The sequence below is a fragment of the Schistocerca americana genome, chromosome 8, assembly GCF_021461395.2.
Source record: "Schistocerca americana isolate TAMUIC-IGC-003095 chromosome 8, iqSchAmer2.1, whole genome shotgun sequence".
NCBI classification, from domain to species: Eukaryota; Metazoa; Arthropoda; class Insecta; order Orthoptera; family Acrididae; genus Schistocerca; species Schistocerca americana.
In genome coordinates this window covers 226,953,010-227,097,188 of record NC_060126.1, presented here as the reverse complement: position 1 = coordinate 227,097,188, position 144,179 = coordinate 226,953,010, and positions in this window count along the sequence as shown.

The window sequence follows — 144,179 nt, the reverse complement described above, 5'->3', positions numbered from 1 at the left end:
CCTTGATATACAGGTATTATCGCTGTCCACAAGTAGAGAGTCGAAGCAATCTGTTGAAGCATCGGATCGTTTCGTCGGCGGAACTTCCTTTTTCTGAAGGCCATTTGTCTCCCCACTCCCGTCCCCTAACCAGCCTCCAGCACCGAAAAAGCACGACGACCTCTTCTTGAGAGCACTTCTGTCAAGTGATTTGTTCAACTGATCTTTGTATGGCGTCCAGTGAGAAGTCTGGTGGTCGCAGCTTTGCGTCCCCGTGTGGGGACAAGAGACAAGTCGAACAGAGAAACTGTATTTGCCGTACCTATCGAACTTTACGGAGTTTTAATGAGAGCCCATATTTATACCAACCCACCTAAGAAAGCTGGCACTTACCGCATGTAACCTAGAGAAGTGGTTGCTTCTAAAAGTACGGTAGCTAAGGGTTATGATTTCCCGATATCATTGTCAAATTTCTTCTAACCATGAAGACACGAAAAGAAAACGTTTTCACTTACCTGTCAGAGGTTTGCAGCCTAGTTTGCACAATAATCGACGCTATATCCGCAGCTCGTGGTCTCGCGGTAGCGTTCTCGCACGGGGTCCCGGGTTCGATTCCCGGCGGGTTCAGGGATTTTTCCTGCCTCGAGATGACTGGGTGTTGTTGTGTCGTCTTCATCATCATCATTCATCCCCATTACGGTCGTAGGAAGGCAATGGCAAACCACCTCCACTAGAACCTTGCCTAGCAAGGCGGCGCGGGCCTCCCGCGTCGCTCCCCTACGCTCTCTAAAGAGGTATGGGACTCATCATCATCATCATCATATGCGCACTACCTGAAATGAAGTTTCCAATTGCTCACTAAAATAAATGTGAATGCCGTGTGACTAGGGCCTCCTGTCCGGTAGACTGTTCGCCGGGTGCAAGTCTTTCGATTTGACGCCACTTCGGCGACTTGCGCGTCGATGGGGATGAATGATGATGATTAGGACAACACAACACCCAGTCCATTAGCGGAGAAAATCTCCGACCCAGCCAGGAATCGAACGCGGGCCATTAGGACTGACATGCTGTTACGCTGCCCACTTTCTTTTTGTTGCATTTTTTTTCGTTGTTGATAGTTGTGTTTCATTGTTGAGGACGTAATATGACTTCCGTTAAAGTTCGTATGTTGATCCTTTCACTCAATTTTTTTTATTACAGAGGCCAACCAGCTCTCTGACCGAACACGCTGAGCTACCGTGCCTCAGCTACCGGGGGGCGGACAATTGCTCACTGATATCTTCTATCAGCAAGTGTTCTCGTTTACAGTCCTGGCCACCAGTTAACAGCACCTCCCACACCCCTTTATGGAGGGGTACCCACATTTACATCTTTGCCCATTTTTACACACTTCTCGTCTTCATATTATACATATTTTACTTCATGTTTCAGTCTTTAAACAATCACGTTGAATGATCACATGCTGAACAGATCTAGAGCACTGTACTGTACCCTTCCAAAACGGAACTCACCATGTCTAAAGCAGTCACTGATTTATACATCATCACTCACAGGAAACCTTAACAGCAGTGTACTCGAATGATTAACAGTGAGTACTGGCCAGGGCTGACCTGATAGTGTGCACCGGAACTACACACCAAAAGCGATAAGCAGTGACGCACCCAACTGAAGCAAGCCCCTCGTTGTAGCAGCGAGTCACTTGATGAGTACACTACCTGATCAAATGTATCCATACACCTATTACTGGACATCAATACATGGTGTGTCCACCGTTCACCTGTATGACAGTTGGAACTCTGCTGGGAGCATTCCCGATGAGGCGTTCGACTGTCGGTGGATCGAGAAATGGAAGGCCATTCTTCTCCATGAGCCGAAACCAGAGAACATAGTGATGCTGGACACTGGGCTCGGAAGCGAAGTTGACGTTCTAATACATCCCAGAACTGTTCAGTTAGGTTCAGGTTGGGACTCTGGGCAGGCCTGTCCATATGAGGTATGTTACGGTCCGCAGACCATCGCCTCACAAATGATGCCTTGTGACAGAGTTGCTCTGTCATGCTGATACAGTCATCGACTCCGAACTGTTCTTATTCTGTACACAACACACAATGCTGTAATATGTGTACATATATTTCCGCATTTAGCGTTTCCTTAAGCGTAGTAACGGTAGCACACCCTAACCACGAAAAACAGCGCCAACAATAACACCAGCTCCTGCTACTTTAAAGCTGACAGTACACATGTTGGCAAGTAAGCAGGTCCTTGCATCCGTCAAACCCAAACCGTCCTATCTGATAGCTACGGGATACAGTGTCAATCATCACTGCAAATGTCCGCCCCGATAGCTGAGTGGTGAGGGATTGCCGTCCTACGGTCCCAGGTTCGATTCCCAGATGGTTGGGGGATTTTCTCCGCTCAGGGATATATTGTGATCTCTCAATGGCTTTTGATTGTGTGAATCATGAAATTCTTCTAGATAAGCTTAAGTATTATGGTATGAGTGGGACAGTGCACAAATGGTTTAATTCATACTTAACTGGAAGAATGCAGAAGATTGAAATTAACAGTACAGGTAGTCTACAAAAACCAGCAGCGTCCTCTAACTGGGGAGGTATAAAGAATAGTGTCCCACTGGGTTCAGTCTTGGGTCCCTTATTGTTCTTAATATATATTAAAGACTGCCACTCTATATTCATGAAGATGCAAAATTAGTTCTTTTTGCTGATGATAAAAGTATAGTAATCACACCCAAGAAGCAAGAATCAGCTGAGGAAACTGAAAATAATGTCTTTCAGAAAATTATTAAGTGGTTCTCTGCAAATGGACTCTCACTAAATTTCGAGAAAACGCAGTTAATACAATTCTGTACAGTAAATGGCATAACACCATTGATAAATATAGACTATGAACGGAAGTCTGGGTGTGTGCATTGATGAGAAATTGAATTGGAAGAAACACATCGATGATCTGCTGAAACGGTTAGGATCAGCTACGTATGCTATTAGTGTTATTGCAACTTTTGGTGATAAATATGTCAGCAAATTAGCCTACTATGCCTATTTTCATTCACTGCTTTCATATGGCATCATATTTTGGAGCAAGAGAGAATGTATTCATTGCACAAAAGTGTGTGTGTGTGTTGGGGTTTATGGGCGCTCAACATCGAGGCACAAAAGTGTGTAATCAGAATAATAGCTGGAGCCCACCCAAGATCATCTTGCAGACATTTATTTAAGGAACTCGGGATATTCTCAGTACCTTCGCAATACATATATTCACTTACCTAATTTGTCATTAATAACCCATCCCATTTCAAAAATAACAGCGAAGTGCATAGCTACAACATTAGACGAAAGGATGATATTCGCTATTCTGGGTTAAATCTCACTTTGGCACAGAAAGGGGTGAATTATGCTGCCACAAAAATTTTTGGTCATTTGCCAAATAGTATTAAAAGTCTGACAGATAGCCAACCAGCATTTAAAAGCAAATTAAAAGAATTTCTGAATGACAACTCCTTCTACTCAATAGATGAATTCTTAGATATGAAGTAGTAACTGTAAAAAAAGTTACTTAATTAATTATTTTGTGAAACGAAAACTTATGTTAAAGTGACACGTTCCACATCATTACGAAATGTCGTATTCATGAACTAAGGAACAAGGATTAATGTATGTATGTATGTATGTGTTGTCTTCATCATCATTTCATCCCCATCTGGCGCACAGGTCGCCCATTGTGGCTTCGATTGTAATAACACCTGGAACAAGGTGGTCGGACCTTTCCCATTAGGGACCTTCCAACCAATGACGCTGTAAGTAGGCTGCTTAGGTTTTTATGTTGATAACGTCACGTAGCGCTCTCTATGAAAATCACTGGCTGTGCTGTGTGCAGTCCAGTAGGCTGTTTAGGTTTTTATGTTGGTAACGCCACGTAGGTAAATACAGGGTTATTACAAATGATTGAAGCGATTTCACAGCTCTACAATAACTTTATTATTTGAGATATTTTCACAATGCTTTGCACACACATACAAAAACTCAAAAAGTTTTTTTAGGCATTCACGAATGTTCGATATGTGCCCCTTTAGTGATTCGGCAGACATCAAGCCGATAATCAAGTTCCTCCCACACTCGACGCAGCATGTCCCCATCAATGAGTTCGAAAGCATCGTTGATGCGAGCTCGGAGTTCTGGCACGTTTCTTGGTAGAGGAGGTTTAAACACTGAATCTTTCACATAACCCCACAGAAAGAAATCGCATGGGGTTAAGTCGGGAGAGCATGGAGGCCATGACATGAATTGCTGATCACGATCTCCACCACGACCGATCCATCGGTTTTCCAATCCCCTGTTTAAGAAATGCCGAACATCATGATGGAAGTGCGGTGGAGCACCATCCTGTTGAAAGATGAAGTCGGCGCTGTCGGTCTCCAGTTGTGGCATGAGCCAATTTTCCAGCATGTCCAGATACACGTGTCCTGTAACGTTTTTTTCGCAGAAGAAAAAGGGGCCGTAAACTTTAAACCGTGAGATTGCACAAAACACGTTAACTTTTGGTGAATTTCGAATTTGCTGCACGAATGCGTGAGGATTCTCTACCGCCCAGATTCGCACATTGTGTCTGTTCACTTCACCATTAAGAAAAAATGTTGCTTCATCACTGAAAACAAGTTTCGCACTGAACGCATCCTCTTCCACGAACTGTTGCAACCGCGCCGAAAATTCAAAGCGTTTGACTTTGTCATCGGGTTTCAGTGCTTGTAGCAATTGTAAACGGTAAGGCTTCTGCTTTAGCCTTTTCCGTAAGATTTTCCAAACCGTCGGCTGTGGTACGTTTAGCTCCCTGATTGCTTTATTCGTCGACTTCCGCGGGCTACGCGTGAAACTAGCCCGCACGCGTTCAACCGTTTCTTCGCTCATTGCAGGCCGACCCGTTGATTTCCCCTTACAGAGGCATCCAGAAGCTTTAAACTGCGCGTACCATCGCCGAATGGGGTTAGCTGTTGGTGGATCTTTGTTGAACTTCGTCCTGAAGTGTCGTTGCACTGTTATGACTGACTGATGTGAGTGCATTTCAAGCACGACATACGATTTCTCGGCTTCTGTCGCCATTTTGTCTCACTGCGCTCTCGAGGGCTCTGGCGGCAGAAACCTGAAGTGCGGCTTCAGCCGAACAAAACTTTATGAGTTTTTCTACGTATCTGTAGTGTGTCGTGACCATATGTCAATGAATGGAGGTACAGTGAATTTATGAAATCGCTTCAATCATTTGTAATAGCCCTGTACATTGTTTGTTCTCCATCCAAATCTTTCATTTGCTGACTATGCCTATCAGTAGTTAGTGCTTTCAATAGTTAGAACCTTTTGTTTAGCTGGCAGTAGTGGCGCTCGCTGTATTGCAGTAGTTCGGGTAACGAAGATTTTTGTGAGGTAAGTGATTCATGAAAGGTATAGGTTATTGTTAGGCAGGGCCATTCTTTTGCAGGGATTTTTGAAAGTCAGATTACGTTGTGCTAAAAATATTGTGTGTCAGTTTAGTGTTGATCAGAATAAGAGAATAAGTGAAGAGAGAAATGTCTGAGTACGTTCAGTTCTGCTCAGCTGTTTGAAAATCAAATTACGTGAGAGGTTTATCAGCTAATTCACTAATTTTTGAAAGGGGATGTTACATATGTCGACCCTTAGCCGAGGATACCTCACTGGAATCTTCTGATTTTTTTCTTGTAGTTTGTGTAATTAGTGTAGCTATTGTTTATTGCTAGCGCGTTATTATAGGGAGAATTTCCTTTGTAGTTGTAGTTTTTTATTGTTGTACAGTAAAGCAATTGTGGCATGCACGTAAATTTGCACCAAGTATTTAGCAGCTGCGCTTGCAATTAACGAGATATTATTTTCAGTGCTATGCTAATGTGTTTTCTTCTTTTTGCTCTTCAAATTGTGCTTTTTTGTTATCGTGTGAAATACGTGATCATTATGGCGTGTGAGAAACGTAACACTAGGCTCCAAAGTAAATTGAGAAATGATAGTGACGACGAGCGTAGCTGATCAGCACCACCGTTTAATGAATTAACAGACATTCAGCGTAGTAATTTGGCAATTGTGCATAGGGAAATGGAGCGGGCGGCAAATAATGGTGTAGACAGTGAAACAATTAGTGAACAGGGTTGCATTATCGTTCGACCGGTCGGCAACATCTCGCCTCTGGAATCCGAAATGACAGGACACAATCTTGCAAATACTGTAGATCCAGGTTTTGGGTCCTCACCGTTTTCTCAAATAAGTCAAACACATTTTCTGCTTGTCAAAATGTGAATGTTGTCAGTGCAAATGCACTGCCGAAAAGCATAGATGAACAGATTTCAGACACTAATACATCATTATTGCAATTAATGCAACAATTGAAACAAAATCAGAGACAAACACAGCAAAAGTTAGACACACTGGAACAAAATCTTCAAAAGTTAGACACAATGTAACAACAGTCTCAATGGAACAAACGCTTGAACAAACACGTGAAGATTTAACTGCAGAGTTACTTTAAATCGAATATAAATGTCAAAAAGTCTGTAATGACGTAACAACACAAATTTGTGAGCATTTTTAACCTATTTTTTCGTGTCATGAAAATGCATTACAGAATCACGAAGCAGCCATAAAAGAACTGCAAAATGTTGTTCATGAAAATCACGACACCTTGGAAACTAAAATTGACTCAGTTGCATCTATTGATTCGGTAACACAACATGCAAAAACTCAGGAAAACTTAAAGGACACAGTAGATACGATTTCAACACAATGGACACTCTGAAACTTGGTTGAGAAAAACACACTGAGGAAATCAGTTCACTATCAGAGAAAGTAGCCGAACTTTAGGATCAGTTCACTAACTTATCTACAAAGGTAGATGATGATCTGAATGACACAGAAGAGTATGAACAAATTAGAAAATTCAAACAAAATCAAAATCAAATCAATACACAGTACAAAAGAGAAATGCGGGAAGTACAAGATCAGTTGACACAGGTAATACAAGAATTACGTATTTCGAGGACACTCGCGCTCCAATATGGGAAGAGGGACGTAGAAATACGGAACAGCCACAAAATAATGACACAGGGCACTTCGGAAATTATGAAAGAAACTGGCGAGGTACACCGAATTTTGAGATGGAACCGCCGAAACGAAGTAACAATGACCGATATGCGACTCGCCGACATGATGATTTTGACTATAAGCTGTTCCTTACTACACGTAAATTCAAAACATTTAAGAATTCTAGCAACGACATTCATCCACAAGCATGGCTTCATCAATTCTCTCATTGTTTTCCTCCCAACTGGTCATTGCAGCTCAGGTTAGAATTTATGTGTGGCTACTTAGAGAATGAACCAGCTGTAAGAATGCGATAGGCCATTCATGATTGTCACAGTGAAGGAGAATTTTATCATGCATTCCTCTGAGCATATTGGTCTCAAGCTACTCAAGACCGAGTAAAACATAGCATCATAATGATGAAACATTTCGAACATTCTGAATTTTCCAGTCTTGTCAAATGTTTTGAAGACATTTTGCATAAGAATCAGTATCTTTCAAACCCATACAGCCGCTCAGAACTCATCCGCATTTGCTTAATCAAATTGCCTGAACATTAACGACATATTATTTTGGCAGGACTTTGCAAAGACGACATTGAAGCTTTTCAGGGACTGTTACAAGAATTGGAAATTGACACTGACAATCGCGGGACGTGAAAACAGGAACACACTAATTACAGGTCACACCCGTCACAATTCCGCGAAGACAGAAATAATAACTGGACACGACAAGGCTATTCTTACAACGCAAATCGTGATCAAAACAGACACCACCTGTATGACAACCGTTGGCAGAGTAGTAATAATTACAGGGAAAGATCAGCTCTCCCTGGTAATGACTATGACAGAGACAAAAAGAGAAACAGACTATATGGGAACCAAAGTAATTATTATCAAGGGAGACAGAATGACTTCAGACGCAACTATCCACCGCGCAGCTACGATTCTGGGAGAAATTCTCCACATCATGACCGACAAACAAGAAACTGTGGAAACTACCGACATAACGACAGACCTGAATTTCATCAGAACTGGCGGGATTCAAATAGGGGAGGGCCCTCTCGACAAGGTGAATTTATAGAAGTTATGTCTCCTAGTCCCAATAACGACGCGCGCCAACAAAGAGACAGTAGGCAATGACTCACACCGCTGGTAGCCACAAAACGTACTTTGATGCTGACGACGTAGCTGCCGTGGCTAGTAATTACGTAAAACTGGAAGACATTAGGGACATGTTACTCCAGGAACACGACGTAAAACATAACAACATTGCGTATCCTGCAATTCACATTACAGTAAATGACCTAAAATTTACGGCAGTACTTGACTCTGGCAATCCCATTTCAGTAATTAGTGAAACAGCCTTTAGCAAAAGCAACGAATCGAACGATTGCCCCACACTTCCGTTGCGAAAGATTAAATTATAAGATGCAATTTTTGAAAAAAAGTGTAGATGTACGCCAACAAACCAACTTAGAATTCCTTTGTCAAAGCCACAGCTTCTCTATGAACTTTCTTATTGTTCCATTATTGTCGACGGAAATTATATTGGGAGGAGACTTTTTGAATGAATACAAAGAAATCTTAAATTTTCACGATGCTGAAATACGTTTAAAGAAAGAAGGTAAGTCAATAGCTTTGAAACTTGAAGATTGGCTCTCAAACCATGACGAGGTAATTAATCGGCTTTAACCTTCTGTTAGACAACAGTTCGGAATTTTCGACGGAACTAGACACTAACAATCACTCTGCAAGTACTGACAGGGATGATATCGATGGCGTATTTGATACTAATGAGTTAATTCAGAATAAAATTCAAAGAAATGAGAATTGTAATGACACTGATAGGTAGGACCTTTTTGAGATTTTTCAAGCACATTCCACAGTCTTAACTCACAAAACAGGAAAAATCAAGGGATTTCAATACCAGTTTCGTGTTCGTGAGCATACTAAATTTTGTGTTAGACCATACGTAATTTCAGCACATTATAGGGACCGTGTTAGAACAGAAATACAATTTATGTTTGACGAGGGCATTATTGAGCCTGCACTAAGCTCATACAACAATCCATTAGATGTTGTTGAGAAGAAAAATGGATCGATAAGTCTTGTCTTAGATTCGAGACAAATCAGTACTATCATCATTCCTGAAACAGACAGGCCGCAAACGTTGGAAGAACTTCTTCAAAATTTTAATGGTGTAAAAGTGTTGTCTTCTATTGATCTCAGATCCAGATTTTATAAGATCTAACTTTATCCAGAATGTAGAAAATACACAGCTTTCCTTTGTTTCAGCGTTTTTTATCAGTTTCGGAAACTTCCTTTTGGTTTGAAACTTTCTTCGGCAGCATTCATTCGCGGGCTAAATTCCGTATTACCTGAGTTCTTAAAACGTCACATCACCTTATATGTGGACGATATTCTAATGGCAGACGCCTCATGGGAACAACATAATCGCATCCTCAACAGTGTGTTACATATTTTTGCAGAATCTGGAATTACAGTTAACCTGGAAAAGTCTGAATTCGGTAGGTCAAAGGTGAGGTTTTTGGGACATATTATTTCTTCTGAAGGCATTCTGCCGGATCCTGTAAAGTTAGAAGCAATCAGAGCCATTCAAGTTCCATCCACAAAAAACAAGTCCGCAGTTTTCTAGGTCTCATAAATTTTTACCGTCGTTTTCTGAATATGCAAATTCTAGTTACACCAAAACTTTGTTCTCTCACTGGAAAAAATGCTATTTGGAACTGGGACGAACAAGCACAGTTGTAATTCAATTCTTTGAAAGAAGCACTACTTAACACGTCAATACTAGCTCACCCAGATATGTCTCAAGATTTCTGCCTTAGCACGGATTCTTCTAAAGTCGGTCTTGGTGCCCATTTATTTCAAGAAGGCATAGAAAATGACACTACTGTCAGAAAACCATTGCTTTTGCTAGCCGAGTGCTAACAAAATCTGAAAAAAGTTACTCCGTTACTGAATCAGACGCTTTAGCTATCGTTTGAGCATTTAACAAATTCCGTTTCTTTCTTTCTGGTAAGCACGTAAAAGTATACAGTGATCATCGTGCATTACAACTTCTTATGTCTTCAAAATTAAATCATGACAGGTTAAAACGTTGGGCATTGTTTCTGCAAGAATTCCGCTTCACAATAGTCTACATTCCCGGCAAGGAGAACATTGTTGCGGACGCACTGTCACGCGTACCGGCTGGGCTTGAGGAAAGTAACACAGAAGGAAACCTCGAAAAAAATTTCAGTATTCTTTAAATTCAGAAAGTCGCCTTTGAAAGCTTCATCACCACATCTTTAAAGGACATTGCTCATGAACAAGATAAAGATCTGATTTGGAAAGACACGAAAAGTAAACGGCATGAAAAGACACCCAAACAGATTCGGAATAATTATCTGGTTAGAAACAACATACTCTTCAAACGCTGCACTGTTGATGACAAGGTATGGGTACTTTGCATTCCTGACGATTTTGTTAATAAGCTCATCTGGTACATTCATTTCAGCTACGCACATTTTGGTCCAAGAAAATGTTATCATATTCTTCGGACGACTTGTTATTTTAACAATATGGAAAAATAAATTCGAAGAGTCTTGTCTGTTTGTGAACTTTGTCAAAAAGCTAAACCATCTATTATCTCACATCGTGCTCCATTGTTTCCTATCATTCCTACTAAATTAAAAGAATTTGCTGCTGTTGATCTCTTGCGACCCCTTGTCAGAACACCGAATGGATTTTCGTACGTTCTTGTCGCTGTTGAACTTACTTCAAAATTTGTTTCTTTCACTCTATTACGTAAAGCCACTGATGGTCTGTATCCAACGCCTTTGTTAAAAATTTCTTATGTGAAGTAGGGCACGTTAGTAAAGTCATTTCAGATAACGGGCCACAATTCAGATCTGCTGTTTGGTCACGCATGCTCCGGAATCATAAAATCAAACCTGTTTTTATTTCATTGTACTCACCACACTGTAACCCATCTGAACGGATTATGAAAGAAATCAATAACCTTGCAGACTTCGTCACAGAAAGCATCAGTATTGGGACAGATATTTACGCTTATTTCAAAACGTGCTGAATGAAATGCCTCATGACTTCACAGCTTCGCCACCTATTTCTGTACTGAAGAATGAAGAACCACCGAACAGAATCAGAGAGCTTGAACCTTTTCCCAATACACCTAAACTTCGACACAAAGACGTAATTGATTTGGCTATTAAAAATATAAATTCTGCTGCAGACAAAAGGAGAAAACTACACGGTAAAGCAAATGCAAAGAAACTATATATTGGTCAGAAAATTCTCATTAGAGCTCATTCATTGTCACATAAGAAGAAACACTTGACTCACAAATTCTTTCTGGTTTACAATGGACCTTACAGATTCCGATTTATACCACATCATAATTTCGCTGAAGTTGAAACTCTGCATACTAGGAAGAGTAAAGGATTGTACCACATTTCACATGTAAAACCGTTTATTGAGAGATAATCTGCATTTTAACTTAGTCTTTGCTATAAAATTTTTCACTCCACGTTACTAGTACGCTTTGTCACACTTAGAAACTGTTAACATGCAACAATGTTTTGAAGTTAACTATCCAGTCTAGAACCTAGGGAACATAATTAGGCTGTAATCACAAATGCATTGTTGTAGTGAACCGACGACACAGTGTTATTGTGTGTATACATTCTTGCTTGTTAGTTGCACGATTACGTAACTTCTATAAGGCTTACATACTTAGAACATATACCAGTACTGCCAATGAGATTTTACTGCAACGTTTTGGTTTACTTGAGAATACATTCTGGATTTAAAGTACTTTTTGAGAGATATCAGATGACACAGTTATTAGTTTATTTCACATCTACACGATTATATCACAACGCTACTAATGAGTGACACAATTTATGTTATTGCTTTTGCACTGTATCTGTTTTAAATCTGCACAGTTTTTCTGAATTCTTCTGGAAAGTAAAACATGTTTTAGTACTAACTTTTATGGTATCACAACAGTGAGGCAGCCTTTTCCGTAGCACAACAATACGTTACAGTATAATACTTTCTCGATCACGGTAATGTATGTAATAACTACAATATCTATATGCATAGCATTTCACTTTTGTTTATTACGAGGTAAGTAGATTGACTTCTACAGAATTTTGCTTACAGACGACGATAATTACGACACTTGGCACATTTTTTACCCTTAGGTAATGACAGAGATTATCTTACAACAAGACGTGTTTCTACACATTTGTAACGCAAATTCTCTTCCTGTGAAATTTTTTTATATGAGACTGTCACTGTAGTGCAAACTGCTGTCGTAAATATTTCAGTAAGAAAGCTAAGTGACGTTGACGTTATGTGTCGTGGGTACCCAGCTGCACCAGTCGCCTGGAGAAAAATCCAATAGGTGGAGAAAAAAGAGGCCATTAACCTCGCTATTGACATTCCTTTGTAGAAAGCATCGCAAATACGACACGCTCAACACTTGGAAACATATGATTATACTGTGGAGCTCGTACTTTGTACCACTTACTGAAATGCTTATGAATTGATGGGAAATATTCTTACATCTGCACACCTGATTATGACAAGTGTCTTTCTACGAGAGTTGCGAGAATTTCTACTGACTTATGAAATGCCACATGGCTATTGAATGATGTTTTTATGCTTTGCTTTGTACGTAGTTGCTTATTTAATTTGATATCTGGTTTCCAACTGTGTTGCAGCATTGGTTTTATAAAATAAAATTACATGCATTTGCTATTGTGAACACTTTCTGTCAACAGTTCTATTAAATAATAATTTTATGAACCACATTCTTCAAAAACAGAACACTTGGAAAGGAAAGAACAATAAGAAGGGACTAATAACAGTAACTGCATACATAATTTTCTTTTCAAGTACTTGGTAATTTTTTTTGTAGAATAAGTTTTTGCGGTGTACCACTTCAATGCCGGCCGAAGTGGCCGTGCGGTTAAAGGCGCTGCAGTCTGGAACCGCAAGACCGCTACGGTCGCAGGTTCGAATCCTGCCTCGGGCATGGATGTTTGTGATGTCCTTAGGTTAGTTAGGTTTAACTAGTTCTAAGTTCTAGGGGACTAATGACCTCAGCAGTTGAGCCATTTTGAACAACTTCAATGACATAGACATTAAGATGTGAATAGACATTTCCCTTACCTGCATTGTTGTCTTTAGTGTACTATTTTTTCTGCTTGTGGGTTTGTCATGTTTAGATATAAGTTATTGCATTTGCTGCTGCTGTTCGCCAGGCATAGTGCTACTGAATTTCACTTTGTATTACCCTGTCACGCCAGTTTTACTACTGATTTATTTTTCTTGTTTGCTGCACATTGCCTTATATTAGTTGTAATATTGCATTTGCTTTGCTAATTTAGATTTACTGCTGCTTGCTTTGCCAATTTGCATTTTTTGTCATTGCTGTGTGTGTTAATTGTTTTGCACTGCTGCATTGCCTCGTCCCTTAGTATATACGTCTAAGCTCAGTAGATTTCAGTTAGCTTAAGAGGGGGTAGACTATATAAGAGAATGAGTTGCGATGAATTGGAAGAAATGCATAGAGAAGTTATACGAAAAAAGTTTGTAAAAAAAAGGGTACTGTACAATGAAGAATAATTATTTTGAAAGAGGATATGAATAGAATACAGAAAGCAGGTATAAGTAGGACTTTTTGGGAATAATGATGAACGAAGGGAGATGTCGAAGAAGTAAAGAAAGTTTTGTTTGGAAAATACGGCAGTAAAACAAACTTTGTCCTTTCCTTTTGTGTTATCCCGCTATGTGTTTGTGTACCCTTGTGTATTTGTGTTCTTCCTGTCTTTATGTGTTTATCTGATAAGAGTTATGTTGTAGAATTTTTATAATAATATGTTATTTGCGTTTTACACATGTTTAGACATTATTTATCCTGTTTTGTTTTAATGCTCATGTGTGAAGTTGATTTTTCGAAAATTATTCTGATCTTTTATGTATTTACTTATGTCATAATTTCTGTAACAGTGATGTATATGTTATTTCAATTCTTTTGTGAAGCCCATGTTACTACAAATGTTATCTGTATTGTTATGCTCTTTAATGATGTATTTTGTACCTTTGTAATTGTATTCTTATGTTGTAAATTTATATTTGTATAGACACCAGTTCTTCAAATTAAGTTTCATTTCAGTGCACACATTTCTGTTGGTCAAAGTATATTTACAGTATGTGAGAAGTTGGGACTGTTAGTGTTTGCACGTGTGTTAATAATTCGGCAAGGGACTGGTTAACAGCATTGCTGGTTCTAAGGACAATTCCAAAAACTTTGTGAGTGCACAAGTGGTGGTTTATGGACTTGCTATATTGTCCACAAGACTCTTCGATGGTAATTGTGCACCTGCACAGTCGTAACAGATGGCTGCTGGTCGTCGCCACAAGGACTGCCGTGGGTCTGCACCTTTGCTGACCCACCAATACCGTACTCTCTACCAGACTTATAGTGGGTCTGCTCTGTGATGACCTACCTACCAATATTCTTCAGAACTTCGACTGACTCTGTTGTGGGTTTTCTCTGTTGTGGCCCAATACCTGTCAAGAGACATCACTGTCTTTTCGTTGGAAGAACAACACTACTTCTTCAAGACTGCATGGAAATCCACTACTTCCGTGTGCATTTTCTTTTACTGCTCAGACTTTGAGAAAAACACTGTACTTTATGGGACTGTGAGAAAATCTTTGCTTTTGACCAACGGTGTATCAATAAGTGTGTGCATTTGATATCTTTGTTATTTTAATCATGAAAAAAAATTTCAAATCTGTGTTGGCTACTGCCCAAAATAATTTGTAAAATTTTTGTGGAGAACGTGGGGGCTATGTAAGGAGGCTGTTTAGGTTTTTATGTTGGTAACGTCACGTAGCGCTCTGTATGAAAATCAGTGGCTGTACTGTGTGCAGTCTGTGGTTGGTTGGCATTGTTGGAATATTCGCTATTGTAGTGTTCGGCAGTTGGATGTGAACAGCGCGTAGCGTTGCGCAGTTGGAGGTGAGCCGCCAGCAGTGGTGGATGTGGGGAGAGAGAAGGCAGAATTTTAAGAGCGGACGATCTGGACGTGTGTCCGTCAGAAAGAGTAAAATTGTAATACTTGATATCATGAACTGATGTATATGTTATGACTTTTGAACATTATTAAGGTAAATACATTGTTTGTTCTCTATCTGAATCTTTCATTTGCTGACTATGCCTATCAGTAGTTAGTGCCTTCAGTAGTTAGAACCTTTTCTTTACCTGGCAGTAGGGGCGCTCGCTGTATTGCAGTAGTTCGAGTAACGGAGATTTTTGTGAGGCAAGTGATTGATGAAAGGTATAGTCAGGGCCATTCTTTTGTAGGGATTTTTGAAAGTCGATTGCGTTGCGCTAAAAATATTTTGTGTCAGTTTAGTGTTGATCAGAATAAGTCAAGAGACAACGTTCAGTTCTGCTCAGCTGCGTGAAAATCAAATAACGTAAGAGGTTTATCAGCACTGTAATTCACTAATTTTTCGAGGGGATGTTACAACGCCAAACGCTCATTTCCATTTCCACCACTGAAGATGACTCGTTTCCGGTCATCTACTGTCCAGTGGCGTAACTTTTTACACCGCATGAAGCGTGCCTTAGCGTTGAGCAAGGAAATGTTTTGGTTAGGAGTAGCAGCTCGACCATTGCGACTCTTTCATTTTAAATCCCTATGCGCAGTAATTTAGTTTACTGGACTGATGATTACAGTTTATAAGTGGTTCATCCGATCACCGCTTTCATCTGATTTCTTACATCCACACTGTGGAATGCTCGATGGCCCCCGGTCCATTTGTGCATAAGGTATGCCTTATCTTGGTTTCATTCTGGTTGTTACTTCCTATTTCCATTTCACAATCACGTCACAAACAGTCGATTTGGCCAACTTCAGAAGAGCTGAAATATCCACGATGGATTTGTTACTGCAATGACGTCCAGTGACCAGTCCGCATTCGAAGTCGCTGAGCTCTCCTAACCGACCCTTTCTGGTAACAAATTGCAGAGCAAATATCGGCCTCTGGTTTTGTCGGAGGTTAAGCATGGATGCTGTTCCTTCAATATCTGAAGCAGTGTAAAATAAATATTCTTCTCATTGTGTATTGTGATCCTGTTGCACCAGCTCCTTCCCAAGTTGGCATCAGGGCGTCAACACCAAGATGACCGCGTGTCGGCCATGCTGCCTGCGCGGAAGTCGTCTGTAGCACTTAGTGACAACTCAATACCCCCCACCTCCTTTTATAGTAGCGGGTCCGCTCTCGTGAAATCTAGCGGCCAATGCGGCATTTCACAGGGTTGTCCAGATGCTTTTGGTAAGCTGGTATATCAGTATCGGTACTAACTGCGCCTCTGGAGGCGCCTTTGAAGTAAAGTCCAAGAATACAATGAATTTCAAGTTTATTGAGAAACGAGTGAACTTAAGTCTTCTTCTTGTGATTAGCGTTACATACAAAAATGAGCAGGGCCTGATTTAGTCTTGGTTATTACCAAAAATCAAAATAGGGGCTAGACTGGCTGAAGACCAACAGAATAGTAAAGTTTAAGTTCTTGACTCACAAATGGAGAGACAGTTCATCAACACAACAACGCAACTGCCCTACGCCAAGGTCTACATAAGTCCACATAGGAAAGGCCATGTATTGGTGAGGTCTGACAACAACACAGATTGGTGGCTTCTGGTTGGATGATGGATATCAAATAATCGAAGGATCGATGGTTCCAAAATGAGACTCTGATTGATGAAACGCTTCTGTGGTCATCGCCTAGCATAGGGAGTTCGCTAGGACTGAACTCACCTGGCACTTTTTAGGTGCTGGCCTAAATGCATTTGCCAGCCATTGTCACCGAGCGGTTCTAGGCGCTTCAGTCCGGAACCGCGCTCCTGCTACGGTCGCAGGTTCGACTCCTGCCACAGGCATGGATGTGTGTGATGTCCGTTAGTTAGGTTTAAGTAGTTCTGTCTAGGGGACTGATGACCTCAGATGTTAAGTCCCATAGTGCTTAGAGCCATTTGAACCACTTTGAACGTAAATGCCTTGGAGGCATCAGAATATTTCCGGACCTGTTTTCGGCCCTCACGGAAACTAAACCACTAAAATCCATGCTCAACCACCTTAACCATCGTATAAAATTCATTCCTCTTGCGGCAACCATGGTGGAGTCTCTCCATTACCTTTTACACAAAAATATCAAGTGGAACTGGACTCCTGCATGCGAAAAGGCTTTTCCCGATCCTTCCAAGTCCTCAATAATAGCTGTGGATGCCTGAGACCAGGGGTTTGGAGCAGTCCTTTCTCGTATGTACAACTGAGTGCAACACACTACTGCATTCATCTTCAAGAAGCTAAGGCAGACACAACGAATCCACAGCTAAACCGAGAAAGAATCTCTGGCTACCATCTTTATATTAAAGAAATTTCATGAGTATGTGTACAGCCAACACATTACATTGTTAATAGCTCATAAGCCTGTTACAAAAGTGTATATATTTGAATGGTATCTTTTCTGTTGTACACATCCGACAGAACATACACCAACATATGAAGCACTGCGGCATCTTGACGTTTGTTTCAGTTTGGTTGCATTAACATCGTCCAAACTCCTATGGAAATCAATAATTTCCGAGTAGGGGATTAATGGACGAGGGACGCTGCGTTGCATCCTATTTGAAAGGTAATTTCTTTGCAACTGACATAAGTGATGCATGCAAAACAATGAAATTTTCATATGCTTCGAGATGTCAACCTCAGCTTCCACCAAAATGACCAATAGAAAAATGGAGACACGAGCTCTTAAATAATTTTTTCGTTTTATTATTGTCTTGGTTTGAGATGTGGAACGCTTCGTTCGTTGCTCTCGATTCTCTTCTTGTACTATAGATGATTAAAATTCGGCCATTACTTCCAGAAGCCTCTTATGATTTTCCAGCAGTACTCCATTAACTGAATAAATTTGAATAGACTTCGTAGTGCGCTGCATGAATAAATCCAGAGGTATGGAACACGGCGTCTTCCAAACAATGACACCTTGGAAGTCTCGTTCTATTCCTAGGTTAAACATTTACGTATCGTACTGTGGTCTGATGATCTTTACACCTCATAATATGTTGCAGAAATGACACAAAAAATGCCAACAAATTGTGACATAGCGATAACTATATAATTTTTTTTGTAATTAGCTAGAACTGGATTTCTATGTCGTCCAAACATCAGTTCGTGGTATAGTGGTTTGTTGCTCTTTCCATGAGTCATGCATACGTTATTTCATGTTACTCAATGGTAACTTCTCTCGTAGCTGATTAGCGTGGCTCCTACGAACAGAGTCGCTGTAAGCGGAACTATAAAACCTATTCGTATGAGTAAGAATAAATAAAAAAGACTTCACCTGCACAATTTACGTATCAATTTAGATGGACACATTTAGTATTGACATAACATACCTTTGACTGTTCTCGTCAAGTTCACCTTTTATGTACTATACACACTCATGTCTTTATTCACAATTACACTACAAACCCCAGCATGATGCTTCACACAAACACATAAATCCCACGAGTGTAGCACATACGCCTTAAATCTAGGAATATTGATGATTCAATATGTGCAGTCACCTATGGACAACTTCTGTCTCGGGAGTGTAAGTAACAAAGTAAAACGGCCATGTTGTAGTTCAACACTCTGAGAACTAATAACATTGCACTATGTGATCAAAAGTATCCAGACACCCAAAACAACATACGTTTTTCATGTTAGGTGCAGTGTGCTGCCACCTACTGCCAGGTACTCCATATCAGCGACCTCAGCAGACATTAGACATCGTGAGAGAGCAGAATGTGGCGCTCTGCGGAACTGAACGGACTTCGAACGTGGTCAGGTGGTTGGGTGTCTCTTGTGTCATACGTCTGCACGCGAGATTTCCACACTTCTAAACATCCCTAGGTCCACTGTTTCCGATGTGATAATCAAGTGGAAATGTGAAGGGACACGAATAGCACAAAAGCGTACAGGCCGACCTTGTCTGTTGATTGACAGAGACCGCCGACAGTTGAAGAGGGTCGTAATGTGTAATATGCAGACATCTAACCAGACCGTCACACAGGAATTCCAAACTGCATCAGGATCCACTGCAAGTACTATGACAGTTAGGGGGGAGGTCAGAAAACTTGGATTTCATGGTCGAGCGGCTGATCATAAGCCACACAACATGCCGGTAAATGCCAAACGACGCCTCGTATGGTGTAAGGAGCGTGAACATTCCACTATTGAACAGTGGGAAAACGTTACGTGACGAATCACGGTACACAACGTGGCGATCCGGTGGCAGGGTGTGGGTATGGCGAATGCCCAGTGAACGCCATCTGCCAACTTGTGTAGTGCCAACAGTAAAATTCGGAGGCGGAGGTGTTTTGGTGTGGTCGTGTTTTTAATGGAGCGTGCTTGCACTCCTTGTTGTTTTGTGTGGCACTACGCCAGCACAGGCCTACACTGATGTTTTAAGCACCTTCTTGCTTCCCACAGTTGAAGAGCAATTCGGGGATGGCGATTGCATCTTTCGACACGATCGAATACCTGTTCATAATGCACTGCCTGTGGCGGAGTTGTTACACGAAAATAACGTCTCACTACTGGATAGCCTCCACAGAGTCCTGACCTGAATCCTATAGAATACCTTTGGGATGTTTTGGAACGCGACTTCGTGCCAGGCCCCACCGATCGACATCGATACCTCTCCTCAGTGCAGCACTCCGTGAAGAATGGGCTGCCTTTCCCCAGGAAACCTTCCAGCACCTGACTGAACCAATGCCTGTGAGACTGGAAAATGTCATCAAGGTTAAGGGTGAACCAACACCATATTGAATTCCAGCATTACCGATGGAGGGCGCCACGTACTTGTAAGTCAGTTTTAGCCAGGTGTCCGGATACTTTTGATCACATAGTGTATTTATGTGGAAAATGAGATAATGAGGCCGACAATAGCATCCAAACTAATACGAACCTACACATTACAAATTTTTTCCCATAACCCTGTTCTTTAGACTCTCAAAACTGTAAAGCCACAAATTTTTGGTCTTTAGTGAGGAGTATAACTCAGAACACCTTAGGAGACACGACGATATAACACTGTTTTCCCACGATAAGTTCCAATATACAATTAGGAAACAGTGAGAGGCACATTTCAAGTAACAGTATGGCTAAATTTGAGTTTCATGGTTGGTGTTCTTCCACTCAACTTGCAACCTGTTTTGCGCGTATTAAGGAAAATGTGCGTGGAAGTACTTTTATTAGCACGAGCTGGTCTATGGCTGGTAGCACTTCATTAGTCTGCATCGTACCCGAGACGAGGACTGAAAGTTGCCGTAAAGTATTGGCATTTGCTATGACTTTGTGAGTTACGTTAAAATCTGCATTAAAGATCTGTAGCAAATGATCCCTTTGTATGTGACCACCCATCAATCTGATAGATCCATGATTTGGCATAGTTCTTCACTATGCTAAAAGTTTCGCATCATTTCCTTTGAGCTTCGATAATCATTTGACACATCCTCGCATAACATTTGTGTGTGAGTAACGTTTGTTTCTTTATTGTGACTACGGTTGGTCACACTGTTGTAACATTTTAGTTTTTGGTGGTTGAATGTGATAAAAGATGAAATGTTATGACCGTCTAATACTACACCATTGCAATTTTTAAAATAAAAGAATCTTTTTAATTGTAATATTAGCTTCCTTTTTATGTAGGTTGTTGCAGCTGTTCTAGGCTAACCTAAATGATTTTGTTGTATGTCATTTATGATATGTTCGACTATTGAAATGACTACATTTGGTGATACTTATGTAACATTTCATTTTGTGATGGTTGTGAACTTATTCTTTCACAGTTTATATTTTATTTGTGATTTATATCGATCTCGTGCTTACACTGTACTACACCAGTTAACGCCTTCAAACATGTCGTCCGCGTTGAATAGTGACTAACTACTATCTCGGTTAAGTAGTTCACTATGTTACTTAAAACGCATATTTCATCTTATGTAAATTTTACCTGCTGTCAATATGAGTTTCTCCCTCATAAAACTATTAAATGTACCTTTGTCAAGTTGTTCACGACATTCTGACGTATAGTTCATCGCATTGTATAGTAAATGTTCAATGCCGGCGCCACCTACAGACCTTCGTTTACATGTTACGTAAATTAAGCGCCACAGTCAGTCTGTCACTGGTTCTCTTCGAAAAGACAATGACACGGTCAAATACGTCTATATACGATGAGATCTACACTACTGACCATTAAAATTGCTACACCACGAAGATGACGTGCGACAGACGCGAAATTTAACCGACAGGAAGAAGATGCTGTGACATGCAAATGATTAGCTTTTCAGAGCATTCACGCAAGGTTGGCGCCGGTGGCGACACCTACAACGTGCTGACACGAGGAAAGCTTCCAACCGATTTCTCATACACAAACAGCAGTTGACCGGCGTTGCCTGGTGAAACGTTGTTGTGATGCCTGGTGTAAGGAGGAGAAATGCGTACCATCACGTTTCCGACTTTGATAAAGGTCGGATTGTAGCCTATCGCAATTGCGGTTTATCGTATCGCGACATGGCTGGTCGCGTTAGTCGAGATCCAATGACTGTTAGCAGAATATGGAATCGGTGGGTTCAGGAGGGTAATACGGAACGCCGTGCTGCATCCCAACGGCCTCGTAGCACTAGCAGTCGAGATGACAGGCATCTTATCCGCATGCCTGTAACAGATCGTGCAGCCACGTTTCGATCCCTGAGTCAACAGATGGGGACGTTTGCAAGACAACAACCATCTGCACGAACACTTCGACGACGTTTGCAGCAGAATGGACTATCAGCTCGGAGACCACGGCTGTGGTAACCCTAGAAGCTGAATCACAGACAGGAGCGCCTGCGATGGTGTACTCAACGACGAACCTGGGTGCACGAATGGGAAAACGTAATTTTTTCGGATGAATCCAGGTTCTGTTTATAGCATCGTGATGGTCGCATCCGTATTTGGTGACATCACGGTGAACGCACATTGAAAGCGTGTTTTCGTCATCGCCATACTGGCGTATCACCCGGCGTGATGGTATGGGGTGCCATCGGTTACACGTCTCGGTCACCTCTTGTTCGCATTGACGACACTTTGAACAGTGGACGTTACATTTCAGATGTGTTACGACCCGTGGCTCTACCCTTCATTCGATCCCTGCGAAACCCTATATTTCAGCAGGATAACGCAATTTTAATGGCCAGTAGAGTATATTAGAATCAGTCCATGTACTCACATTCACGAGCTTTGAACTAAGTTTGATTTAAATATAAGCACGATTTTAATTGAAAATTCAGTATATTGTCTGCTAAGATCCGTACTTACGTTAGTGCGTACAAATTTAAATTGTTAATTTCTTTGTTCGCTTTATCCCAGAGCTTCTGTCTGATGATGAAATTTTGAAAACGTGTTACGTTTAATGAAGAACTCTGCGATTGAGACCTGTCTATATTGAAAGTTTCCCTACCTCTACCATGGATCGTAATGGCATGTTGTTTCCATTGGACGTAATGCAATTTTCATCAATTGATGTACATAGTTTTAAGGTCGAGCAGAGATATGTGCATCCAGCTAGTTTCGCTCACTTCCTCTTTGTCTTGAAGCGGTTCCATTCTAGGGAGCACGAAAAGGTCACCTGGGGAAAGGGGAGGAGGGGGAGATGTGCTGAGCTTAAGGTCGTGTGGCAGGGTATGTTGAAGTAATGGAGGAGCCAGTCGTTGGACGCTACAATGCATTTCCTCAGAGTCTCAAACCATTATTTTAGCACTAGAATCTAGAAATGCTGGTTAATTCTGGTGTCTTAGGAAACATATCCGTGATCAACTTCATTTCGAAAAAACAAATATTGTTTTCAGTTGGGCTCTCGTATGTTATGTGTTCTTTCGTTGCGAATATGGAACAGCCTTTCAGTCAGTCGAATGTTGCTTGTTTTCTGGGTGATGCTGGTATGAAAACATTTTACAGTTTTTAACCTGTTCCATAATCCTGAACACCATTTAGATTGTGATCTGTGCAATGAAAATACATCTAAGCAATTAGTGTTTGGGAAGAATGCATATTATCTCCTTTACTTTGGAAACATGTTGCACTACTCTATGATGTTCTGTATGACTATGTAACGAAAAAATTAATTTAAAAGGTGAGATAGATCAGTTTCAAATTTCCAGTAATAAGTGGTTTCTGTTTTTTGGATATTTAAAACACAAACCTATGATAGCAAGATGTTTGTTTTGAATACAATTTATCGATCTTATCATCAGGATGTTTCTCTTGGGAAGAACCACTTTCTTTGTTATTTAACAATACTGAATATTATATTTTGTGTCGAAGTACTACTGACATCTTTGTTTAATTTATAAGCCTAGTTAGTTTAGCAGAGACTGATAGGTAATAAACCGATTACATCTATTCTCTCTAATAACGATTGCTTGACTCCTGCACAGGCGATGAAAAGAGCAATCTGAGTTAATACTCTGCAAATTGAATTTCTCTGAACGCTTACTGGCAGCGCTGAAAGCGTCATTAATATTCCTGTGCAATAAATGAAATGCTACCGCAATTAATTCTGATGGAAGTGCAGAGCGATTATTATAATCTGCTTCATTGTTCGGAGCGATCAGTCCATTTAAAACGGGATATTTCCACTGACCAGTTGTCAAATGGTGTGATCTTAGGGATGCATGTATTCCACTCAGAATCGTATGAATGCACAGCTTGATATGTTTTAACTGTATTTCTGCTGTGATTTGGCTCTTTATCTAAATGTGCCAGACATTTAAATAGGTGACGACTGTTAATTCCTTGTTACTCATTAATCGGTAATTATTTCAGATTTATGTGATAGAAACAAGCCACATTCAGATACGCACTCTGTCAATCAGGTTTTCAACCCAGTCTCTTATTCAACCATTGTTAAAACGTAAAAGTGTAAAGCTTTTGAAGGTGCTGTAATTTAAAATGACATTAACAGATCAGAGGTCTTTACCAGTTACTGCATAAACTCGCTCCTCCCAGATATCTTAACTCGCCAGAAAATGGAATCAGAAAGTGGAGACCAGTAAATGAAAGTTTGGTGTCTCTAGGTATACTGAAAACCATAGTGAAGAGAAGTCAAGATCATATTTTTACAGTTGTTAAATCTAAGAAGCAGATGATGAATCACGTACATATTTAAGACTCTGTAATCAGACTCCAAGAAACAATATCTGTATGTTCATAAGCGCGATTTGCACTTCAAGAATACGAGTAAAATATACAAGGGCATAACAATTAATTAGAAGATATTCATCTTCATTTCTCGGCGATCTCGGTGTTGCAGTGACTGTAAAAAAAATCGTGAGTTAATTGCTCCACAAAAATTTGCTGCTGCTTGCTGAGTTCTTGAAGGGTTCAGCTACTGAATTGGTAATGGTAAGAGAAATTTCAAGAATTTAGGTTAACACGATATCTTCTTTCAAAATAACATATTTATTTTGTAGTACTATAGCAAAACTGGCGCTCAGAAATTGTGAGAAAAGTGACACACACATTGCTGATTCACCACTTCTTATAAATATTTGTAACGAGTGCCTACATCACCCATTAGTAGAAACAGAAAATTTATGGATTACAATCAAAATCTTGCTAGTGTATAGACTGTCGTTATTCAGTTACGCATTAATTCGTTCCTCTCACACTGTAACGTACACAGCTTTTAGCTTTCAGTGTTGAAAATTCGTAAAATATGTAAAATATATTCGTAAAATATGTCTTTTATAACGTTGCTTCTAGCATGAAGATTATTAGTTGCAAAATGTTCCTAACATTTCTGTGAGTTTATTACACAAATACAAACGGAACGCTAATTTCAATCGTTTCAAAAACCCTCCTGCAATTACAAAATGAGAATCGTTTATATTTTATGTTCAAGTATCGATTAGGAACAATCGAATCAGCGCAGAGGTATATGTAGGCTTGCTAAAGTCGGAAGTAAATTAATGACAGAATATCAATCAGTATAATAATCTCAATCCTAAATCACTGGATAATTGAAATAAGGTTGTTAAAAAATTTATATAAGCCTGTAAATGTGGCAGCCTGACACCCTGACACCTTTCCTTATAGCTATAGAACTTTCTCCCGCATATTTAAGTAGGTTCTGCTGAAATTGCTCTTGATGTTCGGACTGTCCCACCCATAGAAATGGGAATATAATTGGTTTGAATTTTTTCAGTTAATAATACATATGTGTGCCAAACGCAAATCTCCGCCGCTCTGGCCATAGACGGGTCTATCGAGACCGACTGGCCGCCGTGTCATTCTGAAACAACGGCGTCATTAGGATAGGGTGTGGAGGAGCGAGAGGTCAGCACACCGCTCTCCCTGCCGCTGTCGGTTTTCCGGACTTTGGAATCCGTGCTTCTCATCCAAGCAGCTCCTTAGTCGGCATCGCGAACTGAGTGATCCCCGTTCCAGGCCTCCTACCAAGGAAAAAAATCTCAGGCTTCTCTACATGGCAGTCATCTACAATGAACCCTTTTTTTAAGTATATATGTTGTAACCTCCCCACTATATTTGTTTCTGTATGAAATTTAGCGCAACTTTGTCCCCTACTCTATAAAAGCGTACGTTTTACCAAAACTATGTTCCGACAAACTAGTAGCCATCTTAAACTCATGTGCTAACCTTTGAGTAAACAAACCTAATTTGAACTTAATTGTAACTGATCAGAATGCAACTTGTCTTTAAATTAAATGCGCAGCTGAAGTAAAACAATTATCTGGCCCTAATCAAAATTTCCACTTACCTCGTGCCTTGACAATAATGTCGCAGATTCCTCGAAAGCACAACAGTAAACAGCAAGCAGGCAACGGCTACGCTAGCTTTCTGTTTCTAAATACATATTCAAACTGTTGCACGTAGTAATGCATAACGACAAGCAGTGGGATTTGGAGAGTAACTATTCCTATGGAAGGATATTCCGAAACAACGGTTTTAGAATGAGGTATGTGTTCAAAAAGACAGTTCGCGTGATTTTTATACATAACATAAAGCTCAACAATGCTATGCTTAACAAGGTGAACAATGATTTAAAGAGGTTTCCATGTTAACAGAGAATTTCTATAAAAATAAAACAGCTTAAACAATTAATGTGTTAATGCATGATTCAGGTAAGTGCGGTGTTCTTTCTCTTAGCTCTGATCAAGTTAACTAGCTGACAATTATCAGTCTGATAAAGTAGGTGCGCAGTGCTGCAGCCTTAATTCAAACTTCTTCTCTGCAAAAATAATGACATTATTCAAAATATATATTCTCTTCGCTTCCAAATATACACATATTATTTGTCCTTTCTATCCTTCACAATCAGTCTTTCCTCATCCAAGAGATACAGTCACAAGTCCATGCAGCACTACTAAATACGCCCATCACGCACCACACATCTAAGAATGTATCAGACTGCGCAGAGGCAAAGGCTGTGCCATTGCAAGACCAAAGATTGTTTAACAGTAAAGTACTGTGCTACCTCTGACGTACACATCGATAACACACTAAGACCAAAATGACATCACCACCTTAAAATGTCTATGTAAACCATCGCCTCCGTGAAACTGCTGAAAGTGCGTGCGGCTGCGTGAATCTACAGTATATGAAACCAGCCTTGCTGTGAGAGTTTTACGATAATTAGCAGAAGAAACATTCTTATGAAGCTGTTTTCAGTGCCTCGATCATCAGGTAGCTACTACGAGTTGAGCAAGAGAATTTCTTTTAATATATGATTGCAGCCTACGGGCGTCGTCTTTAGTGGCTATGTTGTGATGCATCTTTGCCCCTGAGATTAGAAAAAGAGTCCTCTGCTCCGTATTCGAACCAGTGGCCTACGGATAACTGAATCCTCCACTACAGTCCACCGAGGCGTCCTTTCTCCCCTTAAGCGCTTCCTTAAGCTCACCGGCTTTGTATGCCATTTAAGTAAAATTAATGCCTCTTAGTACAGCAAAGCGATGGTTTCATAGTCTAGTTTATCGGACTAGGAATTTATATGGAAACTGGATGTGACTTCTCGCACTCTCCCGTCCGATCTGTTGCAAATATACTTCCCTGGTTTGCCGCCGGATCCTATTGTCTAACTGATGATAATTATGGGATTATCATCAGTCGCACCTTGCGGCAGTGACAGCAGCAGCTACCACTACCTGATGACGCCGAGCAGTTGCATCGATGACATATTGTGCGAGTTACACAATACGATCCGGCGGCAAACCTGAAAAGTGTATTTGTAAATGTAAATTAATTGTTTTCTCTGTTGTCTTAACATAGGCGTTTGTGCTTCTTGGATTCTTATGGTGACATCGTAACTTGCCCTTAACTGTTAAAACCGTACAAATGTTTACGTAATTAGAAAATAATGAAGTAATTCATGTAACTTTTTGTTGATACTGTATAATGTTGCTCAGACTTAAAGCTTGTACATGGCGTTTGCATGTAGCATTGCATGTCTGATTTTGATATCAAACATGGGGACAAAGACATGGTAGTTGTTCTTACTGACCCTTGACCTCTATGTTGTTGTTGTTGTTGTGGTCTTCAGTCCTGAGACTGGTTTGATGCAGCTCTCCATGCTACTCTATCCTGTGCAAGCTTCTTCATCTCCCAGTACCTACTGCAACCTACATCCTTCTGAATCTGCTTAGTGTATTCATCTCTTGGTCTCCCTCTACGATTTTTACCCTCCACGCTGCCCTCCAATACTAAATTGGTGATCCCTTGATGCCTCAGAACATGTCCTACCAACCAATCCCTTCTTCTGGTCAAGCTGTGCCACAAACTTCTCTTCTCCCCAATCCTATTCAATACTTCCTCATTAGTTATGTGATCTACCCATCTAATCTTCAGCATTCTTCTGTAGCACCACATTTCGAAAGCTTCTATTCTCTTCTTGTCCAAACTATTTATCGTCCATCTTTCACTTGCATACGTGGCTACACTCCATACAAATACTTTCAGAAATGACTTCCTGCCACTTAAATCTATACTCGATGTTAACAAATTTCTCTTCTTCAGAAACGCTTTCCTTGCCATTGCCAGTCTACATTTTATATCCTCTCTACTTCGACCATCATCAGTTATTTTGCTCCCCAAATAGCAAAACTCCTTTACTACTGTAAGTGTCTCATTTCCTAATCTAATTCCCTCAGCATCACCCGACTTAATTCGACTACATTCCATTATCCTCGTTTTGCTTTTGTTGATGTTCATCTTATATCCTCCTTTCAAGACGCTATCCATTCCATTCAACTGCTCTTCCAAGTCCTTTGCTGTCTCTGACAGAATTACAATGTCATCGGCAAACCTTAAAGTTTTTATTTTTTCCATGGATTTTAATACCAACTCCGAATTTTTCATTTGTTTCCTTTACTGCTTGCTCTATATACAGATTGAATAACATCGGGGAGAGGCTACAACCCTGTCTTACACCCTTCCCAACAACTGCTTCCCTTTCATGTCCCTCGACTCTTATAACTGCCATCTGGTTTCTGTACAAATTGTAAATAGCCTTTCGCTCCCTGTATTTTACCCGTGCCACCTTTAGAATTTGAAAGAGAGTATTCCAGTTAACATTGTCAAAAGCTTTCTCTAAGTCTACAAATGCTAGAAACGTAGGTTTGCCTTTCCTTAATCTTTCGTCTAAGATAATTTGTAAGGTCAGTATTGCCTCACGTGTTCCAGTATTTCTACGGAATCCAAACTGATCTACCCCGAGGTCGGCTTCTACCAGTTTTTCCATTCATCTGTAAAGAATTCGTGTTAGTATTTTGCAGCTGTGGCTTATTAAACTGATTGTTCCGTAATTTTCACATCTGTCAACACCTGCTTTCTTTGGGATTGGGATTATTATATTCTTCTTGAAGTCTGAGGGTATATCGCCTGTCTCATACATCTTGCTCACCAGATGGTAGAGTTTTGTCAGGACTGGCTCTCCCAAGGCCGTCAGTAGTTCCAATGGAATGTTGTCTACTCCGAGGGCCTTTTTTCGACTCAGGTCTTTCAGTGCTCTGTCAAACTCTTCATGCAGTATCGTATCTCCCATTTCATCTTCATCTACATCCTCTTCCATTTCCATAATATTTTCCTCAAGTACATCGCCGTTGTATAGACCCTCTATATACTCCTTCCACCTTTATGCTTTCCCTTCTTTGCTTAGAACTGGGTTTCCATCCGAGCTCTTGATGTTCATACAAGTGGTTCTCTTATCTCCAAAGGTCTCTTTAATTTTCCTGTAGGCAGTATCTATCTTACCCCTAGTGAGATAAGCCTCTAAATCTTTACATTTGTCCTCTAGCCATCCCTGCTTAGCCATTTTGCACTTCCTATCGATCTCATTTTTGAGATGTTTGTATTCCTTTTTGCCTGCTTCATTTACTGCATTTTTATATTTTCTCCTTTCATCAATGAAATTCAATATTTCTTCTGTTACCCAAGGATTTCTACTAGCCCTCGTCTTTTTACCTACTTGATCGTCTGCTGCCTTCACTACTTCATCCCCCAAAGCTACCCATTCTTCTTCTACTGTATTTCTTTCCCCCATTCCAGTCAATTGTTCCCTTATGCTCTCCCTGCAACTCTGTACAACCTGTGGTTCTTTCAGTTTATCCAGGTCCCATCTCCTTAAGTTCCCACCTTTTTGCAGTTTCTTCAGTTTTAATCTACAGGTCATAACCAATAGATTGTGGTCAGAGTCCACATCTGCCCTTGGAAATGTCTTACAATTTAAAACCTGGTTCCTAAATCTCTCTCTTACCATTATATAATCTATCTGATACCGTTTAGTATCTCCAAGGTTCTTCCTTGTATACAACCTTCTATCATGATTCTTAAACCAAGTGTTAGCTATGATTAAGTTGTCCTCTGTGCAAAATTCTACCGGGCGGCTTCCTCTATCATTTCTTAGCCCCAATCCATATTCACCTACTACGTTTCCTTCTCTCCCTTTTCCTACTACCGAATTCCAGTCACTCATGACTATTAAATTTTCGTCACCCTTCACTATCTGAATAATTTCTTTTATTTCATCATACATTTCTTCAATTTCTTCGTCATCTACAGAGCTAGTTGGCATATAAACTTGTACTACTGTAGTACGTGTGGGCTTCGTATCTATCTTGGCCACAATAATGCGTTCACTATGCTGTTTGTAGTAGTTTACCCGCATTCCTATTTTCCTATTCATTATTATACCTACACCTGCATTACCCCTATTTGATTTTGTGTTTATATCCCTGTAGTCACCTGACCAGAAGTCTTGTTCCTCCTGCCACCGAACTTCACTAATTCCCACTATATCTAACTTTAACCTATCCATTTCCCTTTTTAAATTTTCTAACCTACCTGCCCGATTAAGTGATCTGACATTCCACGCTCCGATCCGTAGAACGTCAGTTTTCTTTCTCCTGATAACGACATCCTCTTGAGTAGTCCCCGCCCGGAGATTTGAATGGGGGACTATTTTACCTCCGGAATATCTTGCCCAAGAGGACGCCATCATCATTTATCCATACAGTAAAGCTGCATGCCCTCGGGAAAAATTACGGCTGTAGTTTCCCCTTGCTTTCAGCCGTTTGCAGTACCAGCACAGCAAGGCCGTTTTGGTTATTGTTACAAGGCCAGATAAGTCAATCATCCAGACTGTTGCCCTTGCAACTACTGAAAAGGCTGCTGCCCCTTTTCAGGAACCACACGTTTGTCTGGCCTCTCAACAGATACCCCTCCGTTGTGGTTGCCCCTACGGTACGGCTATCTGTATTGCTGAGGCACGCAAGCCTCCCCACCAACGGCAAGGTCCATGGTTCATGGGGGGTTGGCCTCTATACTAACAATAAAATTCCAAAACCGTTTGCCAGTTGAAACACGCTAATTTATAAAGCTATTTCACGAATTGTCATCGGGTTTTCACAGATAACGTGTAGCTTATGACAACATATGCTTCATTTCATCAAAATTGAATCACGGAAAAAAGGTATTGTAATGTTAGGTTCTATAAATGGGAAAGTGTGTTTTTTGTTACCGTTTCATGGCTAAACCACTGAACCGATTTTGATAAAATTCAGTTGGAGATAGCCTGAACGTCAAGAAAGAAGAGAAAGAACAGAGGCTACTTTAAGGATTGTGTAGTAGAAGGCATTTATTGATTTGGGGAATATTAAGCGAATTAGGGAAAAAGATGCAGTCTTTGAAATATCATTTATTCTTTAACTTGTAAACTTTATCATATTTGTGAAAAAGCTTATATTCATCGCTATTTCCCATAAAATACGTTGCAACTAAATGAATACAATGCTGATACAATCCTCATTGTGTTCAATCCCTACTATAATATAATACGTGCGAAGGTAAATCAGTTATGTATTCCGACTAAACTGCTGAAACAATTTTGATGAGTTTTTCTGTGGAGATGGACTGAACCTCGGAGGAAGAATATAGGCTATCTTAGAGAGAGATAGAGAGAAATAGAAGAAAAGTCGAAAGTTAAATTGTGAAGTAGGGCATGGAACTCATCTGTGAATATAAACAATCTTAAAAATCATTAAATTTGGTGCATATAGTATGCATTGTACAATGTAGGCGCGTATAGGCCCAGACTCATTTTTCTTAGATCTGTGAAAAGCAACCATGTTGAAAATTATTAAATTTGTTGTATATTGTACACATTGTTGAGTGTATGCGCGCATCAGCCCACAACCATTCGCATGTACCGCTCTTCAGCAACGCTTTGTGTGTTCTACGTTATGCATTTGGGTAGTTGGAGGGGGGGAGGGCGCATCTATGCGTTGTGCTACGCTTACCTGAACAGGGAGACACCTGAGAGCAACAGACATATTGAACGTACAACAGTTTGCTTACTCATCATTACGAAGTTATTGATATACGAGCGCAGCAGTGGGTAATAGCTATAACAAAATGAATTTCCTTTTTAAGAACTGTTTATCATCCCTCATTTAAGGTCTTTTAAAACTTAAGATCTTCTCGTGTGTCGAAAGATATAGTCACCTCTTTTAATTTGCTATTTAGTTGATATGTCATAGCCAGGAGGTCCAATGAATAGTCTGGCTGTCTGTAATCACTGTTGCCCAATTAGCACCACCCAGGAGAAGGTTAAACCTACGGACGTGAGCAGCGTTACCTCTCTGAGTATTGTGCACCTGTTTGGACGAACAGTCACCATACAAGGCTTGTTGAGGCCCTGCTGAATACGACAACGCGGTCGGCCGAGGTGGCCGAGCGGTTCTAGGCGCTACAGTCTGGAACCGCGAGACCGCTACGGTCGCAGGTTCGAATCCTGCCTCGGGCATGGATGTGTATGATGTCCTTAGGTTAGTTAGGTTTAAGTAGTTCTAAGTTCTAGGGGACTGATGACCTCAGAAGTTATGTCCCATAGTGCTCAGAGCCATTTGAACCACGACAATGCGCATAATGTCTGGCGCAATCAGATCTACACCAGTTTATTGGCCTCCACTGTTAACCGGCATAATTCCTCCTGATCTACGCAGATGTACTGCCCTTACGAGAGAATTCTACAAGATCTCCAGCAGTTCTAACCTACCTGTGCATAGCGACCTGCCACTTTTAAATCGTAAGAGACTGAAATCACGCCATCCAACTCTGTGCGATGCTGCTGACATGGTTGCTAAGGATTTCAAACCTCTTGAAGAATGGAAAGATCGGTGGGAAGCAGTGACAGATGTGCGCCTGCATTACATCTTCTCAGGTGCTAAACTTCCAAGTGGATTCGACCTACCACGCAAGACCTGGACTAGTCTCAACAGAATCCGTAACGGCCATGGCCGATGCAGGGATGCTCTCTGTAAGTGGAAGAAGCTGCCTTATCCAGCCTGTGACTGCGGGGATCTATACCAGCTGTTCACAACATTGTCAGTGAATGTAGGATTCGAGCCTATCACGGCGCCAAAGAGGACTTCCTGCTGGCAACTCCAGATGCAGTGCGCTGGATTGAACTGGATATTCAACTGTAAAGACAAACCTAAGTTTCTTTTGTGTCAATATGTACATATGTATATGCACGCTACTGGCCATTAAAATTGCTACACCAAGAAGAAATGCAGATGATAAACGGGTATTCATTGGACAATTATATTATACTAGAACTGACATGTGATTACATTTTCACGCAATTTTGGTGCATAGATCCCGAGAAATCAGTACCCAAAACAACCACCTCTGGCCGCAATAACGGACTTGATACGCCTGGGCATTGAGTCAAACAGAGCTTGGATGGCGTGTACAGGTACAGCTGCCCATGCAGCTTCAACACGACACCACAGTTCATCAAGAGTAGTGACTGGCGTATTGTGACGAGCCAGTTGCTCGGCCACCATTGACCAGACGTTTTCAGTTAGTGAGAGATCTGAAGAATGTGCTGCCCAGGGGAGCAGTCTAACATTTTCTGTATCCAGAAAGGCCCGTAGAGGACTTGCAACATACGGTCGTGCATTATCCTACTGAAATGTTGGGTTTCGCAGGGATCGAATGAAGGGTAGAACCATGGGTCGTAACACATCTGAAATGTAACGTCCACTGTTCGAAGTGCCGTCAATGCGAACAAGAGGTGACCGAGACGTGTAACCAATGGCACCCCATACCATCACGCCGGGTGATACGCCAGTATGGCGATGACGAATACAGGCTTCCAATGTGCGTTCACCGCGATGTCGCCAAACACCGATGCGACCATCATGATGCTGTAAACAGAACCTGGATTCATCCGAAAAAATGACGTTTTCCCATTCGTGCACCCAGGTTCGTCGTTGAGTACAGCATCTAAGGCGCTCCTGTCTGTGATGGAGCATTAAGGGTAACCGCAGCCATGGTCTCCGAGCTGATAGTCCATGCTGCTGCAAACGTCGTCGAAGTGTTCGTGCAGATGGTTGCTGTCTTGCAAACGTCCCCATCTGTTGACTCAGGGATCGTGACGTGGCTGCACGATGCGTTACAGCCATGCGGATAAGATGCCTGTCATCTCGACTGCTTGTGATACGAGGCCGTTGGGATCCAGCAAGGCGTTCCGTAGTACCCTCCTGAACCCACCGATTTCATATTCTGATAACAGTCATTGGATCGCGACCAACGCGAGCAGCAATGTCGCGATACGATAAACCGCAATCGCGATAGGCTACAATCCGACCTTTATCAATGTCGGAAACGTGATGGTACACATTTCTCCTCCTTACAGGAGGCATCACAACAACGTTTCACCAGGCAACGCCGGTCTACTGCTGTTTGTGTATGAGACATCGGTTGGAAACTTTCCTCGTGTCAGCACGTTGCAGGTGTCGCCACCGGCGCCAACCTAGTGTGAATGCTCTGAAAAGCTAAATAATTTGCATATCACAGCATCTTCTTCCTGTCGGTTAAATTTCGCGTCTGTAGCATGTCATCTTCGTGGTCTAGCATTTTTAATGGCCAGTAGTATAATTAACAACTCCGCTCACTCATCTACAAAGACGGACATACGGATTCTGGGCATGATTCTAAAAGCTGCAGATGGCCCAAAGTTCCGGGGGTTGCAAGCAATGTATAATTCTCATATTGGGCTCGTTATTAGTCTATAAAATTCTTTTCAAATAGTTGCAGTCGTTCTAGAGATGCACATGTTCCCACGTTCTTCCTCTCTTTACACAGACTGCACCTAACAGTGACAAATGGCCTGTATTTGCTACGTATGGGTGGCACGGCGACTGAAGTTTCTCGCAGCCATTAAGGAGACAGTGAGTTCAGAGCCCCTCGCCGCGCAGCGCCGCACCGCTCCTCGTGAAGTCCTGCGCCGCATCCTGATGGCCTGCTGGCGGCCGACATTCCGGTCACGCGCCGTCTGACTGCCGATCAGCCTCCGGAGCTCCCGGCGTCTTCACGTCGTCCCTGGCGGAATTACCACCTGGACGCAGTCCTGCGACATACTAAGTATCACGTCTCCATCAGAAACAACTACGAGAAAAGGCCACGTATCGACCCACGCAGTTCATGAACTAAGCTTGTGAACACCGACTGTCACTGAAACTTACCACTTTGTAGGGCGTCTATTAAACTGTGCACCTGTACGTACAAGGTGTTTCAGCTGTCCCTAACGATAGGACTCATGCAGCCCGCAACGTCTCCAAAAACACCGCGCAAGATTTTCGTAGTCTTTTCCTCGCTACATGCAAATTATTAATACTACAGAAACAACAAACAGGAACTTTCTGTCGGAAGTTTAATGCAGTTAAATGTTTTACTGGTATACGTTTTCGCTGGAGGCTATGGTGTTCGAGTTATTCAAGAAAAACGCGTTTGAAGATCACTTTTGAACGCCTTTTCTTTAAAAATTCTGGAACTGTGTCCTCCAGCAAAAACGCATCGAGTTCAAAATAATTTAACCACATTATATTTTACACAAAATATCGTGGTAATTTTTTTTGTAGCACGTAGCGAGCAAGAGAATATGAAAATCTGACATGTGGCATTTGAAGACATTGTAACATACCCCCCACCCCCCACCCCCAACATTACTATAATATTCGATACCCGGAATTTGTAGCTGGGTATCGGTACTTTCTGTTACACAAAGAATAAAAATCATGCCACTATGGGACCTTTTCCTGCTATGTAATTGTACTATATAATACTATGAATGATATTTAAACAAAATTTACGAATAATTAAATAATATGTAAACATCTAACATAATAATCACTATAAACCATCAACATTTACTCAGAACTATAATAATCAGAATGTAATTCATTTGATTATAAGTAGTTATAAATGTTAGCATCGTCATTACTGTCGTTAATTAACTGCAATTACATTTCGAAAGTTCAGTTTGGAAAACGTTATTGTAAATCGCTCGAAAAGCAAGAACCAAATTTAAATTCACATAATTTCAAGTGATATGTAATTTCAAACCCAAATTTGTAAACCAGAATTAATACCAATACTAAAGTAATTAATTGATCGTTGTTAGCACATGTAATTAACTCCATTACTTGCGATTGGATGCATATTTCAAAGTTATGAGCCCTTAAACAGGTTAAACAATTTGTGTATATATTACGTAAATGTTAGTAAGATTTTCCGATCCATAATTGATTTGTATTTATTAAATCAATGAAACGCATTATTGTAAAAAAATCATATTTAACTTTCAATCTTAATTTGTACAATTTCTAACCTAAAACTCATCTTTAATGAACTAATATTTTATGCTGTAAGTAATACGATTGTCAGCCTTTTTTATATTTGTAACTTTTAATTGTAACTATTAATTTCACGATGGTGTAATAATTGAAGTAATGAACAGTCATTGTTTGGAATATATATAAGCAAACGCGGCAATGCAGCGTCAGTTCGCCTAGGGGTTCGCTTTGTAGTCAAGTCTTTTCGGTCAGTAAGTCAGTCTGTCATCTATTGGATGGTCAAAGATACTATATGTGAAGTTTGAGGTATTCTGCAATGACTTTGGAAAAATGTTATCATCAACAAATAAAACTCCGCAAATTGCATGACCTGGAGTTTTAATTAGAAGGAATCACCAGCTACCCGACTCAGGCAAATTACAAGATAAGTACAACAAAAATACTTTGCTATGCATCGCCCTTACTCACTAACACTCCAGGTGCAAATATATAAGTAATTATATTAACGCACCGGTAGATAAATCATATGCATTCATAAAGTAGGAGAGCTGTCATAGCGTTGCAGGCTACATAAAATCCATTGGTGAATCACTCTTACTCCACTTGTACGTATAGCCCGATTTTGTGATATATTTCATGAAAAATGACATGAAATGGTTATCACATGTAGAAGAGATTGTACCTTTGACACCACTGAACCAAAGATGTTGCCTGAGTGGCAGAATCGATTGCAAGTAAGGGCGCGCGGAGCGCAGTAGCAATTACTGTTGCTCTCTGTTAGAGGTAGGAGAATTTAGCTGTAGTCCTATGGAAGCAGAATAATACAGTTTTATAAGGTAATGACACTGTGTATATTTAGTTTTAAGTATGCAGCAACGCAATGTGGATCTTGCTAATTTAACAGTACTGAACCTTGAATGTAGGAACCAAGTATTTGTCATCGGATTTAATTTTTAGATTGATTAGGTATACCTGATTTGTAATATTTTGTGTGTTTTGTAATCCTGATACAGATAAGTTAAATTTTAGAATCTATTTTGTTAAACGATGTCAGACTTTTCTGATGTAACAATCCAAGTACTTTTAACTACGACAGTAAGTGAGAATTGTAGAACAGTTTAGAAGTTCATTGATTTTGAAGTTAATGTAAAATGTTTCATAGTTGATTTTATTTTGAATACAATTTTCAAACTGAAGCATTCGGTCTTAGCATATCCCGTTATCAGTACCTCATCCTCTTCCATGTAGTGCTTCTTTAAATCCAAAGAGTATTTTTGTAAAAGAAATGATTTTTCAATCAGAGTAAAAAAAAATTAATGTGCCAGAATCAGAAAAGTATTAACGTTTGTAATAGTTGACAGCTGTGCATATTACTGAACTATCAGATTAATAAGTCATGGCTGCAAAATACTAACACGAATTCCTTACAGAAAACAGAAAAACTGGCAAAAGCAGACCTCGAGGAAGATGAGTTTTGATTCAGGGCAAAAGCAGGAACACGTGAGGCAATAGTGAGCCTACGACTTCTCTAAGAACATAGGTTAAAGAAAGGCAAACCTATGTTTATAGCATCTGTAGAGAAAGCCCTTGACAATACGGACTTGAATACTGTCTTTCAAACTATATAGGTAGCAAGGGTAAAATAGAGAGAGCGAAAGGGTATTTACAACTTGTACAGAAACCAGACGGCAGTTATAAGAGACGAATACCGTGAATGGGAAGCATTTGTTGAGAAGGGAGTGAGACAGTATTACAGCCTATCGCCGATGTTATTCAGCTTTAAAAGTTCAGAGAGAAGGAAAAAAACTTTCGTGGTTTGCAGATTAATTGTAATTCTGTCAGAGACAGCAAGGGACTTGGAAGAGGAGCTGAACGGAATGCATAGCGAATTGAAGTAAGCATATGAAATGGCCGGCCGCGGTGGTCTAGCGGTTCTAGGCGCTCAGTCCGGAGCTGCGCGGTTGCTACGGTCGCAGGTTCGATTCCTGCCTCGGGCATGGATGTGTGTGATGTCCTTAGGTTGGTTAGGTTTAAGTAGTTCTAAGTTCTAGGGGACTGATGACCATAAATGTTAAGTCCCATAGTGCTCAGAGCCATTTGAACCATTTGAACCATATGAAATGAACATTTACAAAAGCAAAACATGGATAATGGAATGTAGTCTAATTAAATGAGGAGATGTTGAGAGAATTAGATTAGGAGTCGAGACACCGAAAGTAGTAAATGAGTTTTGCTATTTGGGCAGCAAATAAATGTTGATGGTGAAGTAGAGACGATATCATATGTAGAGTGGCAATGGAAAGAAAAGCGTTTTTGAAGACCGGAAATATGTTAGCGTCGAATACAGATGTAAGTGTTAGGAAGCGTTTTCCGAAGATATTTGGCTCAAATGGCTCTAAGCACTACGGGACTTAACATCTGCGGTCATTAGTCCCTAGACGTAGAACTACTTAAACATAACTAACCTAAGGACATCACACACATCCATCCCCGAGGCAGAATTCGAACCTGCGACTGTAACAGCCGCGTGGTTTCGGACTGAAGCGCCTAGAACCGCTCGACCACAGCAGCCGGCGACCGAAGGTATTTGTCTGCAGTGTATCCAGTTAAGACAAGAAGAAATTAGAGGATTATGATATGTGGTGCTACAGAAGAATGCTGAAGATTAAATGGGCTGATCGCGAAACTAATAAACAGGTCCTGAGTAGAACTAAGGGGAAAGAAATTCGTGGAACGACTTGACTTAAAGAAGGAAGCGGCAGATTGAACACATACTGAAACACCAAGGAATTATCGGTTTAGTATTGGAAGGAGGGACCTCTCAGGAGACACCGCCTTAGAGTAGCACTGTCCGTGCGGCGAGAGGGTTTGCGTGCTTCAGAGAAGTAGAGGGCTATGCTGGCGGTAGCGTACCTGCCGGCAGGGTCTCTCAAGCCGAACGGGCCTCTTTCCTCTTATCATATCATATTTCCCATCTCTTGTCTTCGGAGATACGGACTTTGTTAGCAGGGGTGTGCCATCCATATAAGAGAAGGACTACTCCAAATTGAAAGCCGAAATCGGCACTTACGTTAGACGCACGTACGATCCAACCGGTAATGACAGGCAATTGCCTGCAGCAAATCTGACTCCGCACGTCGCTTGTTTTCGTTCCTGTGGGACCAGTCAGATACGCCGCGAGGGTGGCACGAATAGTGGGTAAGCTCGCCGTCACGTAAAATCCACGTCCCAGGCGCAATAGCATCCACGGAGAGCACACTACATCCATGTGAAATCAACACGGATAGCGGCAATTACCGGTCATAATCTCGCTCTTATGGACGTAGGAGCGGGCGCCAGGGGTCGCTATTGAAAGTGGGAGGGCCCACCGTATGTCCACTGGCCAGTCACCGCCCGCTTCAAGCTGGGCAGCCCACAGTCAGTTAGGTACGCGTCCGTCCACTGGGTGTATGGAACACTAGCACTGCTAGAAGTCGTCACCCTGATATCGACACCCGCTGCTACAAAAATAAAAAGTAACATAAAATAAAAAGTAAAGATATTTCTGTACGCATCAGTACATGGAACACCCGCCCTATGCTGCAAGGCTTCCCGGACACCTGTGGAAGCTCACAAGAGCTACGCAAAACGGCTGCTATCGACTTAGAGCTAGTCAGGCTCAATATCGCTATAACAGCACTGCAGAAAACCAGGCTACCAGAAGAAGGATCAATACGGAAAAAACCTTCAGTTTTTTCTGGAAGAGCAAAGACGTTGCTAGCCCCAGACAGCACAGAATCGCTTTTGCTGTCCGCAATGACTTGCTCTGTTGTACCGAAAATCCGATTGGGATCTCAGAACGCGTTATGACTCTGCGTTTCACAACAAATAGTGGACCACTGACGCTGAAATCTGTATATGCACCAACACTTACCTCAGTTACAGATTCCAAGGATCAGTTTTATGAACAACTCAGCGATGTGGGACAAGGAGTGCACACCGACGACCGTCTGTGCATCCTTGGTGATTTCAACGTCCGTATTGGCAACGATTTTGCCACTTAGCCTGACTGCCTAGGCAAACACGGAGCGGGCAAGATGAATGAAGATGGTCTACGGTTGCTTGAATTCTGTGCGAAGTATCAGTTGTGTGTCACCAATACATACTTTAAAGGCAAACTGAACCACAAGGTTTCCTGGATGCACCCCCGCTCAAAACACTGGCGCCAATTAGAGCTTACTGTAACGAAAGGGAAAGATCTTCGTTAATTTCTTCATACTTTCTTTCCTTAGTGCAGACTGTGACACTGATCATGCACTAGTAGCGACAAAAGTACGCTTCATGACTAAAACGTTTCACTCTGCCAGAACACCTTGCAAAACAAAAATTAATCTTTGTCAAACAAGAAACAATGCTGCAGTAGAACTATTCAGTGACGAGATACGAAAAGAGGTGGATCCCTGGGACCCAGCTGCCCCTATTTCTGAAGACTGACAGAAGATAAAATCGCTTCTTACCGTTCCGGCTGGAAATGTATTCGGTAATCTGGAAGCAAAATCCCAGGACTGGTTCATCGAGAACGTAGATGCCCTGAAACCTCTTCTTGAGGCTAAACGTCGGGCCACTGTCATCTGGCATAAAAACCCATGCAATTCTACTCGCCGGGAGCTAAGCAAAGCAAAGGCAGCTGTTCAACGCACTGTCCGCAACTGCATCAGTTCCTATTGGGAGTAGCTTTGCACTGGCATACAGGATTGTTTCAATGATGGCGACATTGGCGGTTTGCGCTCGGGCATCAAACGGGCCACTGGACCCATTCCAAAGAAGAGCATACCACTCAAGGAAATAGATGGAAAATCATCACAGATCGAAATCGTCAACTGCACCGTTTTGTAGAACATTACTCCAGCCTCTATTCACATCCCATCAACGTTAGTCCAAACGCAATGGATGAAATTTCTCAGATGACACCTCATCAAGACTTGGATGTCACACTTACTATGGAGAAGCTCCAAAGAGCACTTGCACAGCTTAAATATGGGAAGAGCCCTGGAAAAGACAACATCTCGACAGAAATTGTAAAACTTAGCCAGTTTTTCCGCTGGTTTTCAACCTCTTACTGAAATGTTGGGCTGAGGGTACTGCGCCGCAAGGCCTGCGCGTCGCCAATATTGTTACTTTATACAAAGGCAAAGGTGATCGCGGCGATTGCAACTGTCACCGTGGAATATCATTTCTGTGTATACCTGGAAAAATATTTGCCCGTGTGGTATTGGGCAGACTTCAGAAGCTTACCGAGCGCGTATACCCTGAGGAACAATGTGGGTTTCGTCCCCAACGATCTACAGTCGATATGATCTTCACAGTCCGGCAAATTCAGCAAAAGTACCGCGGCCAGAAAACCCCTCTGTTCATTGCCTTTATCGACCTAAACAAGGCTTTCGACTCAGTCAGCAGAGAAAGACTGTATGCAGTACTTTTGAGGATAGGGTGCCATCCAAAGCTCTTAAAGATGATCGTGGCTTTTCATGAAGATACGGAAAGTGCTATGGTCATCGACGGAATCACATCTGACCCGTTTGCTGGGAAAAGAGGGTTTCGTTAAGGCTGCGTATTGGCTCCCACTCTGTCCAATATTTTTTTCTCAGCACTCCTCAAAGTTGCTTTTGGTGAAACTAACCTGGACATTCATCTGTATACCACAAAATGGTTCAAATGGCTCTGAGCACTATGGGACTTAACTTCTGAGGTCATCAGTCCCCTAGAACTTATAACTACTTAAACCTAACTAACCTAAGGACATCACACACATCCATGCTCGAGGCAGGATTCGAACCCGCGACCGTAGTGGTCGCGTGGTTCCTGACTGTAGCGCCTAGAACCGCTCGGCCACTTCGGCCGGCTTGTATACCACAGTTGATGGGAAGCTTTACAACTTTCCTCAGATCCAAGTGCTTCCGAGAAGACTTGCTTGTAAATAGCCTTTTATTTGCTGACGATGCTGCATTTGTAGCGCATACTCAAGACGATCTGCAAGAAATTGCGGATAAATTCTCGACTGCATGCAAGCTCTTAGCCAAGTCTATTAACGTAAAGTCCGCCCCCAGTAGCTGAATGGTCAGCGTGACAAAATGTCAATCCCAAGGGCCCGGGTTCGATTCCCGGCTGGGTCGGAGATTTTCTCCGTTGAGGGACTGGATGTTGTGTTGTCCTAATAATTACCATTTCATCCCCATCAACGCGCAAGCCGACGAAGTGGCGTCATATCGAAAGACTTGCACCCGGCGAACGGTCTACTCGACGGGAGACCCTAGTCACACAACACTTATAGTTCATAAACATAAAGAAGACGGTTGTCATGGCACAAGGATACACAGATCCGCTTGTCGTCAAACTGGACGGCTCCTTGTTAAAGATAGACTAGAAATACTGCTATCTTGGTTCAACAATGACATAAGATCTATCCCTGGATGACGAGATTAATGCACGAATAGGAAAGGCTGCCAGCACTTTCGGAAAGTTCCGCACACGAGCATGGGACAACAAACATCTTACATTGTCGACAAAAATACTTCTGTATCAATCATGTGTGCTGAGTACTCTCCTGTGCGGAACTGAGAGTTGGACGTCGTATGCCAATCAGGAACGGAAGCTCAACATCTTTCACCTCAGGTGCTTAAGGAGCATCTTTGGTACATCATGGAAGGATCATGCGACAAATGATATCGTTCTTAAAACTGCAAAACAACAGAGTATCACTGCCATGCTCAAGCAACGTCGCCTGCGGTGGTTAGAACATCTGCATCGTATGGACCACTCCCGTCTGCCCAGGCGCACATTACTCAGTGAAATAGCAGGAGCAAAAGACCTCGTGGGAGACCTTCTATAAGCTTTAGAGATTACGTCAAGCGTGATACGTGCGCATTTAATATTGACAGTGACAAGTGGGAGCAACTCGCTGACGATCGCAGAAAATGGAGGAAACTGACTGCAGATGGAAGCAAGATGCACGACCAAGTATGGCTTAACAACTTAGCTGCAAAACGATCGCGCAGACATGAGCTTATGACTAACCCTCTAGCTGGAGTGACTCATATTTGCCTCGCTTGTGGGCGCCAAGTCGGCTCTCGTATCGGATTTCTGAGGCACCAGCGAAAATGTCTCCAGGATGCCACTTGAATCTTCCGACAGGAAGCACCACGCCATAATATACTGGAGGGCTAGTTTGGGGGAGGGAGAGGGGAGGGACTGTAGAGGGAGACCTAGAGATGAACATAGTAAGTAGATTCATAAGAATGTAGGTTGCAGTATTATTCGGAGACGTAGACGCTCGCACAGCAAAGAGTAGCATGGAGGGCTGCATTAAACCAGCCTTCAGACTGAAGATCACAACAGATTTTCACAAACGTTACGCCCTCTGTCCATAGCAGTGCTAAAGCAGAATACATCAGACAACTGTCTGATCATGACATACACCTTCTAGTGACCACCAACTGTCCAGCAGTGTATGCCTGCTCGTAACTACAACAACAAACGCACAAAAACACACTGCTGCACTCCAACTGCCACTTCCTGGTTTCGAAAACTAGCCTGTCCAGGTAATGCGACAACACCCTCGTTAGTCATTGGCCGAGCCAAGCACACTCGAAAGACACCGGTGTAGCACAGGAAATGTGGAAATCGATCAATACGTTACCGATACAAACGCAAAAGTGCGTGTAAGTAATAGTCATGTAAATAAATCGAACATACGAACAGAGCTGATTAAAGCAGGCACCTTTTAGCTTGTACCAAAATATTACTGATTTTTGGATAACATTATGCGTGTGTCAAAATTATCCAATTATAGTCGTATGACCACCTTTCATTTCCTTAATTCTAGCAGGGGAAGTCAGTAGTATGGAAGATAGCTATTTGGGTGAAAAGGGAAGATCCAGATTTCAAGCCATCTCACATGGATCGTCATGTCGCCGAGTTTCATGTTGCAGAAGCCAATGAGTCGACACAAAACGGTGAAATAAACCTCTTAGTCATAAAAATATCACCAAACTGCGGGATAACAAAAGGACAGCTCCGCAGATTAGTGAATATAGTGAGTCACTCAAAATTGACAATGGGACTGATTTTAAAGCCAACCACTTTAGTTGGGCCAACGAACAAGAAGACGAATGGCTCTAAACACTATGGGACTTAACATCTGAGGTCATCAGTCGCCTAGACTTAGAACTACTTAAACCTAACTTACCTAAGGACATCACACACATCCATGCCCGAGGCAGGATTCGAATCTGCGAACGTAGCAGCAGCGTGGTTCCAGAATGAAGCGCCTAGAACAGCTCGGCCACCGCGTCCGGCCGAACAAGAAGTCGCTTCCGGCAGAATCATGGCAGCATTCTTAGAGGAAGAAAGTCTGGCCATACTAAATGATGGGTTACCTGTGAAAATAAACAGACCTAACCAAAGGTTCAAACCAGTGGATATTTGTTTTCAGAATCCATGCTACCCACAGAATTTACGTAGGACATCGCACAAGAACCATTCGGCTTATATTGCCTCTCCATTATAATGAAAAATAAGTGACTGAAGTATTAAATATTACTCGTGATATAAAAGCAAAATTAAGAAACCTGAATGGAAGAAATATAGACAAAATCTGGCGGTAGAAATGCAAGAGTTTAAGGAACTTGGAAGTGTTGCTGATCAGTATAAGAGCTGACACACTGAAAGAACAGCAATGAATGCGATTCCTCAGAGTAAACCTTTCACAAAACTGGGAAGAAGCTTCACCTACAAGGTGGGATGAAGAATGTACGTTGTTAGTGCAAAAGCGTGGAGAAGCATTAGAATGGTACAAAAGGTGAGCCGCTGAAAATAATTCTAATAATCTTAGACGAGTTCAAAGAAAAATAAAGAGGATATTGAAAAACAAAGAGAGAGAGAGAGAGATGGTCTGAAGAAGTTTTGTGAGGGTCTCAATGGCCAAATACCGTTATCAGCAGTACGCAGGAAAATTAAGACGATCAGGCGATCATAGACTCAATACCAATATTCATTCGCTCTCCCTGAAGACATAACCATAGAGTTTCTTAAACAAATTGTCCCAAAATCAGTAGATATATTACTACGCGAGACAGGAAACGAACAATATTGCTGTTTGGACACGGAATTTTGCATCGAAAATGAATTAGAGCGCCATATTCTTCAACAAACACAGCGTCAGGATCAGATAACCCGTGCTTTATCATCTACCTCCTAGAGGCAAGGATTACTGTGCAAAACATGAAATGAATTTTGGCAAAAACAACAAACACAAAAGAAATGAATTCTGCAAGTTCATCCCAATACGGAAAATAGGAAAACCTTTCCAATTCATAAGATCATTTAGAGCTATAACAATTTTACCATATACTACTGAAACACCTGAAAGAATGCTAAAACAAGAGTTGGCATGGTGTTATGAACACGAAAAAATATTTTCAAGATCGCAAATGGGTGTCAGAAAAGGCTGTGAGACTAGTGAAGTTTTACTGAAATTGGTAACAGACACCTAGTTATGCTGCAGGAAAATACACATCTAAATGTTGTATAAAAAGATATAGAACATGCTTACGATACTATCAGTCCATCCCTGCCGACGGGGAAAGTGAGAAAATTAATGTGGGCTGTTCGTTTATAATAAAACTGCATGCCCTCTACGAATGAAATGTGCTTCCTTTACACTTTGGACTACAAACAAAATGATCAGCATACCCGTAAAGGACGCAAGCTGGAATTTCTGACCAAGAAACTTCCTCCAGGAGCTAAGATTTCGGGCATCTAACATGGCTCACGCCGGCTTCAAGTTTGTGACCTCATAGCGACTCTCCTTATTGTGCCTCCATGGGAATATCGTAAATAGTAATTACTTTTTTCTTAAGAAAACAGCGAAATATCTGTTTCAGACTAGGAATGTAGACGTCCCGGGATCGAATCATTTTGGGTTTACAAAGAAAAAGAATAAACGTGCAGATGTCATGAGACCAGAATGCAAAGAATGTTTGATGTAACCTCATATTATTTTTTTATGAAAGAAGATTATTATTATTATTATTATTACCACCGGAAGAATGCTTCTATTGGACCACAAAAAAGGCGAATATGCTCATGTTTAGTAAAACTATTTGCCTGAAGAATGGGGTAGCAAGTGCCTCATTCTACATTCCTCAAAACCTTTAAAAGTGTTTTCAAAACTTTGGTATGCGAATATATTTTTAAGTTGTAGCTCACCTCTTACTTCCAAAAGGTCCGCTAACTGTAACTCGCTCTCACCCTATACACCATTCTTGTTAGTCGCTCATAACCACACACTCCCACTTGTTCATTCTCAAACACTCATTCAACTCAACACACTATCATTATCTCTCTGCATCTGTCTCACGGTCGCTGTCTCCTGTCTCACAGCCACAGTCTCCTGCGGTCTGTCCTACCTGCACTGTTTTCTCTCACTGTCGTCGCCTCCCTCTTACTGCTACTATCTCATTCATTGCTTCCCACTGATGCTGTCTGTTCTCATTGTCACTATCTCTCTCTCTGTCTTGTTTTCAGTGTCTGTCATCGTCACTGGAACATATTAGGCAGTGCATTTTGTCGCATGTGTACCGATTACTCTTATTAGTACCATTACTTTTGTAAGTGTAAGAGAATGAAATATGCTTTGCACTTGCATAGACTTTTTAACACCTTTAATTCTTATTTCAGTTGAATAAGAGAAAAATTCCAAGTGAGCACTGAGCTTCGTGATTTTGAGGCCTAGTGAAGAGCTACTTTAAGATGGAGAAGAGATTAGGTAAAAAAAGCCCTAGTTAGCACTCAGCATTGTGAGTGTGAGGTCAGTTGAAGACTTACTTGAATATGGAATGAAGTGATCGTATGACACTGGCCACGAGGTCCGTCTGGGATTGTTCGGTCACCTGATGCAAGTCTTTTCTATTTGATGCTTGAAACGTATCTATGGCGAAGTTTGACTTTTATATTGGGGCTTGTGTACTCATAGTTGCAGACGATCTGTCGCAGCCATAGTCCTGGTTTATTTCAGTTACTGTAAACATTATATATAAAGTTAAATGAATATTTAATCCTATATTTAGTTTCTGGAAGTTATTTATTGCAATTTCAAAATCAAAGCATCTTTACACAACGGAAACAATTGGTAACATACCTACAATACAAATTAAGCGGCTACACGCTTACTGCTCAAAAACAAAAACCAGACTGACTTCTCATGCCAATATGGCTACTCCTATATATATAATCTAAATAATCCCAAAAATCCTCAGCATTGTTTAAAATGATTTTTTGATTAAGTAACAATTAAAATTAACATATAAAAACTGAAAATACATATATAAACGTATGTTTGCTCTAGAACTGCAAGTACAATTCTATATTAGTTTGTGTCCGTTATTTTATTTGAATACAACTTCTCAAATACGAAATTACAATAATGCATTTTCATATTTTATTAATTACTAGAGGCTGCCTTCATGGAAAATGTTCCCTACACTTACAGAGCTTCTATACTTTAAGGTAATTGGGATGAAATAGTTAGTTAGGAGCTATAACTTTTTTAGGCAAATTACATATTTAGTTTTCATGTGCGATCCTGAATTAGACTGGAAAATGTTCGTTTTAAGTGGGTCTTAATGGGCTGTTACGTTTCATGCCACTTCCATGACTTGCACGTTGATGAAGATAAAATTAAATAATTAAGGAAACACAAACACCCAGTCCCCGAATGAAGAAATAGGAATCAGAGTCCAGGACCTTTTTTTTTTAAAAAAAAAAGAAAAATTCTTTATTTCATTTAATAATAATTATACAATAATGACTCACCACCTTAATGATTAGTGGGTCCTATATTTCTAGATTTACAATAGCAGCTAAACATTTTTCTTAACTACAGACAGTTCTACTATTTCTACTAGGCAGACTACTTCTTAGTTTACTAGCTAGCATAGTTTCTAGTTACTACGATAGGTTAATACTAACTGCCTGCAGCGTTACAATTGTGCCAGTTGATGATATAAACCTACTTAATGCCCTGCTCATAGAGCTAATCCCTATGAGCAAGCCCCTGGCACAGGGCAGGCAAGGATTAAATTATCGCTGCAGGTTCCTAACTTACTATCCTATTCTAATTTACTAAGTCTACTTCCTAATCTATGTCATTATTGGTGCGTTGTCTTCATCAGGATTTGCCCCAGTCCCCCTGGTCCTGGTCGTGGCGGATTCCAACTGTAAAGTCGACCTGTCCACGAACCGGCGGTATAGGATTGGGGCGGTGGTCACATTCAGTGTTGTCTATTTACTTAAGCATGAAGGTCTCTCAAAAAAGTCGTCAATACTTTTTGTGATACCTCGTTTGCCAATGTATTTAGTCTGTGAAATGTCTCCTCCTGTCTTAAAAGGTCATAGGTGTTTGTGCTAGGCGGTTGTCGTCTCAATGTCCCGGCTACATCATCGAAAAGGGGGCACTCGTAAACCACATGGTCGAGAGTACCATCCAGTGCGCCACAGTCACACGCAGGCGTAGCCTTTTTCCCGAACCGACAAAGATATGTCGGATAGGGGCCATGACCGGTGAGAAAGTGGAACAATCCCCGAGTTGGCTCGAAGTACTTCATTTTCAGTCTGTCCCTTACATCTGGTAGGAACTGAAAGGTTCTTCTACCAGTTTCATCCGACTCCCATATTTCCTGCCATAGGTTTATCCCTCTTTCCCTAATCTCACCTTTGTCCCTGACTGGTGCTCCCATAATTTCTTCTACCTTGGTGATAACCCCCTCTTTTACCCAGTACCAAGCAGCCTGTTCCCTAATCTTTATATCTAGGGGACAGAGTCCCATTATGATTAACAGGGCTCGTCCTGGAGATGTTCTATAAGCTCCCACGGACCTTAATATCATGTTCCTTTGTACTCTCCTCACCGTCACAGCAGGCACCACCCTCGTGAGCCTGTGAGCCCAGACTCTCGAACCGTAACCCACTATTGATGTCAGTATACTGTTGTGGTAGAGTTTAATTAATTGTGGCGGAAGGTGGAATCTCTTGTGTGCTATGGTAATCAAATTATTTAGTGATTGTAGTGCTCTCTGGATCACGGTTTCTATGTGCTTTGCAAAATTCCACCTTCCATCTATGATGATTCCTAAGTAACGTGTCTCTCGTCTCCTAAGAACAGGCATACCGTCAATTCTCACAGTCGGGTTTCTTATTGACTGTCCTTTGAGTAATAAGTAAGTCGCCTTAGTTGGTGAAATAGTCATTTTGGTCCTACGGCACCATAGTTGCAGTATGTCTATTGCTCTCTCTATTTTTGGCTCTGTGTCCTCGCGACTTCGGCCGCCAACCAGCAGAAGGAGGTCGTCGGCGTAGGCTATCACCTCTAGCACATCTTCGCTCTGTTGTAAGCTCTCCAGAAGAGGCTCCATGTGGATGTCCCAAAAAAGGGGACCCAACACGGAGCCCTGGGGGCAACCCTTGGTGATAGTTTTCCGGACTTTCCCGCTAGGGGATGATAGCCATACCTCCCGGTCTTCACAATAGCTCCTCAGACACCCATATAGCAGCCCTGGGCACTCCTTCTCCCGTAAGCAGGAGAAGAGCGAAGGCCACTGCAGGTTGTCGAAGGCGCCACTGATATCCACCATGATGCCAACAACATACTTACACGGGGCTGAGTCACAGACCTCGGCCGCTAGGGCGATTGCATCAGATGCGGATCGGCCCGGCCTGAAACCGAATTGCCTGTCGCTCACCCCGTGCAGCATGCGGTGAGCAGTCAATCTGTCCGCTAATAGCTTTTCAAGTAGTTTGCCAAAGCCGTCCAGCAGGCAAATGGGCCTGTAGGATTTGGCCTCTGCAGGGTCCTTCTCGGGGCCCTTCTTAATGATCACGACGTTCGCAGTTTTCCATATTTTTGGAAATTTGCCTTGCCTGAGGCATGCATTGAAAATATGTGTGAGTGGCGCAACTAACTGTGGGGCTAAGAACTGCACCACCTCCGCCACAATGCCGTCTGGCCCGGGGGCTTTTCCCTACTTTAGGGACTTGATAAGAGCAGCAACTTCCTCTTCAGAGAAGGGGAGGACCGCCACATCATTTTCATACCTATGAAGGTCTTCATCTCGTAATTGACGCTGCTCTTCAGTGTCTTCATTTCTATTATCGTCAGGCAACAGCGACCGGAGGAGGACCTCGGCAGTTTCCTGCCAGGATTCCGTCATCCCGTCCCCGCGCCTGAGCGTTGATATCATTGTTGGGGAGCGAATCTTCTCCCTCACCAATCTATATGGCACACCCCAAGGATCGAGGGCCAGCTGACTGGTTACAAAATTTTCCCAACTAGTTGTTCTGGTCTTTTGTAATTCTTTTTGGAAGTTCTCTTTTGCCTCCCGGTAAAGCTGCAGCCATCTTTGCTTTTCCCACCAGACGACACTGCGCTGGTAGTGCTTCCTCAGTCTCCTGACTGACTGACGTAGTTCTTGCAGTTCGGGTGACCCTGGTGCCGGTGTGGCCGCCACGGCTCTCCTCCTGGTTGGTACGGCCGCCTCAATCGCTCTTGTTAATGCGCGTACCAGTCCTTCTGCTCTGTCGTCCACATTCAAGTCTTGTCCTTCGTCTCCTTCTGGTAAAGGAGGGATGTCGCACTCTCTGGCTAGGCGTTCCCAATCTGTTTTCCTGAAGTTCCTTTGCACCTCCCACCCCATGGCCCAGTGGCACTCTCTATCTCCAATCATGAAGGTAATTTGATTATGATCGCTAGTGGTGGCATTGTCTTCCACTTTCCACTCTTGGAGTATATTCACTGTGTTTGGCGTGACCAACATCACGTCAATGTTGGTACCCTGTCCTCCTCCAGCCACGTAGGTGGGGGGATTACCTGGTCTGTTTGCCACCACTAGTTGGAGAGCCATTATCATTTCTTCAGCTTTGGCTCCATTTTCATCCCTTGTGCCACTGTACCATAGGGGGGATTTGGCGTTTATGTCAGCAGTTATAATGATTTTGCGTCCCCGCAACGCCGTGGCCACACTCACTAGATGGTCTATATGTTGTTCGATTCTCTCTCCGTACTGGAAGTACATGTTAATAATGATAACTGTTCCAGCCGGAAATTGTATCTCCACGACGTTGCAGTGACTATTGGAGAACTGTGACAAGGGGGTTGCACGCAGTGCCGTGTTTGTTATTAGAATAGCCGCTCTGGGGATGTCCCCACTGCTAACAGTTTGCCATGTTGCGGCAGTGAACGCAACTTTTCCAGCCAGAGAGTACGGCTCCTGTAAACAGAGTACATCCAGTCTCTTTTCCACCACTTCCTTTCGGAGCTCCTGCATTACTAGTCGACTGTTATGAGTGTTGAGTTGTCCGATTTTTATTCTGGTCGTCATGGAAAGTAAGTATGTATATGGTCATGCGGCCAGGTTTTGTTCCGGTCATAAGCCAGTCGGCCGTTTGCTATCACTGATTGATGGTAAATGTCATCCAGGTCGAATTTCTCTCCTCGTCTTTCAAAGACTTTTTTGAGTAGGTCCCTCAGTGCTCCGAAGTCAGTGGGGAGGTTCACCGACTTTAATTGTGTCCTGTCCACAGCCTCCATCACCGAGAAGGTTACCCTTCGTCCGTACTCATGTCCATCCCGGACCACATGACGTAAGGCAGTGGTCAGGGTAGTCGGCTGCTCCAGTCTTGCTAGTTGCATGGTGTACTCAAGATTTGGGTACACCCTCACTGGGTCCATGGGTGGCAACCTGACCACCAGGCTGTCTTTGGTGTCGGAGTTGGCGGTGGAGCTTGTTATTATGCTTTCTTGGATGGGTTTTGCAATTTTATCTGTCACTACCACAGGATGCTCTTGCCCTTTGTCTTCAGGCAGCGACGCTAACCACTTACTACTTTTTCTTTAGCTGCTCCTTACGCTCGCCTTAAATAAATAAAATAACCTCTTCGCCGGGGAAAAATTAAAAAAAGTCCTTTTGGAAAACTAAGAAGCGTCTTCTTGGGAATATCTACATCTACATCTACATCCATACTCCGCAAGCCACCTGACGGTGTGTGGCGGAGGGTACCTTGAGTACCTCTATCGGTTCTCCCTTCTATTCCAGTCTCGTTCGTGGAAAGAAGGATTGTCGATATGCCTCTGTGTGTGCTCTAATCTCTCTGATTTTATCCTCATGGTCTCTTCGCGAGATATGCGTAGGAGGAAGCAATATACTGCTTGACTCCTCGGTGAAGGTATGTTCTCGAAACTTCAACAAAAGCCCGTACCGAGCTACTGAGCGTCTCTCCTGCAGAGTCTTCCATTGGAGTTTATCTATTATCTCCGTAACGCTTTCGCGATTACTAAATGATCCTGTAACGAAGTGCGCTGCTCTCCGTTGGATCTTCTCTATCTCTTCTATCAACCCTATCTGGTACGGATCCCACACTGCTGAGCAGTATTCAAGCAGTGGGCGAACAAGCGTACTGTAACCTACTTCCTTTGTTTTCGGATTGCATTTCCTCAGGATTCTTCCAATGAATCTCAGTCTGGCATCTGCTTTACCGACTATCAACTTTATATGATCATTCCATTTTAAATCACTCCTAATGCGTACTCCCAGATAATTTATGGAATTAACTGCTTCCAGTTGCTGACCTGCTATATTGTAGCTAAATGATAAGGGATCTTTCTTTCTATGTATTCGCAGCACATTACACTTGTCTACATTGAGATTCAATTGCCATTCCCTGCGCCATGCGTCAATTCGCTGCAGATCCTCCTGCATTTCGGTACAATTTTCCATTGTTATAATCTCTCGATATACCACAGCATCATCCGCAAAAAGCCTCAGTGAACTTCCGATGTCATCCACAAGGTCATTTATGTATATTGCGAATAGCAACGGTCCTACGACACTCCCCTACGGCACACCTGAAATCACTCTTACTTCGGAAGACTTCTCTCCATTGAGAATGACTTGCTGCGTTCTGTTATCTAGGAACTCTTCAATCCGATCACACAATTGGTCTGATAGTCCATATTCTCTTACTTTGTTCATTAAACGTCTGTGGAGAACTGTATCGAACGCCTTGCGGAAGTCAAGAAACATGGCATCTACCTTGGATCCCGTGTCTATGGCCCTCTGAGTCTCGTGGACGAATAGCGCGAGCTGGGTTTCACACGATCGTCTTTTTCGAAACCCATGCTGATTCCTACAGAGTAGATTTCTAGTTTCCAGAAAAGTCATTATACTCGAACATTATCCGTGTTCCAAAATTCAACAACTGATCGACGTTAGAGATATAGGTCTATAGTTCTGCACATCTGTTCGACGTCCCTTCTTGGAAACGGGGATGACCTGTGCCCTTTTCCAATCATTTGGAACGCTACGCTCTTCTAGAGACCTACGGTACACCGCTGCTAGAAGGGGGGCAGGTTCCTTCGCGTACTCGGTGTAAAATCGAACTGGTATCCCATCAGGACCAGCGGCCTTTCCTCTTTTGACCGATTTTAATTGTTTCTCTATCCCTCTGTCGTCTATATCGATATCTACAATTTTGTCATCTGTGCGATGATCTAAAGAAGGAACTACAGTGCAGTCTTCCTCTGTGAAACAGCTTTGGAAAAAGGCATTTAGTATTTGGGCCTTTAGTCTGTCATCGTCTGTTTCAGTACCATTTTGGTCACAGAGTGTCTGGACATTTTGTTTTGACATAAGACCAAAATTTCTTAGCATTTTCTACCGAGTCAGTACATAGAACTTTACTTTCGAATTCATTGAACGCCTCTCGCATGGCCCTCCTCACATTACATTTCACTTCGCGTAATTTTTGTTTGTCTGCAAGACGTTGGCTATGTTTATGTTTGCTGTGAAGTTCCCTTTGCTTCCGCAGCAGTTTTCTAACTCGGTTGTTGTAGCAAGGTGGCTCTTTTCCAGCTCTTACGATCTTGCTTAGCACGTACTCATCTAACGCATATTGTACGATGGTTTTGAACTTTGTCCACTGATCCTCAGCACTGTCTGTACTTAAAACAAAACTTCTGTGTTCAGCCGTCAGGTACTCTGAAACCTGCTCTTTGTCACTTTTGCTAAACAGAAAAATCTTCCTACCTTTTTTAATATTTCTATTTACGGCTGAAATCATCGATGTAGTAACCGCTTTATGATCGCTGATTCCCTGTTCTGCGTTAACTGTTTCAAATAGTTCGGGTCTGTTTGTCACCAGGAGGTCTAATATGTTATCGCAACGAGTCGCTTCTCTGTTTAACTGCTCAAGGTAGTTTCCAGATAAATCACTTTAAAAAATTTCACTGGATTCTTTGTCCCTGCCACCCGTTATGAACGTTTGAGTCTCCCAGTCTATATCCGGCAAATTAAAATCTCCACCCAGAACTATAACATGGTGTGGAAATCTACTCGAAATATTTTCCAAATTATCCTTCAGGTGCTCAGCCACAACAGCTGCTGAGCCACGGGGCCTATAGAGAAATCCAATTACCGTGTCTGAGCCTGCTTTAACCGTGACCTTCACCCAAATTATTTCACATTTCGGATCTCCGTCAATTTCCTTCGATACTATTGCACTTCTTATCGCTATATACACGCCTCCCCCTTCACTGTCCAGCCTGTCTCTGCGGTATACATTCCAATCTGAGTTTAGAATTTCATTACTGTTTACATCTGGTTTCAGCCAACTTTCTGTCCCTAGTACTATCTGGGCATTGTGACCGTTTAGTAATGAGAGCAGTTCTGGGACCTTGCTATAGACGCTCCTGCAGTTTGCTATTAGCACATTAATATTGCTATTCTCTGTTCCATTTTGCCTACTCCTACCTTGCCGCGTCTCAGGAGGTGTCTTGTCGGGCCTAGGGAGGGAATGCTCTAACTTAAAAAAACCACATGTGCACTCCACACGTACTCCGCTACCCTTGTAGCCGCTTCCTGCGTGTAGTGCACGCCTGACCTACTCAGGGGGACCCTACATTTCTCCACCCGATAGCGGAGGTCGAGAAATTTGCACCCCAGATCTCCGCAGAATCGTCTGAGCCTCTGGTTTAAGCCTTCTACTCGGCTCCAAACCAGAGGACCGCAATCGGTTCTGGGAACGATACTACCAATAGTTAGCTCAGATCTCACCCCGCGAGCGAGGCTTTCCACCTTCACCAACAACCGCCTGTACGAACTGAGGATGACCTCTGAACCAAGACGTCAGGAGCCATTGGTGCCGACATGAGCAACAATTTGCAGTGGGGTGCACCCAGTGCTCTCTTTCGCCTCCGGCAGGGCCTCCTCCACATCTCGGATGAGACCCCTCGGCAAGCAGACAGAGTGAACACTGGCCTTCTTCCCCGACCTTTCCGCTATTTCCCTAAGGGGCTCCATCACTGGCCTAACGTTGGAGCTCCCAATAACTAATAAACCCCTCCCCCCGTGTGCCTTCTCGGACGCTGCTGAAGGAGCGGCCACATGTCCACTCACAGGCAGTGCGGGCGATGCCACATGGCCAGCCTCAACATTGACCCTCCGCCTCGTGCGCCGCGAACGCCGCTGAACCCGCCACACCCCTTGGGGAGAGGGTGGCCCAACCGCGTCCGGTACCTGCGAAGATGCCTCGACAGCAGGGACAGTGGGTGAAGCTTGTAAACCCTGGGGTGTACCCTGCGACGCACCAGACTCCCCACTGCTTCTACACTCCGAGGCAGCAGCCTGAAGACGGCTGACCGCGGCCATCAACACGTTCAGCTGTTCGCGAACAGTGGCCAGCTCCTCCTGCGTCCGTAGACAGCAGTCACACATCCTATCCATCCTTAGAAATCAATTTAGTGTAGAGAGTTAATCAACTTTTAACTTGAACGAAATTTTCACTCTACAGCGAAGTGTGCGCTGATATGAAACTTCCTGGCAGATTAAAACTGTGTGCCGGACCGAGACTCGAACTAGGGATCTTTGCCTTAGTTCGAGTCTCGGTCCAGCACACAGTTTTATTCTGCCAGGAAGTTCCAACTTTTAACTAGACTGTTAATTCACTAAAGGCGGCTGATAGTTGACTAAACCGTGGTTACTGGACACTTCTTGTAGAAAACAGTGAAAATAGCACTACCTGTCTCTGGACTGTATTGAAAACAAACACTAGCACTACTGGTACTATGGCTGACTAAAGGGACTCTCTCTGACTGTATTCAAAACAAACACGAAATCTATGGAACACTATTACTAGCACTCAACAAGTAAAGCTTCCTAAAAGCAAAAACACACGGAAGAAGAAGTGACAAGTGAAAAAAAATACACAATAAAAGATGTTATGTCAAATTACTCTGCAAGACTACAGAAGAGAAAGGTCTTCTAAAAAAAATTAATAAATAAAAATAAAAAATCCAGCATCTACTCCTCTTGAAAAAGCAAAACAACCTGAAAGAACCATGGTGCATAGACTCTTTATAAGAAATGGTGAAACTTTTCTTCCTTGAAGGAGATAAGACTCTTCTCGAAGAGTTAAAACAAACATTTGTATAAGAACTTCATTCTGCGTTACGGAGAGAGAGAGAGAGAGAGAGAGAGAGAGAGAGAGAGAGAGAGAGAGATTTAAAAAAAATCTTTATATTTTCTATTGTATCTTGTTTCTTGATGGCCAGTATGGTGAATGAAATATTCTTTAATGCCCGTTGCGCAAATTGTGTTTTAAAAAAATCGCGCCGTTCCTATTTCGCGCCAGTATAAGAAGGAGCATAGAAGTTGATTAAATGTGCATCGTACAACTGGGATTATATTCTTCTTTGTGATGCAAGTAGAGAGGCGGGATAATACGATATTCATTGTGTAGAGCAGGTGGCAGTGCCCACGCCCTCGTCTATACTGATTGAGCCCAGAGGAGCTGTAGCAAGTATGACTGAAATTACAGCGCGTAGAATCGCGGTTTGGGGGGAGGGGGGAGGTCTTTGTGCGCGGTTCCTATTTGAGCTAGGAATATAGGGTAAAACGTATTTAGTTTACTCAGGACCTGTGGCCTTTCGAACATTTGTCTTCCTGTAGCTGCGTTGCAGTACGTGATGCAAGGCTCGAATGAGAAATAGAAGCTGGTGCCAAGGTAAATTGTGCCAATCGATCAATTCCTTTTGCAAAAAGTGTTAATTGGGCTGCATTTAACGCTCAACTAATCGCACCATTTTCATAAGCTCCGTTCCGATTTTACGAGCAAAAACATGCGAATAATATGTTTTAGTGGGAGGTTTCTAATGTACGTCACTTCTATACTTTAAACTAACACTCCTTGTTTCAACCTTTGCACGTAGGTAGAAAAAAGCATGAAGTCGAAACGAAATTTTTTCACCAATAATTTTTGTCCGTTGGCGAGGTACGATGGTTTAAAATCGAGCTAAATGTAGTATGTAAAATTCAATCGCACATGAACTGAATGTGCCAAGAGGGTTTAAAGTAAACCAATAAATAAAAACCGCCAACTTACGATAAAACTTAAATCTCGCCTTCAGAAATCTAGCCTCGTTCCGATTTTACATGCGATAAACACATTTTCTTAATAGCGCCATTTCTGTGTTTCAGATTTGAGCGAATCGGTTCACATTTTATACGAAGGTAGACAAATACATGTAATTAATGGTCGTCGTGTTGTTTAGGGCAAGCTTTATCCGCTGCCAGTATATAAGCACCATAGTTCGATGGACAATAAGGGGACGTATACCAGATCTATCGTCGCCTGGTCAACAAAAATCTACATCAGTTACCAAGTTATGGTGGTCTAATGTCAGAACTATGGTATATTCTGGGAACCAGAATGAAATATGACCCTATCATTGCAGAAAAAAGGCGAATAAGTCCTTGGCAGAGTTTGGGATGTAAAAGAAGAGAACTAGCTTTTCGACTTATCTGGCAGCTTCAAAGACATTTTAATCAATACATGTTGCCACACCTTTCACCCTACTTCCTCAGCGCAGTGAGCTGTCTTAAGTTGCAAGGTGCTGGAACATCTGTATGTTGCAGTTTATAGGCTAAAGCCCCTGGCTCCGTGCCAGAAGATTTGCCAGTAAGCAATAAATAAAATCGTATGGTTGGAGAGCATTCATGAAATAGCTATAACTTTTTCTGGGGGAATAAAATTTCTGGGGGGTGGGTTTGTTCCTGGTGGCACGCTAAAACAAGTTTTTGTTTCCTGGGTGAAAGAGGGGTCGATTTTTTTTTAATTTTTTTTTTCCGTAGGGGCCATGCCTCACACAAATCCATTCCCCGTAACAGGTATGATGAGGAGTGTAAAAACAAACAGACAGAAATTTATGTGCTTCTAGAGTGTGGGATCCATCTATAATAGGAATAATGCTAGAGTCGGGATCCATACATATTGAACGTTAATGACAGGTTGTGTCATATTGCACCACATGAGAAATGCCATGCTGGATGACTTGTTGTCATGTTACTTGACTCGATCATTATATTACACGACATGGCTACTGATACGGGAAACTAAAAAAAGCGCGAGTAAGTCAAGATGTTTTGATTTAAACGTATTTGAATTGCTAGATAAATCGAAAGAGCTAGTCCCTTGCTTTTACGTCAATAACTCTGCCCAGGACAAATTCACTCTTTTGTGTTATGATTGAAGCACTTTTCATTCTGCTTTATAAAATGTAAGTAACCAACATGGTGTCGAACTGTGGGAGAAGTCACCTCTTAAGGTATAGCTACTTCCACCTCCGTCTCATGATTCTTCAGCGCTATTATCTTTGTCACAGGTATAAATCTGTTAACATTTATGGTTGCTATATGCTACGTTTCCAGCAGGTCGTTCATTTAAGCACAGAGTTATCACATTCGTGGATGCCAGTGTCACGCTCTAAGTGTTTCAGTATCGTTACTTGTTCATTCCTTGCTTCAGTATTGACCTTTTGTGACTAATGGCTGGGAGAGGTGACACGGCTGTCTTGCACTTTTGTTTCCGATCATGACTGCGCTACTTTTTGTGGTATTTTCGCGATCTTAACTGTTTGCTATCTTTTTTAGTGTTGTCACTGTCCTATTGGAGCACCGACGTTATCAGCTTTGTCCTGTTGAGTGGCTAATATTCTTTTTGCTGCACTGGTACGAGTGTGTTTCTGATCAGGTGTGTGTCGTATATTATGGAAGATAGCGTCTAGAGACAGGGCTCTGCTCAACTTCAGTGAGGGTACCACTATTTCGTTAATGAACTTCTTCGGTATTTCAAGTGGTTCGAATGGCTCTGAGCACTATACGACTTAACATCTGAGGTCATCAGTCCCCTAGAACTTAGAACCACTTAAACCTAACTAACCTAAGGACATGACACGCATCCATGCCCGAGGTAGGATTCGAACCCGCGACCGTAACGGTCACGCGGTTCCAGACTGAAGCGCCTATAAACGCTCGGCCACAACGACCGGCTCTTCGGTATTTGCTGTTCTGATGTTTCACTTACAGTGATGTCTGCGTCAATCCAGATGGCCTCTAGTTCAGTATGCACTGGTTGAGATGTTGTGGCAAAGAGCGGTCCTGCTTTGTTTCGGACTGTTAACACAGTCTTTCTGTTACTTGGAAAGCCTCGTCCGCGTTTCCGATATTACTCGAGGCTGGGATCTCCCATACGTTTTGGTCTTCAATACTAGCTTCGACAGGTTTCTCAACTAACTGCATGTACCTGTTTGAGATAGCTGCTGAATAACATGTAGTAGCAAGTTTCCGCTGAGGACCGCCTACTACAGTTATTCACTGTAATCGATTAGTTACAGTGCCTGGTCACATTGTGTCGGCAGATGACCTGTCTGTGCGCGTAAGGCGGCTTGTTGTGTGAAGTCGAGAAGGGCGAATGGTCGGAGGAGGGGGGGAGGGGGGGAGAGGAAGGGCATGGGTCGGCTGCCCTGTGTTCCTATCCGCACGACATCACAAGAAGGAAAGTTCGTAGATTGGTCAGTCAGTATGCCTATACACGTCCAGTTTGTCGCTCGGTCGGTCTCTCGTTTGGTGTGTGTGTGTGTGTGTGTGTGTGTGTGTGTGTAGGGCCCGACGAAAACAATAGCACTGTCCTCTCCGTCCCTCTCCCCTAGGGTGAACAGCGCAACTATGTTCGCGAATGCCGCTGCACAACCAGTGCCATTGGACAACGAGCTGCGGAATACTTTACTCTAGAACGAGCAAAATTGGTGCTCAAGTCACGGAAGTAAGGTTACACAATATCCACTACTGAAATTTAGGTCGTTTGGGTATGTTCATATGGTAAATTCGGTGCTATATGTGCACACTGTCTGCAAAATGTATCGTGAAAGCAGTCAGCTGTGAAAAGGTATATATGAGTTTCATTGCATGGACAGGACAAATGTAGTACGCGATAAATATTTTTCTTTCAGTTTACGGCTGTTGTAAGCGAGAAACGTTTTTGTAAATGTTTGCTATTATGTGTGAATTATGTTGCAAGTCACTAAATGCTCTCGTTCTCAAATACTGGTTGAATAAAATCTGAGTATTCGCGTGTCGTGGCCTTCACTTACTTTCCACCACCACACTTAGCAATTTGATAACTTGGTGGTTCTTACCCCCACAGCGATTCTTTCCAGACTGTAAGTGATATGTGTACCAAGTTTGGTTTAAATCGGTCAGTAGTTTTGGAGGAGATATGGAACATACATACACACACATTTTTATAACACGTATGAATATCTTTTTTCCTTGACCCGGTTTAGATGAAATAAGGCCTATGCAGCTGCCCCTAGATAAGTTGAAGTAACCAGTGAAGATCACACAAAATCCATCAAGCAGTAGCGTGTTCAGGCAGACAGTAATACTTTAAATAACACTATATGTTTTTCATGATTCGATTTTGATGAACTAAAGCCTATAAGATGCCCAAACTATGCTCATATTACCAGCTAAAAGCCCATGAAATTTGTCAAGTATTTTGGAGATTAACAATAGACAGACAGGAACAACGGTGTTACAGATTCGTTATTAAAATTGATTTTATTTCGACGATTTCTACACGACGGCTTGAAGTTATTCTGTAGCAGTCACAGAGCAGAAATGACCATTGTTGTGTACATAGTTCCACGTAGTCAGCGCATACACAGCTTACCCACTAGAGCGCACTCTGCTAAGCACAACAGCGCAGGCGCAGAACTCGTCCGTCTCCGCACTACGAGATGGTGCTGCCATAGAGACGGACCAAATTCTGCTTCTGTTGATCCGCGTATTAATATGTAATGCAGCCAATGAGATTGCTGCTAAAGTAGAACCTTTTCTCCTCGTGGGTCACACTCGCGCATTGATACATGAACACACGAGGTATTATAAGGAGTGTACAGACCTCCGATTAGCCAGTCTACATCAGTCTGTACCAGTCTACATCAGTCTGTACGAGTTCTACATTTGTCTGTACCAGTCTATAGTCAAGTTTCAGTCTGTGTCTAATAAGATTTCCATATTACAGTACATTGCAAAAAATGTGTGTGAAATCTTATGGGACTTAACTGCTAAGGTCATCAGTCGCTAAGCTTACACAGTACTTAATCTAAATTATCCGAAGGACAAACACACACATCCATGCCTGAGGGAGGACTCGAACCTCCGCCAGGTTCAGCCGCACAGTCCATGACTGCAGCACCTTAGACCGCTCGGCAGTACATAGCCATGAAGATAAATGTATAGACACTTTTGTCAAGTATCAGAGATATATGTGAGAATAAGGTTAACATACCAATACCAAAGGAACTTCAGATTGTCAATTGTAAATAACATCCAGAACCAAGTTAAGTAATTTTTATGCTTGTTATTATTTTAATAAATGTGTGTGAAAATTAATCAAATTATGTTCAAAGTTGGTCACCGTCAATCTGATACTCTAAGCGTGCAAGTGGCATTTCTATCGTCTGACCTAATGGCAGAAGATAAACACGCCACGATAAGAACACGAGACATATTGCTGACACTCGCCTACTTCGTTAGAGCGACAAGTCAAATAATCTGATGGTGTGTGTACTGAAGGTCTTACAGTACGCACACTACAACCACGAAACGAAACTCAGCATTCGAATCATTAAACGTTGCCTGGAACTGTTGTCAGGCAATGCTCGTCGCACAGTGTCACATTTAATCATTTATCAATAGTGACAAATAATAACTCTTTTATTCAGGAACTTTTTAAAATAAAATTTCATAGAAGTAACAGTTTTTGTTTCCTTAGACCTTCTTTACTGACATCGAAGTCAAGTTTTTGCGAAAAAAGCTGTTAAGTTTTGCACTCGGTTTTCTTTGCATTGTTCACAAATTGCGATCTAGTAACAAATTTATGTAGATTATCAATGAGGCATTATTGTGTTCATTGTACTTCTTCTGCTTTGGGACAGATACCTGAATGCTACTGCACTCGGCGTCATGTGTCCCTCCTTCCGTAATCTGAACACCATTCCGTCCTTAACTTTCACTTGTCAACAATTTCTCGCATATTCCATGGATTTTTTTGTCGTCGCTGTCAAACCTTTCTCGTTCTCATTGCCATAAAAAAATTAACGACGCTTAGCAAAAAGTTGTGGCTTTCCAGAAAGGTATTTTCTGTGATTCCTTTTCAAGTTCACTTTACCACGCTTGCACTGTGAGGCAACAACGCAGCACTACTTGGTGTTGGACTGAATGTACCTAGTTAAGTTCCTGCTGCGGCCGGGTTATCAGTTCGCCGCACTTAGTAATAACTAGGAATGTGTGAGATGTCATTTGGAAACTGATATTTTTGAATGTAGGCGAATGAATGATATTAGGTGCGAGTGGGCATTGATTTATATCAAAGAGTAAAGTTGAAAACTTGCTCCAGACGGTGATTTGAACCTGGGTCTCATGCTTACTAAGCAGCGCACTGGCCACAGATCCGCCGGGCTCTCTGTCAGCACACGTCTTGACGTTTCCACATGCAACCCTCATAAAAACGCATGGAGGACTCTCTGTTCAGCTTGTTGCACAATAATTTCGTGAACTGCAGCATAACGTCCGATTAATAGGTACATCCAATAAGTTTTCTTATCCTACCTGCAAACTGTTCCTTAATTTCTGTATTTCTCTTAGTTATTTCCCTAATTTTTCCCTATGTGCCTTGCACATAGTCCCCTGTTAGTCTCAGTTTTTCAACACTCAATAATCAATTATCAGATTAACGTTCCATCTGAGCCAAATTTACGAAATCGCCCTGAAAGGCCTGCATATCCACGTTTGCCTTAGCAGAAAAAGCAGCAACTATACTCGCGACTGACTAATCTACACCCTGTTGTAATGACCGCGATTCTACCAACCCATGCAGAACCACTGGTAATTGTTCTACGTTTTCTAACAATATGCATACTGCTTCTGTTCGTGCCATACCTTCCGTCTCTGGTACTGACGAAGCTTCGACCTTGACAACTCTCATTTTAAGAACTAACATTCACAAGACAAGAGAAAAAAATATATTAACTTCATTCTTGCATCTAATCATGCGCCATCCCGGCATTGCCTAGCCTTATGCCCCAACAGTTCCAAAAAATGGTTCAAATGGCTCTGAGCACTATGGGACTTAACTTCTAAGGTCATCAGTCCCCTAGAACTTAGAACTACTTAAACCTGACTAACCTAAGGGCATCACACACATCCATGCCCGAGGCAGGATTCGAACCTGCGACCGTAGCGGTCGCGCGGTTCCAGACTGTAGCGCCTACAACCGCTCGGTCACCCAGGCCGGCCCAACAGTTATACGTATGACATTTTACTGGAACTGATTTCGTACTTGGCGTTGAGTGATCCTCAAGATTATACTATGCACATCTAACAGTCACTAACGAAGTAAAACTAGGCAAATCCACTGGTTCTCTATTTGCAACAAACTCTGCGTGCGTGGCCATAAAACGTCTCGTCCACGACCAAAATAAAATAAAAAAATTTGACTTAGTACATTGTAGGCAATAGGTTCAGTCGTTGCTCTAAGACAGCGACGTCATTGTGCTGATACCAGCGTTGAATGACCCTTAGAATGTCACCAGTGGAGAGGGACGTGAGACGTCAGGATGACATAGATTTGTTCAATTAATATCTTTGTCCTGGTCGTTGGCAGTAGTACATCAGGAATAGCTTGGTGGAAGTATACAGTTGCCTGACATACGAAACAATAAATATCTGGTATTGCTGACAGTACATCACTCGAGTGCCGCTGTCACCATTGTCTCTAGCTGCGACCGCGACGACAACATGGCGGTGCATCAGACGATGGCTGTGAACTGCATCCAGGAGCGGGTGGTTCTCTCAAGACTCAGGGCAGGCTCCCGAACAGCGGACCCCATACTACATTTCGGGATGTCGCTCTGGGTGTCCTTGGTTCGTGGTGTAGGCTGTGGTACTGAGAAGAAAATGACTTAGTACGCACATGGCTAAGTACTTGTACTTATGTGGTGCCAATCGAGAAAAGCTTTCCATCTTTCGGCTTGCGTATTTCGGCGTTAGCTGTTGCTGCTACACCGCGCACAGCTGGCTCCGCTTTACGGCGCTAGTCGACCGTGTTTTGCTTTGCAACGCACAACACCCTCGCGGGTTGGCTCTGTGGCAACTCACGGAACATTTTTGTCCGAATTTGGTCAACACGGAGTTTTGATAAAGTGGTAATGTTCACACCTGTCAGCAGCTGCTTCCTTTGGAAAAGAACTATCACATTCTGCTTGAAATATGAAGATAGTTCGGCTGTCTCATATATCTTGCACACTAAGTGGAACAGTATTTTACCAAGGATATAAATTATTCTGAGGAACTCAGGTTGTGAGCGTGGGTTTGCTATCTATTGTGTTATTCTGCCCAGTGGATTAATCTGGGGTGTACCCTTTACCCTGTGGCTCCTGCAAGATGCAATTTCCACCCCCACACTACTACAGAAGTCAGACAGACACTCCTAACTTCTAAAGAGAAATGCCTGAAAAACGTACAGCAATAAATATCTTCTGGAGTCGTCCACTGTAGGAAAATGACACAAAAAATTCACAAAATTTCTTATGTAACTAGTGGGATACTTGGGTACTGGAGTAGCGCTAGTTAGTGTCAGGAAAACATGATACTAACGAAAATTATTATTTATTTTGCAAAAATTCTGAGAAATCACAATGTCACTTTTAGTTATGAACTGAACACGTTATTTCCTGGTTCTTTTCGGAATGTGAAGTTACCTCTGAAGGATAGGATTCGCTAATGAAATTTCTATGCAAAGTTTAAGATGGTTATTGACTTGGCAGAATGGCTGAGAGCCATGCATGCTCAACTTGCATAATTATCCGTTAGAATATTGCTAGGTACGGTCAAGGCTGTCACGTGTGAAATGCAGTCACGTGTACTGTTGTAGAGGAAATATGGGGCTCGCAAGAGCTGTAGCGCACAATACCGTAAGTTGCAATGACTGCTGTCTGCGCCGCTCACTGCTGACAAATAAGGCAACTCTCGTTCTATATGGATTGAACTTCACCAATCAAACTCTCCCTACGCCTTGATGAAGTCAAGTATTCCTATTTGCCCCTAGTCTAACTATTGGCGTGGTACACCGATCAGATAACCAGTCCACCGCATTGCCACTCAAAAATTCGCTCGCAGGCGTGTAACTATTACTCTGTCCATTCACACCACACAATAAGTGTGGCGACCAACACAGTGAACAACGCTTAATCGCAAGCACTCAATATAGAGTCGCTCTCCAATTTGCTCTCGACAGTGGTGCTCTCCCAGTGAAGTACTGAGGAGAGACTTGTTCCTCACTCTTTGAGTACACGTACGAGCGAGCACGCTGCATAGACGTATCAGCTCTCCGTTACTGTATGGTTTGTCTAGGCACTGATACTTTCTGTCCATTGTATCAAAGAATTTTACGACGCTTTTCTCTCCTGAGTTTTCGTATGATGTCATCTGAAGAAACTCGTATTTAATTTTGTTTTGCGCCTCCTTCGACCAATATCTTTCGAGAAATGCTGTTCTAAACTGTAGGTAAGACGTACAGGTAGCTGTGATCTTTTGCATCATCTCTGCTACTGTCCCTGACATGTGTGCACAAATGAAGTCAAGTTTGTGAGTTACGCTCCAGTGGTTTGGTAAGCCTACTTGAAACTGATCAATGAATGTGCGTGCATGCAAGTTACCGCCTTCTTCCTTGAAATGTTGAAATTTTCTAACTGTAAGGAAGTGGTCTGTATCATATCTACTCATAAATCCACTTTGTGGCTGATTCATGGACTCAAATAATCTGCAACTGCTTGTGTCGTCGTGTTTATTCTCTGGTAATCTACTGCCTGTCTGCCTGTTCTCAATTTCCTGACTCATATCCGCGTCATATCGTACCATTGGTGAACAAAAGTGTTGTTCGTGTGTTTCTACTCTCGTCGTTCGCGGTATAGTACCTGTGCTGCTATTATGTTGTGTCACTGGATTTACTGGTTCAGTTGCCTGTCTTTCGATTGGTATCGACTGAATGTATGTGATCCGTTTTTCTAGATACTTTGCCTGGTCCTGTGGCATGTCATGTATTACTTTAATCGGGGTTTCCTGTTTCGATTTCCGCGCGAGTGTTACGTCTAGCCTTGGTTCTACTTGAACTTTCTTAGACGGCGCGTGTTCGTGTACTGAATTAATGCTTGACGCGTCAGTTGTTTCGCTACAGGTGTAATCGGTCTCGATCTTTTCTTCGATAGTTTGTATCAACTCTGTTCGAAGCTTTTCAAACTGATCTGTGTTTTTAAGTTCTATTTTATTGATCCGCTGATCATATTTTTTCAGTGCAACCTTTGCGACCTTACTTTGAATTGCGTGTTGTTCCGAAATTTGTATTGCTGTTCGAGTGGCTTTTTTCGTAAAACGTTCCACCTTTTTGTCAACGTTTACGACGTCCAAGTGGACCTTTTCCACGTCAGTCCGTAATTGCTGCTGACCTTGTGTTAGTACTTGAATTCTTTCTCTAGATTCTTTCGCGTCTTTGTTTATCTGAGTGATCTGACTATCAATTCTGGCGATCCTTTCTTCCATTAGCATTTTAACCTGTTGGATCTGTGTCTTAATCTCTTGTCTCAAGTTCTGATAATCCTGTTGGATCTGTGTCTTAATATCCTGATTCTGTTTCGTCATACTAGCGTTCATTTTTTGTAACATCTCCATGAACGTGTCCTGTCCTGTAACACTACCTTCTGCTGAACTATGTATTCTCGATCTATTGTTTTCCACTCGGTCAGTTACGTCGTTCACTGGGCTATGGTGTGGCGTTTCTACGTTTGATAACTGCAATAACCCGTGCTGTTTGTGTTGAGGACTAGTTACGTTTGTCATTGAACCATTACCGTGGCGCAAACAACTCCGCATTCTGCCCTCTCTGTTGTGTATGTCTTGTGTTTGCAGGTACAGTTGCGTCTGTTACGGAACCTTTTCGTGGCACTCGTAACTCCGCAAAATCCTGTATCTGTTGTTGGGGCATATTTAGAATGTGTACGATAGGTTCCACGTATTCTAAATGCTCCCCCTCTTCCTCACTGTCTACTTCTCTTTGAACGTTCGCTAACTGCCGGTTCATTGACTGTATTGACGCGTATTCTGTCCCTGAATGTGCTGCAAACAAACACGTTACTAGTGCTCATTTCGCTTCTGAACATTGCCATTTCCTACGTGGGCTGTCTACTTCTGGCTCAGAATGTGTCCTACCTGGGATTTCATATTCTGGAAATTCGATGTTCTCGTCCCCTCGATTCCCATCTGTTTGATCTGTCTCAATTTCATCCCAATCTAACTGAGCCTGCTGATTCTGCAGCTGCCCGACTGTCCTATTCTTTGATTCACCGTCTGTCCTATTCTCAATAAGCTCGTTTACTTGCTCTCTATCTGGTTGATTCTCCCCCATCTTGTCTACTTGCTGTCTCTCATGTAACCTTTTGGCTTGTGCTCTCGTTAACATGGAAATTCTTTCAATACACCATAACTCTATCAACAAAACTGTACGACCACTTACCAGTTGGTTGAACCAACAACAACAACAACAACGTCGTGACTTCTCGGCTAATGTTCTGTTGCTCTGCTACAGTCTCCAATTTCCACCTGTGCGCTTGCAAAGGGAGAAAAATGTTATTTCTTAATTCTAACTTATATGATGTTGCGCTACACTGCGTCTCTGCGTCACTGTGCGTCTGTGCCTATCACCTGAAAATCGTTTGCCCTAACAGCTACACAAAAATCGTTAAGAAATGTAAAATTTTCCAACACGATAACACATGCCCCCTTCCCTACAATTCTGCTTTCTTCACTACACGTATGTATTCTGATCCCAATCTTTGCAAATAGCTATTTAAGTCTTCAAAGTGCTACTGCTGCGACCTGCCGTACTTAACTATCCTGACACTTTCCTGTCCTGGTAGCTTACCTATTTTACCTATCCTGGCAGGGTTGCCATTTTCTGTGAGCGTGGGGTTGCTATCCTGTTATTCTGCGCAACGGATTAATCTGGTATGTACCCTTTACCCTGTGGCTCCTGCAAGATGCAATTTCCACCCCCACACAACTACAGAAGTCAGACAGACGCTCCTAACGTTCTAAAGAGAAATGCCTGAAAAACTTTCAGCAATAAATACCTTCTGGAGTCGACTGCTGTAAGGAAATGACACAAAAAATTCACAAAATTTATTACGTAACTAGTGAGATACTTGGGTACTGGAGTAGTGCCAGTTAGTGTAAGAAAAACATAAAACTAACGATAATTATTATTTATTTTGCAAAAATTCTGAGAAATCACAATGTCACTTTTAGTCATGAACTGAACACATTATTTCCTGGTTCTTTTCGGAATGTGAAGTTACCTCTGAAGGATAGGATTCGCTAATGAAATTTCAATGCAAAGTTTAAGATGGCAGAATTTCTGAGAGCCGCTCCTACTCAACTTGAATAATTATCCGTTAAAATGTTGCTAGGTACAGTCTAGGCTGTCGTGTGTGAAATGCAGTGAAGTGTACTGTTGTGGAGGAAATATGGGGCTCACAAGAGCTGTAGCGCACAATACCGTAAGTTACGATGACTGCTGTCTGCGCCGCTCGCTGCTGACAAATAAGGCAACTCTCGTTCTATTTGGATTGACCTTCACCAATCAAACTCTCCCTATGCCTTGATGAAGTCAAGTATTCCTATTTGCCCCTAGTCTAACTATTGGCATGGTACACCGGTCAGATAACCAGTCCACCGCAATGCCACTCAAAAATTCGCTCGCAGGCGGGTAACTATTACTCTGTCCATTCACACCACACAATAAGTGTGGCGACCAACACAGTGAACAACGCTTAATCGCAAGTACTCAATATAGAGTCGGTCTCCGATTCGCTCTCGACAGAGGTGCTCTCCCCGTGAAGTACTGAGGAGAGGCTTGTTGCTCACTCATTGAGTACACGTACGAGCGCGCACGGTCTCGTTATGTGTTCTCGCTCCAAGAGCGACAATGGAACGGCGCCTCTCCACGTCAGACGTGAAGGGGTATATCTTTTGGTCTCTTCCATTACTCCTTCAGCTCAAGGCGTCAGAAATATCGTCTGCCAATCAGCATTGCTCTTCTAAAATGGGAGAATGACGTTTTGTTTAAGGCGACCAATCCAGAAATCTGTAGTATCGGCGTTTGGCGTTTGCTGTCTCCCTGTGAAAATCTCTGAAACTGTATGCTATGTGTAAAGAATGCGTAGGCTGGCCGCTCCTACACAATGTAGCGGAATTTGCTTTTAAGCCGAACACGTGGTCTTCCTTTCACTCGGGCAAACGCTGTCTGCTCTACGAGCGGTCACTGGCCCATGTAGAAGTGTTGGGACCGTCCTACTGGCGTGTGGTTGCCTCTCTCGAACTAAAAGCTCCTGTGACCGTCGTGTCTGGAATGTATGTGTGTGCGCCAGCCTCGAGTATTTCAACCACGGTGCGCACTTGCGATTTATTAGTTATTTGCATATCATTTACATGAATTCATACAACATTGATTTTATCTTATCGAGTTTCGGTTCGAATGAAGCGTCTTGATATGCGGAATATGATTGTGAGGGCGGAATATGTAAGCAATGAAGGTCAGGAGACCACGACGTCTTACAAGGTGACTGACGGCATAGGGGAGTTATGTAGGAATTTTACGAAGGAGGATCAGGTAGTGATAGTGGGAGGAGCAGGGAACAGTCTCGATAGGGATGGGGAATATAATGTAAGTGGTGACCTGGTAAAGATAGCTACTCAAACTGGAGGTACTAATGTGCAATATTGTGCAACTGTTTCAGCATCATAATCGGCCTCATCTTAATGTGCATGCTAGGCGCGTTAGCATAGGGCTGGAGAAGACACTGATGACTGATTGGAGAGGGCATGGGTCACATTTCAGTGGTGTCATTTGAGTCTAGCAGTAGATCGGGTTTCACTAGGCATGGCCTGCACCTCAATAGGTATGGGAAGAGAAGGCTGGCAAAGCTTATAGGTGACAGTGTAGTGGGTGGTGATGGGATCACTTATGGAAAAATTCCTGTAGTAGTTGGTGTTATAGTTGCACCATTTTTTAGACTGAAGTCAACTGACAGGTATACCTGCTTAAAGGAACTACCTGTAACTATCGGCTCATCTTCAGAGGACGTCATGTTTCCAAGTAGAGAAGGAATTAGCAATAATGGTTCAAATGCCTCTGAGCACTATTGGACTTAACATCTGAGGGCGTCAGTCCCCTAGAACTTAGAACTACTTAAACCTAACTAACCTAAGGACATCACACACATCCATGCCCGAGGCAGGATACGAACCTGCGACCGTAGCAGTCGCGCGGTTCCGGACTGAAGCGCCTAGAACCGCTCGGCCGGCAAGAATTAGCATATTTCATCAAAACATAAGAGGTATTAGAGATAAAGTTAGTGAATCTCTTATAGATGCTGACTCACAGAACACCACTTAAATAATTTGACATTTCAGAGACTTCCTTTACCAGAATACAGATGAGCTGGCTGTTTTTCATGGAGTTCCTTGCAGGATGGGGGAGTGGCCAAGGGCATAAAAAACAGTATTCCATTTGAGTCCATAGATGTATCACGGCACTGCACTGATCGGGTATTTGAATGTTGTGCAGGGACAGATGAATATAGTGAAACTAAACTTGTAATTGTTGTTGTTTATAGATCCCCTAACTCTTACTTCAGAGCATTTTTGCTCAAGCAAGAAAGGGTTCTTGATTCACTTTATAGCAAGTACCAAAATTAGTTATATGTGGTGACTTACATATCAATTTTGTATATGGTGGTGCAAGAAAAAGGATGTTGGTAGGTCTCCTAAATTCATATGATCTGATGCAAACTGTATTTTTTTCAACTAGGGTCCAGGGGAACATTAGTACAGCGATAGACAATATTTTTATTAATTTTTCATTACCAGATGACTGTTCTGTTAGTAAAAAGGTGAATGGCCTTTCGGACCATAAAGGACAAATTTTAACACTAATTTGCTATTGTATTCGTAAAAATATCACATATAATAAAAAACTATGTAGGAAAGTTAATTCAACAGCAATAGAGAGTTTTTTAAACCTTGTCAAGGAACAAGAGTGGCACGATGCTTATAGTGCCGATAACACAGATGACAAATATAATGCTTTCCTTAACAAATTTCTCATGCTCTTTGAGAGTTGCTTTCCAATAGAATGGGGCACTAGCAGAAATAGGCAGCCCATGTATCTGGCTACTGGGATACGGATATCATGTAGAGCAAAGCGAGAGCTATATAAAAATGTTAGAAGTAGTCTCAATCAAGCTACAGCAACCCTTTACAAACAGTACTGTAAGGTGCTTAAAAATATTATTAGGAAGGCAAAGAGTATGTGGTATGCAAATAGAATAGCTAATTCACAGGATAAAATTAACACCATATGGTCAGTTGTGAAGGAAGTGTCTGGTCAGTAGCACAAGGTCGACGGTATAAAGTCAGTTTGTATTAAAAATATTTCTGTTACTGATAAATCAGCTATATGTAGAGTATTTAACAATCATTTTCTGATCGTTGCCGGTGAATTAAATAAAAATTTTGTTTCTACTTTCTTGGCAAATGCCATTCTGAGATGGATGTCTGAAATCCTCCTCTGTGATACAGACAAGGGGGAGATTCAGTCAATAATTAAATAATTGAAGACTAAGGACTCTCATGGATATGATGGAGTTCCTAGCAGAATATTAAAGTACTGTGCTGCACATTTCAGCTCTATATTTAGCCATAATTGTAATTTTTTCTTTAGGAATGGTCAGTTTCCTGAATGATTAAAGTACTCATTAGTAAAGCCGCTTTATAAAAATGGAGAAAGGGATAATGTAGACAATTGTAGTCCTATATCTGTGCCATCAGTGCTTACTAAAGTTATTGAAAAGGCTGTGTACATCAGGATAATTGATCATTTTATATAACACTATTTGCTATCAAATGTACAGTTCGGCTTTAGAAGTCGTTTAACAAATGAAAATGCTATATTCACTTTCCTCTGTAAGGTACTGAATGAGTTAAAGAAAAGGTTTCGAACGTTTGGCATATTTTTTATTTAACTAAGATGTTTCATTGTGCTAATCACAAAATATTGCTTCAGAAGTTGAGTCATTACAGAATACGGGGGGTAGCTCACAACTGGTTCACTTCTTACTTTAACAATGGACAGCAAAAGCTCATTATTCACAGTGTTGAAAATGGCTGTGGTGTGGATTCTGAGTGGGGTGTGGTCAAGTGGGGGGTGCCCCAGGGATCATTGTTGGGGCCAATCCTGTTCCTCATTTATGTAAATGATATGCCCTGTAGTATTATGGGTAGCTCTAAAATATTTCTGTTTGCTGATGACACTAGCTTGTGTGCAACATTGGCTCGGTTTCAAATAGTGCAGTTCATGACATAAGTTTATGGCTTGTAGAAAATAAACTAACGCTGAATCACAGTAAGACCCAATTTTTTACAGTTTCTAATACACAATTCAACAAAAGCTGACATTTTAATTTCACAGAATGGGCATATGATTAGTGAAACTGAACAGTTCAAATTTCTAGGCGTTCAGGTAGATAGTAAACTGTAGTGGAAAGCCAAAGTTCAGGACCTTGTTCAAAGACTTAATGCTGCCATTTTTACTATTCGAACGGTACCTGGAGTGAATGATAGTTCGACAAGAAAATTGGTCTACTGTGCTTGTTTTCATTCGCTTATGTCGTATGGTATTATATTTTGGGGTAAATCTTCCCATTCTAAAAGGAAATTTTTGGCTCAGAAACGGGCGGTTCGGGCAATAAGTGGTATCAGTTCATGTAACTCTCGTCGACTCCTGTTTACGAGTCTGGGTATTTTGACATTGGTCTCTCAATATATATACTCCTTACCGTCATTTCTTTTTAACAATATTACCTTATTCCCAAGAATAAGCAGCTTTCACTCAGTTAATACTCGGCAGAAATCTAACCTGCATTTGGATCGGACTTCTTTAACTCTTGTGCAGAAATGTGCGCAGTATACTGCTGCATCCATTTTCAATCAGCTAGCGCTCGAATTCAAAAATCTTAGCAGTAATCGAAGCGCTTTCAAACCGAAACTAAAGGGTTTCCTCATCGGTCACTCCTTCTGTAATGTCAAGAAGTTTCTTGACTCTTGTTGTATTGTTGATTGCGTTTACTTGAACTTATGACCTGACGTTTTTGGGTTCATGAACATTTTATTTTTATCTGTTATTACTTCGATGTTGCAATTTCACGTACTGACACGTTCCATGAACAAGGAGATTTGCTCCTCAATTTGGTCCTACGGAACTTGGCGTGTAAATAAAAAAATAAAAAATCGTTTACTCCAGGTGTTTTATTTCTCTTGGGTCTCTGAGTAATCTCTCAGAACCTTGCTGTATCATATCTCCTATCTCGTCTTCATATTATAACACCATCAGGGTAACTTTCCTTGTACAGAGCTTCAGCATTATCCCTCTACATTTAAGCTTTCCAGTCTTTGCTTAATACTGTCTTGTCGTTTGAGCTCTTGATGTTCATACACCCTCTTCTTTTTTTCTAAATGTATATTTAATTTCACTACATGTGGCAAGCACTTCTCCTCGAGTTATGCATGTTTGTACAGCGTTGCATTTAAATTTTCGTTTCCCCTAAATACACTCCTGGAAATTGAAATAAGAACACCGTGAATTCATTGTCCCAGGAAGGGGAAACTTTATTGACACATTCCTGGGGTCAGATACATCACATGATCACACTGACAGAACCACAGGCACATAGACACAGGCAACAGAGCATGCACAACGTCGGCACTAGTACAGTGTATATGCACCTTTCGCAGCAATGCAGACTGCTATTCTCCCATGGAGACGATCGTAGAGATGCTGGATGTAGTCCTGTGGAACGGCTTGCCATGCCATTTCCACCTGGCGCCTCAGTTGGACCAGCGTTCGTGCTGGACGTGCAGACCGCGTGAGACGACGCTCCATCCAGTCCCAAACATGCTCAATGGGGGACAGATCCGGAGATCTTGCTGGCCAGGGTAGTTGACTTACACCTTCTAGAGCACGTTGGGTGGCACGGAATACATGCGGACGTGCATTGTCCTGTTGGAACAGCAAGTTCCCTTGCCGGTCTAGGAATGGTAGAACGATGGGTTCGATGACGGTTTGGATGTACCGTGCACTATTCAGTGTCCCCTCGACGATCACCAGTGGTGTACGGCCAGTGTAGGAGATCGCTCCCCACACCATGATGCCGGGTGTTGGCCCTGTGTGCCTCGGTCGTATGCAGTCCTGATTGTGGCGCTCACCTGCACGGCGCCAAACACGCATACGACCATCATTGGCACCAATGCAGAAGCGACTCTCATCGCTGAAGACGACACGTCTCCATTCGTCCCTCCATTCACGCCTGTCGCGACACCACTGGAGGCGGGCTGCACGATGTTGGGGCGTGAGCGGAAGACGGCCTAACGGTGTGCGGGACCGTAGCCCAGCTTCATGGAGACGGTTGCGAATGGTCCTCGCCGATACCCCAGGAGCAACAGTGTCCCTAATTTGCTGGGAAGTGGCGGTGCGGTCCCCTACGGCACTGCGTAGGATCCTACGGTCTTGGCGTGCATCCGTGCGTCGCTGCGGTCCGGTCCCAGGTCGACGGGCACTTGCACCTTCCGCCGACCACTGGCGACAACATCGATGTACTGTGGAGACCTCACGCCCCAAGTGTTGAGCAATTCGGCGGTACGTCCACCCGGCCTCCCGCATGCCCACTATATGCCCTCGCTCAAAGTCCGTCAACTGCACATACGGTTCACGTCCACGCTGTCGCGGCATGCTACCAGTGTTAAAGACTGCGATGGAGCTCCGTATGCCACGGCAAACTGGCTGACACTGACGGCGGCGGTGCACAAATGCTGCGCAGCTAGCGCCATTCGACGGCCAACACCGTGGTTCCTGGTGTGTCCGCTGTGGCGTGCGTGTGATCACTGCTTGTACAGCCCTCTCGCAGTGTCCGGAGCAAGTATGGTGCGTCTGACACACCGGTGTCAATGTGTTCTTTTTTCCATTTCCAGGAGTGTATATGGACATCTTATTTTATCTTATCATATATTCTTTCAGTCTCTTCAACATCTGCAGAGACAGTTGGCACGTGAACTTGTGCTGTTGTGGTGTGTGTAATTTCGTCTTTATCTTCCCTATCGAAATGCATTCACTAAGTCGTTGATAGCTGCTTAGCCGCATTCCTATTTCCTTATTCATTAGTAGACCTACTCTGCAAACACCTCTGTTTTATTTGGTATTTATAAACCTATACTCATAATTCCTGTCCTTCTTGTCACAGCACTTCACTCCCAATGCCACTAAATTCATTGTATCCATTACCCTTCTGAAACTCTGTAAGCAAGCTGCCTGATTAAGGGATCTAACATTTCATGTTCCGACCAGAGCGTTGGAAGTTTTGTTTTCTCTGATGGTGCTACCCTGTTTTATTCTCCTGTATCTTCCGATCATGTTAAGTACTACCACTAAATACGACTACCACAGGTCACAATAATTTATTCTTACTAAGGGGCCGATCTATGTTCGACATGAACGTGCAATAACCACTCACAGACTGCAGATGGCAGCACTAGTGGAAGTATATAAAGTGTGTCGAGGGGCAGGGGGGGGGGGGGCGTGAGGAGAGACGTGGCAAACAGTGTAGCCACAGTAGTAATGCGGAAATGGAGCGATTTATCCGATGTCTATTAGAGCCTTTTTACTGGCTTTCTGGTCAAAGGTGGAAGCATTTCCGGAAGTGCTACGTCCGTAAACTGTTCTGCCTTGTTATTATACCACGCATGACATAATGGTGCTATATCTAAGAGACGCCACAAGGCAACTGTGGTGCACCACGGGCCATAGTAGAGAGGGGTGAACAAATCCTGCGGAGATGTGTGCAGGTGAATAGAAGAGCAATTGGTGAGCAGCTGACCAGGCAGATGAACCACGGGGGCTACCAACAATGTCTCCTCAATGACCATTCAGCGAAGGTTGCTCATTATGGGCCCCTGAAGCAGGCGCCTGTTTCATGATGCAGCTGCTAACGGTAGAATTTGCGTGCCAGGAACGCAACTGTACATCAGCTGATTGGCGACAGGTATATTTTTCAGTTGAATCACGTTTTGTGTTCCATTAGGCAGTTGATCGTTGGTGTGTTTGGCGTGAAACGTCTGGAAGGAAACACCCAGCGAGAATCGTCTGTGGGGTACAAGACAGAGGACGGAGCGTTGTAGTCTTGTGAATGTTTTCGTGGCATTCCTTGGGTGATGTCGTGATTATGGAAGACACAATGGATCTACTCAAGGGTGCTTTTATCCTTGGATACCATGTCCACATTTAGATGCAGTTTGTTTTTCCTTGGCACAATGGCATCTACCAGCAGGTCAATGCAACATATCACACAGAACGTAGTGCAAGCATGTGGTTCGAACAGCACCAGGATGAGTCTACCGTACTCCCGTGCCCACCAAAATCCCTGGGTTTCAAGTCAATCAAGATTCTTTGGAGCACATCGCTCGGGCTCTGCGCTTCACAGATAGTGATTCACATGGCTCTGAGCACTATGCGACTTAACTTCTAAGGTCATTAGTCGCCTAGAACTTAGAACTACTTAAACCTAACTAACCTAAGGACAGCACACACATCCATGCTCGAGGCAGGATTCGAACTTGCGACCGTAGCGGTCGCTCCGTTCCAGACTGTAGCGCCCAGAACCGCACGGCCACTCCGGCCGGCGCTTCAAAGATACTCATCCAAGAAACCTAGCGCAGCTGGCCGCGACATTGGAGTCGCCATGGCTCCACATCCCTGTCCGCACCTTCCAGAAATCATTGATCTTCTTCTTGAAGTATCGCAGCAGTCCGTGCTGCAAAAGGTCACTAATCAGACATTTGACAGGAGATCAGATTAATGTGATTGTACTGCATAGCCCATTAGAGAACGTAGTATTTGACTTTAAGTGTTCTAATCTATTGCCGCCTCCTCCTCCATCTTTATATTTAAGAGGAAGTATATTATCTTGAAAGTGAAGAACTGCAAATTACATTAACTGATTTTCTATTTCTTCACGTTTTGTAGGTTTTGAAGATACAGACATGATGCCCTACATCTGGACCGACCGATCGCCATGTCGTACTCTGATAAGGGTGTCAGCTGATGAAGTATAGAGGGGAGTGGGATCAGCACACCATTCTCCCGACCGTGGTCAGCTATCTTGACCTTGGAGCCGCTGATTCTCATAAAAATAGTTCCTCAATTAGCCTCAAAAGGCCGGGTGCATCAGTCTTCCCACCATGGAAAAATCCGTGGCAGTACTGGGAACGGAATCCGTGTCCTACGCATAGTAGCCACATGTGCTGACCACTGAGCCCTACATCAACGCTATTACTTTATTTCTGCCAAAACATTCGCTTATAGTACTCAAAAGGTATATGCTGCCACAGCACTTGAGTCGTCCCAGATGGAGAGACGTACATCGTCTTCCTGCCTTGATGTGAGTGGTGTTTGTCAGCCTGCAGATAGTATACCACTTGCCAGCCTCGGCCGGTGTACATCATGTTGAAATAGTTCAAGGGTGATCGGCCAGACGTCAGTGTCTAATAGGCACAATATTTCGGAAAGTGGCCAAGTTACCGTCATCACGTGTGCTGATGTACAGCTCATCATGGTACCTGATGAAACAAGATAGCTTGCCAAAGAATTGTGCCCATTGGACACTGACACCCAGATGTTCACCTGTGAACTATATACCAGTTTATATATGAGTAAATGGCCGTTTGCTGTGGACCACAATGATAATTAATATAAATCGTGGTGCCAAAGTAATATGTTTCATGAAAAGGTAACATCACAGTTTATTGTGAAACGTCCCCTTAGAAAAATTATAGATGACTGTGCTTAAACTGAGACACAATATTTTTTAGCGCAACGCAATCTGACTTTCAATAATCCCTACAAGAGAATGGCCCTGACTAAATTAACCTATACGTTTCACAAATCACTTATCTCACAAAAATCTTCGTTACTCAAACTACTGCAATTCAGCGAGCGCCACTACTGCCAGCTAAATAAAAGATTCAAACTACTGAAGGCACTAGCTACTGATAGGCATAGTTAGCAAATGAAAGATTTTTATAGAGAAAAACAATGTATTTACCTTCATATTGTTCAAAAGTCACATTATATATATATATATATATATATATATATATATATATATATCAGTTCATGACATCCAATCTTGCAAGATTACTGTCTCTGTCCAGATCATCCGCTCTCACAACTCCGCCATCCTACTCCCCACATCCACCACTGCTGGCGGCGCACCTCCAACTGCGCAACGCTACGCGCTGTTAACAGCCAACTGCCCAACACTACAATAGCCAACAACAATGCAAACCAGCCACAGACAGCACACAGCACAGCCAGTGATTTTTTACAGAGCGCTACGTGGCGTTACCAATATAAAAACCTAACAGCCTACTTACATAGCTCCTATGCTCCCCACAAAAAATTTTACAAATTGTATTGGGCAGTGGCCAATACAGATCTGAAGAAATTTTTCATAATTGCAATAACAAAGATGTCAAATGAGCACACTTATTGATACAATGTTGGTCTCACAGTCCATAAAGACAGTCCTGATCATTCTTCACAGCATTAATTACAATTTTATGCACAAAGTCTGAGCAGTAAAAGAAAATGCACACAGAAGTAGTGGATTTCCATGCAGTCTTGAAGAAGTAGTGTTGTCCTTCCAATGGAAAGGCAGTGCTGACTTTCGACATGCAGACAGGTAATGGGCCACAACAGAGCAAACCCACCGCAGAGTCAGTCGAAGTTTTGAAGAATATTGGTAGGTAGGTCATCACAGAGTAGACCCACTGTAGGCCTGGTAGAGATTACGGTACTGGTGGGCCACCAGAGGTGCAGACCCAATGCAGTCCTTGTAGAAATAATGGTATTGGTGGGCCATCATAGGTGCAGACCCACTTCAGTCCTTGTAGAGACGGCCAGCAGCCATCTGTTGCGACTGTGCAGGTGCACACTCATCATCGAAGAGTCTTGCGGAGAATATAGCAAGTCCATGAACCACCACTTCTGCACTCACAAAAATTTTCTTTGAAATGTCCTTAGAACCAGCAATGCTGTTAACCAGTCCCTTGCTGAATTATCAACACACGTGCAAACACTAACAGACCCAACTTGTCACATATTGTGCATATACTATGACCAACAGAAACGTGTGCAGTGAAATGTAACTTACAAGTTACTTAATTTGATGAACTGGTGTCAATTAGAATTTTATAGCGTAAGAATACAATAACAAAGGTACAAAATACATCATTAAAGAACATAACAATACAGATAACATTTGTAGTAAAACAGACTTTACAAAAGAATAGAAATAAACATATACATCAGTGTTACAGAATTTGTGACATAAGTAAATATATAAAAGATCAGAATAACTTTTGAAACATCAACTTCACACATGAGCAACACAGATAAATAATGTCTAAACATCTTTACAAAGTAAATAACATAGTATTAGAAAAATTCTACAACATAACTCTCTGCAGCTGAACACATAAAGACAGTAAAAATACAAATACACAAGGGTACACAAACACATAGCAGAATAACACTAGAGAAAAGGGCAAGGTTTGTTTTCAGTGTAACATTTGGTACTGCAGTCCAACCCAAAACTTCATTCCATACATCTCGTCTTATTTCGACGTTTGTTTCCACCAAAAAAATCCTATCAAAGCATGCTTTCTGTATTTATATGTTCACATATTTCTTACCTCATTATTTATTTTCCATTACCTTACCTCATCATTTATTTCCAAGAAAATCCTACCTAAACCTGTTGTCCCTAAACCCTACTTTTTTGTTCATATCCTCATTCAAAATACTTTTTTGGCCAAACCATTTTCTTATAGCTTCTAAATGCATTTCTTCCAATTCATCACAACTCGTTCTCTCATATAGCCTACCCCATCTTAAGCCAACTTAAATGTGCTGAGCTCAGATGCTAAACTAAGGGACGAGGCAATGCAGCAGCACAAAACAGTTAGCACGAACAGCAATGACAAAAAACTTCAAATTGGCAAAGCAAGCAGCAATATATATATATATATATATATATATATATATATATATATATATATAAGTTAGCAAAGCAAATGCAACATTATCACTAATGTGAGCCAATCTGCAGCAACAAGAAAAATAAATCAGCAGTAAATCTGGCTTAACAGAGTAATACAAACTGAAATTCAGTAGCACTATGCCTGGCAAACAGCAGCAGAAAATGCAATAACTTATACCTAAACATGACAAAGCTCAAGGAGAAAAAATATTACACTAAAGACAACAATGCAGATAAGGGAAATGTCTATTCACATCTTAATGTCTATGTCATTAAAGTGGTGCACCACAACGTCTTCTACAAATGAAATTACCAAGTACTTGAAAAGAAAATTGTGTATGCAGGTACTGTTATTAGTCCCTTCTTATTGTTCTTTCCTTTCCAAGTGCTCCTTTTTCGAAGAATGTGGATCATAAAATTAGTATTTGATAAATCTGTGGACAGAAAGTTTTCACATTAACAAATGCATTTAATTTTATTTTATAAAACCAAAGCTGTAACACAGTTGGAAACCAGATATCAAATGAAATAAGCAACTATCTAAAGCGAAGCATAAAAATATCATTCAATAGTCATGTGGAATTTCATAAGTTAGTAGAAATTCTCTCAACTCTCGTAGAAAGACACTTGTCATAATCAGGTGTGCAGATGTAAGAATGTTTCCCATCAGTTCATAAGCATTTCAGTAAGTAGCACAAAGTACAATATGTTTCCAAGTAATGAGAGTGTCGTATTTGCGATGCTTTTACAAAGGAATGTCAATAGCGAGGATAATGGCCTCTTTTCTTTCTCCACCTGTGCCTCTGAAAGGCACACACTAATGGCTCTTGTCCAGGTGACTGTAGGCCAGCTGGATGCTTACAGAGACCTACCTTCCTTCCCAAAATATTTACAACATCAGTTTCCGCTACAGTGACAGTTTGATACAAATGAAGTTTCACAGGTTGAAATATTTACGTTACAAATCTGTAGAAACAAAATCCTATAAATATAAGTGTCCAAAAAATTTTCATCGGCATTGTAATACATTCACGCATTTACACACATTTCATAACTCTTAAAGTACGATTCTTGGTTTCCAACATCCTTTTTCACAAGTCAGAGTCCCTAACCACTACTCATTATTCCTTACCTTATTATACATATACATATTCGACGACACTTCAATCTTACATCGACACTTCAACATTTCATCATAATAAATACGTAGCACAATCAAATTTATCAAATAGCATCAGCTTATTGATCAAAAATATACCTCAACAGCATAATACACATTGTCATCGTAATAATCATAACACATCAGTCAAATCTCAAAAACGTCATAGCTTTCTGCAATAATTTCAAAACCTAAAAAAAGTTCTCTGCTAATTTCAGTAGTGTCATCTACCTCAAACACACTTTAAAAATCATGTTCCCATACCAAATACATCATTCAAAGCTCTCATAGTATCACAATGGTTCCGAAAAATATATGAGCAGTTCACAAAGTAGAGACAAAATACAATTTCATAAGTGTGAAGTTATCCAATTGTGTAATTACGTAAACATGTGTCACTGATGTAGTAAAAAAAGTTTGTCTCTCTCAGTTAAATGATCAGATAGCTGCGTAATTATGTGTTAGAGAAATATGGTACCGATGTGTAAAGTTGTGTAAGCAAATACCATATTAGCTAGGGCTCCTTGTGCTTGCCAAACACATGATACACAGAGTAAGCGTGTACCCCCTGAGGATTAATGTAATTATACCCTCAGGTGTTACAGATTACAGAAATGGAATGAAATGTATCACAGAAAACTTTCTTTGTAACTCAAAAATCTTTAAAAATAAGTGTTTTAAGTACAAAATTAATCACTCATATGCGTGTCCTGTAGCGCTAAATGTGCATCTTGCTGTAAGATAATTTTGTGGAAGTGTCGTAGTTATCGTCCTCTGTAAGCAAAGTTCTGCTGAAGTCGATGTACTTACCTCATCATAAACGAAAGTGAAATGCTTTGCGTATAGATATTGTAGTTATTACGTACCTTACCGTGATCAAGAAAGTACTATAATGTAACGTTGTGCTACGAAAAAGGCTGTCTCATTGTAGCTATACCACAAAAGTTTCTACTAAAACATGTTTTACTTTCCAGAATAATACAGAAAAACTGTGCAGATATAAAACAGATACATTGCAAAAGCAACAATGTAAATTGTATCATATATTAGTAGCATCGTGATGTAATCGTGTAGCTATCAAAGAAACCAAATGCTAAGTCATCTTTAATCTCACCGAATGTACTTCAAATAATGAGTATCTTTTCAAATAAACCAAAATGTTGCATTAAAATCTCATTAGCAGTATATGTTCTAAGTATGTAAGCCTGATAGTCGTTACGTAATCGTGCAACTAACAAGCAAGAATGTACAAAGAAGAACATTGTGTCGTCTGTTCACTATAACAATGCATTCGTAATTTCTGTTTAAATAAGTTCTCTTGGTTCTTGGTTCTTGACTGGATATTTAACTTCAAACATTGTTGCATGGTAACAGTTTCTAAGTCTGACAAAGCATACTAGAAATGTGAAGTGAAAAGTTGTATGGCAAAGACAAAGTTAAAAAGCAGATTATCTTTCAATAAACGGTTTTACATGTGAAATGTGGTGTAAATCTTTACTCTTCCGAGTACGCAGAGTTTCAACTTCAACGCAATTATCATGTGTTATACGTCGGATTCTGTAAGGTCCACTGTAAACTAGAAAGAATTTGTGACTCAAGTGTTTCTTCTTATGTGACAATGAATGAGCTTTAATGAGAACTTTCTGACCAATATATAATTTCTTTGCATTTGCTTTACCGTGTAGTTTTCTCCTTTTGTCTGCTGCAAATTTTATATTTTTAATAGCCAAATCAATTATGTCTTTGTGTTGAAGTTTACGTGTATTCAGGAAAGGTACAAGCTCTCTGATTCTGTTCGGTGGTTCTTCATTCTTCGGTACAAGAGTAGGTGGTAAAGCAGTGGAGTCATGAGGCATTTCATTCAGCACGTTTTGAAATAAGTGTAAATATCTGTCCCAATGCTGATGCTTTCTGTGACAATAAAGTCCGCAAAGATTATTGATTTCTTTCATAATCCGTTCAGACGGGTTACAATGTGGTGAGTACAATGAAATAAAAACAGGTTTGATTTTATGATTCCGAAGCATGCGTGACCAAACAGCAGATCTGGATTGCGGTCCGTTATCTGAAATGACTTCACTAACGTGGCCAACTTCACGTAAGAAATTTTTAACAAAGGTGTTGGATACAGGTCCAGTGGCTTTACGTAACGGAGTGAAAGTAACAAATTTTGAAGTAAGTTCAACAGTGACTAGAACGTACGAAAATCCATTCGATGCTCTGACAAGGGGTCCCAAGAGATCAACAGCAGCAAATTCTTTTAATTTAGAAGGAATGATAGGAAACAACGGAGCACGATGTGAGACAGTAGATGGTTTCGACTTTTGACAAAGTTTACAAATAGACAAGACTCTTCGAATTCTCTTTTCCATATTGTTAAAATAACAAGTCGTTCGAAGAATATGATAACATTTTCGTGGACCAAAATGTGCGTAGCTGAAATGAATGTACCAAATGAGCTTATTAACAAAATCGTCCGGAATGCGAAGTACCCATAGCTTGTCATCAACAGTGCAGCGTTTGAAGAGTATGTTGTTTCTAACCAGAAAATAATTCCGAATCTGAGTGTGTGTCTTTTCATGCCATTTACTTTTGATGTCTATCCATATCGGATCTTTATCTTGTTCATGAGCAATGTCCTCTAAAAATGTGGTGATGAACTCAAAGGCGACTTTCTGAATGTAAAAAATACTGAAATTTATCTCGAGGTTGCCTTCTGTGTTACTTTTCTCAAGCCCAGCCGGTGCGCGTGACAATGCGTCCGCAACAATGCTCTCCTTGCCGGGAGTGTAGACTATTGTGAAGTGGAATTCTTGCAGAAACAATGCCCAACGTTTCAACCTGTCATGATTTAATTTTGAAGACATAAGAAATTGTAATGCACGATGATCACTGTATACTTTTACGTGCTTACCAGAAAGAAAGAAACGGAATTTGTAAAATGTACAAACGATAGCTAAAGCTTATAATTCAGTAACGGAATAATTTTTTTCAGATTTTGTTAGCACTCAGCTAGCAAAAGCAGTGGTTTTCTGAACAGTAGTGTCTTTTCTGTGGCTTCTTGAAATAGATGGGCACCAAGACCGACTTTAGAAGAATCTATGCTAAGGCAGAAATCTTGTGACAGATCTGGATGAGCTAGTATTGGCGCGTTAAGTAGCGATTCTTTCAAAGAATTGAATTCCAACTGTGCTTGTTCGTCCCAGTTCCAGATAGTATTTTTTCCAGTGAGAGAACAAAGTTTTGGTGTAACTAGAATTTTCATATTCAGAAAACGACGTTAAAAATTTACGAGACCTAGTAAACTGCGGACTTGTTTTTTTGTGGATGGAACAGGAATGGCTCTGATTGCTTATAACTTTTCAAGATGCGGCTGAATGCCTTCAGAAGAAATAATATGTCCCAAAAACTTCACCTTTGTCCTACCGAAATCAGACTTTTCCAAGTTAACGGTAATTCCAGATTCTGCAAAAATATGTAACACACTGTTGAGGATGCGATTATGTTGTTCCCATGAGGCTTCTGCTATAAGAATATCGTGCACATATAAGGTGATGTGACGTTTTAGGAACTCAGGTAATATGGAATTTAGCCCACGAATGAATGCTGCCGAAGAAATGTTCGAACCAAAAGGAAGTTTCCGAAACTGATAACAAACGCCGAAACAAAGGAAAGCTGTGTATTTTCTACATTCTGAATGAAGTTCGATCTGATAAAAGCTGGATCTGAGATCAATAGAAGACAACACTTTTACACCATTAAAATTTTGAAGAAGTTCTTCCATCGTTTGCGGCCTGTCTGTTTCAGGAATGATGATAGTATTGATTTGTCTCGAATCTAAGACAAGCCTGATCGATCCATTTTTCTTCTCAACAACATGTAATGGATTTTTGTATGAGCTTACTGCAGGCTCAATAATGCCCTCGTCAAGCATAGATTGTATTTCTGTTCTAACACGGCCCCTATAATGTGCCAGAATTACGTATGGTCTAACACAAAATTTAGTATGCTCACGAACACGAAATTGGTATTGAAATCCCTTGATTGTTCCTGTTTTGTGAGTAAAACCTGTGGAATGTGCTTGTAAAATCTCAAAAAGCTCCTGCCTATCAGTGTCATTGCAATTCTTAATTGTTTGAATTTTATTCTGAAATAACTCATTAGTATCAAATACGCCGTCGATATCATCCCTGTCAGAACTTGCAGAGTGATTGCTACTGTCAAGTTCCGTCGAAAATTCCGAACTGTTGCCTAACAGGAGGTAAAGCCGATTAATTTCCTCGTCATGGTTTGAGAGCCAATCTTCAAATTTCAAAGCTATTACCTTCTTTCTCTAAACTTACTTCAGCATCGTGAAAGTTTAAGATTGCTTTGTATTCATTCAAAAAGCCTACTCCCAATATAATTTCCGTCGACAATAATGGAACAATAAGAAAGTTCATAGAGAAGCTGTGGCTTTGACAAAAGAATTCTAAGTTGGTTTGTTGGCGTACATCTACACTTTTTCCAACGATTGCACCTTGTAATATAATCTTACGTAACGGAAGTGTGGGGCAATCGTTCGATTCGTTGCTTTTGCTAAAGGCTGTTTCACTAATTACAGAAATGGGACTGCCAGAGCCAAGTACTGCCGTAAATTTTACGTCATTTACTGTAATGTGAATCACAGGATATGCAATATTGTTATGTTTTACGTCGTGTTCCTGGAGTAAGATGTCCCTAATGTCTTCCATTTTTACGTAATTACTAGCTACGGCAGCTGCGTCGTCAGTTTCAGAAGTACGTTTTGTGGCTGCCAGCGGTATGAGTCATTGCCTATTGTCGCTTTGTTGGCGCGTCGGTATTAGGATTTGGAGACCTAACTTCTACAAATTCACCTTGTTGAGAGGGCCCTGCACTGTTTGAATCCCGCCAGTTCTTATGCAATTCAGGTCTGTCGTTACGATCATATCGTCTGTCGTCATGTCGGTAGATTCCATAGTTTCTATCTTGTCGGTCACGTGGTGGAGAATTTCTCCCTGAATTGTAACTGCGCGCTGGACCGTTGCGTCTGAAGTTATTCTGTTTACCTTGATAATAATTATTTTGGTTCCCATATTGTCTGTTTCTCTGATTGTCTCTGTGATAGTCATTACTGCGGAGAGGTGATCTTCCCATGTAATTATTACTACTCTGCCAACGGTTGTCATATGGGTAGTGTCTGTTTTGGTCACGATTTACGTTGTAAGAATAGCCTTGTCGTGTCCATTTATTATTTCTGTCATCGCGAAATTGTGACGGATGTGACCTGTAATTGTTGTGTTCCTGTTTTCGCGTTCCGCGATTGTCATTGTCAATTTCCAATTCTTGTAAGAGTCCCTGAAAAGCTTCTATGTCGTCTTTGCAACGTCCTGCCAAAATAATATGTCGTAAATATTCAGGTAATTTGATTAAGCAAATGCGGATGAGTTCTGAGGGGCTGTATGGGTTTGACAGGTACTGATTCTTGTGCAACATGTCTTCAAAATATTTCAGGACACTGCAAAATTCAGATTGTTCGAAATGTTTCATCATTTTTATGCTATGTTTTACTTGGTCTTGTGTAGCTTGAGACCAATATGCTGAGAGGAAGGCATGATAAAATTCTCCTTCACTGTGGCAGTCGTGAATGACCGATCGCATTCTTACAGCTGGTTCATTCTCTAAATAGCCACACACAAATTCTAATCTGTGCTCTAATGACCAGTTGGGAGGAAAACAATGAGAGAATTGATGAAGCCACGCTTGTGGATGAATGTTATTGCCGGAATTCTTAAATGTTTTAAATTTACGTGTAGTAATGAACAGCTTATAGTCAAAATCATCATGTCGGCGAGTCGCATGTCTGTCATTGTTACGTCGTTTCGGCGGTTCCATTTCAAAATTCGGTGAACCTTGCCAATTTACTTAATAATTTCCGAAGTGCCCTGTGTTATTATTTAGTGGCTGTTCCGTATTTCTAGACCGAGCGAGGTGGCGCAGTGGTTAGACACTGGACTCGCACTTGGGAGGACAACGGTTCAATCCCGCGTCCGGCCATCCTGATTTAGGTTTTCCGTGATTTCCATAAATCACTCCAGGCAAATGCCGGGATGGTTCCCCTGAAAGGGCACGGCCGACTTTCTTCCCCATCCTTCTCTAATCCTATGAGACCGATGACCTCGCTGTCTGGTCTCCTTCCCCAAACAACCCCCCGTATTTCTATGTCCGTCTTCCCGTATTGGAGCGCGAGTGTCCTCTAAAATATGTAATTCTTGTATTACCTGTGTCAGCTAATCTTGTACTTCCCAGATTTCTCTTTGGTGTTGCATATTAATTTGATTCTGATTTTGTTTGAATTTCCTAATTTGTTCGCACTCTTCTGTGTCATTAAAGACTACCGGTTTTGTGTCATTCAGATAATCGTCTACCTTCGTAGATAAATTATTTAGCTGATCCCAAAGTTCGACTACCTTCTCTGATAATGAACTAATTTCCTCCACGTGTCTTTCTGAACCCATTTTCAGAGTATCTACTGTGTCCTTTTAAGTTTTCCTGAGTTTTTGCAAGTTGTGTAACCAAATCGGTAGATGCAACTGAGTCAATTTTAGCTTGCAAGCTCTCATGATTTTCATGAACAATAGTTTGCAGTTCTTTTATGGCTGCTTCGTGATTCTGTAATGCATTTTCATGCCGCAAAAAAATAGGTTGAAAATGCTCACAAATTTGTGTTTTTACGTCATTACAGACTTTTTGACATTTCGATTCAATGTTATGTAACTCAGTAGTTAATTCTTCACGCGTTTGTTCAAGCATGGTGTCTAACTTTCGAAGCTTTTGCTGTGTTTGTCTCTGATTTTGTTCCATTGTGTCTAACTTTTGAAGCTTTTGCTGTATTTGTCCCTGACTTTGTTCCATTTGTTGCATTAATTGCAATAATAAAGTATTAGTGTCTGGCATCTGTTTCTCTATGCTTTTTGACACTGCATTTTCACCGGCAACATTCACATTTTGACAAGCAGAAAATGTGTCTTGACTCATTTGACAAAACGGTGAGGACCCAAAACCTGAATCTACAGTATTTGCAATATTGTGTTCTGTCATTTCGGATTCCTGAGGCGAGCTGTTGCCGACCGATCGATCGATAATGCTTCCCTGTTCACTACTTGTTTCTCTGTCTACACCATTATTTGCCGCCCTCTCCATTTCCCTATGCACAATTACCAAATTACTACTTTGAATGTCTGTTAATTCATTACACAGTGGTGCTGATAAGCTACGCTCGTCGTCACTATTATTTCTCAGTTTACTTTGGAGCCTAGTGTTACGTTTTTCACACGCCATTGTTGTCACAATATTTCACACGATAACACAGAAAATCACAATTTGAAGAGCAAAAATAAGAGAACACATTAAAATAGCACTGAAAATAATAACTAGTTAATTGCAAGCGCAGCTGCGAAATACTTGGTGCAAATCTACATGCATGCCACAACTGTTTTACTGTACAACAATGAAAGACTGCAACTACAAAGGAGATTCTCTCTACAATTACGTGCTAGCAATGAACAAAAGCTACACTAATAACGTAAACTACACGAAAAAATCAGAAGATTGCAGTGAGGTATCCTCGGCTAAGGGTCGACATATGAAACGTCCCCCTAGAAAAACTATAGATGACTGTGCTTAAACTGACACACAATATTTTTAGCGCAACGCAATCTGACTTTCAATAATCCCTACAAGAGAATTGCCCTGACTAAATTAACCTATACGTTTCACAAATCACTTACCTCACAAAAATCTTCGTTACTCAAACTACTGCAATACAGCGAGCGCCACTACTGCCAGCTAAATAAAAGATTCAAACTACTGATAGGCATAGTTACCAAATGAAAGATTTTTATATAGAAAAAACAATGCATTTACCTTAATATTGTTCAAAAGTCATATTATATATATATATATATATATATATATATATATATATATATATATATATATATATCAGTTCATGACATCCAGTCTTACAAATTTACTGTCTCTGTCCAGATCATCCGCTCTCACAACTCCGCCATCCCACTCCCCACAACCACCACTGCTGGCGGCTCATCTCCAACTGCGCAACGCTACACGCTGTTAACAGCCAACTGCCCAACACTACAATAGCCAACAACAATGCAAACCAGCCACAGACTGCATACAGCACAGCCAGTGATTTTTTACAGAGCGCTACGGGGCGTTACCAATATAAAAACCTAACAGCCTACTTACAATTGTACCAGATAAAACATTCACCAACAGAGAATTCTGAACATTAGAACATTACGTTTGCCATGGTAACTGACTATGTGAGAGAGGTAAGTTGAACCGATTGTGGAAGTACAGACTCTGAAGTTCTATATTGCCTGCTAGAAAGTTATCGCAGTTGCAGGAACTATGAAGGGCCTGAAATTAGTTTATTCGTTGATTAATTAATTGTTTAATAATCAATGTTGACATCATTTTTACTGTCAAATTTCACTTTGTATCTTTCGATGACGATGTGTTTCCATTTAGGACCTTTCACGCATTACTGTGCGCAACTCACTATTTTTCGTAATATGGCAGAAATTCAATCACTGTAAAACGCACTTATTTGACATCAGAGAAATATAATAATAAACTTTTACAATGCTGTAGGCGATTCAGTTGATGGCAGTTTTATGCACATAAAAATTAAGATACTAGAGAAACACAAAGAGGGGGTTTAAATGAATTGCGTTTCCTCAGTCTTTTTAGAACTCTTGTGCCATATTATTATAGCTTTCTATTGATTCCCGCTTTAGGTATAAAGGATAGATTACATTGAGCACTGTGGAATTCTCTTTAATATTGTGAGATGAAATTGTAGAGCACATTCGAGAATGACGTGGTATGGTTTTGGATTGGTACAAATCGACAATTACCAACTTTCATTGAACACTTCAGCGCCCCATAAAAAATCACGCTTGAGCTGCGAGGCATCTGTGTTAATTTCTTGAACATACTTATCAAATATAGACAAACATTTAGATTAAAGGTAAATTCTGTATTGATAATATTTAATTGCACTATGAGGAATTCTGTTAAAGACTTTGAAATTAATTGCAGGAAGAGACATAATGAATTATATGGCGTACTTGTGGACTGGTACAAATCGAAATTCACATGCCTTCTTTTAACACTTAAACCCTCTGTAAAAAGTAAAATAAATTCATAAATGAACTGAGAGGGATTTAAACAGATTTCCTGAACCTTATTACGATGATTATGATAAACAACCATGTAGGATTTAAGAAAATTCTGTATTTTAAATCAATATCACATTCTTAAATGTTATAATTTCTGTGTTGCCAAATATCTTTTTCTGTACTACGGACAGATTATCCATAGATATGGCATTCAGCTGCTTTCTTAGGATGAGTGAAAAAGCCCGAAACTGATTTTGAATTGCCAATCAAATTACCTAGATAGGACGGATATCAGTGTGATGCACAAGTAGAGAAAAACAAATGATCACAATTCAGAAAAATTGGAGGGTTTATTCAAGAGAAAAAGTTTCACAAATAGAGCGAGACGCCTTGGTCCACCTTCATCTCATATCCAAGCAGTTATTCCGCATTGATCGACAGAATTACTGGGTGCCCTCCCGACGGATATCATGCCAAATTTTGTGCAATTGGCGCGTCAGACTGTCATAATCTCGATCTGTTTGGAGGACCCTGCCCATAAAGTTTAAAGCGTTCTCAAGTGGGGAGCGATCTGGCAACCTTGCTCGCCAAAGTAGGGTTTGACAAGCAAGAAGACAAGCAGTAGAAACTCTCGCCGTTTTGCGGGAAGGTATTATCTAGCTTCAGCCAGAATTTGGCATGATATCCCTCAAGACAACTTCCAACGACTGTATCAATCAATGCGAAGCCGAATAAATCCTTCTCAATGGGCCACAGGTGGAACAACGAGTTACTGACTTGCTCATATTGTTAAGCCCTTTCTCTTGAATGAATTAATTTTTCTGATGCTGTAATCGTTTGCTTGTGCATGTACATCACACCTATTTACGTTTCATTCAAATAATTCCTTCGGGGTGCGTTGTTTTTTGTCTTAGAGCGAATCTGTAGTTTTTACAACATAAAAGTATACCAAATTTCAGTGTGCCAGAAAAGATGTTGTACTTGGAACTGGGGCGACATTTTATCCATCGTTAGCTTCTCCAAGCGAAAACATACCAAATTAAGAAATTGGTGTCGTTTATTTTGTGATTCTGGTGTGAATTGCTTCTGTTTTGGCCCCTACATACAGTATTCGTGGATATACCAAACAACGCCACCTTTTAATTTTCTCTGTTGTGCCCCCCTCCCCCTCTCTCTCTCTCTCTCTCTCTCTCTCTCTCTCTCTCTCTCTCACACACACACACACACACACACACACACACACGAATATTTATAAATTTACTGATACGCACATAGCTGGTTGCGGTACACCGCACACACACACAAAGAGAGGAGAGCAAAATTTTTTAAATAAAAAGCAAAGGCTCATATAAGCTGTGAACGTACGCTGTGCGATACGAAACCATGACAGGTTAACAAGGAAGTAATGAAGAGCGTAGGCGGCTCGCTGTCAAAGGGCGGAATCCACGGCAACATTTTTTAATAGCGGCGGCGGTGCGCGGGAAACACGTCACTTTCGTTGCCCAGACAGGGAGGGGGGACCTGCCTCAGAGGCGCCGCTTTGATCCCGAGCGTAGACGACGTAAATCCCTGGGCTTCCGCCAGTCTCATTTAACTCATTTCGCTGAGCGCCGTCTCCCTTTTGCGACCGCTTAGCGGCTTACGCCCTTCGTACGCTTTTCTATAGCCAGCCCCACTTTCCGTGCCGCAGCATTTTCGGTTTAGGTTTCCGCTGGAACTAAGATAAAAGTCCGTGTTCACTTCCTTTATATTGTACCCCACACTCGCATGAAATTTTTCTTTTCAGAAGGAGAGTGGAAAAAAAGCTGATATAATCATCCCTTCACGAAACTGTATTTAGCTTACGAACAAACTTGGAATCCGTTATTTCTCTTTATGAAAAGCTGAGTAAGCCGACATTACGCTGGTGCTGAGTAAGAATACGCTTAGGAATGTTTTCTCTTCTTCTTTTACTTTTTCTTGAATATTTTTCATATTTTAAATGGTAGAAGAATGTGATGGAGAAAATATTAATGTGATCAGTGAAGATATTCCATTACATAAAGATGTGTCATACACTCCATAAACAGAAACGACACACCACGAAGGAATTATCGGAATGGAACGGAAATTGGTAGATGTGATAGGCAAGTACAGACAAACAAATGATAACAGTTTCAGAAACAACTTCCGTGATTTATTGAAGAGAAAGGGCTTCAAAATTGAGCAAGCGCATTATCACACGAAGCGAGGGAAGCGAATTGTTTAAATGAAAAGCAAAGGCTCGTATAAGCAGTGAACATACGCTGGATGTGTGGAACGACGACAGGTGAACACAAATGTAATGAACAGCGTAGGCGCCTCACTGTCAGAGGGCGCAATTCACAGCAACATGGACTAGCTGGTCCATGGACACGTTGGCACCGGTGGCCCTTCTGCAAGCATGCTTGGTAGTAACTGCTAAGAGTTGCATGATGTGCTCCTGAGGGATATAGCGCCAAGTTCTGTCCAACAGGAGGTTCAGATCGTCAAAATCCCGAGCTACTTAGAGGGCCTTGCCCGTAATGCTCCCAACGTTCTCAATTTGGAAGAGACGCAGCAACATTGCTGGCCAAGATAGCGTTTTGCAAGCACGAAGACAAGCAGCAGAAACTATATCCGCGTGTAGGCGAGCATCTGGGCTTACTTTTCAAGAAGATGATGCCAACCTGCACAAGGTGAGTGTTTCTACTGCTTGTTTCCGTGCTTTCCAAATCCTGCCCTGGCCAACATGGACCCCGAATTTCTCCCCAGTCGAGAGCGTTTGGAGCACTAACAGCGGGGCGCTTCATCCATGGGATTTTGATTTATCACGTCAAGCAGGCAAAAAGGAATACAAACATCTCAAAAAAGATATCGACAGGAAGTGCAAAATGGCTAAGCAGGGATGGCTAGAGGACAAATGTAAGGATGTAGAGCCCTATCTCACTAGGGGTAAGATAGATACTGCCTACAGGAAAATTAAAGAGACCTTCGGAGAAAGGAAAACCACTTGTATGAATATCAAGAGCTCAGATGGAAACCCAGTTCTAAGCAAAGAAGGGAAAGCAGAAAGGTGGAAGGAGTATATAGAGGGTCTATACAGGGGCGATGTACTTAAGGACAATATTATGGAAATGGAGGAGGAGGTAGATGAAGATGAAATGGGAGATATGATATTGCGTGTAGAGTTTGACAGAGCACTGAAAGACCTGAGTCGAAACAAGGCCACCGGAGTAGACAACATTCCATTAGAACTACTGACAGCCTTGGGAGAGCCAGTCCTGACAAAACTCTGCCATCTGGTGAGCAAGATGTATGAGACAGGCGAAATACCCTCAGACTTCAAGGAGAATGTAATAATCCCAGTCCCAAAGAAAGCAGGTGTTGACAGATGTGAAAATTACCGAACTATCAGTTTCATAAGTCACAGCTGCAAAATACTAAGGTGAATTCTTTACAGACGAATGGAAAAACTTTGTAGAAGCCAACCTCGGGGAAGATCAGTTTGGATTCCGTAGAAACGTTGGAACACGTGAGGCAATACTGACCCTACGACTTATCTTAGAAGAAAGATTAAGGAAAGGCTAACCTACGTTTCTAGCATTTGTAGACTTAGAGAAAGCTTTTGACAATGTTGATTGCAATACTCTCTTTCAAATGATGAAAGGGAAGCAGTGGTTGGGAAGGAAGTGAGACAGGGTTATAGCCTATCCCCGCTGTTATTCAATCTGTATATTGGGCAAGCAGTAAAGGAAACAAAAGAAAAGTTCGGAGAAGGTATTAAAATCCATGGAGAAGAAATAAAAACTTTGAAGTTCGCCGATGACATTGTAATTCTGTCAAAGACAACAAAGGACTTGGAAGAGGAGTTGAACGGAATGGACAGTGTCTTGAAAGGAGGGTATAAGATGGACATCTACAAAAGCAAAACGAGGATAATGGAATGTAGTCGAATTAAGTCGGGTGATGCTGAGGGAATGAGATTAGGAAATGAGACACTTAAAGTAGTAAAGGAGTATTGCTATTTGTGGAGCAAAATAACTGATGATGGTCGAAGTAGAGAGGATATAAAATGTAGACTGGCAATGGAAAGGAAAGCGTTTCTGAAGAAGAGAAATTTGTTAACATCGAGTATAGATTTAAATGTCAGGAAGTCGTTTCTGAAAGTATTTGTATGGAGTGTAGCCATGTATGGAAGTGAAACATGGACGATAAATAGTTTGGACTAGAAGAGAATAGAAGCTTTCGAAATGTGGTGCTACAGAAGAATGCTGAAGATTAGATGGGTAGATCACATAACTGATGAGGAGGTATTGAATAGAATTGGGGAGGAGCTTGTGGCACAAATTGACTAAAAGGGATCGGTTGGTAGGATATGTTCTGAGACTTCGAGGGATCACTAATTTAGTATTGGAAGGCAGCGTGGAGGGTAAAAATCGTAGAGGGAGACCAAGAGATGAATACACTAAGTAGATCTAGAAGGATGTAGGCTGTAGTAGGTACTGGGAAATGAAGAAGCTTGCACAGGATAGAGTAACATGGAGAGCTGCATCAAACCAGTCTCACGACTGAAGATCACAACAACTACAATACGCCAAGTGCTAAGCAGAATAACTGCTCGCGTAGAGATCACAGGTTTACTAAAGCGGTATTGACATGCACAATTTTTGAAGTTCCTACTCTTGAATGTATCATATGTATCATGCATTTTTTTAAATTGTACAAAACTGTTTTTTTTTTTTTTTTTTTTGCTTTAGATCATATAAGGGCGATCAAAAAGTTTCCATTTGCGAGTGTTGCAGCGCATATGCAAAGCAGCGGTACTCCAATGTGGTTGCTCAATCACCGTCATTGAGGCAAGGGACTAGTGTGGCCTTCGAACGCAGACTTCTTGAGCACAACATAATATGCGGGGTGTTCAAAAACTCTCTCGGCAGTGCCGTATGATTGTTTGCTGCCTGGGTTACTTCCCTTCATGTGGGCTGTCCCAACATTCCACTGTTTCGATTATATCAACCAGCGTCAGTAGAATCGTTGGAGTGTGTCGTTACGTGTTAACGTGAACGTTTAAGTTTAGTTCCTTTGTTCGTTTGTTTCGTTTTTGTGAGCGTTAAAATAATAACCATTGAAGAACGTGTGTTTTTAGTCGAACTAGTGTCCAAAGCTGGTGGTGAATACACAGTTTCAGTTCGTCAAACATTTAATTTAGTTTTCCCGGAGACAATACTCCCACATCGCTATACTATGCGAGATTTGATTAACAAACTTCGAAGTACGGGGTCAGTGACGCATGCACCGTGATGTGGTCGTCCTAGCGTTTTGTCTGAGCATAAACTACACGATATTTCCAATAAAATGTCCATGAGTCCGAACAAGTCGGTAAGAAAACTCGCCCAGGAAATCGATGTTAGTGTCGGAAAGGCCCACACAGCTGTAAGGAAAAATTAGAACTTTTCCCATACAAAGTGACAGCCGTGCAAGAACTGAAAACTACTGACCATGGCAAGAGGCTGCATTATTGTCGATGATTCAAAAATTTCGTTCAACAAAATGGAAGGGATATTCTTAATGAAACGTTTTTCACTGATGAGGCCTGTTTTCATTTATCCGGGTTCATGAACTCGCAAAATTCTCGTATGTGGAGTACTGCAAATCCGTTGTTTATTCATGAGGAACCACTTCATTCTGTGAAAATAGGAGTTTTGATTGCAATTTCTAGACGTCGGATTGTGGGTCCCATATTTTTCAACTAAACAATAAACGCACAACGATACTGCAGTGATATTCTGTATCCATTCATTAGAGGACTTGTGTTAAGTGAAATACTGAACGTCTATTTTCAACAAGATGCTGCAACCGCGCATACAGCTCGCGTTTCAATGTCACTGCTTGCTGATGTTTTTGGTGATCGCATAATTTCACACGGACTTTGGCCTCCACGATCGCCCGACCTAACACCACCTGACTTTTTCTTCTGCGATGCAGCGAAAGCAACTGTCTATAAAAACCGTCCAAAATTCATCGATGAATTGAAAACTGCATTATCCACTTGGAATGCTTCTGTTACAGAAGATATGTTACAGCTTGTGTTTGGAAACATGATTAGATGAATTGATTTTCGTAGTCAACAACAGGGGGGACACTTTCAACATTTAATGTGAAAATTTGTAAGTAAAAATGAATATTCAATAAATTAATAACTTGTATTTCACTGAGTTTCATTTCGGTATATTCACTTCGACATATGGCACGCGCGGCTAACGATCATGCGGCACTGCGGAGAGACACTTTAAACACCCTATATATTATACAATTATTTCTCTTCCACAATTAAAGTATAGCCGCTTAGCATCATCTTTCCCTTCTCTGAACTCTGTGATAAAACGTGCAACTGTAATGTGGCACACTAGTTTGTAGTAGGCCTCTAGAGATTGTTCGTGTTCTGTGAGTGTTCACCAAGATGCGATCAGCCAGATGATGGGTTCTTAAAGACGCTGGACACAGAGCCGTTGCTATGTGTTTTGCCCCCCTAGCCGAGAACTGAAAAATGACACCCTCTCTGTTTTACTACCATCGATCTCCCCAATATCCCGCTCCCCCTCCCCATCCACCATCACCAATATGCAATGACACAACGATGCAAATCTCTTATTACACTTTTAATAATACTGAGGGAGGTATGGTATCAAGTCGTAACATGATTACAAGTCAGCCCACAAGCCCCACTGAAGCGCTCGACAGAGATGAGACAAGGTCATGTTTGCTTCCCTTCTGTACACAGTAGTGGCTGCTTTAGTTTTGAGGTATGTAGAACCAAAGTGTTTGTTTTCGTCAAAGTAAGTAAAGATTTATCAAGTAACTGTTCTGGACGCTTTTGAAAAAATTAGGTGTTTTAATTTTTTTTCCATTTTGCCTTCTCATTTGATCAGGTTTTTCGCTGTTTGATTTGAAACTGCTTTTATTCTGCCAATTTGCCGCCCCTAAAACTGTACCGCCCTAGCCGGCCGCCTAGTCTTGCTCAGTGGTAGAAACGGAACTGGCTGCAATGTTTGAATTCCTGTTCGACCATTCTGACTGAGTTATTCCTTGGTTTCTCTACATAGATTAAGGCATATTCCAGGGTTGTTTGTTTCAAAATAATTCAGAGAGGACAAGTTACTCTCTCACCTATTTTTCGTATACAGAATATTATTAAAGATTTTGTGACAACTTGATGCACTTTGAGCAAAATTCTAGAAACTTAATGGCCTGAGAAGACGTTGATGGAGCCTGGTAGGGCGCTAAAAGCATGAGGCACTTTTATGGTTCTTAGCTCATAGAACCGGCATGTCAGGAGTTGAAAGCAATTGGCAGCGAGCCCATCCCTCAGTAATTCTTGTCAGACAGACCCACAGCCATACAGGGCAGACAGGGCAGCCCCTTGTCAAGACAGGTCTCCAGCAGCACATTGCCAAGCTACCTGCCATGGCGCCAGCAGAATCCTGGGTTGGGGCAACAGTCTGAAGGATCGCGTCTGCACAGTGGAGTTGTAAACCGGGCATTGCCTGCAGAGCCACTGTAATAAAAATCCACAAGTTTCCGTGTTCACCGATACTGAAAATAGGCCTGTAAACCACTTCCATTGGGCGCCTCGGTTGTATAAGAAACTCCAGCATCTGAGAAACATTTAGAGATAGGATCTTTATTACACCTCATAGCTAGGAGTAACTAGCTCCAAGGCACAGGCAATTTAGATAAAGATCTTCAAGAATGTATCTGTTCCCTTGTTGGCATGAGAAGCAACACAACTTCAACGAAAATCATCTTTCCCCTCTGTGAAAACTTATACAAACCAGTAATTGGGGGTTTCTTTTTTTTCAGAGATGCAGGTTTGTTAACTCTTGCTCTGGTTCGACATGAGTTCGTGCTGTCGTGTGGGTGGGGAGACTTAGCGACTCTAGAGACCTGTGATTGGCTCAAGACGGGGTGAAGGCAGTGTTGTTCATGCACTTTAAAGGAAAACGGATATTTTTTTCTGGAGAGGTGCGAAGCTCTCGAGTATGGGACTTGGGCCCAGAAGGTCTTCTGGTCAAAGCTCTGGCATGTGTGGTTGGTGCTTGGGACCTGTCCTGAGACTGATTTTACTTGCAAGTAGTTTGGACTGGGGAGTCTGTGGTAAAGTTCCTACTGTACAGACAGTGTGACTTCAAACATCTCGGACTACTCGTTTGCCGAGAGGACACTTATTCGTTTCTGGTTTACCAGTCCTGACGTTTGGTATCCTTGTGCACTCTGTTGCATAAGTGAGCCAAATTGGTCCTTGATGCGACCAGCGAACGGATGTGTCACACACTGAAATCTACTATGATTTAAGGGCTCTGGTAGAAAGTAAATTGCAATCTGTCTGACAGATAGCTAGACCTTGAGATTTTTGCATTTCTTTCGATTCACAGGTGCCGCCTCCACGTCTCACCTCCGCCGCACACATCTCACCAGCTGCAATTTACATCGCCGCATGAAGAAAATATGGTAACGTACTGCTGCTCTGGCACTGTCAGGGCGTAGAGATCTCAATCGCCACTTGCTGTCAGCTGCACCTATATAGAGTAACTTCAATAGATTTGACCAATCAAAGTCTGCTTAACGTCAGATCAGTACAGATTGCGTTATCCACATTTTTAGGGCCAGAGTTAAACCGTCTTTCGCAACCCAGGATCCTTGCCCATTGTAGTCTTAAACCACCTGCCAGTTGTTTACGTTATTCAATCAATAACTTGTTTAGCATTGTTTTATATTTTTTTAGAAAAACTAAATGTTGTTTGGACACTAAACGTATGGCAACACAATAAATCATTTAAACAGTCCCCACCAGCGTTAACTTTCATAATTCGTCTGATTTTCTTTCCAATTCTCGCGCCATCCACGGTTGCGCTCCACGTGAAAGATTTTCCTCGTCGATTGGACAGTAAACTGTAGCCTTCCTTCGATTTCTTCTAGATGAGTAAGTGTTGGGCAATTACAGCAACGTTAGTTAATCGCTGTATACTGGTAGGGCACAATCTAATTGCAGCGTGATATGTGAATGCAAAAGAATTAATGGTAATGGTTAAAATATTCTGTGCTGTTGTGTCATGGTCGGATTCATTTTTTCAAACCGAAGTTTCCTCTCAATCTGTAGATGCAATTTTCATTGGGCGTTGTAGGTCTATGGAAGGTCCGATGTACACCCCCCCCCCCCCCCCCCCCCCCGCCGTCCCCCTCACGTAACTGGCTAAGTAGGATTCGGTTTCCGCGTACTCCCGTACAGAAGAGTGTCATCACACGTTGAGAAAGTAGTAAAATTCGCGGCTGTGGCGGGTTCAGATAAAATTTTCCATTAAACTGCAAACTGCGCCCACAGGCAATTATAGCCACAGTAGAAGCATGTGTTCGTAGTGTGGATAGGGTAACAGCTGAAGTAATCTGTACAGAAGCAGTACTAGCTCAATCAAAACCCCCAAGAAGTATTGTAACTGTAGGTAAGATGAACACTAAAAAACAACTGAATGAGGACGATAATATTATTACTTTCCCTGCGAACAAGGGAAATGCAACAGTAATTATGAATGTCGCCGACTATCAGAGTAAGATTACCGACTTATTAGATCCTCAGAAGTATAGGAATCTGAGCAAATTCGTAAAGAAAACGTTGTGTTGAGACCTACAGCAAGTGCCACTGGATAGACCACCTGTTCGACTGACAAGTTCTTGACAACGCTATTACGACCGTATGTGGGCCGGTAGACTGTTACATCAAGAATCAGGCACAATTCGTCAGAAAATTAAATTAGGTGTTTGTGCAAAAAAATGGTTCAAATGGCTCTGAGCACTATGGGACTTAACTGCTCAGGTCATCAGTCCCCTAGAACTTAGAACTACTTAAACCTAACTAACCTAAGGACATCACACACATCCAAGCCCAAGGCAGGATTCGAACCTGCGACCGTCACAGTCGCGCGGTTCCAGACTGTAGCGCCTAGAACCGCTCGGCCATCAAGGCCGGCGTGTTTGTGCAGCAAGAGGGCATATTAATCAGTTACGTGCGGTCTTGGGATAGCGGCTTTGATTCATAATCAAAACATCTTGGGTCCCATGTTCGAATCCGGCCGCTGCTTAAATTTTGATTAATAATCAGCATTGGCGGCCGAAGACTTCCGACATAAGAAGTCACCCTCAATCTGCCAACGGCCATGTCAAAGAGGGCAGAGGAGAAGACAGAGTTTCAGGGCACTCTCTTGTCCTAGGGGTGTGTAACTGCCGCTGAAGAATCAACAATGAACAACGGCATGGGGATGCAGAAGCCAATGGAAACCACTGCATTAAAGACACGTAAGATGTATCCACGGGACATGTGGCCTGTAATTGAAGAAGTGTCATGATGATCCCTCCTTTAGCAAAAGATTCAGGAATAGTCCCCCATTCGGATCTCCGTGAGGGAACTGTCAAGGGTGAGGTTACCATGAGAGAAAGATTGAATAATCAATGAAATAATAACATTCTATGAGTCGGGGCGTAGAATGCCAGAAGCTTGAACGTGGAAGGGGAACTAGAAAATCTGAAAACGGAAATCCAAAGGCTCAGTCTAGATATAGTAGAGGTCAGTGAAGTGAAGTGGAAAGAAGACAAGGATTTCTGGTCAGATGAGTATAGGGTAATATCAACGGCAACAGAAAATGATATAACGGGAGCAGGATTCGTTATGAGTAGGAAGGTAGGGCAGGGAGTGTGTTACTGTGAACAGTTCAGTGATAGGATTATTCTTATCAGAATCGACAGCAAACCGACAACGATAGTTCAGGTGTACATGCCGCCGTCGCAAGCTGAAGATGAAGAGATAGAGAAAGTGTATGAGGATATTGAAACGGTAATACAGTAAGTTGATGTAGATGTAGATGTATAGATGAAAATCTAATAGTCATGGGGGACTGGGATGTAGTTGTAGGGGAAGGAGTAGAAGAAAAGGCTACAGCAGAATATGAGCTTGGAACAAGAAATGAGAGAGGAGAAAGACTAATTGAGTTTTGTAATAATCTTCAGCTAGTAGTAGTGAATACTCTGTTCAGGAAACACAAGAGGGGGAATACTTGGAAAAAGCCGGATGGTACGGGAAGATTTCAATTAGATTACATCGTGGTCAGACAGAGATTCTGAAATCAGATACTGGATTGTAAGGCGTAATCAGGAACAGATGTAGACTCAGACCACAACATAGTACCGATGAAGAGTTGGCTGAAGTTACGACATTAGTCAGTAAGAATCAATACGCAAAGAAGAGGGATACGGAAGTACTAAGGAATGACGAGATACGCTTGAAGTTCTCTAAGGCTATAGATACAGCAATAAGGAATAGCTCAGCAGGCAGTACAGATGAAGAGGAATGGACATCCATAAAAAGGGCGATAACAGAAGTTAGGAAGGAAAACATAGGTACAAAAAAAGTAACTGCGATGAAACCATTGGTAACAGAAGAAATACTTCAATTGATCGACGAAAGGAGGAAGTACAAAAATGTTCCGGGAAACTCAGCAATACAGAAATGCAAGTCGCTGAGGCATGAAATAAATACGAAATGCAGGGAAGCTAAGACGAAATGGCTGCATGAAAAATGTGAAGAAATCGAAAAAGAAATGATTGTCGATAGGATTGACTCAGCATACAGGAAAGTCAAAACAACCTTCGGTGACATTAAAAGCAAGGGTGATACCATTAAGAGTGCAATGGGATCCACTGTTAAATGCAGAGGAGAGAGCGGATAGACGGGAAGAATACATTGAAAGCCTGTATGAGGGGGAAGATTTGTCTGATGTTATAAAAGAAGAAACAGGAGTTGATTTAGATGAGATAAGGGATCCAGTAGTAGCATGAAAATTTAAAAAAGCTTTGTAGGGCTTAAGATCAAATAAGACAAAAGATTATAGATAACATTCCATCAGTATTTCTAAAATCGTTGGGGGAAGTGGCAACAAAACGACTGATCACGTTGGTGTGTAGAATGTATGAGTCTGGCGACGTACCATCTGACTTTCGGAGAAACATCATCCACATACTTTAGAAGACGGAAAGAGCTGATAAGTGTGAGAATTATCGCACAATCAGCTTAACAGCTCATGCGTCCAAGTTGCTGATAAGAATAAAATACAGAAGAATGGAAAAGAAAATTGATGATGCGCTAGCTGACGATCAGTTTGACTTTAGGAAAAGTAAAGGCATGTGAGAGGAAATTCTGACGTTGCGGGTAATAATGGAAGCAACACTAAAGAAAAATCAAGAAACGTTCACAGGATTTGTCGACCTGGAAAAAGCGTTCGACAATGTAAAATGGTGCAAGATGTTCGAAAATCTGTGAAAAATGGGGGGTAAGCTATAGGGAGAGACGGGTCATATACCATATGTACAACAGCCAAGAGGGAGTAATAGGAGTAGATGACTAAGAACGATGTGCTCTTATTAATAAGGGCGTAAGATGTGGAGGTAGTTTTCACCCCTACTGTTCAATATGTACATCGAGCAAGCAATGACGGAAACAAAAGAAAGGTTCAGGAATGGAATTAAAATTCAAGGTGAAAGGGTATCAATGATACAATTCGCTGATGACATTGCTATTCTGAGTGAGAATGAAGAAGAATTTCAAGAGCTGCTGAATGGAATGAACAGTCTAATGAGTACAGAGTATGGATTGAGAGTAAATCGAAGAAAGAAGAAGGTAATGGTATGTAGTAGAAATGAGAACAACGGGAAACTTAATATCAGGATCGATGGTCACGAAGTAGATGAAGTTAGGGAATTTGCTACCTAAGCAGTAAAATAACGAGTGACGGACGGAGCAAGGAGGACATCAAAAGCAGACTAGCAATGGCAAAAAGGGCATTCCTGGCCAATAGAAGTCTGTGTTTTGATGTTGTTGTTATGGTCTTCAGTCCTGAGACTGGTTTGATGCAGCTCTCCATGGTACTCTATCCTCTGCAAGCTTCTTCATCTCCCAGTAACTACTGCAGGCCACATCCTTCTGAATCTGATTAGTGTATTCATCTCTTGGTCTCCCTCTACGATTTTTAGCCTCCACGCTGCCATACAATACTAAATTGGTGATCCCTGGGTGTCTCAGAACATGTCCTACCAACCGATCCCTTCTTCTTGTCAAGTTGTGCCACAAGCTCCTCCTCTCCCCAATTCTATTCAATACCTCCTCATTAGTTATGTGATCTACCCATCTAATCTTCAGCATTCATCTGTAGCACCACATTTCGAAAGCTTCTATTCTCTTCTTGTCTAAACTATTTATGGTCCACGTTTCACTTCCATACATGGCTACACTCCATACAAATACTTTCAGAAATGACTTCCTGACATTTAAATCTATACTCGATGTTAACAAATTTTTCTTCTTCAGAAACGCCTTCCTTGCCATTGCCGGTCGACATTTTATATCCTCTCTACTTCGACCATCGTCAGTTATTTTGCTCCACAAATAGTAAAACTCCTTTATTACTTTAAGTGTCTCATTTCCTAATCTAATTCCCTCAGCATCACCCGACTTAATTCGACTACATTCCATTATCCTCGTTTTGCTTTTGTAGATGTTCATCTTATACCCTCCTTTCAAGACACTGTCCATTCCGTTCAACTGCTCTTCTAAGTCCTTTGCTGTCTCTGACAGAATTACAATGTCATCGGCGAACCTCATAGTTTTTATTTCTTCTCCATGGATTTTAATACCTTCACCGAACTTTTCATTTGTTTCCTTTGCTGCTTGCCCAATATACAGATTGAATAACAGCGGGGATAGGCTACAACCCTGTCTCACTCCCTTCCCAACCATTGCTTCCCTTTCATGCCCCTCGACTCTTATAACTGCCATCTGGTTTCTGTACAAATTGTAAATAGCCTTTCGCTCCCTGTATTTTACCCCTGCCTCCTTCAGAATTTGAAAGAGAGTATTCCAGTCAACATTGTCAAAAGCTTTCTCTAAGTCTACAGATGCTAGAAACGTAGGTTTGCCTATTTTCTAAGATAAGTCGTAGGGTCAGTATTGCCTCACGTATTTCTAACCTTTCTACGGAATCCAAACTGATATGCCCCGAGGTCGGCTTCTATCAGTTTTTCCATTCGTCTGTCACGAATTCGCGAACTGATAGTTCGGTAAATTTCACATCTGTCAAAACTTGCTTTCTTTGGTATTGGAATTATTATATTCTTCTTGAAGTCTGAGGGTATTTCGTCTGTCTCATACATCTTGCTCACCAGATGGTAGAGTGTTGTCAGGACTGGCTCTCCCAAGGCTATCAGTTGTTCTAATGGAATGTTGTCTACTCCCGGGGCCTTGTTTCGACTCAGGTCTTTCAGTGCTCTGTCAAACTCTTCACGCAGTACCGTATCTTCCATTTCATCTTCATCTACATCCTCTTCCATTTCCATAATATTGTCCTCAAGTACATCGCCCTTGTGTATACTCTCTATATACTCCTTCCACCTTTCTGCTTTGGCAAGTGGTCCTCCTTTCTCCAAAGGTCTTTTTAATTTTCCTGTAGGCAGTATCTGTCTTACCCCTAGTGAGATAAGCCTCTACATCCTTACATTTGTCCTCTAGCCATCCCTGCTTAGCCATTTTGCACTTCCTGTCGATATCATTTTTGAGACGTTTGTATTCCTTTTTGCCTGCTTCATTTACTGCATTTTTATATTTTCTCCTTTCGTCAGTTAAATTCAATATTTCTTCTGTTACCCAAGGATTTCTACTAGCCCTCGTCTTTTTACCTATTTGATCCTCTGCTGCCTTCACTATTTCATCCCTCAAAGCTACCTATTCTTCTACTACTGTATTTCTTTCCCCCATTCCTGTCAATTGTTCCCTTATGCTCTCCGTGAAACTCTGCACAACCTCTGGTTCAGTCAGTTTATCCAGGTCCTATCTCCTTAAATTCCCACCTTTTTGCAGTTTCTTCAGTTTTAATCTACAGTTCATAATCAATAGATTGTGGTCAGAGTCCACATCTGCCCCTGGAAATGTCTTACAATTTAAAACCTTGTTCCTAAATCTCTCTCTTACCATTATATAATCTATCTGATACCTTTCAGTATCTCCAGGGCTCTTCCATGTATACAGCCTTCTTTCATGATTCTAGAACCAAGTGTTAGCTATGATTAAGTTATGCTCTGCGCAAAATTCTACCAGGAAAAGAAGTCTACTAATATCAAATATCGGCCTTAATTCGAGGAAGAAATTTCTGAGAATGTACTTCTGGAATACAGCATTGTATGGTAGTGAAACATGGGCTGCGGGAAAACCAGAACAGAAGAGATTCGAAGTATTTGAGATGTGATGTTGGTGACGAATGTTGAAAATTAGGTGGACCGATAAGGTAAGGAATGAGGAGGTTTTGTGCAGAACCGGAGAGGGAAGGAATAGTGGAAAACTTTGACAAGAAAAACAGACAAGATGGTAGGACATGTGTTACGACACGAGGGAATGACTTCCATGGTACTTGAGGGAGTTGTAGAAGGCAAAAACTGTTGAGCAAGACAGAGATTGGGATACATCCAGCAAATAATAGAGGACGTAGGTTCCAAGTGCTACTATAAGATGTAGAGGTTAGCACAGGAGAGGAATTCTTGGCGGGCCGCATCAAACCAGTCAGACGACTGACGACCCCCTCACCCCCCCCCCCCCCACCCAAAAAAATCACTTTTTATCGTGGTTCCGCTTATTTGTTGGAACAGCTGAATCTGATTACACCTGCCATTAGTGAAAAACTATATTTTAAATTCATTGCCACGACCACATAATTCAATGGGGACGATAGGTTTTAGGAACAGATTGATGGTGCGGCTCTACAGAGTCCCTTAAGCCCAGCGATAGCAAGTTTCTTCATGGAGAAATTATAAGAAAAGGCGTTGGGCTCTGCCAGCAAAGTACCGGATGCTTCTGTTACGTGGATTATAAACTTGAATTATGGGATCATGGTACGGATGAATTAGGTCATTTTCGTGTACATCTCAATGAGATTAATTAGATAATATGAAGATTCAGTTCACTGTAAATGTGGAGGTAGACAGCAGAGTATATTTCCTTGATGTGGTAGTGTCCAAGAAAGAAGATGGTAACTTGGGTCACATAACGAAAATCCACACACACGGACCGTTCCCTGTATCGGGATTAAAGCACCAACTTCGACAGGTGCGGAGCTATCGTAAGATCTTAGCGAATAGAGCGAGCAACATCTGTGAACCGGAGCAGCTCTACTTAGAAATGGAATAGATCATCAATGTATTGCTAGAGAATACATATTCGCCCGCTGAGATAAAAAGAGCGTTAAGCCAGTCACGAATATCCCTTTTAATAAAAGAAAAATAAAAGAACACCTGAAACTGGCGGAGAATGCTCGTAAGCCGCTGGAAAAAGTCAAAATTTACAGGATACCGTGTAGGTGTATAGATTTGTAAGTAAAACAATGGACGATAAATGACTAGATTAACACAAGGTCAAGTATAGAAGGGGAGTAACAGGTACATGCTGTTGCGGAACATGTTCTGGGACTGGTAAACCACTAGATTCGAATTGATGAGACTCAGGTAATGGCAGCCAGAAGCGGATGCTTTAAAATCTATGCAGAAAGGCTAAAGGGATTCGTAAATAGCCCAATAATTGTAATCGGAGGGAGGAGTGTGTGAAACTGATTGGTAACTAGAGCCCCGTGCCAAAGAAACTGAGTGCCAGTTTTCCAATCTGGGGTGTTAGGAACACTGGACAACAAGTGACAATGACCATTTGCGCTACAGTTTTCAGCTGCAGCTTGCAGTAAGGTAAAGTTAATAGTGAACTAGGGAATGGATCGGTCCTGCGAAAAAGCTATAACCCTCTTGAAGATGTCCTCCACAGATGGAGGCGAAACATTGAGTTTCAACAATAAATACGTCCGACCATGGCATCATGGTCCGAAATATGTGAGATTTCCGGCCGTGAAAGTTTACATTTTACGAAAAGAAGTTCTTCAGGATACATTTTCGTGGCTATGAAATTACTTTCAATGTACTACGGAAGTTCTAACTAAATCAGTAGTGTTGTCGTGGCAAGAGTTTAATGTTTCGTTGGACGTGAAGGAACACCGAGCCTGGAAGGATCTTTTTATTGAGCTTAAGATATCCAGTAGTGTGATTCATTGAGCGACGATGTGGAAGGACACTGACACGCCACGTCACGTAAAGGTACATAAGTCCTATTCAATGGTGGTGTTAGACTTGTTTGTGTATTCTGTTTATACGGTTTGCAGGTATGTGACTGTCATCTGGAGGATGATCCTTAATTTTTAAACTGAATAACTCAGAGAGAGAGAGAGAGAGAGAGAGAGAGAGAGAGAGAGAGAGAGAGAGAGAGAGAGAGAATTACTGCCCATGGAATTAATGATTTGGTAAAGAGTAATTTAACTACAACATAGCCAGAAGGTAAGATCACAAATTCAGGTATGGAAATAATCTTCGTAAGTAAGTAAGTGTTGCACTGAATAAAATAATAGAGAGTTTAAATGTATTTGTGTTGTCAGTCATATCCTATACTTGAGAGTTTTTAATGTGCTTCAGAATAGCTATCCAAGAAGTATAATGACGAAATTGTTTTCCGAATTATGGGAAATCAAAGGATAAAAATGTATTGATTGAAAAAAGAAAATATTTCGCCAAATAAGGGAGTATATCCGTGCATACTGTTAGTGCAGTACTTAGTCACATGGCGCACCAATCGTTATCAAAACTTTCATGCTAAACAAGGTAATGAGGATTCTTATAAACATGTGGGGATACCTCAAGGAGTAAGGGCATGAGTATTTGCGCTATATTAACTACATGTCTACTAACTCATAACATGTACTAAATAAAATTTGTCATAGTCTTTCAGTGTTCGAGAGAAGTGTAGAGAGAAGTTCAAATGTGTGTGAAATATTATGGGACTTAACTGCTAAGATCATCAGTCCCTAAGCTTACACACTACTTAACCTAAATTATCCTAAGGAAAAACACACACACCCATGCCCGAGGGAGGACTCGAAGCTCCGCCGGGACCAGCCGCACAGTCCACGACTGCAGCGCCCTAGACCGCTCGGCTAATCCCACGCGGCGAGAGAAGTTCGAAATGTAATTTGTACCACTACGTTCATCTGTGAGAGTCATGTTTGAATATTAATCGTCACTCACATTAAAGAGGCCAAGGAGCCTCAGTACATTTATTCCCATTAAGAGGCCATGGATACAAGATAATTTCTTAATATGATGATATGATGTTGTTAATAATTAGTTGTTTTTGAAAGATCAAGATGCAACGATATTAATTTACTCATTTTTGAGAATCCAAGCAGCTGTAATGTCCTGATAACTTATTTGTAAACTGCCAGTTAGTAGTTTTGTCAGGAAAAAGAACTGAGTGTCATGGCGATCGATTTCTAGTGTACCCATTTAACACGTTTCCAGGTAAGGCAATCAGCACAACCAAACAACGCACACAGTAAGGGAAGATGGGACACGTGACCATGAAGGCAGCTGTCCCGAGGGCGTGAAGTGATCTTCACACACTGGTGCTTGTGAGGAATGTGTGTCCTAATGAGGAGTTCCCGGTGAGGGAGCACCAGGACCCTCACGCCAGCTGTGCTTGCAGCCGAGGGCGCTTACCTGTTCAGCACGTAGCCCATGCTACCAGAGTGCAGGCGGTCACATCTGCGAAAGAGTGGGACTAGTTTCACCCACTAGGTAACCCACGTCATTCACTGAGGTTGCTGCTACAGGAAATCACAGTCTGCTTGTCAGGCTTAAGACAAACTTGTTGACAACAGGTGGTTTGGTCAACTAGCGATGCCGCATGTGTCTTGAAATCCACAATATAAATTCTCTGGGGGGGGGGGGGGGGGGGCGAGGAGGGTGATATAAGTGGTTTTGATTGATTGGAGAAACCTGCGTGTGTGGGAACTGCACAATTAATTGCTAGTGAACTCAATATTGTACTCAAGGTCATGCTACACATATGAACAATATTCATCTGAGGCTCTATCTGACCTCTTACCTGGTTATTCACAAGTGATACAGATGTATGCACATTAAATTTGCAGACCGTTTCGTATTTCTTTGTTACTTGTGCATTTCTGTGCCACTCATGTCAGTATAGTTCTATTTGTGGGTCAAGGACATAAAATTTTAATGTTGTTATAAAAACTATTAGAATACTGATCAGACAATTTGAGGCAAAGCTGCAGGTAGATATTTCTCCAGAGAGTTAGCTGAACTTAGAATTTTTAACCGCCACTGCAGCCATCTATTTACCCTCGCACAGCTCATGAGTGGTAAGCATGCACCATTGCAGCCACCGATACAACGTAGTCCGTAGTTGGTTAACTTGCATTATGATTTCATTTTGCAGATCTAAATTTCACAATCAGCTAATTGCGGCCATCATGTACACCGGTGGATTGGTGTTCATTCGTGAATTTCTGGGTCAGTTTCTTTAAATCCTTAACCTTTCTCACAGTCACTGAGCATAGTCAATACATTGTTTATTCCATTATTTTACTCGTCCACTGGGCCATGCCAAAACTGTAGCTCGTATCTGTAACGGCTTATCCTATTATTGCATGTGTATATACCTGATTCATTTGATAAATCATTTTGTTTCATGCGGTATTGTAACAAATTAAATTGTTGTAGTAGATTGTTGGCACGCTTCATTAACATGTCCAATACGAAGTGTAGTACCCATTATTTTACGTTTAATTGGGCCACCCTAGTAAATACCAGTTAATAAGACATTATCTGTTGTTGACCTTGTTTCTTTTAAAACTGCATATCTTGTGGGCGCTTCCTTTCCCTGTAGTTTACAGGTATTAGATCCGTTGCATTTTAGGGCTATGCTATACAGTCAAGCGCCACCTCACACAGTCATACTAATGTCTTACAAACCAGTCTCTCCACTGATCTATTTCTTTGATTTTGTGCCTCTTTTAACAATTCCTAATATGCATCATTTCATTTCTGTCCGAGCAACCTTCGTTTGTTGAATCGGTTTCGCATATGGAGTCCATGTTTCACTGTGTGATTCTATTTCTCAATGTCTTATATGCAATTCACACTTAGGATGGTTTGTTTCGGTTTTTATTTTGTATATTTTATTGTATTCTATTTCCCCCAATATGGATATTAGTTTAAATGTATTTGTGACAGTAACATGTTGTCGCGAGAAAGGATGTATCGCATTGCCAGTAAGAAAAGAAAATAGGTAATCGTAAAATTGTCAAGAATGTCAAGAATGTATAGACGTTATGAATCTTGTCTTATGGCATAAACTGCATCACATTCAGACCAAACAGTCGTCGTTGTAAGGCAGTGAGCTTGGTGGTGCAAAAACCGTGTTAGCGCAAAAAGTTGGTTTTGCGTCATAATAAAAATCAATATCAGGCTTCGTTAATAACACAGACTGCCGGTTCGACCTACAAATATTGAAATGAGAAGGCAATAACGCGGTTATGGCACGCGATAGTTGTGTCGCTGATCTGACTGCGTCCAGGTAATTTACAGACCAAGAACTGAACAAAGTAAACGTAATAAATAGAGCAACGCAGGGTTTTGTACTATGTTACAAAAAAAAAAAGATATGATTCCACCTGCATTATCATTTTAATGAAGTACAAGTGATAGGAATGACACATTCTTCCAGTGATAATGCTCGATGAAGAAGAAGGAAGAAGTATCAGTTCAATTGCTGTAACAAAAACAGGTCAAAATGTGTTTCATAGACAATGAATGTAAAAAGATGTTGGTTTTCTGAGACTCAGTTTGTCTATAATGTCAAAACGTCAACTTCAGTCTGAGTGGCTGCTTGAAAAAAAAATATTTTGCTACAAAATTAATATTTGATAATATATTCAATGAACAGCAAAATTAATCCTTAAGTAGGTACAATACTTAAAGATTAATTTTGAGGGATCCATGCATATTGATAATTGAGAGAAGTTTTTGTACTGGTGGGTAGGCATGCAGCGGTGGGGAAATTCCATCTTTAGTGCGTAGGAAGACATTGAAGCGCCAAAGGAAAATACAGAATGTGTGTGGTGAGCGGGAATTAACTAAGTAGAGCACCAAGAAGGGCAGGAGATAGCCATGGAAAAACAAACATGAAAGTAGTGCAAGCAGAAGGATTTAGGTTAAATGGCCTTGAACGGTAGCTTTTAAAAAAATCTAAGATTTAGAATAGTGCTACACAAGTACTTCATAGCATGTTCCCAGAATCTGAAACAGAAAAAAGTGCCAAAATATGGTTAAAAGTGCTATTCAGAGAGAAGTGGGGTGGACAGCGAGAACAAAACCTTCCTCCTCGACACAACAGCGCACTGCACACAGGCACAGTATTATTTAGATTTGTAAATGGGTGTCTCAGAATGTTTTTTTCTGAATCTTACGTTATCTGATGTGGTAGTGTAATTATGTGTGTGCGGTTTATGATTGTCGTATTCTTGTTAACTTGGATAGGCTCGTTTTCCATCTCTCCTTAGTGTCATAAATTTGTAAATACAGGGTGTCCCAAAATAATGTATACACTTTTTGAAATTGAGCATCTCTTTAATGAAAGGGATTAGAAATACAATTTTAGTGGTGTTAGATGCCTCATGGTCCGACTTAAGGCGGTGAATGTTCAAACTGGTGTCCATCCATCGCAATACACCGTCGACAACGGCTTACGACAACGACATGCCAAACTTATTGTTTCCAACGGAGTTTGCTCTCTAAGATCATCCAGTGTGCGTGACCCCGCAGCGTTAACAGTGTTCTTGAGAGTACTCCGCAGAAAGAAGTCTAGAGGAGTTAAATCTGGAGATCGTATGGTATACTCCACAATCCCTCTTCGTCCAATCCGTCTGGCAGGGAATGTATGATTGATAAATGCTCTCACATCCAGGTGAAAGTGAGGTGGCGCCCCATTCTCTTGAAAGTATTAATCTTCATTTCCAAACACAACGCTAAGACCAGGAGTTATCATTTCCAACATTTCCAAGTACGAGTCGCCCGTGACAGTGTTGTTAGAGACGTACGGCCCGAGTGACCCTCTAGAAGACAGACCACACCAGACTGTTACTCCTGGTAGGTTAACACGCCTTTGCTCGGTTACGCATGGTTTCTCCCTGGCCCAGTGCACGCAATTGTGGCGGTTAATCGTTCCATGAAGTTTAAACGTCTCTTCATCTGACCAAAGAATTCGATTTGGAAACGTTGCTCTTCTTCACATCTGTTAATGAACCACTCACAAAATTCGCTTCGCCTATCAGAATCATCCTCGTAAGAACATGGTGAAGTCTTGGAATGTAAGGCTTAAAGTTCTGAGGCTGCAAAATTCTATGAACACTGCTTATGCAGATCCCAGTCTCACGAGAGCATTGCCTCACAGTTTTCTTCAGGGATCGTGAGTATGCCTGGATTTCTGCATCAACACTCTCATTGTCTGTTGAACTTCTCTTTCGTCCGCTATGTCCCTTCTTCATATTGTGCACCGTTCCTTCGACTTCGAACTTATCTCTGATTCATGTAATTGTTACTCTTGTCGGTGGTGGTGTTCCAAATTCAACTCTCCAACGTCGGCGTACAGCAATCACGTTTTCCAGCAGCACTTTAGCACCCATTTCCGGTGTTCAAAGGATAACTCCATGTTTGGTGACAATCCTGAAACAAAAGAAAGCATTGTTACGTTTTTCACCGCCTTCTAAATTATTACCCATAATAACTGTATTTCTGTCTCCTTTAGTTAAAAAGATATTGTTTAAAATAGTGTATACATTATTTTGGGACACCCTGTATTTAGACTAATAAAATGAAACTGACTGAATTTGAAAATAATTATTGCATGGTGCTGATAAGATAGGTACTTCAACTCTTATTTATCCATATGCATATAGGCATTAATATAGCGTCTGGGGTACTTAGTTTAAAGTTCACAATCAGTATTTGGACACCATTTCGACGAATATGTGTTTATGTGTAAAATAACATTGTTGGTTGGTTGGTTGGTTTGGGGAAGGAGACCAGACAGCGAGGTCATCGGTCTCATCGGATTAGGGAAGGACGGGGAAGGAAGTCGGCCGTGCCCTTTAAAAGGAACCATCCTGGCATTTGCCTGGAGCGATTTAGGGAAATCACGGAAAACCTAAATCAGGATGGCCGGACGCGGGATTGAACCGTCGTCCTCCCGAATGCAAGTCCAGTGTCTAACCACTGCGCCACCTCGCTCGGTAAATAACATTGTGATAATTAGCGTAAACACTACCCGTTTTTGCTTACGGACGTATTTTAGAGACGTTTTAGATACGGGAAGAACATTGACATTTAATAAGCATCAAAGACTTGGATAATAATTAATTTGGGAGTCACTATAACGGCCGACTAACTTTGATATCAGTTTTAGAGCTAAGTTTTGACGTGAGACTAACGTTATTTACCATCTCGTTGACAAGTGCACAAGTTAGATCAGCAGTAGCACCCATGTGGTTTTGCAATGTGTCGTGCATATCATATTATGTTGACTGGGTGTCAGCAAGACAAGGCTTGTTGGAAAAAGTAAAATACCCCCAGTCAGTGAATTCAGTCTTGCCGTTGTCTTGACAAGCGTCACAGAACAATTTAGATGTGGAATATAATTAATTGGTAGCATAAATGGTTGAAACACTGAACTTTGAACATACACATGTAACTTTTCGATAAATACTTTCGATTAGTGCAAAAAATTCCTGAGTGTTCAGATACCTTTGAGTGCCTTTGAAATATAACAAGTTACACCTCTTCCATAATTGTTTGATGGAATAGGAAGCAAAATGTAATTCAGATGCTTTTGGGTGCAGCCAAGAAGGCTACTTTGTGATTGGCTGTAGCATTTCAACAGCACACTATCGTTGGCTTGAGAAGGAGTTGGGGAGGGGTGGAGAGGGGTAAGGGGAGGAAGGGAGTGGAGGGTGGGAGAATGGGAGTGGGAGGTAGAGTGACATGGCTACGTGATGAGTTCAATGGCATTGCTCCCGCCCCCCGATTTTTTTGCATGTGATAATTAAAATTTTTTGATTAGCTGCTGCAGGATCATAATACTACTTATACAATTGCCTAAGAGCAGATGGTTTGTTGATTTATCTGCTCAGAACTGTCTGTCAGAAATTTTTCACTGAAGACAATTAAGAATTACAAAAATTCACATTCAGGTTTGGCACTATTTACGCAACGTTAAACAAGTAGTTGGTTAAAATCAGCATATTTCCGAATTGGACTGGCAGTTATTCACTTTAGTTTCATAATTTATGCCGACATATTTGTAAGGAATGGTTCTAATCGCATTATTCTCGCAAGTGCCTTGTATTTGTGCCTGTTTTAAACAATTTTCTTTCATAAGATTGTAATGACCGGAAAGAAGTGTTAATATCTATTCTCTGTCTTAACCAAAAGTAATTTGATAGCGTATCCGGTCAAGTATATTAAACACTGATGAGACTGGAAAACCAAAGGCCACCTTATTCACACAGCACGGTACGAAATACCCCAAGAGCATCCTTTCTGACAATACATTTTAAGATACTACCAAGAGTAGTTATTAACATTAGAATCATAGTTTTGAACACCTTACTCTCTGCTATTTCTGCACTTCCGTTAATTTCTTTTCTTTTCGATGTAGTCCTTGGTTTCTGCTGCTCCAAATGAAGGCACGCATCAACATCATTGTTAATGTGTGCTACTAGTGCGTGGGACTGCTGGGGTCTACCTCTCGTGGGCAGGCACCGCTCTATAATGAGCTTCCGGCACCAAAAAGTTGCCAAACTACATGTAGAGATAGATATTGAAGCCTACTTGCCGCAACAAAGGGCTCGTTATTGCCGACACAAGTTCCGCAGTCAACCGTCGGAAAGGATGCCATTGTTATGTTGCTACGCCAGCACTTCGAACAGTTCTAAAAGTCTCGAGCTCTCTCGCAGGCCAGTTTTGCTTCTTGGGGTACAAGTAGAAACTACGCAATTACTAATTGTGGCACTATATGCGTCATAGGGTAGTACAAAACCACCGCCACACTTCCATAGTGAATTGCAGCGACGCAGTCACTGCCCTGTGGTTAAATTAACTGCGTTAGCTGCAGAGTTAGACCACAATAGACCGGTGATGCTGTGCTGTAACATATCACATAAATTTCAAAATTTGCTATGTACAAAGATAATGGTGTACACGCCACACAGCTGAGGAGGAGAAAGAAAAACCGTAAGTAATACGTGAAGGACTTCGTCGTAATGAGTATTATTGAGTATTATACTTTCACATCCTTGCGTGGGTGTCACCTTAAAATAAAAAAGTTTTTAATTAAAAGGGAACTGCCAACTGTAAGTACATGTCACAATGGAAGAAACCGTATGGAATAAAGGCTTTTGTCACAACGGATGCTATGCCATGATATTTTTCGTGTACGTCTCATAGGTACAGAAAAAAAGAATTAAACAATCAAAGGAAGAAACCGTATGGAAAAAGGTTTTTGTCACAACGGATGCTATGCCATGATATTTTTCGTGTACGTCTCATAGGTACAGAAAAAAAGAATTAAACAATCAAAGGACTGCGTCACAACGAATGCAATACTATAATTACGTGCGGAATCAGTTCCATGTCTCGATTCCTCACCGTTTACCTAATAATTACAACAATGTCTTTTGTCACAACGGATATTAAAAGGGAACTGCCAACTGTAAGTACATGTCACAATGGAAGAAACCGTATGGAATAAAGGATTTTGTCACAACGGATGCTATGCCATGATATTTTTCGTGTACTTCTCATAGGTACAGAAAAAAAGAATTAAACAATGAAACGAAGAAACCGTATGGAATAAAGGTTTTTGTCACAACGGATGCTATGCCATAATATTACTCGTGTACGTCTCATAGGTACAGAAAAAAAGAATTAAACAATCAAAGGAATGTGTCACAACGAATGCGATACTATAAATACGTGCAGAATCAGTTCCATGTCTCGATTCCTCACCGTTAACCGAATAATTACAACAATGTCTCTTGTCACAACGGATATTAAAAGGGAACTGCCAACTGTAAGTACATGTCACAATGGAAGAAACCGTATGGAATAAAGGCTTTTGTCACAACGGATGCTATGCCATGATATTTTTCGTGTACGTCTCATAGGTACAGAAAAAAAGAATTAAACAATCAAAGGAAGAAACCGTATGGAAAAAGGTTTTTGTCACAACATATGCCATGCCATGATATTTTTCGTGTACGTCTCATAGGTACAGAAAAAAAAAAATTAAACAATCAAAGGACTGCGTCACAACGAATGCAATACTATAATTACGTGCGGAATCAGTTCCATGTCTCGATTCCTCACCGTTTACCTAATAATTACAACAATGTCTTTTGTCACAACGGATATTAAAAGGGAACTGCCAACTGTAAGTACATGTCACAATGGAAGAAACCGTATGGAATAAAGGATTTTGTCACAACGGATGCTATGCCATGATATTTTTCGTGTACGTCTCATAGGTACAGAAAAAAAGAATTAAACAATGAAAGGAAGAAACCGTATGGAATAAAGGTTTTTGTCACAACGGATGCTATGCCATAATATTACTCGTGTACGTCTCATAGGTACAGAAAAAAAGAATTAAACAATCAAAGGACTGTGTCACAACGAATGCGATACTATAAATACGTGCAGAATCAGTTCCATGTCTCGATTCCTCACCGTTAACCGAATAATTACAACAATGTCTCTTGTCACAACGGATATTAAAAGGGAACTGCCAACTGTAAGTACATGTCACAATGGAAGAAACCGTATGGAATAAAGGTTTTTGTCACAACGGATGCTATGCCATAATAGTTTTCGTGTGTCTCATAGGTACAGAAAAAGAGAATTAAACAATCAAAGGACTGTGTAACAACGAATGCGATACTATATTTACGTGCGGAATCAGTTCCATGTCTCGATTCCTCACCGTTGCAGCGACGCAGTCACTGCCCTGTGGTTAAATTAACTGCGTTAGCAGCACAGTTAGACCACAATAGAACGGTGATGCTGTGCAGTAACATATCAAATAAAATTAAAAAATTGCTACGTACAACGATAATGGCGTGCACGCCACACAGCTGAGGTGTAAGTACATGTCACAATGGAAGAAACCGTATGGAATAAAGGTTTTTGTCACAACGGATGCTATGCCATGATATTTTTCGTGTATGTCTCATAGGTACAGAAGAAAAGAATTAAACAATCAAAGGACTGTGTCACAACGAATGCGATACTATAATTACGTGTGGAATCAGTTCCATGTCTCGATTCCTCACCGTTTACCGAATAATTACAACAACGTCTTTTGCCACAACGGATATTAAAAGGGAACTGCCAACTGTAAGTACATGTCACAATGGAAGAAACCGTATGGAATAAAGGTTTTTGTCACAACGGATGCTATGCTATGATATTTTTCGTGTACGTCTCATAGGTACAAAAAAAAAAGAATTAAACAATCATAGGACTGTGTCCCAACGAATGCGATACTATAATTACGTGCGGAATCAGTTCCATGTCTCGATTCCTCACCGTTTACCGAATAATTACAGCAACGTTTTTGTCGCAACGGATATTAAAAGGGGGCTGCCAACTGTAAGTACATGACACAATGGAAGAAACCGTATGGAATAAAGGTTTTTGTCACAACGGATGCTATGCCATGATATTTTTCGTGTACGTCTCATAGGTACAGAAAAGAAGAATTAAACAATCAAAGGAAGAAACCGTATGGAATAAAGGTTTTTGTCACAACGGATGCTATGCCATAATATTTTTCGTGTGTCTCATAGGTACAGAAAAAAAGGATTAAACAACCAAAGGACTGTGTCACAACGAATGCGATACTATAATTACGTGCGGAATCAGTTCCATGTCTCGATTCCTCACCGTTTACCGAATAATTACAACAATGTCTTTTGTCAAAACGGATATTAAAAGGGAACTGCCAACTGTAAGTACATGTCACAATGGAGGAAACCGTATGGAATAAAGAATTTTGTAACAATGGATGCTATGCCATGATATTTTTTGTGTACGTCTCATAGGTACAGAAAAAAAGAAATAAACAATCAAAGGAAGAAACCGTATGGAATAAAGGTTTTTGTCACAACGGAAGCTATGCCATAATATTTTTCGTGTATCTCATAGGTACAGAAAAAAAGAATTAAACAATCAAAGGACTGTGTCACAACGAATGCGATACTATAATTACGTGCGGAATCAGTTACATGTCTCGATTCCTCACCGTTGCAGCGACGCAGTCACTGCCCTTGTGGTTAAATTAACTGCGTTAGCTGCACAGTTAGACCACAATAGACCGGTGATGCTGTGCTGTAACATATCACATAAAATTAAAAAATTGCTATGTACAACGATAATGGTGTGCTCGCCAAACAGCTGAGGAGGAGAAAGAAAAACTGTAAGTAATATGTGAAGGACTTCGTCGTAACGAGTATTATTGACTATTATAGTTTCACATCCTTGCGTGGGTGTCACTTCAAAATAAATAAGTTTTTAAGTAAAAGGGAACTGCCAACTGTAAGTACATGTCACAATGGAAGAAACCGTATGGAACAAAGGTTTTTGTCACAACTGATGCTATGCCATGATATTTTTCGTGTACGTCTCATAAGTACAGAAAAAAAGAATAACACAATCAAAGGACTGTGTCACAACGAATGCAATACTATAATTACGTGCGGAATCAGTTCCATGTCTCGATTCCTCACCGTTTACCCAATAATTACAACAATGTCTTTTGTCACAATGGATACTAAAAGGGAACTGCCAACTGTAAGTACATGTCACAATGGAAGAAACCGTATGGAACAAAGGTTTTTGTCACAACGGATGCTATGCCATTATATATTTTCGTGTGTCTCATAGGTACATAAAAAAAGGATTAAACAATCATAGGAAGAAACCGTATGGAATAAAGGTTTTTGTCACAACGGATGCTATGCCATTATATATTTTCGTGTGTCTCATAGGTACATAAAAAAAGGATTAAACAATCATAGGAAGAAACCGTATGGAATAAAGGTTTTTGTCACAACGGATGCTATGCCATAATACTTTTAGTGTGTCTCATAGATACAGAAAAAAGAATTAAACAATCAAAGGACTGTGTCACAACGAATGCGATACTATAATTACAAGCAGAAACAGTTCCATGTCTCGATTCGTCACCGTTTACCGAATAATTACAACAATGTCTTTTGTCACAACGGATATTAAAAGGGAACTGCCAACTGTTAGTACATGTCACAATGGAAGAAACCGTATGGAATAAAGGTTTTTGTCACAACGGATGCTATGCCATGATATTTTTCGTGTACGTCTCATAGGTACATAAAAAAAGAATTAAACAATCAAAGGAAGAAACCGTATGGAATAAAGGTTTTTGTCACAATGGATTCCATGCCATAATACTTTTAGTGTGTCTCATAGATACAGAAAAAAAGAATTAAACAATCAAAGGACTGTGTCACAACGAATGCGATACTATAATTACGTGCAGAATCAGTTCCATGTCTCGATTCGTCACCGTTTACCGAATAATAACAACAATGTCTTTTGTCACAACGGATATTAAAAGGGAAATGCCAACTGTAAGTACATGTCACAATGGAAGAAACCCTACGGAATAAAGGTTTTTGTGACAACGGATACCATGCCATGAAATTTTTCGTGTACGTCTCATAAGTACAGAAAAAAAGAATAACACAATCAAAGGACTGTGTCACAACGAATGCAATACTATAATTACGTGCGGAATCAGTTCCATGTCTCGATTCCTCACCGTTTACCCAATAATTACAACAATGTCTTTTGTCACAATGGATACTAAAAGGGAACTGCCAACTGTAAGTACATGTCACAATGGAAGAAACCGTATGGAACAAAGGTTTTTGTCACAACGGATGCTATGCCATGATATTTTTTGTGTACGTCTCATAGGTACAAAAAAAAAGAATTAAACAATCAAAGGACTGTGTCACAACGAATGTGATACTATAATTACGTGCGGAATCATTTCCATGTCTCGATTCCTCACCGTTTACCGAATAATTACAACAATGTCTTTCGTCGCAACGGATATTAAAAGGGGACTGCCAACTGTAAGTACACGTCAAAAAGGAAGAAACCGTATGGAATAAAGCTTTTTGTCACAACGGATGCTATGCCATGATATTTTTCGTGTACGTCTCATAGGTACAGAAAAAAAGAATTAGTGAATTAAAGGACTGTGTCACAACGAATGCGATACTATGATTACGTGCGGAATCAGTTCCATGTCTCGATTCCTTACCGTTTACCGAATGATTACAACAATGTCTTTTGTCACAACGCATATTAAAAGGGAACTGCCAACTGTAAGTACATGTCACAATGAAAGAAACCGTATGGAATAAAGGTTTTTGCCACAACGGATGCTATGCCATAATATTTTTCGTGTGTCTCATAGGTACAGAAAAAAAACAATTAAACAATCAAAGGACTGTGTCACAACGAATGCGATACTATAATTACGTGCGGAATCAGTTCCATGTCTCGATTCCTCACCGTTTACCGAATAATTACAACAATGTCTTTTGTCACAATGGATATTAAAAGGGAACTGCCAACAGTAAGTACATGTCTCAGTGGAAGAAACCGTATGGACTATAGGTGTTTGTCACAACGGATGCTATGCCATGATATTTTTCGCGTTCGTCTCATAGATACAGAAAAAAAGAATTAAACAATCAAAGGAAGAAACCGTATGGAATAAAGGTTTTTGTCACAACGGATGCTATGCCATTATATATTTTCGTGTGTTTCATAGGTACATAAAAAAAGAATTAAACAATCAAAGGAAGAAACCGTATGGAATAAAGGTTTTTGTCACAACGGATGCTATGCCATAATACTTTTAGTGTGTCTCATAGATACAGAAAAAAAGAATTAAACAATCAATGGACTGTGTCACAACGAATGCGATACTATAATTACGTGCGGAATCAGTTCCATGTCTCGATTCCTCACCGTTTACCGAATAATTACAACAATGTCTTTTGTCACAACGGACATTAAAAGGGAACTGCCAACTGTTAGTACATGTCACAATGGAAGAAACCGTATGGAATAAAGGTTTTTGTCACAACGGATGCTATGCCATGATATTTTTCGTGTACGTCTTGTAGGCACAGAAAAAAAGAATTAAACAATCAAAAGACTGTGTCACAACGAATGCGATACTATAATTACGTGTGGAATCAGTTCCATGTCACGGTTCCTCACCGTTTACCGAATAATTACAACAATGTCTTTTGTCACAACGGATATTAAAAGGGAACTGCCAACTGTGAGTACATGTCACAATAGAAGAAACCATATGGAATAGAGTTTTTTGTCACAACGGATGCTATGCCATGATATTTTTCGTGTATATCTCTAGGTACAGAAAAAAAGAATTAAATAATCAAAGGGTGAAACCGTATGGAATAAAGGTTTTTGTCACAGCGGTTGCTATGCCAGATTATTTTTCGTGTGTCTCATAGGTAGAGAAAAAAAGAGTTAAACAATCATAGGACTGTGTCACCACGAATGCGATACTATAATTACATGCGGAATCAGTTCCATGTCTCGATTCCTCACCGTTTACCGTGTAATTACAACAATGTCTTTTGTGACAACGGATATTAAAAGGGAAATGCCAACTGTAAGTACATGTCACAATGGAAGAAACCGTATGGAATAAAGGTTTTTGTCACAACGGATGCTATGCCATGATATTTTTCGTGTGCGTCTCATAGGTACAGAAAAAAAGAATAACACAATCAAAGGACTGTGTCACGACGAATGCAATACTATAATTACGTGCGGAATCAGTTCCATGTCTCGATTCCTCACCGTTTACCGAATAATTACAACAATGTCTTTTGTCACAACGGATATTAAAAGGGAACTGTTAACTGTAAGTAGATGTCACAATGGAAGAAACTGTATGGAATAAAGGTTTTTGTCACAACGGATGCTATACCATGATATTTTTCGAGTACGTCTCATAGGTACATAAAAAAAGAATTAAACAATCAAAGGAAGAAACCGTATGGAATAAAGGCTTTTGTCACAACGGATGCTATGCCATAATATTTTTCGTGTGTCTCATAGGTACAGAAAAAAAGAATTAAACAATCAAAGCACTGTGTCACAACGAATGTGATACTATAATTACGTGCGGAATCATTTCCATGTCTCGATTCCTCACCGTTTACCGAATAATTACAACAATGTCTTTCGTCACAACGGATATTAAAAGGGGACTGCCAACTGTAAGTACACGTCAAAATGGAAGAAACCGTATGGAATAAAGCTTTTTGTCACAACGGATGCTATGCCATAATATTTTTCGTGTGTCTCATAGGTACAGAAAAAAAACAATTAAACAATCAGTAGTAGTAGTAGAGGTGTTTGTGGGCGCACGACAGCAAGGTCTTCAGCGCCCGTGCAGCATCATAGTGAGACGGGTGTCAAGAAAAAAGAAAACCTCAGAACAGGGACATAAAACGGAACAGAGAACACGGGGAACAATCATCGAAAAAATGGGCTCACCCACACTGAAGCGTGGGATGATGCAGGGCGTCAGCAGTAAAACGTGGACAATACAGGAAGAAAATGGTAGAGGGAGCTAAAACATTGGAGCAGATGGAAGTGGCTGGCTGACCACAAGGAAAAAAGGGAGGAGTCAGCCACTCTGCAACACACTAAAACCTCCAGCCTAAAAGTTTAGGCCAGAGTCCAGACACATCACAAAACTTAAAAACCCTTGCCACACACGTCTCATCGTCAGCTAAAATACAAGGGAGATTCCCAACAACCTGTGCTTCTGCCCTTGCATCACGGTATAAAATACAGTCGATTAAAATGTGCCGGACAGAGATGTGCACACCACAAGTGGCACAAAACGGAGGATCCTCCCGCCGTAATAAATAGCTATGCGTCACAGGACAGTGCCCAATCCGCAGACGTGTGAGGGCCACCTCTTCCCGCCTGAGCAACCGACAGGAGGAACGCCACGGCCGAGTGGTTGACTTTACCGACCGCAGTTTATTGGCCGACACCGCCAGCCATTCGGCCTCCCACAACTCCATGCACTTCCTATGGAGTGCAGCGATGACTGACTGCAAGGGGATAGGACACTGGACCACATCCTGCTCTCTGCAGGCCTCCTTGGCAGCCCGATCAGCCTGTTCATTGCCCCATATGCCGACATGACCAGGCACCCAGCAGAAGGATACCTCTTTACCCCGCTGTTGGAGCAAGTACAGTTGGTCATGTATCAACTGGACCATCTCCTCAGTCGGGTATAGGCTCTGCAGCGATTGTAAGGCACTAAGAGAATCGGAGCAGAGAAGAAATCGATCGCCCCGAACACGATGCATCTGCTCCAGTGCCTTCAGGATCGCGTGGAGCTCCGCTGCGAAAACGGTATATTCAGCAGGGAGGCGAATCCGGGTGACACGATCAGGGAACACCACAGAACAGCCTAGGGAAGTCTCCTGTTTCGAGCCATCAGTATAAACGACAGTGAAACCGTGATGCACGTCTAAAATGTTAAAAAACAGAGATTGGAACGTAAAATCTGGTGTGCCATCTTTCTTAAAACGAGTCAAATCTAAAATAAATTTGGGACGCCGGAGGAGCCAAGGTGGAGATCTGCTCCAACCGCGACGTAAAACACGAAGACCAGCCACAGACATCGCAGCGAGGCAATCCTGTGCGCGAATCCCATAGGGCTGCGTCGCACGTTGCCGGTTATGAAATAACTGTGCCAGAGGAGGCTTAGCAACGGTATGGTATGCAGGTGTGTACGGTGTGGACAAAGTTTTATACGCCTGGCGTACCGTAAGTAGCCGTCGTCGCATATGAAGTGGCGGTTCACCAGCCTCTGCACAGAGGCTTGGTATGGGGCTAGTGCGGAATGCCCCAGTGGCCAACCGCAGCCCTTCATGGTGGACAACGTCCAAAATCTTTAAGTACGAAGGCCTCGCAGACCCATACACCGTGCACCCATAATCGAGCCGAGATCGCACAAACGCCCTGTAAAACTGGAGCAGACAAGTCCTGTCAGCTCCCCATGTACTGTGGCTAAGACATTTTAAAATGCTTAAAGCCTGAAGCGACCGTCGTTTCAGGTCTTTAAGATGAGGTAACCACGTGAGCCTCGAGTCAAAAATGAGACCCAGAAATCTCACCGTGTCTTTAAAAGAAAGAAGAGTGTCCCTCAAGCGCAACTCAGGAAAGGGTAAAATCGAACGAGAACGGTTAAAAAGAACACATACAGACTTCTCGGTGGAAAACTTAAATCCACTCTTCAGCGCCCAGTCATCCAAACGCCTAATCGTAAGTTGCAACTGACGAGTTGTCGTTGCAAGGCTTGAAGAAGAGCAGAACAAAGAGAAATCATCCACAAACAAAGAACACTGGACAGGACTTTTCACCATGGACGTAATGCTATTAATAGCGATGGCAAACAGAGTCACACTTAAAACGCTACCCTGAGGGACACCGTTCTCCTGCTCAAAGCGATCAGACAGGACGTCACCAACTCGGTATCTAAAATATCGTGGCGAGAGGAAAGACTGAATAAAAAGAGGAAGACAACCACGAAAACCCCATTCGTGAAGCTGCTCCAGGATGAGACGCCGCCAAGTGGTATCGTAGGCCTTCTCGATGTCGAAAAATACACCTATAAGGTGATGACGGCGTAGGAAAGCTTGTTGGATAGCCGCCTCCAGGAGGGCAAGGTTATCGAAGGTGGAACGAAACCTCCTGAACCCACACTGAAAGCGACTAAGTAGTTGCCGGGATTCTAACATCCAGACAAGGCGGCGGTTGACCATCCGCTCCAAGGTCTTCCCTATGCAACTAGTGAGGGCAATACTACGGTAGCTACTTGGGCTCGAGCGGTCTTTCCCAGGTTTTAAAAAAGGGATTAAAACTGCCTCACGCCACGCGTCAGGAAAGTGACCCGACGCCCAAATGGCATTAAAAAGTGCGAGGAGGATTTCTTTGTTGCGCATTGTGAGGTGCCATAGCATACTGTAATGGATCCTGTCGTGACCAGGGGAAGTGTCACGAGCTCCAGACAATGCAGAATCCAGCTCCCACATAGAAAAAGGGCAGTTGTAAACTTCATGAGAGGTGGGCTGGAAGTTCAGACTAGACCTCTCAGCAACCGCTCTATGGCGCTGGAAACCGGGAGCCTGACTGGTTGTGGCAGTAACTGTCGCAAAATAGGCTGCCATAGTCTGGGCAATGTCCCGCGGATCTGTGTGGAGAGTGCCGTTATTCAGTACAGCAGCTATGGGGCACCTCCCTCCTCTGCCAGAAATTCTCCTAATGGTCTCCCACACAATGGAACTCTTGGTGGAACGATTAACGGTGTTCAGGAACTTTTGCCACGACCTCTTCTTGCTCTCACGAATAATGCGGCGACATCTCGCCCTCGCCACCCGAAAGGCAGCAAGATTCTCAGCAGTCGGCCGACACTTGAACCGCCGCAGAGCCGCACGCCTGGTCCTGATTGCAGAGCGGCATTCGTCACTCCACCAAGGCACAGGTGGCCTTTTCCGGTGACCTGTGGACTGTGGAATGGATGCCGCAGCGGCATGGAGGACCGTTTTGGTAATATGATCCACCCACACCTCAACATTCGCACAGTGTTCGAATTGGGCCAACTGGCTATAAAGTGTCCAGTCAGCTCCACTGAGCACCCATCGTGGTGGTCTCCTGTCGGGGCCCACGCCATCTGGCAGGTGAATCCAGATTGGGAAATGATCACTGCCGTGCAAGTCAGCGACCACTTCCCAGTGAGCACTAGCGGCAAGAGCTGGAGAGCAAAGCGAGAGATCAATGGCAGAGAACGACCCAGTCGCCGTGCAGAAATGAGTACTCTGTCCTCCATTGAGCAAGTAGGCACAGGATGACAGGAGAAGCCTCTCAATTGCTCTACCCCTGGGGCAGGTAATTGCAGAGCCCCAAAGCACATTGTGGGCATTAAAATCACCACAAATAATGAATGGCTGGGGGAGCTGTGTAAGAAGGTCGGTGAGGGCCGCTTCATCAAGAGCATCATGTGGGGGCAAGTAAAGTGAACATACAGTCAATGGATGACGCACGTGCACGGACACAGCGACGGCCTGTAGAGTCGTCGTAAGTGAGAGAGGCGAGGAATGGTAGTCCGTCCTGACGAAAATACCTACGCCTCCTCTAGCTCTCTCTCCACGCAGGTCGTCCTTTTTGTGGAGTGTATAGCCTCGTATCTCAGGGGAGTATGATGGATGGAAATACGTCTCCTGGAGACAGAGACACAATGGTCGACCCTGAGAAAGTAGACGAAGCTCCTCCACATGCGTCCTGAACCCTTGCAAGTTCCACTGGAGTATGGGAGCCATCTATGTTGGGGGTAGCACCTTCATCCTGTCTCTCCGACGGGGCGGGGAGACCGCAGCAGGTGGAGGGGCAGGCGTGGGACGAGATGATTGCCCCACACATACATCGTACTCCATCAACTCTGGGGAAGAGTCAGATGAAGCCTCGCGTAAAACAACATCCGCATGGTCAGATGGTTTACCACGGGATTTGACCCGCTGTTGCTGCTGCACAGTAGCTTTCTGTGGCTTGGTGGACTTTGGGGGAGCGGATGTGGGAGTGGTAAGTGGCGCACTGGGCTTGGGGACAACCTCAGCTGTTGGAGGCGCGAGGGGCTGGACCAAGTCCGCCACTGTACCTTTGTCTGCCGTTCGAGTAGGGGCTACTGGCTCTGGAACACTGGCTGCGTTGCAAGTGCACTGGCAGCTACAGGTGTTAGTGCCAACACTCACCACCTCAGTCTGCGTTGAGGCATCGACCTTTGGAGTAGGCTTCTGTACCAGGGATGCAAAAGATGTAGCAAATGTGGGAGGTTGCATCGACTTATAAATCTTCTTGGCCTCACCATAGGGGATACGCTTGGTTGTTTTGATTTCCTGGACCTTGCGTTCCTCTAAAAATATGCGGCAGTCCCTACTCCAAACAGGGTGGTTCCCAGAGCAATTAATACATTTAGCCGGAGACGAGCAACCAACTCCTTCATGAGCAGCCTGACCACAGTTTCCACAAGTCGCTTCGCCTTTACAGCCTAAGGTGGTATGCCCAAAACGCTGGCATTTGAAACAGCGCATTGGGGCCGGGAAATAAGGCCTCACACTAAGGCGAAGGAAGCCAGCTTTAACATGTTCAGGAAGTGTTGTGCGACTGAAGGTCAGAATAAAGGAGTCGGATTTGACAAGAGTGCCATCAACCCTCTTCATGATGTGTTGGACATCAACGATACCTTCCGGAGCCCACTCACGTTGCAGTTCTTCCTTGGGAATATCAGCTAGATCCCGGCATGTCACAACACCTTTGCTATAGTTCAAGGTGCTGTGCAGTTCGGTGTCTATGGCATACTCTCCAAGGCATTTAGCAGACTGGAGGTTAGTTGCTTGCTGGGAAGTGGAAGTTTCCACTAGCAAGGTCCCATTACGTAAGCGCTTCACCGATTTTAAGGAGCCACAGATTCCCTCCAATCCCTTTTGTATATAGAAGGGCGAAACCTTCTCGAAACTACCCTCCTTCCGTTTCACAATGAGAAACACATTCGGATTACCAGAATGCATTCTGTTACCTAAGACTGGACTTTTTAAAGAAGCGCCGGAGTCAGGGGGACTGACTGCACGGGCCCTCTTAAGAGACTGGGTGTTAGAACCTTCCAGCGGCCCACCCTTTCCGCTGGGAGGAGGAAAAGAGAATTTCGAAGGATCCATCTCGGTCCCACGAGCAGCTAGGGAACTAGAAGTCCACCTAGACAGAGCCCCGCGTGCCTAGGTAAGCCTTATACAACTGAGGTGCGGCAGGTTCCCCAGAGGTTGCCCGCTACCGACTGCTCCACCTCAACAGCCATGCATCTCATCAGCGCGCAGCACACCTTGAGATTGAGGGGTTTTTTATAGAGGTTTATTCCATCCTCGCGATCCGGGCGGTCAAGCCAAGATCCCCATTCCCTGAGACACACAACATTCCACCGCCGCGCCGCACGGTGGTCGTTGAAGTATGCTTAGAGGTTACGGTGACAGGGGACTGGCGGCGCTTACCAGTCCCCAGCTCAGGAACCCCGGGGTCGCCAAGCCCGTACCCAGCAAACGAATGCTGAGCCCCTGGGGGCAATTAAACAATCAAGGGACTGTGTCACAACGAATGCGATAGTATAATTACGTGCGGAATCATTTCCATGTCTCGTTTCCTCACCGTTTACCGAATGATTACAACAATGTCTCTTGTCACAACGGATATTAAAAGGGAACTGCCAACTGTTAGTACATGTCACAATGGAAGAAACCGTATGGAATAAAGGTTTTTGTCACAACGGATGCTATGCCATGATAGTTTTCGTGGACGTCTCACAGGTACAAAAAAAAAGAATAACACAATCAAAGGACTGTGTCACAACGAATGCAATACTATAATTACGTGCAGAATCAGTTCCATGTCTCGATTCCTCACCGTTTACCGAATAATTACAACAATGTCTTTTGTCACAACGGATATTAAAAGGTAACTGCCACCCTGTAAGTACATGTCACAATGGAAGAAACCGTATGGTATAAAGGTTTTTGTCACAACGGATGCTATGCCATGATATTTTTTGTGTACGTCTCATAGGTACAGAAAAAAAGAATTAAACAATCAAAGAACTGTGTCACAATGAATGCGATACTATATATACGTGTGGAATCAGTTCCATGTCTCGATTCCTCACCTTTTACCGAATAATTACAACAATGTCTTTTGTCACAACGGATATAAAAAGGGAACTGCCAACTGTAAGAACATGTCCCAATGGAAGAAACCATATGGAATAGAGTTTTTTGTCACAACGAATGCTATGCCATGATATTTTTCGTATATATCTCTAGGTACAGAAAAAAAGAATTAGACAATCAAAGGGAGAAACCGTATGGAATAAAGGTTTTTGTCTCAGCGGTTGCTATGCCAGAATATTTTTCGTGTGTCTCATAGGTACAGAAAAAAATAATTAAACAATCAAAGCCCTGTGTCACAACAAGTATGATACTATAATTACGTGCGGAATCAGTTCCATGTCTCGATTCCTCACCGTTTACCGAATAATTACAACAATGTCATTTGTCACAACGGATATTAAAAGGGGACTGCCAACTGTAAGTACATGTCACAATGGAAGAAACCATATGGAATAAAGGTTTTTGTCACAACGGATGCTATGCCATGATATTTTTCGAGTACGTCTGATAGGTACATAAAAAAAGAATTAAACAATCAAAGGAAGAAACCGTATGCAATAAAGGCTTTTGTCACAACGGATGCTATGCCATAATATTTTTCGTGTGTCTCATAGGTACAGAAAAAAAGAATTAAACAATCAAAGCCCTGTGTCACAACAAGTATGATACTATAATTACGTGCGGAATCAGTTCCATGTCTCGATTCCTCACCGTTTACCGAATAATTACAACAATGTCTTTTGTCACAACGGATATTAAAAGGGGACTGCCAACTGTAAGTACATGTCACAATGGAAGAAACCATATGTAATAAAGGTTTTTGTCACAACGGATGCTATGCCATGATATTTTTCGAGTACGTCTCATAGGTACATAAAAAAAGGATTAAACAATCAAAGGAAGAAAAAGTATGGAATAAAGGTTTTTGTCACAACGGATGCCATGCCATAATACTTTTAGTATGTCTCATAGATACAGAAAAAAAGAATTAAACAATCAAAGGACTGTGTCACAACGAATATGATACTATAATTACGTGCGGAATCAGTTCCATGTCTCGATTCCTCACCGTTTAACGAATAATTACAACAATGTCTTTTGTCACAACGGATATTAAAAGGGAACTGCCAACTGTAAGTACATGTCACAATGGAAGAAACCGTATGTAATAAAGGTTTTAGTCACAACGAATGCTATGCCATGATATTTTTCGTTTACGTCTCATAGGTACAGACAAAAAGAATAACACAATCAAAGGACTGTGTCACAACGAATGCAATACTATAATTACGTGGGGAATCAGTTCCATGTCTCGATTCCTCACCGTTTACCGAATAATTACAACAATGTCTTTTGTCACAATGGATATTAAAAGGGAACTGCCAACTGTAAGTACATGTCACAATGGAAGAAACCGTATGGAATAAAGGTTTTTGTCACAACGGATGCTATGCCATGATATTTTTCGTATATATCTCTAGGTACAGAAAAAAAGAATTAAACAATCAAAGGGAAAAACCGTATGGAAATAAGGTTTTTGCCACAGCGGTTGCTATGCCAGAATATTTTTCGTGTGTCTCATAGGTACAGAAAAAAAGAGTTAAACAATCAAAGGACTATGTCACAACGAATGCGATACTATAATTACTTGTGGAATCAGTTCCATGTCTCGATTCCTCACCGTTTACCGTATAATTACAACAATGTCTTTTGTCACAACGGATATTAAAAGGGAACTGCCAACTGTAAGTACATGACACAATGGAAGAAACCGTATGGAATAAAGGTTTTTGTCACAACGGATGCTATGCCATAATATTTTTCGTGTGTCTCATAGGTACAGAAAAAAAACAATTAAACAATCAAGGGACTGTGTCACAACGAATGCGATACTATAATTACGTGCGGAATCAGTTCCATGTCTCGATTCCTCACCGTTTACCGAATAATTACAACAATGTCTTTTGTCACAATGGATATTAAAAGGGAACTGCCAACTGTAAGTACATGTCTCAATGGAAGAAACCGTATGGACTATAGGTGTTTGTCACAACGGATGCTATGACATGATATTTTTCGCGTTCGTCTCATAGATACAGAAAAAAAGAATTAAACAATCAAAGGAAGAAACCGTATGGAATAAAGTTTTTTGTCACAACGGATGCTATGCCATTATATATTTTCGTGTGTCTCATAGGTACATAAAAAAAGAATTAAACAATCAAAGGAAGAAACCGTATGGAATAAAGGTTTTTGTCACAACGGATGCTATACCATAATACTTTTAGTGTGTCTCATAGATACAGAAAAAAAGAATTAAACAGTCAATGGACTGTGTCACAACGAATGCGATACTATAATTACGTGCGGAATCAGTTCCATGTCTCGATTCCTCACCGTTTACCGAATAATTACAACAATGTCTTTTGTCACAACGGATATTAAAAGGGAACTGCCAACTGTTAGTACATGTCACAATGGAAGAAACCGTATGGAATAAAGGTTTTTGTCACAACGGATGCTATGCCATGATAGTTTTCGTGTACGTCTCATAGGTACAAAAAAAAAGAATAACTCAATCAAAGGACTGTGTCACAATGAATGCAATACAATAATTACGTGCAGAATCAGTTCCATGTCTCGATTCCTCACCGTTTACCGAATAATTACAACAATGTCTTTTGTCACAACGGATATTAAAAGGTAACTGCCACCCTGTAAGTACATGTCACAATGGAAGAAACCGTATGGTATAAAGGTTTTTGTCACAACGGATGCTATGCCATGATATTTTTTGTGTACGTCTCATAGGTACAGAAAAAAAGAATTAAACAATCAAAGAACTGTGTCACAACGAATGCGATACTATAATTACGTGTGGAATCAGTTCCATGTCTCGATTCCTCACCTTTTACCGAATAATTACAACAATGTCTTTTGTCACAACGGATATAAAAAGGGAACTGCCAACTGTAAGAACATGTCACAATGGAAGAAACCATATGGAATAGAGTTTTTTGTCACAACGGATGCTATGCCATGATATTTTTCGTATATATCTCTAGGTACAGAAAAAAAGAATTAAACAATCAAAGGGAGAAACCGTATGGAATAAAGGTTTTTGTCTCAGCGGTTGCTATGCCAGAATATTTTTCGTGTGTCTCATAGGTACAGAAAAAAGGAGTTAAACAATCAAAGGACTGTGTCACAACGAAAGCGATACTAGAATTACATGCGGAATCAGTTCCATGTCTCGATTCCTCACCGTTTACCGAATAATAACAACAATGTATTTGTCACAACGAATATTAAAGGGGAAATGCCAACTGTAAGTAGATGTCACAATGGAAGAAACCGTATGGAATAAAGGTTTTTGTCACAACGGATGCTATGCCATGATATTTTTCGTATATATCTCTAGGTACAGAAAAAAAGAATTAAACAATCAAAGGGAAAAACCGTATGGAAATAAGGTTTTTGCCACAGCGGTTGCTATGCCAGAATATTTTTCGTGTGTCTCATAGGTACAGAAAAAAAGAGTTAAACAATCAAAGGACTATGTCACAACGAATGCGATACTATAATTACATGTGGAATCAGTTCCATGTCTTGATTCCTCACCGTTTACCGTATAATTACAGCAATGTCCTTTGTGACAATGGACATTAAAAGGGAAATGCCAACTGTAAGTACATGTCACAATGGAAGAAACCGTATGGAATAAAGGTTTTTGTCACAACGGATGCTATGCCATGATATTTTTCGTGTACGCCCCATAGGTACAAAAAAAAAGAATTAAACAATCAAAGGACTGTGTCACAACGAATGTGATACTATAATTAAGTGCGGAATCATTTCCATGTCTCGATTCCTCACCGTTTACCGAATAATTACAACAATGTCTTTCGTCACAACGGATATTAAAAGGGGACTGCCAACTGTAAGTACACGTCAAAATGGAAGAAACCGTATGGAATAGAGCTTTTTGTCACAACGGATGCTATGCCATGATATTTTTCCTGTGCGTCTCATAGGCACAGAAAAAAAGAATTAAACAATCAAAGGAAGAAACCGTATGGAATAAAGGCTTTTGTCACAACGGATGCTATGCCATAATATTTTTCGTGTGTCTCATAGGTACAGAAAAAAAGAATTAAACAATCAAAGCACTGTGTCACAACGAATGTGATACTATAATTACGTGCGGAATCATTTCCATGTCTCAATTCCTCACCGTTTACCGAATAATTACAAAAATGTCTTTCGTCACAACGGATATTGAAAGGGGACTGCCAACTGTAAGTACACGTCAAAATGGAAGAAACCGTATGGAATAAAGCTTTTTGTCACAACGGATGCTATGCCATGATATTTTTCATGTACATCTCATAGGTACAGAAAGAAAGAATTAAACAATCAAAGAAAGAAACCGTATGGAACAAAGGTTTTTGTCACAACGGATGCTATGCCATAATATTTTTCGTGTGTCTCATAGGTACAGGAAAAAAGAATTAGTGAATTAAAGGACTGTGTCACAACGAATGCGATAGTATAATTACGTGTGGAATCATTTCCATGTCTCGTTTCCTCACCGTTTACCGAATGATTACAACAATGTCTCTTGTCACAACGGATATTAAAAGGGAACTGCCAACTGTAAGTACATGACACAATGGAAGAAACCGTATGGAATAAAGGTTTTTGTCACAACGGATGCTATGCCATAATATTTTTCGTGTGTCTCATAGGTACAGAAAAAAAACAATTAAACAATCAAGGGACTGTGTCACAACGAATGCGATACTATAATTACGTGCGGAATCAGTTCCATGTCTCGATTCCTCACCGTTTACCGAATAATTACAACAATGTCTTTTGTCACAATGGATATTAAAAGGGAACTGCCAACTGTAAGTACATGTCTCAATGGAAGAAACCGTATGGACTATAGGTGTTTGTCACAACGGATGCTATGCCATGATATTTTTCGCGTTCGTCTCATAGATACAGAAAAAAAGAATTAAACAATCAAAGGAAGAAACCGTATGGAATAAAGGTTTTTGTCACAACGGATGCTATGCCATTATATATTTTCGTGTGTCTCATAGGTACATAAAAAAAGAATTAAACAATCAAAGGAAGAAACCGTATGGAATAAAGGTTTTTGTCACAACGGATGCTATACCATAATACTTTTAGTGTGTCTCATAGATACAGAAAAAAAGAATTAAACAGTCAATGGACTGTGTCACAACGAATGCGATACTATAATTACTTGCGGAATCAGTTCCATGTCTCGATTCCTCACCGTTTACCGAATAATTACAACAATGTCTTTTGTCACAACGGATATTAAAAGGTAACTGCCACCCTGTAAGTACATGTCACAATGGAAGAAACCGTATGGTATAAAGGTTTTTGTCACAACGGATGCTATGCCATGATATTTTTTGTGTACGTCTCATAGGTACAGAAAAAAAGAATTAAACAATCAAAGAACTGTGTCACAATGAATGCGATACTATATATACGTGTGGAATCAGTTCCATGTCTCGATTCCTCACCTTTTACCGAATAATTACAACAATGTCATTTGTCACAACGGATATTAAAAGGGGACTGCCAACTGTAAGTACATGTCACAATGGAAGAAACCATATGGAATAAAGGTTTTTGTCACAACGGATGCTATGCCATGATATTTTTCGAGTACGTCTGATAGGTACATAAAAAAAGAATTAAACAATCAAAGGAAGAAACCGTATGCAATAAAGGCTTTTGTCACAACGGATGCTATGCCATAATATTTTTCGTGTGTCTCATAGGTACAGAAAAGAAGAATTAAACAATCAAAGGACTGTGTCACAACGAATATGATACTATAATTACGTGCGGAATCAGTTCCATGTCTCGATTCCTCACCGTTTACCGAATAATTACAACAATGTCTTTTGTCACAACGGATATTAAAAGGGAACTGCCAACTGTAAGTACATGTCACAATGGAAGAAACCGTATGTAATAAAGGTTTTAGTCACAACGAATGCTATGCCATGATATTTTTCGTTTACGTCTCATAGGTACAGACAAAAAGAATAACACAATCAAAGGACTGTGTCACAACGAATGCAATACTATAATTACGTGGGGAATCAGTTCCATGTCTCGATTCCTCACCGTTTACCGAATAATTACAACAATGTCTTTTGTCACAATGGATATTAAAAGGGAACTGCCAACTGTAAGTACATGTCACAATGGAAGAAACCGTATGGAATAAAGGTTTTTGTCACAACGGATGCTATGCCATGATATTTTTCGTATATATCTCTAGGTACAGAAAAAAAGAATTAAACAATCAAAGGGAAAAACCGTATGGAAATAAGGTTTTTGCCACAGCGGTTGCTATGCCAGAATATTTTTCGTGTGTCTCATAGGTACAGAAAAAAAGAGTTAAACAATCAAAGGACTATGTCACAACGAATGCGATACTATAATTACATGTGGAATCAGTTCCATGTCTCGATTCCTCACCGTTTACCGTATAATTACAACAATGTCTTTTGTCACAACGGATATTAAAAGGGAACTGCCAACTGTAAGTACATGACACAATGGAAGAAACCGTATGGAATAAAGGTTTTTGTCACAACGGATGCTATGCCATAATATTTTTCGTGTGTCTCATAGGTACAGAAAAAAAACAATTAAACAATCAAGGGACTGTGTCACAACGAATGCGATACTATAATTACGTGCGGAATCAGTTCCATGTCTCGATTCCTCACCGTTTACCGAATAATTACAACAATGTCTTTTGTCACAATGGATATTAGAAGGGAACTGCCAACTGAAAGTACATGTCTCAATGGAAGAAACCGTATGGACTATAGGTGTTTGTCACAACAGATGCTATGCCATGATATTTTTCGCGTTCGTCTAATAGATACAGAAAAAAAAGAATTAAACAATCAAAGGAAGAAAACGTATGGAATAAAGGTTTTTGTCACAACGGATGCTATGCCATTATATATTTTCGTGTGTCTCATAGGTACATAAAAAAAGAATTAAACAATCAAAGGAAGAAACCGTATGGAATAAAGGTTTTTGTCACAACGGATGCTATACCATAATACTTTTAGTGTGTCTCATAGATACAGAAAAAAAGAATTAAACAGTCAATGGACTGTGTCACAACGAATGCGATACTATAATTACGTGCGGAATCAGTTCCATGTCTCGATTCCTCACCGTTTACCGAATAATTACAACAATGTCTTTTGTCACAACGGATATTAAAAGGGAACTGCCAACTGTTAGTACATGTCACAATGGAAGAAACCGTATGGAATAAAGGTTTTTGTCACAACGGATGCTATGCCATGATAGTTTTCGTGTACGTCTCATAGGTACAAAAAAAAAGAATAACACAATCAAAGGACTGTGTCACAACGAATGCAATACTATAATTACGTGCAGAATCAGTTCCATGTCTCGATTCCTCACCGTTTACCGAATAATTACAACAATGTCTTTTGTCACAACGGATATTAAAAGGTAACTGCCACCCTGTAAGTACATGTCACAATGTAAGAAACCGTATGGTATAAAGGTTTTTGTCACAACGGATGCTATGCCATGATATTTTTTGTGTACGTCTCATAGGTACAGAAAAAAAGAATTAAACAATCAAAGAACTGTGTCACAATGAATGCGATACTATATATACGTGTGGAATCAGTTCCATGTCTCGATTCCTCACCTTTTACCGAATAATTACAACAATGTCTTTTGTCACAACGGATATAAAAAGGGAACTGCCAACTGTAAGAACATGTCCCAATGGAAGAAACCATATGGAATAGAGTTTTTTGTCACAACGAATGCTATGCCATGATATTTTTCGTATATATCTCTAGGTACAGAAAAAAAGAATTAGACAATCAAAGGGAGAAACCGTATGGAATAAAGGTTTTTGTCTCAGCGGTTGCTATGCCAGAATATTTTTCGTGTGTCTCATAGGTACAGAAAAAAAGAATTAAACAATCAAAGCCCTGTGTCACAACAAGTATGATACTATAATTACGTGCGGAATCAGTTCCATGTCTCGATTCCTCACCGTTTACCGAATAATTACAACAATGTCATTTGTCACAACGGATATTAAAAGGGGACTGCCAACTGTAAGTACATGTCACAATGGAAGAAACCATATGGAATAAAGGTTTTTGTCACAACGGATGCTATGCCATGATATTTTTCGAGTACGTCTGATAGGTACATAAAAAAAGAATTAAACAATCAAAGGAAGAAACCGTATGCAATAAAGGCTTTTGTCACAACGGATGCTATGCCATAATATTTTTCGTGTGTCTCATAGGTACAGAAAAAAAGAATTAAACAATCAAAGCCCTGTGTCACAACAAGTATGATACTATAATTACGTGCGGAATCAGTTCCATGTCTCGATTCCTCACCGTTTACCGAATAATTACAACAATGTCTTTTGTCACAACGGATATTAAAAGGGAACTGCCAACTGTAAGTACATGTCACAATGGAAGAAACCATATGTAATAAAGGTTTTTGTCACAACGGATGCGATGCCATGATATTTTTCGAGTACGTCTCATAGGTACATAAAAAAAGGATTAAACAATCAAAGGAAGAAAAAGTATGGAATAAAGGTTTTTGTCACAACGGATGCCATGCCATAATACTTTTAGTATGTCTCATAGATACAGAAAAAAAGAATTAAACAATCAATGGACTGTGTCACAACGAATATGATACTATAATTACGTGCGGAATCAGTTCCATGTCTCGATTCCTCACCGTTTACCGAATAATTACAACAATGTCTTTTGTCACAACGGATATTAAAAGGGAACTGCCAACTGTAAGTACATGTCACAATGGAAGAAACCGTATGTAATAAAGGTTTTAGTCACAACGAATGCTATGCCATGATATTTTTCGTTTACGTCTCATAGGTACAGACAAAAAGAATAACACAATCAAAGGACTGTGTCACAACGAATGCAATACTATAATTACGTGGGGAATAAGTTCCATGTCTCGATTCCTCACCGTTTACCGAATAATTACAACAATGTCTTTTGTCACAATGGATATTAAAAGGGAACTGCCAACTGTAAGTACATGTCACAATGGAAGAAACCGTATGGAATAAAGGTTTTTGTCACAACGGATGCTATGCCATGATATTTTTCGTATATATCTCTAGGTACAGAAAAAAAGAATTAAACAATCAAAGGGAAAAACCGTATGGAAATAAGGTTTTTGCCACAGCGGTTGCTATGCCAGAATATTTTTCGTGTGTCTCATAGGTACAGAAAAAAAGAGTTAAACAATCAAAGGACTATGTCACAACGAATGCGATACTATAATTACATGTGGAATCAGTTGCATGTCTCGATTCCTCACCGTTTACCGTATAATTACAACAATGTCTTTTGTCACAACGGATATTAAAAGGGAACTGCCAACTGTAAGTACATGACACAATGGAAGAAACCGTATGGAATAAAGGTTTTTGTCACAACGGATGCTATGCCATAATATTTTTCGTGTGTCTCATAGGTACAGAAAAAAAAACAATTAAACAATCAAGGGACTGTGTCACAACGAATGCGATACTATAATTACGTGCGGAATCAGTTCCATGTCTCGATTCCTCACCGTTTACCGAATAATTACAACAATGTCTTTTGTCACAATGGATATTAAAAGGGAACTGCCAACTGTAAGTACATGTCTCAATGGAAGAAACCGTATGGACTATAGGTGTTTGTCACAACGGATGCTATGCCATGATATTTTTCGCGTTCGTCTCATAGATACAGAAAAAAAGAATTAAACAATCAAAGGAAGAAACCGTATGGAATAAAGGTTTTTGTCACAACGGATGCTATGCCATTATATATTTTCGTGTGTCTCATAGGTACATAAAAAAAGAATTAAACAATCAAAGGAAGAAACCGTATGGAATAAAGGTTTTTGTCACAACGGATGCTATACCATAATACTTTTAGTGTGTCTCATAGATACAGAAAAAAAGAATTAAACAGTCAATGGACTGTGTCACAACGAATGCGATACTATAATTACGTGCGGAATCAGTTCCATGTCTGGATTCCTCACCGTTTACCGAATAATTACAACAATGTCTTTTGTCACAACGGATATTAAAAGGGAACTGCCAACTGTTAGTACATGTCACAATGGAAGAAACCGTATGGAATAAAGGTTTTTGTCACAACGGATGCTATGCCATGATAGTTTTCGTGTACGTCTCATAGGTACAAAAAAAAAGAATAACTCAATCAAAGGACTGTGTCACAACGAATGCAATACAATAATTACGTGCAGAATCAGTTCCATGTCTCGATTCCTCACCGTTTACCGAATAATTACAACAATGTCTTTTGTCACAACGGATATTAAAAGGTAACTGCCACCCTGTAAGTACATGTCACAATGGAAGAAACCGTATGGTATAAAGGTTTTTGTCACAACGGATGCTATGCCATGATATTTTTTGTGTACGTCTCATAGGTACAGAAAAAAAGAATTAAACAATCAAAGAACTGTGTCACAACGAATGCGATACTATAATTACGTGTGGAATCAGTTCCATGTCTCGATTCCTCACCTTTTACCGAATAATTACAACAATGTCTTTTGTCACAACGGATATAAAAAGGGAACTGCCAACTGTAAGAACATGTCACAATGGAAGAAACCATATGGAATAGAGTTTTTTGTCACAACGGATGCTATGCCATGATATTTTTCGTATATATCTCCAGGTACAGAAAAAAAGAATTAAACAATCAAAGGGAGAAACCGTATGGAATAAAGGTTTTTGTCTCAGCGGTTGCTATGCCAGAATATTTTTCGTGTGTCTCATAGGTACAGAAAAAAGGAGTTAAACAATCAAAGGACTGTGTCACAACGAAAGCGATACTATAATTACATGCGGAATCAGTTCCATGTCTCGATTCCTCACCGTTTACCGAAGAATAACAACAATGTCTTTTGTCACAACGAATATTAAAGGGGAAATGCCAACTGTAAGTAGATGTCACAATGGAAGAAACCGTATGGAATAAAGGTTTTTGTCACAACGGATGCTATGCCATGATATTTTTCGAGTACGTCTGATAGGTACATAAAAAAAGAATTAAACAATCAAAGGAAGAAACCGTATGCAATAAAGGCTTTTGTCACAACGGATGCTATGCCATAATATTTTTCGTGTGTCTCATAGGTACAGAAAAAAGAATTAAACAATCAAAGCCCTGTGTCACAACAAATATGATACTATAATTACGTGCGGAATCAGTTCCATGTCTCGATTCCTCACCGTTTACCGAATAATTACAACAATGTCTTTTGTCACAACGGACATTAAAAGGGAACTGCCAACTGTAAGTACATGTCACAATGGAAGAAACCATATGTAATAAAGGTTTTTGTCACAACGGATGCTATGCCATGATATTTTTCGAGTACGTCTCATAGGTACATAAAAAAAGGATTAAACAATCAAAGGAAGAAAAAGTATGGAATAAAGGTTTTTGTCACAACGGATGCCATGCCATAATACTTTTAGTGTGTCTCATAGATACAGAAAAAAAGAATTAAACAATCAAAGGACTGTGTCACAACGAAGATGATACTATAATTACGTGCGGAATCAGTTACATGCCTCGATTCCTCACCGTTTACCGAATAATTACAACAATGTCTTTTGTCACAACGGATATTAAAAGGGAACTGCCAACTGTAAGTACATGTCACAATGGAAGAAACCATATGTAATAAAGGTTTTAGTCACAACGAATGCTATGCCATGATATTTTTCGTTTACGTCTCATAGGTACAGACAAAAAGAATAACACAATCAAAGGACTGTGTCACAACGAATGCAATACTATAATTACGTGGGGAATCAGTTCCATGTCTCGATTCCTCACCGTTTACCGAATAATTACAACAATGTCTTTTGTCACAATGGATATTAAAAGGGAACTGCCAACTGTAAGTACATGTCACAATGGAAGAAACCATATGGAATAGAGTTTTTTCTCACAACGGATGCTATGCCATGATATTTTTCGTATATATCTCTAGGTACAGAAAAAAAGAATTAAACAATCAAAGGGAAAAACCGTATGGAAATAAGGTTTTTGCCACAGCGGTTGCTATGCCAGAATATTTTTCGTGTGTCTCATAGGTACAGAAAAAAAGAGTTAAACAATCAAAGGACTATGTCACAACGAATGCGATACTATAATTACATGTGGAATCAGTTCCATGTCTTGATTCCTCACCGTTTACCGTATAATTACAACAATGTCCTTTGTGACAATGGATATTAAAAGGGAAATGCCAACTGTAAGTACATGTCACAATGGAAGAAACCGTATGGAATAAAGGTTTTTGTCACAACGGATGCTATGCCATGATATTTTTCGTGTACGCCCCATAGGTACAAAAAAAAAGAATTAAACAATCAAAGGACTGTGTCACAACGAATGTGATACTATAATTAAGTGCGGAATCATTTCCATGTCTTGATTCCTCACCGTTTACCGAATAATTACAACAATGTCTTTCGTCACAACGGATATTAAAAGGGGACTGCCAACTGTAAGTACACGTCAAAATGGAAGAAACCGTATGGAATAGAGCTTTTTGTCACAACGGATGCTATGCCATGATATTTTTCCTGTACGTCTCATAGGTACAGAAAAAAAGAATTAAACAATCAAAGGAAGAAACCGTATGGAACAAAGGATTTTGTCACAACGGATGCTATGCCATAATATTTTTCGTGTGTCTCATAGGTACAGAAAAAAAGAATTAGTGAATTAAAGGACTGTGTCACAACGAATGCGATACTACAATTACGTGCGGAATCAGTTCCATGTCTCGATTCCTCACCGTTTACCGAATGATTACAACAATGTCTTTTGTCACAACGGATATTAAAAGGTAACTGCTAACTGTAAGTACATGTCACAATGGAAGAAACCGTATGGAATAAAGGTTTTTGTCACAACGGATGCTATGCCATGATATTTTTCGCGTTCGTCTCATAGATACAGAAAAAAAGAATTAAACAATCAAAGGAAGAAACCGTATGGAATAAAGGTTTTTGTCACAACGGCTGCTATGCCATTATATATTTTCGTGTGTCTCATAGGTACATAAAAAAAGTATTAAACAATCAAAGGAAGAAACCGTATGGAATAAAGGTTTTTGTCACAACGGATGCTATGCCATAATACTTTTAGTGTGTCTCATAGATACAGAAAAAAAAAAATTAAACAATCAATGGACTGTGTCACAACGAATGCGATACTATAATTACGTGCGGAATCAGTTCCATGTCTCGATTCCTCACCGTTTACCGATTAATTACAACAATGTCTTTTGTCACAACGGATATTAAAAGGGAACTGCCAACTGTAAGTACATGTCACAATGGAAGAAACCGTATGCAATAAAGGTTTTTGTCACAACGGATACTATGCCATGATATTTTTCGTGTACGTCTCATAGGTACAGAAAAAAAGAATAACACAATCAAAGGACTGTGTCACAACGAATGCAATACTATATTTACGTGCGGAATCAGTTCCATGTCTCGATTCCTCACCGTTTACCGAATAATTACAACAATGTCTTTTGTCACAACGGATATTAAAAGGGAACTGCCAACTGTAAGTACATGTCACAATGGAAGAAATTGTATGTAATAAAGGTTTTTGTCTCAACGGATGCTATGCCATGATATTTTTTGTGTA